The sequence below is a fragment of the Echiichthys vipera genome (assembly GCF_963691815.1).
Source record: "Echiichthys vipera genome assembly, chromosome: 20".
Taxonomy (NCBI): Eukaryota; Metazoa; Chordata; class Actinopteri; order Perciformes; family Trachinidae; genus Echiichthys; species Echiichthys vipera.
The window spans coordinates 16,729,974-16,852,023 of NC_139845.1; the positions used below are offsets into that span (position 1 = coordinate 16,729,974).

Here is a 122,050-nt window from a genome sequence, read left to right on the forward strand (position 1 = left end):
AAGCCTCACAGTCTCCTTGTAACTGAAACACAACTAATAATCCCAACTAAGGGCAGACTAAAGCATTGGGCAGAAACAAAAACATAACCATGATTTCATTATTTGTAGGGCCTGGAGCCAGAATGGAATTACAAAAGAGGTCAAGGAAATACATTCAAAAGGGTCTGAATAGAATAAGATTAGATTAGTACTTATTACATTTAGATATTTGGCTGGACCACATCAAAGCTTGGGGGACAGCAGCCCCATAAATGCAAAAAGTCTGTCGCTTGGTGAGTGACTGAGTGATGAAGTTACACTATTGGATGGAGTGAGTGATGATGTCAATCAAATTGGAGCTTCCTCATTGGCTGCATCTGTTTCAGAATAAGTGGTCGAGTGGTTTGCTTCCACTATCGATCAACCAGCTGATCCACTTCCTCAATACGTGGTTGATGTTGCTGCAACCGCTGTTTTAATGCACAAAGTGTGTGTGCATTGAGTTCAAACTCAGATAAGATACATTATTAAAATAATAGAAAGGAGTACATAACAAATAAAAGAAAATCACCTTTACAATAAAACCATCTGAAAGTAAATTTCAGTTTCAGGTGGAGATGTTAACATAGGTGTACTGCTAAAGAGAGAGGGTGGATGGAGGACAGATGGTAGAAATGGGAGTGGACTTGGACCACTACAGATGAACATCTAATATACAGAAATTCACTTTATAGACACTACAGCTGTAAAGATTTGGCCACAATTAAGCACAATGATCATACACGGTCCAGACATGAGTGTGAGAGTGAGTGAGTGAGTGAGTGAGTGAGTGAGTGAGTGAGAAGAGCGAGCAATACAATGAAGCTCCGTCATCCAGAACGAAGCATTGAATCAGTGAAATAAAACGGTATTTTCAAAGTTTCATCACAATTAGAAATGCAGCTGTAGCAAGTATCTCGCTATCTCTGTCCTCATTAATATTTTATAATGCTACAAATTCTATCCAGCTACGAAAACAAGCCTGAAAAGTCGGAGGTTAGAACAGAAGTACAGAGAGTCATTGTTATGGAGATGATACACCGTCTTGCCTCGTCTCACTGGTGTGAACTGGCAGGTTTCAGAACGTTGCAGATCTACACATTGCAAGTAGTTTCAAGTTTCAACTTGTCTTCTTGCAAATCTTTGGTCTGAGCTAGGCTTTAGGAAGGTAAGGTGGTCACCAAAAACATTAAGGTTCATACTCTGGGGACCATGAATATCCAAAGCAGATTCCATTCCAAAACTATCTTTTGAGATTCCTCCACAGACCAGTATTATTAAGTATTACTGAGGGCGCTAGAAGAAAGGGCAGGAAGTCACCAAATTAAATGTCATCCCCTGGGAACCATGACTATTTGTATCAAATGATTTTTCAAAGTGGTCAGTAGCTGTCGAGATGTCTTGCTCTGACCCTGGAAGTGTGACGTACAGACACATAGACAGGTGGACAGATTGACCAATATCGATTAATAACAAAATCTATGGTAACCATGGCAACAGCTCTGACTCCAAGGAATATTACTGTAAAACTCCAGGATAGTAACTGTCATGAACATCTATCTGGCAACGAGTCCCACACAGCTATTTATACTCTCCCAGAATGCCTTTGGGCAGGTTGATACCACCTCCCATCCCAGCATTTGGTCCCTCTGCCATCCCACCTCTATCCAGTTTCATTCTCCTCACTTTGACTTGAGTCCAGTGACCCTCTGCTCGAACTGGTCACATTCCCAGCCCTCTAGCTCAGACTGTCATGAATAATAAAAGCCACGTTTGACTGCTGCACAGCAGGGAAACACACACCGAGCCCTTTAAGCTTGTTACAGTTTGTCACTGCTGGACAGTGACTGTGTGTGTCTTGTGTGGGGTGTGAGGGTTCTTTTAAGAGTCTGAGCAAAAATGCTCAAGGCAATCGTTTTAGATTAACATTTATGCTCATGAAAAGTTCATTAAATGTTAAACACGTCATAGTAAATGGTATTTAATAGTATAAACACAGCGTGAGGTGAGTTTTTTTAGTGAGTATTTCTTTGATTTATAATTTAATTATTTGGTAGATTGAAAAATGTTTCCCAGATCCTAAATTGACATGTTTGAATTGATTGTTTTACGCGTCCTACTGTCCAATACGCAAAGATCTATCAAAGACGGCAAGGAAAATATTCCTATTATAATAACTGGAACTGATGAACTTGTGGTACGTTGACCTAAAAAAATGAATAGAAAATTATTAATTTTCAGTTCATGTCCTTTCGATCGATTCATTGACTGATCACTTCAGCTCTAACATCCACGTACAAAGTCAAAAAATGTTGCGGACCTCAGCAAAGACAAAACTGACCGAACTAAGTACACACCAGGATCACAATAACTAAATCATCCACCAATAAACAATAGATAGTCATCTTTTAATGCAATATAAACAACATAAAAGAAACATTAGCAAAATTAAACTTAGATGATTAACAAAAGGCTCTCTTCCTGTGGCCGGCATTTGGTACAGTCCACGGCCCATGTCATGATAGTAATGCTACCTAAAGATAACAGAAGGTACAGTAAGTGTTGATAAATAATGAAGAAGTTGTCTGTAACTGAACATAAACAGAAGGCGAAAGGCAGAGGCCACCATGGACATCCCTACGGGCTGGCGTCTTCTGGTCTCCTGGTCTTCAGGTCGCTCGATTGGTTGGTCAATATGCTCTTGTCTGACAAAGTTCTTGTAGGTCGGACAATCGCTGGGGTTAATTTCATAGGACTGAGTGTCCAATAAAGAATTTTATCACAACTGAATATAACAAGTTGCCTGTAAAAGAAACAAAAAGCAAAAGACAGTGGCCACCATGGACATCCCTCCCTACCTAGGGCTGACGTCTTCTGGTCTTCTGTTCTTCTGGTCAGTCAATTGGTTGGTGTATATGCTCTTGTCCGATAAAGTTCTTATTGGTTGGACAATTGCTGGTGTTAAGACTGAGTGTCCAATATAGCATTTTATCCCAACTGAAAATGGCAGGCCCGTGATATCGCAAGTCTCATGTAGTGCAAGGTAATTGGAGCGTTGTGATACAGAATAACTGAGTACTTGCTCTAGATGAAGGTAACAGATATGTGTACAGATATAAACGGTCCAGCAATATTAAATTCTCTTCATTCTTGCGTTGTTGTTATTGTTGCAGGAGTAATGTAAGTGGCGGATAGACGATGGAACGACAGTACGGCATGTCCTTATCAGTGAATTAGTCAACTATTCTAATAGGCTTTGGTGTGTAAATTCACAAAACACCCATCAGAATATGTGATAAATTCAACAGATTCACTTTCAGGAAGCAAAAGAGGGAAAAAAAACACTGGAAACCAGCAGGAAGGAACTGGCATCCCCCTTAAGCTGTGTCTTCAACAATTATGAGATTTTTAAATATAGAAAAAGTAACACACACTACAATACACACTGTACACCCGCAGGGGTCCCAGAGTCGTCTAGTGTGGAATCATCCTGTTCTTTCCCATCATTAAAGGCTGCTGCTCATTATTGCTGAGCCAAAGTCCTTGCTGTTAGAGTTTAAGGACTCCTCTAATATTTCCAGTTTGTAAATACTCAGCATCTAATGACATAATCACCTTTCTGTTGCCTTTTATAGTTAGCCCCAACAACACAAGGATTACAAAAAGTAGTATTGAAAAAGGCCTAATACTTGGATAACCCACAGTGCTCTTTTTGTCCTGTTTCTGTTTGTATGTCTCTTTTCGCACAAAGTCTTATCAATAAAGATGCCACCAGGTCAGCAGTAACAGAGCAAAGGGTTGTTGTTTGCTCTCACTGTGGATGTACCGCACATAGAACTAAAGAGGCAAAGCCTTTAAGGATTTAAAGCGTCGGTTGTGCTCAGGCACGGAAAGAAAGCAGCTTATTGGGCGCTGAGAAAGTGGGGACTGTGCCAGTGGTGTAAAGATAGTGATTTTCAGCATTTCAGCAGACAGGTCCTTATCTGTCCAATGGGATCAAGTCATTTCAAAGAGGGCTGAGCTGGCAATCAGTGGCCCTGTGACTATAATGTGACTATAATTGCCAAGTACTGCTTGTTGTTCATCTTAATTCCGTCTGCGTTCTAGCAATTTTCTGTAATTTGACTTGAGCCCTGCTAGTTTGCTCTGTAGGAGCTTTGTGTTGGTTGACACATACGCATAATTCCCAGGGGGAAGCCCCTTCACTCTGTGATGAGATAGGCTGTTCGGCCTGGCCGCTGGAATGGAATATTACATCACCCATTTTGGTGTTATTCCTCGTGACAACAAGCATCTGCTGTGCTGAAATGCCCTTTTGCAAAACACTGAATCTTCACACTCAAGTATTAAAGGTTTAGTGATTGCATTCAAGATTTTTATTAATGTCAACATATACCACGTAATTAGCCAAACCAACAATACATTGATCTACTACTACTACTTTCAAGGATTGTCGTTGAACCTACTTTGCCACATGGATAATTGCAATCAACGCAAAAAAACCTGGAAAACTGCACTCAGCTGCAAAAACCTTAGGGCCGTATTTGTGCTGTAATATCATGATGGCAAAGTCTTTTGTGAATCGGACCTTGAGACAAGGAAGGAAGCTGTTGCAAATTATGCACAATTAATGGTGCTATCAGCGGGAGGCTGGCCGCGATCCGTTCTTTGTGAATTTGCCTCTCATCGGCCAGTTTCTTAGGAGCAACCAGCTGAATCTAAAGCATTCTGATACAAGGGGCTTGCAAAACATCTCACCTTCATGAACTTTAAGTTTTAGAGCGGTGTTCATTTTACTTTATGGTCACTTTGAAGGCTTGCAGTGCTGTTGAATTGTTAAGCGTTATACTGGTTATACTGGGAGGCATTTGGCCCGGTATGTAGCTTCTGAACCCTGACTTCTCTCTGGAGGGCAAGAGAAAAGAGGAATTCCCCCTTCAATCAGTGCATTATTGGAAACATTTTGACAGTACTGCTGCAACAGCTATGATCAGGAGATATTCTTGCCTACAGATGCTCAGGCAAAAGCTACAGCTACATGGTGTTCGCCTGACTACATTAACTTGTCAAGATGAAACATTTGCCCCACTTCCTTTTCCTCATTCTGAGGGCTTGTAAGATCTTCCTACAACTCCACTACAAAAACACAGCTACTAACACAGAGCGTATCCGCCTGAGACGTGACGCCTAAATAAGAAATGCACTTTCATCTCATCCAAGCTCCATTTACTATGAGAGCGCCCTAGTTTTAATCAGGTTTAAGGGTGTCTTTCTCTCCGCTAGCATGCGCGCTCAGTTGCAGCTTGATAGCTAATTGTTTGAGAGTGTCTTCTCTGCCATGCTGGGTCCCATGTGTTACATAACTGTTTTCTTTCTCCCAGCGGCCTCTATCTGTTTCACAAAAACATAAACTGTGAATCACTGCTCCAACTTTGCATCATCACTGCTGCGTCACCGAAATGTTGCCGGCGGTTTCTGTCCCACCTTCCGTGGGTAATCTGACGCAAATCAGGTTTAGCAGATTTATAGTGGTTAGAAAAATCACCTTTATATAACATCAGTTTTTCTTTGGCACCTTCCTGAGCTTGACACTTTTTCCAGTTCTGACTCAGAAAAGCATCACGTTATTCAGTTTTAAAAATGGGCCACAGAATCTAATCCTCAGGGATACCGACGTACATGTGATGTAGTTTGTTATACGCTCAAAAGGAAATTTTACATTTAGGTTATTTTACTTACTTTAGGACCTGTCTGAATGCCACAATTAAAGCTAGTGTGAGGTAGAAGGCAAAAAAACACCAGATTTTGAAGTAGAATGATGCCTCTATAGAAAACTATATGAGTTCTAGTGATTTATTTCACCCTGATGCCGTTATATAGCGACATTTCTTCAAATCCCTTTGAGATAACAGACTAACATATATGACTGTGACATGATATTGACACAATTGTTCTATTTTATAAAGTTTGGAATCTATTTTTAGACTCTGACAGTAATCTAAAAGCTCTCATAGTCTCATAGATGGAGATAAAATGTCGCTAATAGCTTAGCCTGCTAACCGTAGCTGAAGGCACGCGCGCATGGATGCCGACGGACACGTTGCTTTATGTTGATTTGATTGTCAGACAGCTGGAACCGGCTTCCACACAATCTTAAAGTCGCCCTCACGGAGAAGCTGCACAGCTTGGATTAGCCTTTATCCTACCATGGATACTTGCTTTTCTGCCACATTTACGTTTCCACTCACTCAGCTTGAGTGTCCGCTCGTTCAGACGGCAGCAGTCCGTGGTGCCATGGCTTCAGCCTCTCGTCCTCATAACAAGGCAATGCTGCCACCCGAACAAGGACGCCGGAGACAGTGCAAGAGGAAACGGAAGCACGGTAGACAAGCTGGGCTGCTAGGCTAAAGGCTAACTCCAGCTCTCCCCACTGTTTTCAAAGTAAATGTTCGCTCCATGTTTAATTAACTGGTAGACATTTTTAAACAGCTGCGTTCCTCTATGTACTGTACTGTGCTGTGTATAGATGGATAAAAATGAAGTCTCTTATCTAATAGTTTGCCTTGAATTAGCTTTAGCCATGAGCCTTTGCCTATGGTTAGCAGCAAAACTTACACCAAAGGGACATGCACGCACATTTGCATTTGTAGAACAGCCAATAAGAACGTGCTCTCTTTCTGAGATGACCTAATTGTCCAAAGTCTCTTGTCGTGGGCGAGATTTTCTAAGGCCTGAAAACAGATCCAAGAGGATTTGCAGAAGTCCAGCTTTCTCTGAGAACACTTGAACCTACAATATGATTAGCGATTATATTGGAATTTTTGCCCAACACCGCCAGAAATAAACTGCCTACCCCAGAGGGTTGACTGCACACATACGTTTTTTGTCACAGAGGGGCAGTGCAGCGAGCTGTAAACACAACACCAATAAATTGTCACCTTGTAAAGTTGATAAGATGAATGTGTAATGTGGTAAGAAGTTGCCTTCACTTCCCTTGTTTCTGACCACCTGACAAATATAAGTCTAATATTCACCTTCCTTTTTTGCCCTGTTTTGGGTCTCCACCAGCTCCTGAGGGAAATATCTTGCTCCTAAGCTGCTAAATGTGTTCACAGGATAGCTTTTTCTGCATGCAGTTAGGTGCTCAGCAGGTGGCACTCAGTGGGTGTATATATATATTTTTTATTCATCTTTGCTCCTACTGTTAATTGTGTATTTTGTTTTTATGCTGTTTTTAAAAAAAATGTTTTGTCTTTATGAAAAGCACATAGAGTTGCCTTGGTATGAAATGCGCTATATAAATAAAGATGCCTCGCCTTGCCTTGCCTATATTAGAGTTTGTTTTGGTGAAAACAGCTGCCTACTGCGGCTGACAACAAGGTTGATGACAGTGGTGTGACTGATTAATTTTTTGTGACACCTTTCCAATTACATGCTGTAGAGCAATGTATATAGGTATATTGATAAGTGCAGCTTAAATACTTTTTTTATTAAAACGGGATGTTACAAAACATCAAATACCTGTATGAACAGCATTTCAAAACTGCTTGTGAACAGATACTTTCTCTCTTCCTTTGTCCCCTGTGCAGGATTTCAGGCATTCTTCCCCCTCACTTCCTCTGGCCTGACGGACCCACCAGCCCATCGCCATGAACTACCTCCGCCGGCGCCTGTCAGACAGCAGCTTTGTTGCCAACCTCCCCAATGGTTACATGATGGATCTGCAGCGGCCGACCCCTCCAGGCTCATCCACTTCCAATCCCGCCTCCCCGGCCACAGAGAGACGGCAGCCTCCGAGCTTCCCGATTCCGGCCTCCAACCCAGCCGCGGGCGCAGGCACGGGCTCAGGGACGGTCTCAGGGACGGTCTCAGGGACGGCCTCAGGCACGGGCCCGAGCACTGGCTTGTCTTCAGGTACAGGAAGCTTCCTCAGCTCCTTCTCCAGCGTGGTGAAGAGTGCTCAAATGGCCCAGAACGTCGCAGCCGCTGCACACGCCAAGTCAGCAGCAACAGCAGCTGAAGGAGCCTCAGCAGGAGGCAACCAGCCATCTAAACCTGTCATACGCAAGCCCAAGATCTTGCTGGTCATCGATGATCAGCTCACAGACTGGTGAGTGGACGTTTCAGGGTGCTAGCGTGTGTGTATTTGAACAACTAAGGGTATATTTTGACATTTCACTGCATGTTTTCTGAATTCTGCTGCTCATGTCTAGAAGAGCAATCATTTATTCTTTTCACATTTAAATGTCAGAATTGATTAGTCTCAAACCAGTTCCTAATTTAATTTAACTGCACTGTGAGTTATTTATTTTTGTGTGTTCCAGTGCCAAAATTGTTTTAGTTCATTTAAAGTTAAGCTCCCTTGAAAAATCCACAACAGATCCTCAAAACCAATGAACATCTTAGCTCACTCTCTATCTTTAGTGACTGGAAGCAACATCACTACAGTTCTGCTACATGAAGCAGTAGTCGTGTCTGAAAAATAAAAGACGACAGCTCAACCATGGTTTTCAAAAGGGTAGTTTGTTTGAACTAAATAAGTGACATTCTTTATCCCTGGGCTTCCTTTAATTCAACCTGTATAGAATCTTAATCACATTCAGTATCTAACAAAATGTTGTTTTTCACAGGTCATTTAAAGAAAGTGTACCGTATTTTTTGGATTAAAAGTCGCTCCGGAGTATAAGTCTCACCAGCCGAAAATGCAGAATAAAGAAGGAAAAAAACATTTATAAGTCGCACTCGAGGATAAGTCGCATTTTTGGGGGAAATGTATTTGATAAAATCTAACACCAAGAATAGACATTTCATCTTGAAAGGCAATTTAAAATAAAAATAGAATAGAGAACAACAGGCACTTCTGCCATGACCGGTCCCCGCTGAATTTTGACTGGTTGACGTGTGTGTGTGTGTGACGATTGCTGATATACGCCTAGTCTCTTACGTGACTGACATAAATAATAGCCCGGCCTATTATTTGATATTTTACGGTAATGTGTTAATAATTTCACACATAAGTCGCTCCAGAGTATAAGTCGCACCCCCGGCCAAACTATGAAAAAAACTGCGACTTATAATCCGAAAAATACGGTATTTCACAAAATGTCAAACTATTCTTTCAACATGTTGCTTTGGAGGCAACTTATCAGTGTCAGTAGGCTAATTAGCCATCAAAATATGTTAGCATGTTAATAAACATTATGGCTGAGGGGTGAAATCATTTTCACATTATGTATTTGGCTTTCCTTTTGTTTTGGTTTTTCAACTGCTGCGCGGTCCGGTTTTGAAAGGAGCGATCACATTGTTTATGATAGACTTGTACGTCCTTGGCTTTTGCAGGCTTTTAAATATAATAAATTGTCACGGTGACGAGAGGAAGGTTCTTCCTCCTGGAGAAAAATAAATGAATGAAGAAGAGATGGTATCACCTTTCAGCAACAGCGCATGCATGTGTGTGAGAGGCTGATATCGGCCGTCTTTCGCTGCACGCGGTGGAGGAATTGATTTTCAGAGCAGCAGTCAAGACATGCAGCAGCCAGTTTATCATGTTTGTCTTACTGAATCAATAAACCACTCTTCCATTTCATGAATTGCTATCCTGTTGCCTGACATTTGCTGGTAAATCGACTTCAGTGAAGCTGTTATTAGCTATTTCCAACCCTTTGAATTTATCTACACAATTAGCCGGGATCATTGTGTTTGAATCATCTGCATCTGAGGCTCTGCTGGTTAGACTCACACTGGGGTCTCAAAATGATCACTAAATTAAAGCGCCCCGCTGACTGCCGTGTTAAAATTGCCCTCAATGTTCTGAAAAGCCAGTCAGCCTTTTTTCTTTGATCCCGCTGGCTGAATTCCCAAAAGAACCCGTTCCTCTTCACATCGTGGTGATACTGAAATGAGTCTACAGAGGATCATCCACTCTCTGAGGCGTCCGCGCTCATTTAGACTCTGAGGGAGGATCCTCACTCTTGAGAGAACAGCAGGGTTTTTTATTCACCTAAACAAACTCAGTTACTTATATGACGAGAGAATAATGAAGGCTTTGAGAAGTGATTGCCTGCTGTTTCAGCACTAAAAAGAAAGTCATTTTTGTGAAGGACTCAGATTTTATACAGCCCTAGCCCGGCATTACTAAACTAATTTGCAAATGTGCATTAGTCTGGAAACTTTAAAGTTAATTTTCAATTTAGATTTTTCAAGGGCCATTATCAGTGCTGCTGACCAAAATGCCTCTGGACCTAGTTAGACAGTTTTATCTGAGTGTCTTGAGCTTGGTTAACTGATCGGGATGCTGCAGACTGGACGGTGACGCTGTCAGTCATAGTCTTAGACCCGCCCCACATGAGATAAGAGGTTGCGTTTGATACGTCCGATCGCAAGATTCTGGAAATGAATGAACGGGAGAGGGGCCAGACATACCTTCCAGAGCAAATGACACATGAGCTCTGCAGTTTCGTCTGGTTTCCAGGTTGCAACAGGCATGCAATGAATCCTACCTTATAGATTCTATGGTCATTTTCCAAGGCCATAAATTGTGGTAATTTATTAGATTGCATTGTATTGTAATTCCAAACATTATTTTCATTTTTAATTCATGTACATTTTTCTTTTCACTAATTTTTTTGGGCCCAAGATGACAAAAAGAAATAACACTGGTTAGGTCATCAGGTTGATTTTTTTTCAGACTTTGTAGGTTCTCCAGAGCAACAGATGACATCAGACATCCGTTTTCACAGGCCCTTTAAAAGTGAATAAGCTTAGAAATGGAGACATGCATATGTAATGCTGATCATTTATATAAAGCAAACTGTCTACTACTTATCCAGCAGTTGCCATCTCAAACATTTTAATGCAAATAATATGTATATTTATTAAATTGATATTGTTGGATTTCTGACTCCGCCTGTCTCTTGTCTGGCCACTGAGTGGCACTGTAGTTCAACTTGAGCTTTCCAGAGAAATGCTCATGTCAGTTGTTCTCATCCTTTGATATTTCTGTGAAGAAGTAAAGGGCTCTGGCCAGCAGATGGGGATGTGTGATAGCCTGTGAGGTTTATATTAAACCCTTTTCCTCTGCTGTGGAAATAATCAGAGCTCAAAGTGTTTGAGCTCACATATGTTGTGTAATCAAGTATTGGTCACAGATTGAAATACTTCCCACATGTTAAGCTTCATTAAGATACATTTTAGAGTACATCTTCAAGCTGACACCAATATCCAACTCAAGGCTTCCCATTGCTCTTCTAAACCCTGGACCAGAGGATTCAAAACCGAGAGGCCCCCCTGGGGAGGCATGGGGGCATGTACTACATGAGATAGGTGCATGCATGTAGTTTGGTTTCGCTCAACAACACAACACATTTAACATTTGCAGGGGCTCCGACACAGCTCATAGAGGCAGTTTTAGTACTGTAACCTAATCGCTGGAATCTGCGTCAAAAAGTTCACTTCTTCTCCTCAGTTATTACTCTGAACATGCAAACATGATTCACACATTAGATGAATGAAAGTGACACTTCCAATTGATATGGATGCCACTTTACACCTGACCATGGACAACAGATGGAAACCAGTCTCCTGATTCTGGTATATTTAGCATATTATTTATTTCAGCAATGTTCATCAATATGCACTGTCCCTGACAAATAGAATAAATGAAATATATATATCATTATCACTGAATGAATGTTAGAAATCATAGAATGAATAAATGTTAGAAATGTGCTCCTTTATAACCCCAGAACTTGCCTAATAATAATAATAGTGTTTTTAAGTTTTCTCCAACATCAAATAGGGCTGATATTTGTAGATTTATCAGTTGATTACTTTTTTGGATTAATCGATTAGTTGTTTGGTCCATAAATCTCAGAAAATGGTGAAAAATGTCATTTTCCAAAGCCCATGATGGCGTCCTAAAATGTCTTGTTTTGTCCACAATTTGAAGATATTACATTACATTACATTTCATTTAGCTGACGCTTTTATCCATAGCGACTTCCATTCAACCCAATGGGCAGCACAGGGAGCAATTTGGGGTTCAGTGTTCGGGAACATTACAGAAGCTGGAAGCAAAGAAATGTGTCTTTTTCTTTCTTGAGAAATGACTCAAATACTCAAACTGATTCATCGATTATCAAAATTGTGGCCCGTTAATGGAAAATTGACAACTAATCGATTATTTGATTAATCATTGCAACTCTAATATCACAGTAATCCAGTGATAGTTGTCTATACATCACACATTGTCGCTACATTGTTTACAGGAATTGTCATACATTTAATGGTGCAAATTTGCCAAAATATTAGCATATATAGGGGCACAATTGTCTCTAAGGTGTATCTAGATCTTCTTCCTGGCCTCAACAGGGAGAAAAGGCTGTTATGTGGGATTTCTCTGTCACTTTGATTACATTTTTCCTGGAGTCAGTATCTAGTAGTCATTGCACCATGCCTCATTATTGGAGCTTGGTTGTTGCTGTTAGATCTTTATACTCTTAGCTCTTTTCTGCCACACAGAGAGCGATGACTTTCAAGTCTGAATAGAAGATTATCTCCAGATCCACCTTTTCTGTTGGAAAAGGTGGAAATAGAGATAATAATCTGGAGAATATCACTGACAAATGTTAGCCGTGAGAGTGTCTGTGATGCTGCTTATGTTAAAGATAAGATATCAACAGCACTGAGGTGTTAATGTCTGCCGGAAAATCATTTAAAAAAATGTCTCTACTTTGAATACTTTCTCTGACAGTTAATTAGAGTGTTACATAGAAATGTGGTCACAGAGGCCACTTCACTTCAAAAGGTACAGGTGGAGCACAAAGCAGCAGCATAACAATTAAAGCTCAACCTCCTGAGATGAGTGCAGCTCCTAAAAAAGACAAAATATTTGGCTGCTGCGTTGGTAACGTGTCTGTCCTTGTGTTGGCTTTTTCTGACACATTGTTTGCTCATAGGACTTTTAGACGACGGAGGCCTGTTGTCGATTTATGAGGACATTTGCTGCATGCTGCTTTGCACTTAAAAAATGCTGGGTGGGTTGGTGAAAAAAGATACAAGATAAAAGTTTCAACCACACTGGCAAAATTTCTAATTGACTTGACAGTGATGTAGTGATTCCAGATGTAATCTTGTTTTTTTTTTTTAAGCTACCATGTGGTGTTCCTAGAGTCTTCCAGCAGTCACTTTCTAAACACCGGTTTTACTGGGGCCACAGCAGCCAACAAAACAATAAATAAATAAAGATTTATCTGGAGGTAGTCTGGTTCCATTCATCCATAGGGATGGGAATCGTGAACCGGTTCTAGTTGACAACCAATAAAAAATTAGAAGAAACTGGGGTCATATGCCTCCGAGCTTATCAATTCCTTTTCTGTAATGTGCGCCTGGATGCGATTCGGTTTAACAAGACTGAAAAAACAACCCAGTTTTAAGAGCCCAGTATGAACCAAGTGGTCTTGCTCTCGTGTTCATATGAAGTTTCATTCCCAGTACGTATGAACATGTGATGGTGATTTTCCTTTTTTCCTTTTTTAGTGCCATGCAGGCAGGCTTAGCAGTTTTGTTTTTTCATATTCTGTAATTTTATCTACTCTGTGTTCTAACTCAGAGATAACAAAGCGTTGCCTTGATGCTGAAAAACTGTGCAGGCAAACTTTTTTTTTCACACAGAAAATTGACCGTGAATCAATAAGGGAATTGATTAAGAATAGAGCTGATAAGCAGAGTTTATACCGGCACTGGCACCAATCACATTTTTTTCCAAAACAATGCGTGTTCCCGTCGTATCTATTGTATTCTGCAACAAACCATATAATTGGACAGAGTTTTTAATTGATCGGCTGTGGTAGGGAGTAATCGTAAAGCAATAGTCTTCAGCTAAGGTGAATGGCTTTTTAGCTTTACCTATGAGCAAAGACACTACATTAGAAGGTTAAAATGAACCCCGACTGTGCATCTTATTCGTGAAAGTGCCCGGTTACACGCTGACGAAGGGCGTCTTCCACGTAACATTGGCGTAACAATATTAAAAAGTCTATCCTTTACAGCATTGTCCATTTTAAGGATCCAGCACCCAGTCTCCAAGGTCCAATAGAGAGTGTTGTATCTTATCCTCCGTCATTATAACTAATAACATGAACTTGGCACTTAAAACACATCTCTTTATCAGTTATTTATTAACAAAAGATTGATTTTACTGTTTGAATAACACGTGGAAGTCTCAAAGAGATTCAACATGGAAGGTGTCGCAGTGGAAGGGTGTTCCTCCATCCATCGCTCCCTGCCTCGGGGTTGAACTTCCTCCTGGGCATTCCAGCAGAGAGGCAGAGGTCTCTGGGGAAACGCTGTTCTGTCCTGACAGGCTTGGCCTCCAGCAATGACTGATGCACAATAGCACTGAGGCAAAGTCTCCGGGAGCATCACCACCAACACCGACAATCCCTCCTTTTCTCTCTATGTCTCTCTCTCACTCCCCTCTCTCTCTCTCTCTCTCTCTCTCTCTCTCTCTCTCTCTCTCTCTCTCTCTCTCTCTCTCTCTCTCTCTCTCTCCCTCTCTCTCTCTCTCTCTCTCTCTCCTGCTCTCTCTCTCACTCTCTCTCTCTCCTCACTCAGGCTGACATGTAAGACGATTTGCCAAGAAGCTGTCAGTCTGTTTGTGCTGTGTTCTGAATGATAGGATCATCTGATTGCTCAATTCAGGCCCACCAAGGCAAAGTGTTTACTTCTTCATGTACATGGCAGAGTACTAATACATCCTCGTTCCTTTTTAATTAGATCTGCAAAGATGAATCCATTAGTTAACTGGTAAATTTACTATTTTTATAATATGATATACAGTAGAATATAAAGATAATCGAATGAATGGGTTTGAGTCCTTTTAAAATAAAATTCTCTGATTTTAGCCTCTTAAATGTGAATATTTTTTATCCGCTCCCCAATGACTATAAACTGAATATCTTGGACTTGTGAACAAAACAAGACATTTGAGGGCGGCACCGAGGGCTTTTCAGACATTTTATAGACCCAACAATGAAAATAATCGTTCGTTACTGCCCTAGTTATAATTTCATGTTTTGTCTAAAGAAGAAGCAGGGAGCCAACACACTGCACATCTCAAGGGAAAAAGGAAACAGACAATCTTCTTGTGGCAGTTATTAATACATGCTGTATCTCACTAACAGGGTGAAAATTACAACATCATCAGGCCTGCATTAGAAAGTACCGCAACTATTTTAAAGAAAGTTCTTAAAGGTTAAGACAATTCTTAATCAAGACAACTGTGTACCCATCTCTTCCTGCCTGAAGGTCCATAAACCATACAATCCCAGACAGATATGTGGTCTTCTGATAAACCTGATGTTAACTTACATGTGGAAAAATCTATTATTGTCTTGGCCACATAGTCCTGTAAATTAAAGTCAATGTTTTCAGTTTATACCACTGCAGCAACAAAAAGCAAAAGCTGAAGGGGAGATGCAGATGGCACCGCTGTATGTTCCAGGATTTCCAAAATTGAATTTGATTCAGCAGCTAATGATCAATAAAATACCCTGATTGGCCTAATATATTAGTGCTACAAGTGTAAGTTAAAGTGACTATGTTTAATATTTGTAATCAGCCGCAGCAGGCAGCTGTTTCCAGTGAAAAAGCTCTAAAAAGTTACCTGCTCAGCACAAAACAGCAGCCAGACGAAACAAGCTAGTGAACATATCGGATGTTTTAGCAGCTAACGAGACAGATATATCCCTCAAGAGTTGGAGATCAAAAACAGAGCTTAAAGAGAGTAATTTGTCAAGTGGATATAAAAACAACTGTCAACAAATGAATGATAATGTTGCTCTGTAACTGCTGGATGTGTAGAAAGGCAACTTGTTAACAAGTTCAAGGGGATTATGTCAGTGTTCCAGCTCTGCTCTTGCCTCCAAGTGGCCCAAAAACTTGTTATTGACAGTTTAAGGCTTTGACTGAACATACAAATGACAAATAATCTGTAATATAAGAAATTTGTTGTAAGGTTCTGGCATGTTAACGCACTGTAAATTGGATAGATAAGTATACACTAGCTGGCTTATGCTGCCCTCTACAGGCCAAATACTTACTAATACACGATAAAGATGCAAATACGGTAAACTGCTCATGTAACATTCATAATTCAGACAAATAATCACACATAAGGCAAGCTTGAAAAATAATATATCTAAGCACTACAAAAACTGAATACAACACAAAGTTATATTATAATCAAGTGGGCAAAGTAACACGACTACACAGTCTGAAACATGCTGTGCTTCGTGCTGCCGCCCTGTGCTCTGCAGTGCTAGCTTACATTTGCTAACTGTTAGCTGTTTTGTTGTAGAGGTAGTCAGATTATAATGAAACTTTTGAAAGTTTTTGTTACTGGGAACATTGTGTCCTTCATAGGAGAAAACATGAGCTAAACCAACACATGGGGAATTTGAGCTTCATGTAAAAATAAGTGCAACATTGAAAGTCTCCTTTTGTAAACACAGCAGTATTAGCGCAATACCAATTTTAACTAGCTAAAATAGAAGCAGGGATAACTGTAAAAAAAACAACAACCTGGAAGGCAATTGGATTTGTCCACATATTCATGACTCATTTGCTTCCTATTAGTGGTACAAAAGAAGGAACATTCTCATGGTAAAAAAAAATGAATTCAACTCCCCTGTGTTTATATAGTGGGTGTGTGCGCGCCTGGGTGAAGGAAAGCCCATACCTCTTTGCAGAGCTGAATGTTTACATTTGGACACATGTAAAGCGGTTGTTCAAACCAGAGTGGCCAGTGGCCTGTAAATTAAATTGATCACTCAGAGTGATGACATGTTTTGCAATGCCTTGAAACACATACCAGTCGTTTTTTAACTGTTGAGCCTGAGGGCCCTGGCTCATGCTCTGTGATGGTGGTGATGGTGGTGGTCCAGGGTGACAGGGGGCATTGCCTGACTTGTATGTAGGTCAGTCACGCTGAAGATTCATGGCTCACAAAATTACAGAGAATGAGACAGCTAGAGACCCAAAACAGCTGGAAGACGTTAAGAACGAGATCCCCCTCGGACCGTAATGAACGTTAATGAACGGCCTTAAAAGGACAGATGCAGGAGATGAAAAACAAAAGAGGCGGACATTGAGAAGACAAGTGGACGAGGAAAGAGGTTTGTGCCGCAGAAGGAAAATGTGTTTTGGTGTGAGCAGATAAAAAGCGCTCTAAATCCCAAACAGCCTGTCCCAGTAACCGAAGGCCTCTAGCATGTTCCCAGATCCTCAGCTACACACACAGCCCCAGCCTGAAGCCCTCGACAGATTGTTAACTGTCCCACGCCTGCAAGGGGTGAGAGTTCAACGCTGAGACCCACAGAGCAATGGGACACAACATGGTTCTTAACAATAAAATGTCCAAAAATAAAGAGAATCTGTAGTCCACAAGCTAAAAGGGCTCTCTTTTTTTAAAGTACGTATTAGCATTTGGGGAACCGAAATGAGCTTTCAATTTCAATAACTGAAATCAAAAGTAGTATTCACCCCCTCCTACTTGCTTGCAACACTCACATAGTAAGCGTAGTTTACTGGTAGATCAGTAAATCAGACGAATCAACTATCACTGATCGACATGTACGTGATCATGATAACACACAGACCTGCATTTTGTCCAAAACCTATAGTTTGTGCGTTTTCTATCAAGGCTTCCGTCAACTTTTCACTCTTTTCACTAAACTGTCCTTGAAAAGTAGTGATAGTTTAAAGGAAAATAATCAAGGAGTGATAATTCTGTGTGCTTTCAACTCTTTGTTGAACAGAGAGCACCATCTAGTGGATTTAGAAAATAAATAAAATGCTTCATGAAGTGTCACAAAGCTTCATTTAGTCATCACTATTGAAAAGTCTTAAGGTTTCAGCTCAGTTTGCCTGTCAGTCCTCAACCTTGCCAATCCCCAGGTTGAGGACTGACACCTACCATTTGCATATTGCTACTGGGCCAATAGAAACAATCTGATTCGGAAAAAAAAATCTAATTTCATAACTTCATACATTTAGTAATGTATGCAGTAATGACCATGATCTTGGCATTGTCTTTTCACACTGCATCTTTTCTTCATCACTCTCACAGCACTTACAAGCCCCCTGACTTTATTGAAGTGCAAAACTAAAGGTAGAGTATCTATTCAGAATAGAATTGTCTTTATTGTCATTGTACCAGTACAACGAAATGTACAGTACAATCCCTTAAAGTGCAGAAATAATTTAACATTAAAAGCATCAAAAAGAATAGGCTATACCTTTAAAAGACACATTTAAAACGACAAGATACACACAACACGCGCGCGTGCGCGCGCACACACACACACACACACACACACACACACACACACACACACACACACACATATACATACACACACACACACACACACACACACACACACACACACACACCGTAAGGAGACCAAACAAAAAACAGATTGCAGAGACACTGAGCATCATGTACCATCATGTGTTCAGCACTGTTAGCTTTTGGATAAAAACTTTTCTTAAGTCCGTTAGTCCGAGCATTCAGAGACCTGAAACGTCTGCCTGTCTGGCAATGATTCAAAGTGTTGGTGGCCTGGGTGTGACGAATCCCATTCAACTGTCTTTACAATTGCGGCAGGCTGAAGTTACAGAAATTAGAATATGAATGTTGGATGAAATGTTGGCGTAAGTCCAATAAAGCAATAAACCGGGTTAATTGTGCAATGTGCAATTAAATTAACCAAATGTAAAAATGCAACAATACACTCAAATTCTAACTTTCCAATGGGTTTTCCTGTGTACAAACTCCAGCTTTAAATAGCGCAGTAAATCTCAGTCAATGTAAATACTGCAGGTCTGATGGTCAGTGAGAGAACTCTTCCAGTAACTGGAAGTTCACAGAGTCAGACCACAACAAAACAAGTGCATCAGTGGCGGATGATTCCTGTATTTTTTCCATGTGATCGTCAGATGGCCCCTTTAGAGCAGTGTAAGTGTTACTACAGTGGATGGTGTGTTTCTTTGATAACAGTAACAGACATATTAAATGTAGCCACAACTAGGTTCTTTTTCTTTCTGTTTACTTGAAGTCCTGCAAGGTCAGAATGTGGAAAATATGAGTCATTATTTCCCCCACTCACTCACAAGGTATTTTGGAGGTCTGTTGAGATTTCAGCTCCCTTTCAATCAAATAAACAAAAGATATTTTAAGGTTGTTTTGACTGTGAGTGAGTGTTTGGAGCCCATTGTACTGTTGGTGCAGGAGGAATCCACGTGTCTGCAGATTATTAATAAAAAAAAAAAGGCTCACACACTCACAAACGTGCACAGCAAAGACTCTACATCATTCGCAAACTGAAATCACTGTCTCTTGCCCCCTATCTACTCCCACTCCTCTACAAAAGCATCATCCTACCTTTCCTCACATACTGTTCCCCCTGCTTCTTCACCCTGCTCACTGTCACCAGCAGAAACAACCGTCTCCAAATCTCACACACAGAAGCTAAAATAATCAGCCTCCCCACCCCCAGCCTCACAGAAAAAAATGACCAGACTATCATACGCCTGGCACGTGTGATAGTCAGCAGCCCGGATCACCCCCTGAACCCACACTCCACTCTCCTCCCATCTGCTCGCAGACACAGGGTGTTAGACTGGAGGAAAGCTCATTTTAAAAGAAGTTTTGTTCCCTCAAACAATAATATTTAGATCATGGCTATGTGCTGTCTATATGTCTATATGTTGTTCTGGGGATATGTGGGAAGAGGGCCTATCTGTTATTTGTGGGGAGAGGGTGTGTTATCTGTATATGATGTCCATGTGTTGTGCCTTTTTGTATGCTGTCATGGAAAAGAGAACTGTCTTGTGTGAAAACGATTAACCTAACCTAAAATGTAATCATTTTTTTTAATCAATTGACAGTTTGTCTTCTGTTTCTTTGCAGGGCGAAGTATTTCCGAGGGAAGAAGCTGAACGGAGAGTATGAGATCCGAGTGGAGCAGGTATGGTGGATATCATTTCAAACTCAAGATATTTAAAAGCTGCCATACTTATTCAGTTAGCATTTCTTTGTTATTGTTGTTTTTACCGTTTTAAAAATGGTCCAATCGACGTGTGTCCCCTCATTTAATATATTATACACACCCTGAAAATGGAAGACTTTGGGTCATTTTAATTCTGGTCACCCTGACTTTTAATACAAACAAGCTATTTGAAATATGGTCATCTAGTCAAACTTCATCTAAAAGGAATAGCTTGACATTTTGGGAAATATGCTATTGACTTTCTTGCCAAGAGTTCGATGAGAATATCAATACCACTCGCATGTCTGTGGGTTATGCAGTTAATAGCCACGAGGCGATTAGGTTCGCTTAAGACTTCTGCACACAAAGTCCATATTTTTCATCAGAAGTTGTAGATACAACCTCACACCGACTCCGAAACTTTTGTCATTTAAGTTTTTTCAGAACGGGTTCGATTTTCTGACCTCGCCTGACCACTCAGAGCCACCGCACAAATGTCACCATCGAAATCATCTGATAATCTGACCTACTCACATCGTCGCCCAGCGCAAAGCCCTTTACGACAAAGGGATGCAGAATCCACTTATATACCGTATATAGCCTGCTTTCGACAGGTCAAACCAGCTATTCAGGTGGATGACGCTGAGTATGGGGATAAAATAGAGGATGAGGACAACACAGACACAGAGGGAGAGCAACAATGTATGGATGGAGACCGGGAGAGAGAACAGCTCAGCCTCCTCAGGTAGGCGTGGTGCAAACCGCAGACAGAGAGGGTTCAGCTGGGTACCTCTAACCTGGCTTGTTAGATGGCTTGTTTCACAGAACCGTCTGAGAGGGTGTCATTGGGAACTTACTGGGAAAGGGCAGGTGCTTTCAAAACATACCTGGCAGGTGATTGGATGAACCATCCGTCAATGAAACTCTGATCGAAGAGAGGAAACAGCTAGAGATCTAATTTTCCTTTCTCATCGTAACCCCCCTCTCCCCCTCCAGCAAAGCGTCCAGTAGCATACTTTTACACCCTGTTACCCCCTGTTACCCCAAGCTAGGCTTAGCTAATCACTTCCTAGTTCTAGCCCTATACTCAACAGTTAAACATGTATCAATCTTCTCATTTAACACTCGGCAGAGAGAGCATATTTCCCCAAATGTTTTACCACTCCTTTAAACTAGCCTGATTTTTAATTCTACACGATTGTGCCAATATTATGTACCTTATGCACAGAAATATGTGTCTAGACATACAGTATTTACAGTGTGCAGATAACATCTAATTTACCTCAAATAACTGTTCACTTGTACATCTGCAAGTCATTGTTGAGCCCGGAGCCGTCTTTGAAATGGTGTGTGGAGTGGTGGGTTTTTACGAGAGGAGAAAAAAAGGGGACCGCAAAATGCTGGACTGGTGATTTAACCGCCTGTTTGCTCAACTCTCTACTGTTGTGGTCACATCCTCCCTTTAGGGTGGGGTGGGGTTGGAACATGAGTCAAGATTTTTCTATGGATTTAAAAAAAAAGATATTGAACCCCAATAAAAACCTAATTAGGCCCCTTAAATTGATGGTGAGGGCGACTATATGACCCCCTCCTGCTCCCCAAAAGCTCAGCTGTAGCTCCAACTGTGACCTACTTACATCTCGTTGGACCCTCCGCTCTTTCCCAGAAGCCCCTCCGCTTTGACGATAACAAGTCAGTTGCTAATTGCCTTCAGCAGCCAGACTCTTCATAAGCTGTTTGCGCTCCTCGCTGAGAGCCTCAGGACGACGGAAACACAATCTCTGTGTGAAAAGTTAGCGACATGCGGAGAGTAACCCTTTCAGGGGATGACAACAAAAGCAGAGAGACCCACTGCACTTCCTCCCACTCTTTAATCCCACTTGCTTGTTGTCTTGTAACGTTTCTACCCAGAAAACATTTTTTAATGACAACATTTAAACATAGCAACAACATTAAGGTAAATGTTTAGTACAGATGAGCTCTAAAGGCTGTTTTTGATAAAAGTAAAACATGGAATTCTATCATACTGTGATTTTTTTTTATCTAAGTTGGATGAACATGGACACCTTGCTTAACATATGCTAGCTGTCCCCTATCATGTTCATGCTGTTAAAGCTCTCTGAATCAGTGCTCACAAGCCCCAAACCAAACTCTTCCCTGGCTTACTTGCTGCCATATAAGGTACCATCTTCAGACTCACACCACAGCATGTGATGCTGCAGGCCTGATGCCAATCTGTATGAGAGAGAGAGAGAGAGAGAGAGAGAGAGAAAAAGAGAGGCAGAGGAAGAGATCTCTCATTAAAGCTGCCCTGCCACCTGTATCTTCCCAGACCGCTGCCCCACAGCAAGTTTGTGAGCCCGTTGTTGTGGCTAGTTCCCTCTCATTTACATGACCCACTTTGAAGTTACATTTGGCGGACATCTGAGGTCTTATGTCCACCGGGTCACTTTTTTTTTTTTTCATCCACTGAACAGATGCTCATGGGAGCGCCGTTGGTGGTGCTTTGTGCTTCTAAGTGACTAATAAAAAACATGCTTGAAGCTGTCGCTTTTTTTACCCAACATGACGAAAGATGAAAGATGTTCAACAGTAGCTCTTGATGCACCGAGGGCCAAAAACATGCCAAGCGATCCTCAAAGTCAGTTTAGTATACTAGCTCTGTTTTTTTTTTTAAAACTCCAAATGAAAAAGAGATGTAAAGAGAGGGTTTCACTGACATGTACCTCCTGAGATAAACACAGAAATGTCTCCATTACTCATAACATGAATGCAACTGGAGTTCTGTATTATCTTCTCTCACATTGGCAATTAATCCCTTGTGATTTAAAGGAGAGTTAATGCGCACTTACGTCAGGTCAGCTCTCATATATCATGAGCAGTGTTTCCCACAGGATTTTCTGAGACCTTGGTGGGTGACCCTCAGACCCCCGAAACTTTGCACCTTTTAGAAAGTTACAGCCATCAGTCTGGTGCATTTTTTTGCTCTAGTAAAGATAAAACAATTGGTTGTGTAGATATGTATGTTTAAGTTGGGGTATCTGCTAGAAAAGACATCATTGAAAGTATGATATTTTTTAATGAATTACTTTAGAGTAACAGGAAAAATAAACAGATTTCGTTTTTTTGCTAATTTTTTCTAGTGCTCCACACTCCAGTCCAGTAGGTAGTGCTAATGCACCTAAAGGCTGGTGCCAACCGCCATTAAAGCACATAAAAAAGAGGAAGATATTCGTGCCTTCCATTAACCCTGGAAGTCAGAACTGGAGAAGACGTCACACCCGAGTTGACCATGTTACAAAGTTGGAAAACCATTAAATCTAATGGGATAGCCAGGTTAGCCATTAGTAGCAATACCAGCTGATAACAATGCATAAAGCTTGTATTTTAGCACTTACAAAGCATGTAGTACTTAGCAAAATGTCCACAGATGAAAGATGGACAGTACAGTGTGTATGACTGATTTAATGAGACAAAAATAAGACAGAAGTGAGAATAAATGGTGTATTCCTTCAGCTTTAACTACTGTTGATGTTGGGATCCTCGATTGGGAACTTGGAAAATTCCAACATCATGGGGCATGCCCACGGAAATTTTCTGACTCCGAACTCAGAAATGAGGACTGCCAAGATCAACTGAGCGCAGCATATTACTGCTCATGAGTTTTATTATTTGTATTTTAAAAGAGGAAACTTGTCTTGGTCCTCCTTTCAGAAGTCTCACTTTAAAGGTTGACCCCAGCTACTGAAACACTTCATTTCTTTCTGGATACTTCCTCAGAGAGCTTTATCTCACAGTTGGCGGCTGAAGATATTAGGCCCGCTGACTCAACCAACTTATCTGGACACATATGCTCGCCACTTCACAGTGGTACGTTTCAGACACCTTCGGACTTCAGGGGATCACAACGCCTTTTGAAGTATCCTAGATGAGGGTAGCGTTGTGGCGGCGCCGAGCAGAGGGCCCTCTGGAGCTCAGATCTTGGGCACTGTTAATCATCACCTTGCTTGGGATGCTTGCTTATTTATGACAGTCCATTGTGAAAACTGTTCAAACTAATGTTCTCCAGTTGCAATCAAAGCCGATCACTGAGACACAAAAAGGCTGCCAAAAACAGTGCCTCTTTGCTAACCCACAATCCCTGCAGTCATAAACACTGCAATTTACACAATTGGACAAATTAGGCAGTTCCATTTAAAGGGGTCTGTTGTTTGTGAAGGAACAAGGGGTGAGTTCTTCGGGGTTGCCGGACCATGTGTGGTTTGGGTCGGGCGGGGCAACATCTGTACCGCAGGTGTATGACCTCAGCGCTGTCCACGCTCCTTTCTCCTGCAGTCATGGCAGCTCACAGGCAGTTGGCTGTATGTTATCCGTACCCTTTTTTGGCTGGTATTCGCACACGACACGGGGCATCTGGGTAGGAACTCGCTTAAGACGGACGACTTGGTCCAGTACTTGCTGCAAACATTCAACTGATCCAACTGCTCCCATGCCTTCTGTTGCCCTCCTGCATTTAGCATCTGTCTTGGATTTCAACATTTAGTGCCTCAATGAATTATTTCACTGTTGTACAAGGTGGTAGTGATTAGGAGCAAATACTGACCGTTGGTGCACATGAATGGTCCACTGTACTTGAAGCTTCTCAATTGCATCAGTATGCGATTTGACCGGGCTTATCAAGACTTCCTAAAAATTCAGAGGTAGTCAACAAAACGTATATGCCCTGCAGCTACGAATCAAATCACTACAGTCTGTTCTCTAAACATTTATACACAATGCTGAATAGCTTTACCTCATATAACTACCTCATGTAACAGCTACTTCTATGCAACATTTTCTATTCAAAGTTGTAGTTCATCCAGGTCTATGTTGGTCAAGGTTTTTGCCCACTGAAACTTCAGAGTGAGACAATAAAAGAAGCACTTTGTGTCACATAAAGACATCTTTTTTTCAGATAAAAGGAAACCACACAATACGAGGCTCCATCTGGGCTACAGCGATTTTATCAACAGCTTTTCCACTTTGGTGTTCCGCTCAGGACCAAATATAAAACAAGAACAACGATCAGTGGAACAAGGTCAGTGTTAAAAGGAATATAATAGGCGTTTGTGGAGAGGGAAAAAAAGAAAGCTCAGTAAGGCTAATTACGTTTTATATCCGTGTAAACAGTTATGGGAACATCTATTTTCTCATTTTGCATTCAATGGCTCCTCGTAATACCTGCTTCTATAATTTGAAATTCTAATAATAATGTAATGCATTGTTTTCAAGTGCTCTTTTCCATAACCACCTAAGCACAATACACTTTATTTTCAGTATTAAATCTTTATTACAGTCTCCATGGTGTCATTGTTTTATGTAACATTTCTATACTGGCATATTTCCATTAGGGGTGGGGTACGGCATAAAATGAATATCCCAGTAATTGCTTTTTGCGGTGACTGTGGTACAAAATTAAAAAGGATTCTCCAATCAAAACATGATTTTGCCTCTTTTCACTTTATTGACAATGTTAGGGAACATACCTTAAGTAAGAAATACATATTCATGTGTTTATTGGCTCCAAATATGAAAGAATATGAGGTTATAGGCCTACATGTGTTTAGGGAGGAGTAGCATGTTCCATAATGTATTTACATCTAATCTTGAATTATCTAGAACAATGGTTCCCAAGCTTTTTTTAAATTATGTACAATACAGTGCTGCACTATCAGGGTCTAATTTACCTACTACACAACAGCTACACAACACATTTGTTACTCAAAAACACAAATGTAATTTCTAAACACTTCACACATTAAGATTCAGTCACTAAATTCATTCATTAGTATAGTATAATTATAAATAAATATAAATAAATCTCAAGTACCCCGTAGTACTTTAAAGTACCAATAGGGGTACTAGTACCCCCATTTGAGAAACACTGATCTAGAATATCAGTTCAATTTACACTTCAACTGCTATCAGCGCTCATATGTCAACATTTCAGTGGCTTACACATGGATTGATGGATGGATTTTCTCTTCAGCTGACAGTTTAGCTACTTTCATCTTTTACCGTTTGCATGTTTAAACTTGAAACTGAAATTTCCGATGCTTTCAGCCACTACACTACCGAGTTCAGCTACTCTCAGCTCAGCTTCAACTGAAGCCTTAGCTCCTTTCAATGCTTCCACTGCAGCTGACAAACTCAAACTATTTGAGTGCTTCAAATCGAACAGACGCTTCCACTACTTATATTTCACATTCAGTGCATTCACATTTTAAAGACCTACTCACACTAACCATTCGTACCGTGCCCAAGCACTGGGCTTTTAGTGAAGCCGGATTGCACATGTACGAGCATGAGCATGGCACGGATCAACAAGTTCATATACACCTGCAATATTCAGTGCGAGTTAGCATTTCCTACAAAGAACATTTTGCTTTTTTTAGCTATCTTGCATTCCCAGAAAACGTTGCAGATTGTAGTCGAAGCTGCTGAATGGACCTTCCGAGTTGTTTTTGCCGAAGGACAAAGGATCCTGTTTACAATTTGACTCATGACCAAACAAAAGGCGCCTTAATCCCCTGAACCTCAGTGACACTGGTTTGTCCAAATCTAAAAATACTTGCAAAGATTCCAGATGAGCTGCTGTCAAGTGGTGTTTACTGTGCTGTACACAGGTTCACACGGCTTGGCAGTCAGGACAGAGTGCACGCACACCGCAGGAATAAATGAGTCGCCTGTAAATCGCTGTGCCTAAAGCTTAGCCAAGGCCTTGCTACAGTACTTTTTGTCAGGTCTGAGGAATTGTTAATGCGAGAAGAAGATTGTGTTGATTGAAGTGCCTTTTTTCATGATGAAAACACATTGATCCAACACTTATTAAGTCCAAGGAAGCTTTTCCATTAGCTATTCCCCGTGAATTGAAGAAAGATCAAACAACAGAAGAACATGCTCAGTAAAGAAACAAAAATGAGATTGAGACTAGATTTAGTCTAATCATAATTCTGTTCCAAACAGATTAGCTGTCAGCTATTCTGAATTCTGCCTGAATGCAAGTCAACAGATGAGAAGAATCAAGCTCTGGAGGCAGTTGCCCCATGCATCACTTCCTGTTTTCCTTTCCCAGGGCAAGAGCTTCTCCAAGACAAGTGTCTGAATGTGTTACCGTGATGGTAACCATGGTGCTGTGAAAAAGCCTCCTGTCCTGGCTTTTGGGCCTGTGCCCCGCACCAGCCACTTCATCTATTACTGCCCAATGACAGTGGTTGTTAGCACGCCTCTTACCCAGAAACGAGCCAATCGGAGATGGGCGCGGAATGCTCGGCCCTTGCCAAAATGTTGCCCACTCTCTGGTTTTATCAGGTTGCAGCAAAAGTCAACGTAGGCCCCTGTGTTTTGGATGGGATTTGTTCAGGAGATACAATGACGGAGGATGTGTGTGTGTGTCTGTGTGTGTACGTGTGGGTGTCTGTGTGTTTGAGTGTGCAGTCTTTTGTAGCAAGGCATGGGCTGCCGAGCACACAGATGTTTCTTTCAGAGGCGAGTATCAGTGGAGAGGAGCTGAGAAAAGGAAGGGAGCCAAGTGCGTGTCCTTGAGGCACATTGAGTGTGAGTGGCGCCTCGTTGTCCCCTAAATAAGATTACGGCATTTACTCGCCCCCTGCTCTTCCTCCGAGAGTGAAACACAATAAATAAAAGAGGTGGGCGGTTTTTTTTTTCTCTCTTGGCAAAAAAAGCCAGTTTTGCTACATTGGCACATTCTTTTCAAAACCAACTCACTCCCCCATACAGAGTTTACATGGGCCACGGCACTGGATGAAAGGGAAATTTATCTCTGAGAGAATATGGCTGATACTATTTTCCTTTTTACGTAGATGAAAGCCAATGAAAGGCTCAAAATAGCAGGCTCAAGTGATGAACACAGTATGAGATCGGTTGATTACAATTGACTTAACTATGCAAATTAGAAAGAGCTGGGTTGAGTGAAGGGTCAGCTGGAGGGTTTGCTTCCATCCTCATCCATGTTGGTGGTGTTTAAGGCTGAACTATACGAGATGTGTTATACTTCCTGTCTGTTGGCGCCTACAGAGCGGAGCAGCCCACTACAGGGTTGTGTAGTTGTGAGGCTATCACAGCATCAGCTAATGTTCAGCTGTCACAAAATATTCCTAAAAAGAAATAATTCAAGATTACATTTCTTGAGGTTTCCAGTGTAATTCCAAGTTGTTGCTATTTCCTCTTCAAGACTGGCACCTATAGTTGGGTTTAAAGGGTTGCGTGCTGTGCGTTCTGGCGTTTTCTCATTTATTGATTGATTGATTAGTTGACTGCCATATGACATTAGCCATGTGCTTTACATATGTGCAGGGCTGAGGATCTGTGGGATATGTTTCTATAGCACTGTTATTTTTTTTCACAAAATGAAATAAACTCTACTGTCATACATCTTTACGGGTCTACTAATGTTCAATGGCGCTGAAAGTGCGAGGAAACAATTGTTTTTGCACAGATTATTATTATTATAGGGAGGCAAAGTCTCAATGGGAGCTTTTTTTTTTTAGAAAAAATATGTACGGTAGTTAACGTAGAGAGGCAAATCATAATTTTTTATCCCGCTCGAATTGTGATTTCTGTCAATTTTTTAAGTCAAGAACATTACAGATCTCAAAGTCCCATTTAGTTTTGTGTGAACTATAGTGCCCCCAAACGCACGCCAGGGTTGGAATAACGTTTCTTTGATGTTCATGAAATTTGGTGAGATCATTGCTCTCATCTTTAAGGACACTTTTTGGATTTTACCAGCACGTCTGAGGACTTTAGGATGCACAAAATTCACAAAACTTTGCACCCGTGTTAAAACTAAAAACTATTTGTATCTCATGTTGCAACGACTTGGCCATGGAAAGTCAGCTGTATAGCATCCCCAATTGCTTTTGACCTTAACGTTTTTTTGACGCCCTCACACTCACAACCTGTGAACATTGGGAAGTAAACAGTGATGGCGTTCATGCGCATTAAGCATGATAATTTATGTGACTAAGATCATCTGATTTCCATGGAATTTCTATGGTGTGGTACACCTGATAAACACCAATGACGAATAATTATATGTTCTTTGGGGCTACATACAGGACACAGGAATTTTGCAAAATAATGTCTGGCAAGGTACGAGGGCCCATTTATCACCACTTGGTTGGGAACCATAGGGTCGCCAGTTCGAGTCCCTGTGTGGACCATGAATGGAGCGTTGACTGGTGGCTGGAGAGGTGCCAGTTCATCTCCTGGGCACTGCCGAGGTGCTGTTGAGCAAGGCACCAAACCCCCAACTGCTCGGGGCGCCGGTCCACTGGCAGCCCCCTCACTCTGACATGTCTCCATTAATTGCATGTATATAGGTCCTGTTTGTGCATGTGTGTGTATTTCGGGCCTGTGTGTGAGTAACCTGAATAATAACAGAGTTAAAAAATGTAATTTCCCCTTGCGGGATTAATAAAGTAATAATTCTACTTCTTCTTCTTGCAGCTTTAATTTCTGGGGTTTCGGTTTTACTTAAAAAACATTGTAATAAAGTCTTATTGTCATAAACATTGATGCAATTACAATAATTTCGTGTCAGGCTGCCGAGTCAAAAGTAGCGTGGACACATTGTGTTTTATCTGTGTTCTTAGTGGCAACGTGCTGTGGTTATATAGCATTAACAGCAGAGCCTGCCTGGTCTCTATGGATGGCATTTTTATTTGATTATGATTTTCCTTTGAGTAACATTTCATTGTTTCACACTGCAGTGTTAAGAGGGAGTCAACGACAGGATCTGGGCGATTGCTGACTCACATTTAGAGTACTCACAGGCAAATGAAAAGTGTAGCCATGTTCGTTTTCTAGTGTTTTGTCGTGTAGTGGGAGTCGACCACATCATGTCAAATTCAATTTCTTCCAGAGAGTCAGCAGAATGCTTGTTTAGGGCCCATTAAATCCACTACATTAATGTCACTCCTCATACCTAAAGGTGATGTGAAGACTACCATATGACAGCGTTTCATGTCTGAGGTCAACTGGCTGCTGTTTAACAGACTTTCTCTACCTGGAGTATAGTATGATGCACAGAGGAACAAAATATGGAGTTTGTGCAATGTGTAAAATAACATCAGAGTTGAGGGTCTAATAAAGGTATGCTGTCATGCTTTTAGCATGCTAATGATTGCTTATTAGCACTAAACACAATGCAAAGATGAGGCTGATTGGAATTCCGTGAATTTTGCAGGTATCTGTTCATAATATAAGGTATGTTTGATGCATCTCTGACAGTAATGTGCTGCTACACAGGTAAACACAACAGTGATGTCACGGCATACTGACACACTGTGCAAATCAATCCTGCATCACTTTTCAGATGCTGCCGAGTTTCTCCTTGAACAATATTTTGAGTTACAGTTACTGTTTTTTGACAGTGTGTATTATAATAACACGAGGATGCTAGAATGAACATCGATTTAATATGAAAAAATCAACACTTTTCACCAGATGAAAAAACAGTCACTTTTTTGACACAGAATTTTCATTATTTAGTAAAAAAAAAGCCATCATTAATGTGACAGAAGAAAATTTCATTACAGGAATGCTAAATCTGGCCATGAGCATAAACATCAATATAATTCTCGACTGCAGTGACACTCATTAGCAGGGAAATTGAATTGTCTCTCTCTGGTCCTTGTCCATCTAGAAAGTCCATTCCCAGAAGTCGACTGTCGCTCTTTCTTTTCGAGTATCTCTGAGAGTTTGACTGTGTCATTAGGTAGCCAGGCTACAGCCTTTAACAAGGCTCTCACTGTCCGGGAGGCCACAGGCTGGGGATAACTCAATTAGCCTCCTCTCACCAACTCTCTCTGAGTCTTGTCTTTTTCTCTTCTGCTGTGCAAATGCACAAATGTAAAATGAAGTCAACCGTAAAGAATCTTTTGTCTGTACCGTCTTGGTGGTTAGATGTACTTTTCCTGTCTTTCTTCTTCTTTATAAGAAAAAATGTCAAGTTAAAGTGCCTGCATTTGTATCCCCATTACACGACTTTCACAAGTCAAAGGCATGACGCACGCTTTTACTTTCACTTTTTAAAATGAATGTATTTCTGTCAGAAAGACCTTTTGTGAGGAGGGAAGTTAAATGACTGCAGAGAGGCTTGGCCTTATGCAGTATGTAATCTTGTCCCTTTTTCTTCTTTGTGTTCCCCAGGCGGAGTTCTCAGAGATCAACTTGGCCTCCTACGTCAACTCGGGATGTATGGTGGACATGCAGGTCAACAAAGGTGGCTCCAGAGTGGTCAGGTAAGATGCTCGAGGACCATAGAGAGCTTAGATCCTTTGACGCATTTACCCACGCAATCTTTAATCTGCCTCAGCGAGCCTGCACAAAGACTCCTGTTCTTTTCTCTCGGTGGCATTGTGCATGACTGTGTATATATAACATTGCTTGCACTCAGAGAAATTGAGGCTGCAATGTGATTATGCCATGGAAAAAACCCAAAAAGAAACAACTTCTTACCCTTTTTAAAATCCAGCAACAATCTCTTAAATCTATCGTGTGTATATATAAATAGGTGAAGTCAACTCTAGATGCACCAAATTTTCTTAACCATCCAAATCTGCTCTTACCCAGGTGTGCTGAATGATGAATCCCACTCCATAATAATTGTTTAGTAGCATAGATAACGGCCCCTAAACACTATATAAGGTCAGGTGTTGTGCCAGGTACAACAGACATAGAAACTTTACTTAATAGTTTTGTTAAGAAGAAACTTTTCCACATATCTAATCCACTTTTTGACCAGTTGATGACCAAATGAGAAATAAATACCCTTTACCAAATACTTTTTTTTCCTCGATATGTTTACATTGTAACAAGATGATCTGCTCACATGTTTAAAATGAACTGAGTCACTGTCGGATTTCGACGCATGTGTTCAGGTTGCTGCGGGTGGGGTGGGGGGACACCGTGGTGTGTATTATGCAGAACACAGTGGGCTGTGGTTATTTTGAACCCTTTTTGAAGCCACCTGCCACCGGCCATTCTTTCAGTGCAGAGAGAGTGCGCTCCAGTGCTGAGCGAGTGCGTGTCAGTTTCTGGTTATCACCTAAATCAAAAGGTGGATTCATGTTGAAAGGTAATAATGCAGACTGTTTCTATCATATTATAATGCTCAAGCCAAGATTAAGATAAAATCTGTGTATGAACATTTCATGCAGAAGGCAAATGTATTCAGTATATTTGAACTTGTCACCTCTGCCACTGTTTTCATGTGCTTTGTGTTTGTGTTTTAGTTCGCAATATCACCGTAATGCTACTCCACATTGCAGAATGCATGTTATGCAACCAGGAGTTTTTGCAAAGCAATCTGATCCGCGCTCTGACAGTACTGATAACTCCCATTAGGCCATTGGTTGCAATGCCAGCTCTTGTGGTAACCAGGAAGCTACTTAAGCAGATTGCTTTTGAGCCAGGAAACCCTTCATTGCAGCTGTTACAGGGCTGACGGTGCTGACAGTGGCTTACATGTTATAAATCACCTTGATGCCAATAATCACAGCAAAGAATAAGTTGTCTCAGTCAAACTGAAAACACAAGTCATTTCTATTCTATCTTCTGGTCATTAGTTTGCATTAGTTTTCATCCAGCAGTGGCAGAGGTTAGAAGTTCCTGTGGCAGCAGCAGTTAGACACGTGAAGGTGGGTATTTATAAAGACTGTTTATGTGATGTTGCCACTCAAGGAGATCACTGATGATCAGCTGAGTTGCGTGGAAAATATGACTTCATGCTCCTGCCTCAGCATACATTGCAAATGTCATTGGTACTTAACCTGTTAAAAACCCACCTAGGGGTAGAGGTAGGGTTTGACCAAAACTTTTTTACGCCATGTTGGATCGGATTTAGTTATGGTTGTGTATTAGCTATATGCTAAACAAGCACTTTGTCAGAAACTAAAAGATATTACCCCTTAAATAAAGCCTTATAATTTAGGCTCAAACTTTGGCTTTAACAGGTTAAAAATAACATTTTTATTAACAAAAACAATATTCCCCAAAAGGGGTCCCTCATATTGAGTAAGCCAAAGTAATTTCCCCCTCAGTTCAATGGAGCGTTTAGCGTCTTATAGCTAATTGTTTCGTTGTTTTTTTCCAGCCCAACTTTACTGCTTTGGTTCATTCTCACTGCTCTCATCAGCATCATTTCCATCCCCGGTTGGTGGAGACTAAAATAGAGGTAAAAGGAAAGACATTATTGGACTTGGATCAGGTGGACAGAACTGTGACTCCAAACGAATGCTAACAGTAGCATCAGCATGATCCATACCTGCCAAATGTGTGAATAAGCAGCTGCTAACGAGTTTGCAACATCAACTAAAAAAGTTATACCTCGTGATTGTTTACAGCTTCTTTCCAATGTGGCCAAAAGATCAGTATATACAGGTTTAACTAAAGGTATTGGTATTAAATACAAGAGTAAAATTTAGAATATATACACAAGAAGCATTGAATTGTGAAAATAGTTACGGCAGCGTCTACTTATTTAGTCACTTAAAACCATTTTTCAGCTGTCTCTTTGCTTGTCTGGTTGTAGCTCTCTCTTTGACACCTACCCTCTTTGGCACGAGTGATCACATACACCACATCTGCACAATCTGCTTCTCTTTCTCCTGGATTCTGCACCCTGATTAGTCCATGAGATCAGCTAACTGAGTGCATGCTGTCCAGTGTCAGCCTACCAGTCCTCATTCCAGCCTTCTTTGGGAATTAATCAGCTAATCTGTGTTTTGGCCTTTACTCCACACAGTTTTGCAAAATGACATCTTTATCGGTGTTGAAAGTAGCGTTTGTCCCCGGAAATGGCCTCATCATGCACTGCAGTGTGAAATCAAGCGGGAGTAATTGCCGAGTGGGAGCTGCTGTTACAATGCAACCTGTTGTCAGAATGGACACAGAGGTTATTGTGTGGGTTGAGTATTTTTTGGGGATATTGCTGTAATGATAAGGCAAATTGGATGCAGATGGTCTGACTGCCGCCTTGTTCACGCTGACATTCACTGCCGAACTGTTGCGGTTAAGCTTGTCATTTATGACTGTGAACTTGACTACAAATCTTATAATCTGTCCGAGCAAATGCCTCTGTTCTTCTGTTCTTGAGGTATGGCGGTAAATAATGGAAAGAAAAGCGTTTTTGCAGAATGTTTTGATGTCCCAGTGAAGTTGACCTGTGATCTTTTTGGATATAAAATGCCATAATTCTGTCATTTTTATCCTGTTAGAAATTTGTGTGGAATGTTGTCATAATTAGCGTAGGACGTCATGGCCAGATATGTTTTTGTAAAGTCAAAGTGACCTTGACCTTTGACCTTGCAAATCTAATTAGTTCATCCTTGTGCCCAAGTGCACGTTTGTGCCCATTTTGACACACTTCCATTTTCCGTATTATAATAATAATAATAATAATAATAATAATAATAATAATAATAATAGACAGTAGACAGTAGTTTCCCAAGCACAAACTGAATGGACTGGTTACATTTTTCTGTATGTGTGACACAGTGTGTGATCATAGGAGAGCCACTCATATCACCCACGTGTAAACACTGTACTGTATATTTAAAACAGGTTCCTGCCCTCCACGTGTTCTCAGTGCTCTGACCTCTGTCCACAGGCATGCTCTCTGATCACATCTCCTCTTCTGGCTCCATGCATACTCTCCCACACTGCTGTGATTTCAGGGTTGTTTGTGCAGCGAGGCACTTACATGAATTAATTTTACGGTTAAAGATACCCAGTGGAATGGAGTCAGTGGAACTCAGATGGCAACTTAAGAATAAGACGAACTAGAAAATCACATTGTGTGTAGATCATGTTATTGTTTGTCCTTGTTTTTGTTCGTTTGGTTCTGATTGCAAGCGGTCTCGTGATTCAATGTAATCGGATAGCTGGTGTAAATGTTATGATCCATTTATCCAAACTAGCTTTGAATTTGATCATATTAACATTTGGCCAGTTTAGCATCAAAGTGTTAAAGAGGTGCATCCGTAATCTCAATCTGGTTTGCGGAAAGTCAGAATGTGCATCCTCATAGAGGGAGCTCAGTTTTTACCTTGCCCTTACCTATTCTCGCGATATCAGGAGATAACGTGAGAACGGGGCGCAGCACCGCTAGGAAACAAGCAACCATTGGATGAAACAACAGACAGTTCAAAAGTAAAATCACCTGTGATTGGACAGCAAATCCCTCACTCATTGGTCCTTATTAAAGACTTTATTAAAATAAAATAAAAAAAACAAACACTTTCCACTGAGTTCTCCTGGTCTGGGTCACACACTATAACATTGAAATGAAGTTCCTCTTGGCTGCTTCAGGGTCATATGATGTCGGAGCTGTTCTCACTGAGGGTGGCCCAATGTGCAGCCTTCTGTGGTGGGTTGTTCAGTTCAGACAGCTCAAACAATTGCAGCATCTAGGCCAACACCTAAAGGTTAACCTAAAGGTTAGCCTAGATGCTGCAATTGCATAGGTTACATACGAACAGGAGAGTATTTCTCCATTAAGAGAAGAGAATGGCACTGAAGGCTTTTTTTGATTGAAAAGACGTTTTTAATCTTATACAGACTGACTTCGCCAGGCTGTGATAGACGTTGGTTCATCCAATCACCTGCCAGGTTTGCTTTGTAAGTGTCCAATGATGGTTTCTCAGATGGTTCTGTGGAACAAACCATCTGAAGAGTCAGACTCAGTCAGATATGGTAAAGTAAAAATGAAAAAAGATGGTGAGAGACTGAATAAAGGTGAATGAATGGGTTTGGTTTTTCTTTATTTTCTTTTTTTACATAGGAGGCATCATTTTATGCTGCTCTTTTTACATTGTTAACATTATATCCTTCATTGTGAATCACTTTGCGGGATCTGTTTCAAAGTGTTATGAACTGGTGGTGCAGTGTTTTCTTACATTGACCAATGTGTCAAGAATCAAGACTGAGCGCCACTGATTTTCAAATATAGATATTGTTCCGTTAATTCATCTCTGCATAGCACTCTTTCTCCATGTCATTCTCGTTCACACACACACACACACACACACACACACACACACACACACACACACACACACACACACACACACACACACACACACACACACACACACACACACACACACACACACACACACACACACACACACACACACTCACACACACTCACATAGACATACACAGATAGAGAGAGAGAGAGAGACAGACGTGCACCTCACTGCAGCCTGCTCATGTGCCTACAGTCTGCAGTGTGTGCAGTTTCGCTCTAACTTTTGGTTGGTGCTGAAATCTGAGCTAGGGATGTAACGATGCATCTTGAGACAGTTAAAAATCAATTCAAATGTGTGACGATTCAAATTGGTTGAGATGAAAAATAAATCAGATGCCGCTATCTACTAATGACTTTGTTGACGTTCTTTGTCAGTCTCTCAAAATGGCGCAGCCGCAGCACAACGTGCTGATGTGTTTTATCGGGGGTTCTAACTCAGTTTTTTTCTTTTGGAAGTGAAAGAAGTTGTATATCTTCATCCACCGATTTGACTGTCCTACGTGCTAGTCAGTCACACAGGCTGGCAGCGGTGCGGAGCGAGTTATTACATAAATCATTTCAGGAATGCCTCAATAAGCTACGGAGGCTAGTCTGTGTGTGTGTGCAGGTGAAGAGAGATGGTGGATGAACTCAGAGCAGACAGCTGTAGCTGGTGATGGTCGGAGCAGAGAAGAAATTAGCAGTTTAGTTGTTACGTTTTAGTAAATGTTTCATATTTCCTGATGCTGGTTTGTTTCTGTAAACAGCGCCTCTGCTAACAGAATGGTGTTGATCATGTGTACGAGGAATATGAATAACCGGAGTTCTCTGTGCTCATGTAAACACCATATTCTGAATATAGTATTGTGAACTCAGTATCATGAATCGAATCCTATCGTGAGTTGAGTCAGTGTATCCTTCCATCCCTACTGATCAGTCTTGTTAAACTGTGTTTAATAATAGGTTTCTGGCTCAGCTACAGTATTATCGTTGTTACTGTTATTGTGGTCAGGCAACTGGCCTGGTTAAAGATTGTCCAAACAAACACAATAATAAAGCAAAAGAAAAGGTCTGTAATTTCCGTCATGGGGCCCAAAAGATATTTCAGTCAAATAAAAAGGTATTTCTGCAGCTCAAAGGGACTGGGTGGCTCTAATGTGTATAGCCTAATAGATGTCTTAATCATGTAAAAGTCAGCCCCATCATGCTATAAACTTCAAATGGGATCGTGATTATTCAGTTCCAAGAAACATTTAAGTTTAAAAAAAAAGACATATCTTTGCTATACCCACAGACATATAGTTATGTATATTTGCATATTATGATTCAGATAAAAGCAGTTCACATATCTGTTGTCAGAGTCGATACAGGGGAGAGGTCAGAGCCCCTGCCCCTCAAAAGGTCTCCATGTGGCCCTGCACCACACAGTGCTACCTGGTCTGTGGGTAACACTGGTGGTGGTGTGATCATAAAAATCACAATATATCGCTTTGCTTACAGTACCGCAATAGATCTTAATATATTGAATCTTAACCCCTGTATCATATAACGAGATTGTCTACATCCATTTATGATTAACTGCATTAGAACCCGGTTTCACAATGATTTGATATTTACAAAACAGATCTATGTCTGGTTACACAGAGTTCTGGTTGTGAACCTTTTTGCAAAGTTTTGTCCATCTGGGTGATTTTTTTGGTTAACTTTTCATCACAAATTTGTCTTTATGAAACTGAAAACTAAACAACTAAATAAGAAATGCAACAAAGTCTGACTGCTGGTTCCTGGTTCCAGGGCATACAAATAAAAAGTGCATGCAATCTTGCCACCACTACTGCATGTCGGATGTGCAACGTGGCACGCACCGCACAGCCTACAGTACAGCAGAGTGACACGCCACAAGGTACAGTAGTTATGGCGTGTTGTTGCCTGCTGCACTGCTGTAGTCAGCCCTTTGGCTTCTCCCCTCTCTGCTGCCAAAACCTCCAGCGAGCTTCTCGACTCCAAGTGGGAACACTGGTCTGGCTGAAAGACAGATCCCAGCAGCCAAAGTATGACGAGCCACAGAGCAACGTCTCCCTCCTCCATCATCCTAACAGATCTCCTGGTGTGGGTAATAAAACCCGTTGATTAATTAGTAGATGATGATGTCAGTGAGTGGGTGTGTTAACTGCTGCTGATTGAATAGTCTATTGAGCTTGTTTTACTGTTACATGCACTGGAAGTTGTTTTGGGAATTAGTGTCAGCTAGATAGTTAAAATGAGGATGTAAAGTAAATGTGAGGTGACGGTTTCCCTCATTTAACAGTGAACTTTCCGCGCAACAAACGTCCAAATTCAGTAATAAACATTTATTGCTCTTAAAAGGGCCTAATTAACACTAGCTGCTCACACAATTGCACCTGTGAGGACACCGATGCCTACACTAACACTGAATCTGAATGAAAGAAGCCAAACTAGCTGTTTTTTTTCTTAATACACAGAATTGTTGACAGTACAATAGCTCATTTTGCACATAATGGGAAGGACAGTTGATGGGTAGATTGAAAGTGACCAGTCGCTTTGTTTTGTATTGCAGTCATCTGTAACATTGACAGGATTTTATTTTAACATTGAGAGAAAACTCTGCAGGCCGTCCGTCATTTTGACTCTGAGGGCCATCTGCCGTTACTTTAATTCACACCCTGTGATGTTCGATCTAAAGTGTCTGTTCTTTACAGCAGCAGCAGAGCAACAGGAGGAGAGCTTACTGGCAAGACCATGGCAGAGAATTTGGCATTAAAGCGCCTTTTTACATATTTAGAATTGGAGAACCTGAAAATTAAATTCTATGAAATATGCCTTCCCCATAAATACATTTTAATGATAGTAAATAATAGATCATGACGGCTCTTGTTAGGTGCAGTACAACTAGCTGACTGGATATAAGAGGGTCCCCTGACTGGTTTCAGCACTACACTGAATTGCGTGTTTTTTGTTTCTCTTCTCTTTTTTTGCCTTGTGGGTGGTTGCCGAGCTTTGCCGTGGCTGCATCACATTCCTCGCCGTTCTCTGCCCCCACGAGTGGAGGGAAGGGATTCAGCCAGATTACATTAGCAGATCCCTGTGTGATTTCTTTTTCTGCCCACCCCCGCCTTCCTTTCGATTTAATTTTCTGTCCCGATGGCTACCTTTCTCAGCCAGATGGAGCCGCCCAACTTTCCTCACCGGTCACGGAACGAGACTCTCCACCTTCGGTTACCTCAGGTTACGATTTACTGCTTAGACCACACAGAGACAGTTTGCGCGCACACACACACACACACACACACACACACACACACACACACACACACACACACACACACACACACACACCCAAGCCTTAACCTCCCCTTACCTTGCCCCCTTTGAAAGCCCATTTTAATCAGAGAAGGAACTGTCTGCCCGGAGCGGCCTCAACACCTAATACCTCAGACAGGTTCATCTTGTTACCGAGCAAATAAATCCCACTCACAGACGTGCTGAGTTCAGACATGGCTTAAGGAGGCCTGAGGGTGGTTTCCTTGGGAGCGCTGTGACTCTAATGAAAGCATACAGAGCCCCACTCCACCATCCCTGCTTTTGTAATATAGCCATGAATACAAATGGCCCCGCTAATTCACTCAAACTCTGAACAACACTCATTTCCCCTTCTGCCAGAGGTCATTTGGTGCTCTATCGCTCTTGCAGCTCCTTTCCTCATTCCATCTGCCTCCCGTGGGACTCTTCTCCAAATCCTCGACACAATTACTGTGAAGCAACTAAACTTTCTCTAATTGTTTTGCTAGTAGATGTGCCTAAGGTACACCCTCTCCTAGTTGGACTTTAGAGGAGTTTTAATTGTTGGCGCGCATCCTTTGTTTTCTAAGTGACCTTAGCTCTGTTAAGCACCATTGTGGAGATGAACCCTATAGTGCGATTGCAGCTGGAGGCGAGCCAGAGCTTTGGCAGTCCTGACCGGGCCACCGCCCAGGATCTGAGCAATTGCCAGCTCGCTTTGGAGCCACCGGGCCTGGAGCCACATCCACAACCACAGGGAGCCCTAGATCTAGGCCAGGGGACCACAACACGATGCTTGGCTACAGGGAGTCACTGTACACACAGAGGATGGAGAGTTATTCAGGGTTCTTTGGACATTCTAAGAGTACAGTTGCAGATAAAAATGCATACAAAAAAAGTTTGATTTTTAACTTCATAACCTTTAAAGAGTAAAGGCTGATATAATGGTGCGGTTTTATTTGTTTACATTTCCCAATGTTTGCAACAGAGCGCTTTCCCAAAACTCACTCTGTCCACCTTTGATCAAACTTTACTCAAACATTTCAATTTGTTCCTTATCGTCGGCCAAGTGGATCTCAATCCACCAATTAAAATAAACACAAATGTTGATTTTCACAAAATTGGATTTAGTGGACAGCGGGGTTTCTGGAAACTCACCAGTCATTTCTGATTGATGATTTTTATCATTTAACAAAAGCATACAACGTTTTCATTAGCAGTTTGCCAAAGTAAGAATTAAAGTGAACCCCAAAGGTAATGTCTTTGTTTAATGTTTGATGGGACTAAACATTTTCATACATAAAAGAGTGCTCTGCTTCACTGCTGCCAAAAGGCAATCCTACTCATATGTGAATGATCAGTTCAAATGTTTTGGCTTTGCAATAGTTATGCTATTATATTGCACTAGGCAAATTTTATACAATAATACTGCAGCTTTGTTGGACAAAGTAGAGTTGCATCAGTGGGAACTGAGTGAGAGGTCTATTGAGATAAAACTAGCCTCACTGAAGTCCGGTCTCTGTGGCAGTTTACCGATGTTCTGCTATAGAAGATTTGACCATGGAAGTACTTTTCAAATTGTCATCTCCTCAAACACCTTAACTTTAACAAGGCTTTAAAATGTTGGGGAATACGTTTAATTACTTTCTTTATATGAGAAAATTAATACCCGTTTCATGTCTGTGGATTAGCTTCGCTTAGTATTGGAAACTAAGATAAGTTGCTACTTGGTTGCCTGTAATTGTAGTCTATATTTGATGTAAATGTGGTATAACCAGTGTTTGGAATGTTCATTTTCTACATGAACTAGTTTGAAGTTCAGTTCACACATTTTAAAGTGAACTAGTTAAGTTCATAGTTCATAATTCCAAAAATGACCTAGTTCCTAGTTATATTCAATATTTTGCTGCAAGCAAATCTATATACAACTACAGACAGCAATTATTTGAACAGTTTTAACCTATAACTGATGGCACCTTTTTGGATGGCTGCAACCCTTTCATTACATTTTTGAAAGCTGGGCTTTCCACTTTACTCAAAGGCTGCAGGTCTCAGAAACTATACTAAACCACAAGGTCGTCCAGCTGTGGCTGGGAGATGACAATGGAGCCGCTATTGTACGCAGTTAATGGGGTTTGGGTCGAGGCTCTGTCTTGACTGTCTTTTGATTTATTTTTATTTGCTTGCACATACCTTGAAATGCTTCAGTTCAATGTGTTGATCAGGTTTGCTGTGGATGTGACTGAAGTGCAGATTTTCTTTTTGAAAGCCAGCGGGCAAAGTTTGCACAGAATTGTAAGGTTTTTCCTCACTGAACATGGCATAAAACTTAATTAAATGATCATACAAAGCTTCCTTGCTGCTTTGTCGCCTCCTTGCTGTTTTTTGTTTTGATGACGCATGCTTTGGTGCGACAGTGGTGGCTGGTATTGCCACATTGAGTTTTTTTCCCGCTACATCTTAAGGCCTGTTTACGGTGTGTTTTTGCCTGGGTTTCGCCTGGAAGGCTCTATAGAAATCTGACACCCGACTAAACAAAGTTTAACTGAGGTAGCGTGCTGTTCACAGAGACCAGAATGAACGCGTTCACAGCAACGTTCATCAGGCAGTAATACAGTACATTCAGTTCGCATCTGCCCAAAATATGAACGAGTTCAACTATTGTTCAGTGAACGCATTCAGGTATAACACTGGGTATAACGGTGCGGTCCATTTACCTCAGAAGTTGAAACTGGGAGCTGGGAATGGCGTCCCATTTGAGTTGACCACGTTCCAGTTAAAAAGTCAGCAATCTTTTATATTCAGAAGAATCAGAATCAACTTTCAACAGATTAGACATTCTTAGTGATACCATATACTAATAACGATGCATTATGCTGTATTTTGAGCTTGCAACATGTCTAGGAAAGAAAAATGGACAGTACAGTGTGTGTTAATTATTGAGACAAAAAGAACACAAAAGGGAGAATAAACAGTATATATAGAGCCTTCACTGCTGTGGATGCCGGGCGCCACCATGTTGGATTGTTTGAGCGAACTTAGTTAAGTCATTGCACCCCCTTAAAACCTTCAATTTTACACTGCTATTAGTATACATATTAATCAAAAGGGATATGTGTTATTCTAAGGGCTCTAAGGGTGTTGATAGGCGAGTTTTTTAAATTTTAAGAAAGCTAGGTTAATTGTTTCACCCTTTTCCCAGTTTTTATGCTAAGCTATAGTAGCTTTTAGCCTCCCAGCTACAGTTCCATAATTAACTCACATACATGATAGTGGTATGGAGCTTCTTATCTCTTAGAAAGAGAGCAAATAAGCATTTTCCGTAGGTGAAAAAGTTTCCTTTTGTTTTTTCACACCATAAATGTAGTTATATTGTGGTATAAGCCTACATATCAATTTTGTGGCAATTTTACTATAGGATCTGTCCTTGTACCAGGAAAGCCCATATTTTTAACTCTAAGGTGCATTTCCCTCCAGTGACGGAGAGCCAGTCTGGCACAATGCACCATTGTGTACAAGTGCTGCGCTGATCCTCGGTATGTACTGTTTGACATTTGTGGTATTCTCGCCAAGTTCTAGCCCGATTATTCTTATCATTGAGAGACAGACTGATGGGAGGAAGATAAGGCCCTTACCAGCCTTACAGCCAAGCACAGGGTCGGTATAAAGACAACATGTTCCCTGCAATTCAGATATCCCTATGGAACCTATTAGAAGGTCAGAGATTCTGTATGATAAATTAATCTGGAGAACAAAATGGCAGCATATTGTCTTGGGTTTGAATACTTTTCTGCTCAAGGAATGCTGATTAAAACTACCTCTTCACCATGTTGTACAGTATATTGTCTAATTGTGAAATGTTAAGATTGCATTGTATTCATAACCAACAAAAATGTATTCTGTCAATTAGGGGCAGTGGAAGCAAGCTGTAAACACAACACTGAAACGTTATCACATTATAATGTTGGTATGGTGCACATTAGCATTCACTTGATGTTGTGTTAGGGATGAAACAGTACCTGGTTTAATGATAAACCACAGTAAAATTCTTGATGGTTAGTATTACTGTTTTAAATGTTATCATTAAATCCACCTTTGATTTGAAAAACTCATGATACTCTCCTTCATCAACCAAACTTAGTAACAGTCTCTCAGATGCAGGCACGGCATGCAACGTGTGGTTTTGCTTCACTGACATGACGGAAGGCAGTGACCTGCATCACTATAGAGTTTCTTTTGTCCCTCCTGCGACCAGTTTCGGTCCCTCCTCCACGCGGCTTCATACAGCACCTGGAGTTTTTCAGAAACAGAGCGTTCACCGATCTTGTTGACCTGCAGAGTTTGTTGATTTGGTCATTTTTCCTTGATATTTGTGCTAAAAGAGCTAACAGTTAATGCAGCTAAACACACAGGGATACTGAGAGTTCAAAAGAAGATGTTAGAAGTGTTAAACTGCAGTTTAGTGTAATGTAAGAACACATACATGTTCTGAAGTCCTCCAGCTGAGTACAGTTTGGAGTTAAAAGTACTTTGAGTTTGAAATTACAGACACTTTACATCAGTGTTTACATTTAGTAAACAGATACATTTACTACAGTTCTGTTAAACAAAACAAGTGCTGTTTTATTTGTGATTTTCAATATAAACTTAAAATAATTTCAGTGTGTATCAGTACTTTTAACAATACTGTAATAGTTCATATAGCCGTGATATTTTTGGTCACTATAATCGTAAAATGAATACACTGATATGAATAAATTCACTCTCATTTTACCTCTGTTTTCGTCTCCATCAACTGCTGAGGGAAATATCTGGCTCTTAAGCTGCTAGATGCTCCATTGTGCTCATTAGCTTGTTGCTAACTGTCTGCCATTTGGTGCTGGGCGGGTCTTGTGACGTCGAGTTTAACTGGTCAGTTCATCTGGAAATTGCACTGATGAGCTGTTAGACTCAATAAAAAAAAAGAATATAATTAAAGGCTGTAAAAACCTTAACAATTAACTAAAAGATGCTAGAATGTGCTTACATACATCAAACATACATCATACATCAAGCAGTGTCACTTTCAATATTAATTACAGGTTTATGCAACTTGACTTAAAGAATGACTTGTAGAGATGTATATTTCTTTCCAGCACGTCTGTACCTATCTTGCTCAATGTACTGTTGAAGTGTTATGAGTGGGCTCATGATCCCACATGAAGCCATTCCTTCCTCATGTCCTAATCTATAACCCTGCTATCCCCCTATCGGTGCCTATTATCAGCCTTTATTGCACCTCCGATAACCCATTCAAAGGGCGCATTAGCATATTGCCCGCAAAGTGATGACTGTAGGGCCCAAGCAATTCGGATCATAAAGCATAAATGTGCCACTCTAGTGTAATCCACGGCTAGCGGGGAGCCCTGAATCGGCAGAACGAGTCCGAGTTAAGAGACAGAAAAACAAAGTTAATGGGTGAAAATCCTCGGTTATGCTCTGCTGCTATAGGGCACTGGCTCCATTAACCGTAGCCCGGTGAAAGCCATCCCACCGAGCTGAATGTCTTCTGCATCTGGCCTTTCTGCGCTGATGGGGTAGCACAAAGGTGTCGTCTATCTGGTAATATGCATGCATGCGCTCAGCATTGAAGAGAAAACTGTCTTCCAAAAATACAGCTTGTACTAGGGAACATAATAAATAAAAACAAGGGATAAGAGGTTGTTTAGCTAATGTTCATCTGCACAAAACAATTCAAAGATTTCACCTTTGACTCTTGGTGGATGTGATTCTGACATTACATTGAATAAATTAATCAATTAATGGATAAAAAAAAGTTGATATTGTTAAAATTGATAGTGAAAAATCAGAAGTTCATTGTAGCCTTACTTGCCTCTATACCTGCATTCAACCAAGCTGATCTGGATTGGAAGGTTCTGATTGGAAAGTAGTCTTGGGTGCAGCGCTACATTTAATTTCAGGCTGATAGCACAGATGTATTTTAAGTCTACGTCCTGTCGGATGCAGCAATAAACTTCCCATGCGCAGTCTTAAGCACACTGTTGGCCTCTTTTGACTTTGGGTGTTTGCTATAAACGGCACGATACAAAAGTCCGCCAGTGTATCTATCAGGAACTTGTGTTTCACATGAACTGTTGAGTCTGGTTTGGTTCTGGAGCCTCAATAAACAGCTTCATCCAGTATAAATAGCAGAGCCCTTGGTCTACTGCCACTGTGGCTGAGTGCAGCAGCAGCAGGCAGGAACAGCTGTAGTCCCTCTGTCGCCGAGACCAGATCACTCCCAGTCATCCCGCCAGTCCTGACCGTGCTGTCTAACATAAGCAACACTTGAGGACCCAGAGCCCCTTTGAGGGCCTGGCTGTAATTTCACCCTAGATTCTGCAGTCCTTTACTCCCTGTGTGTATATACCTGTGCATACATGCGTGTAAATGTTTATTGTGCACTTGTGATGAGTGTCTGCAAGATACCCTAGGTAATTTAGCGAGAGCTTTGAGAAGCTGCTGGTCACACGTCTGACTGGTCACCTGTGAAAAACAGGTTTAAACTTCCTTATTAATGCTGCACTCTTTTCATATTCACAGTGGATCAAATTATTTTGTGTCATGTGTTACTTGTAGTAACAAGCATACTTGCTACTGTTAGCAACTAACAAAAGAATAAATAATGGATGAATGTGGCAATAATTGTGCAATTTTATTTTTTATTTGAAAACTATTGTTCCAAAGGGCCCTGTCCGTTAAATGTCTTGAGTTCGACTTTACACTTACAGAATGTTATCACTTGAAGAATTTAAAAATATTTGTACATTTGTGACTTCTATTCTTTCAATCAAAACCCAGTTGTCCCTTTTTATGTAGACCTCATGAAGGATTATACTTTATTTTCTATATGTATCCTAGTTTAATTTTGTTTGTACATTTGAAAAGTGTAAATTCAAATCTCTCTTCTCTTCGTCAGAAAAACTGTCTACTACTGTTAAATCATCAGCACCATTTAACATTTATTATGCCCATTTGTTACTACATTTTGTCTTATCATGGTTGAATTAGCCTACATAAATGCTCCTTAAGCCTGTAGATGCTTTTATTACCTTTTTTTTTAATTAAAAAAGGCACAGCCTTTGGGAGCAATTTGGGGTTTACTGTCAGAGCCGGGGATCGAACTCTCAATGACAGTATGTTATAGTCTACTTGTCAGCATTGTGAACCCAGAAATCTTGTGTACCCCAACGTTTCATGTTACAAATGTACAGTATGGGTCCCCAGAATTTCAAATCTGCCGGATACTAACTTGCATATCTTGGACAATTTGCATAATTATTGACCAATAGGCCGCAGCTGCTGAAATATTTCCCATATAGGTGATTACGCTAATTGCAAAACATATGCATCCAGTAGTTTTTGAAAGCCGGGAACCGATACTTGTAACTTTGAAGTACTTAACATTTCCAGGTTCACAACAGGGCTCAAGGCTGGCAAAGATAGACTATTATTGTGAGACATCACTTGCTAGAGTGAAATGAAAAATAAAAAAAGTGCAATTAATGACAGGAATCTGAAACATGCATAGCACCTGAATGAAAACTGAAACACTCGTAGGTAAAATATGACACACTAGTAGGTAAAATATGACACACTAGTAGGTAAAATATGACTGTGGTCAAAGTGAATTTCCTCTGTTCATTTGAAATGTGGACACTTTTAAATGAGGCCTCCAGGTGCCTGATGTGTCGCTTGGCCCTGCTCCCAGAACAGTTTGCAAAGGAAGGATTAGGCTGTGTTAATTGGATAGAAGGTCCAAAAAGATTAGGTGCATTGAGGAGCATTTCCTCACCCCTTCAGCCCGACCAAGTCGCTGAATAAATAAACTGTAAACACAAGGCCCAGATCCAGTGTGTTAATGTCCTGACAGAGGTGTCGGCCTGGGTGGAGCTAATGGCCCTGAGCATAGTCAGGTCAGAGTAAAGCTATAATTTTACATAATCCTGTCGAAAAAAATACATTATTACCATAAATGTGTGAGTCCAAATGCACCTGTCTGCCAGAAAATGATGATGGCTTGATGATGAAGATTTTGTGGCCTGTTCTAAAACCCCACCATCAGGACAGGTGACGTTGGCATAGCAACTAGACCCTTTGAGTTGGATGGGAGGTGGGGCTAAGGATACTCTACTGCGCCGATGGTGAAGTTTCATATCATTGTTTCAAAATAAAATAAAAAACAACTATTTTTTCTTAAAGCCTATGAAAATGAAAATGAGTTAAATATAGCAGGGTTTGGTAAAGATTGATCAGTTTTTTAAATCGGCATCAACTCAGCCACATCTGTAGAACGACTCTGTGAAAGAAGATTTGGTCTTATAAGGACTGATTCTACCACAAATGTTTGACTCAACAAAACCAAGACTTAAATGACCACAATTTTAGTTTTGCATGTTAACGTTTTAAACTTTTGAGGCTGAAGGGAAAAGTCCTTAGTTGTGCAAATATTTGGAAATAAACCAAATAAATTAACAAATTGAAATTTTGACTACAGATGTCACCAGATAAAAACTCAGAGGATCACCAGAGTAATTACAATTCATCTTTAGAATGATGTGAATGTCAGTGTGCCAAATGTCATGGCAATCTATTCAATACGCTCTGGACAGAAGTGATGGACTGACAGACAGACATCACCATTCCTGGATCCACTCCGCTAGCGTGGCTAATAGTTTATCTTTAGTGCAATTGAATGCTTAACTATTTCAATTTTGCCTTAAAAGACCTTAGAGATTATAGATTAGATTTCACTCCAGAACCTCGCAAATTAGTAATCCAAACCATGGCAATCTCCACTATCGTTCCTTGTTGCTCTCTTTGCAGGTCCTTCAAGCCAGACTTCGTCTTGATTCGCCAGCATGCCTACAGCATGATCCCCGGTGAGGATTTCAGAAACCTTGTCATCGGCATGCATTTCGGCGGTGTCCCAAGCAGCAACTCTCTCTTCTCCATCTACAACTTCTGCAGCAAACCTTGGGTGGTAAGCAATCTTTAAGTGCTCTTTGCTCTCCTTTTACCCTCACGAAAGGTGTTGTGAGTCCCCTCCTTCAGTGGCTGCCCCGACTGATTTATTTGGGCTATTAAAGGGAGCTGTAACACCTGTCTCAGGAGCTGGTGGAGTGAGTGGCCTCCTCCACCATCCACACAAATCATTACTCACTCTGTACTAGGGGAAAGCAAGATACAAGACTGCAGTGAAACGGTGTGAATGCTTGGCTCTGCATGGGTTCATAATTGTAGTTTTGTCACCTACAGTGTAAGTTTAAAGGGGCAAGGGTGTTCCACAAGAGAACACACATTCTTCCATAATGTGGTGAAAGAATGCACTTCTTTATGCTGTAGCTCATTTACCACATATTTACAGCTCTGTTACTTATTTAACAGAGCATAGGCTATAAGTTATATTAGATGTCAGGCGCCTGTAAGTTAAGGGTAATCCATCACGTTTTTATGTTATATTAATATCTGCAGATGTTTTGTAGATTTACAGATACATATTTAGAATGTCAGCTTGGAACGGCTCCAATCAAGATTTGAGACTCATGCACAATCTTTTTGTTTATGTACTTTTTGGAGCATTAACATCAGGAGTAGAAAGTCATTCTCTCCCACAGAGATGTGTAAGTGGCCACAACCCACAGATGACATGGAGAAAACATCACCTGCTGCTGACCGGGGTGAAGTCAGTTTTAAGTTGGATATTCGGCCCCATCCTATCTGAATATCCAACTTCAAACTAACTTCACCTTGGTCTGCTGCTGCACTTTCATTACTTAAAACAAAAGAATTGCCGAATGCACGTCTGTGTTAAGCTCAGCTGTATAAACTATCAATGTTAGTTTGCAATTATTAATGTTAAGAGATTCATTTTTAGATTGCCGTTTATTAAATTGCATATTTTTGAAAAGTGTTTTCTTGCCGTTGCTGCCTCCATCTGCTGGCTAACGCCATTAAACCGGGAGAAATACACGTTAATTATTAATGTCAGCTAAAGACAAGTTTAGGTTACAGGTTTATTGTTACTTTTAACGACCACATGAAGTTAACGTTAATGTTACTGCATTATTAGCTTTAACCATTACACTGCGTTTGAGAGGCTGGAGGATTTTTTATTAATTTAACAGGAAGAGGGCCCTGCGACAGGCAGCCGCACGGCTGTTTCTGACAAACATAATGAGCAGCCAATACAAAATACATGACTATGATACAGTTTAAATATATCAAATAGCAAGTAAAAAAGCAAATATACATCAGAATAAACCATAATCATGAACATATCATGCAGAATATCTACAGCCAGATGTGTCTGCCTCCAAGTTATTTATTATCAAATGTCTTAAAATCCTCCAATGAGAGCAGGACCTGGAGATTCTGGCATTAGTTCAGGTAAAGGGAGCAGCAAACTTTGTGTTATTTAAACTAGAATATAAGTTGTTATTAGTTGGGACTTTGTATAATTACACAATACGGTTGCACTCTAACTCTATATTATTTTTTATTAAAACCACAAGAGACTTGATTAGGACTTGCTTCTTCCCTCAGAGACGTGAGACCTGACTTGAACTCGCAAAAAGTGACTTGTTACCATCTCTGCTGTCATCTGTTGCTTCGTTTCACTTGCGCTACTCATGCTGTTTTCCAGTGCCATGGGAAGTCCGAAATTTCGGACCTCCAAGTAGTCAAAGTGCACTGGAATACTTTTCAAAGTGAACCTCTTACGAATTCGGGGTAGGTCGATCTCTCTCGAATACGCTAGTAGGAGATAGGAGGAAGAGGGTGGGACTTTGGAGGGAAGCGCTGTGAGACATGCAAGAAAGGTAGGAATTGCTTTAAGGTGTACAACAACAAACAAACAAAACACACACAAAAGGTATTCTTAAGGCTAAAAGTAGGAGAAGATTTAGGAGTAACTCTCTCTTCATTTTTTTGTCTAAGAATATTTTACAAAGCGTTTTAGTGCCAAAAGCAACCCCTAAATCTGTGAAAAGTTAGAGATAGTCAAGAGGACCTCTAAGTCACCCAGAGCAAAATGTTTTGTGAGGATGGCCCCAGGTTTCGTTGTCTGCCTCAGAATCAGAGTAAGGGCTTCTTTTTACAGCTGCCACTTTGCACAGACACTCTACAATCACACAGAGGGAACACCTGTTATAAAAGAGGAGGACAAAACATACCTACACCCAGTGTTGAAGGGAATTGCTTAGAATACAATGCAGCTACAATGTCAAAATATTGTTAACCCACAGCTGGATGCAACAAGTTCAAAACTATTAACTGAACTAAGTTAGGCAGGTAAGAGGAAGTCAGTTCACCGGAAAGGAACATTTTTTCTTTTAGGGCAACAGGTATTCAGAGTTGTGTCTTTACTGTACTGGGTCAGATTTCATGAGCATCTGAAAGGGCCATGAATGATGTGCTGTGAACGCAGGTGTAATTTCAATGGAGCCTTCCTGTCCTCCCTTGCTTAAGTAATGACTGTCTGACTGTCTTGTTTATTTTTTCTTGCAGTTTTCTCAGATGATCAAGCTCTACCACTCACTCGGTCCAGAGAAATTCCCCCTGAATGAGCAAACCTTCTATCCCAACCACACTCAGATGGTGAGTGCCTCTAAAATATTATTCTTTAATAAACACAATACTGAGAAGAGACACACACACTCGCACAAAAAAAATGAGCGCAGACCTCCTGTGGCCCGTTTTTCATTAAATCTTTATTATAAAAATATAAAACACAGAAATTAAGTCATACTTTTCTATAACCCCTACAAGGACCCCCCCCCCCCCTCCCCCAACACTCACACAATCACACATACTTCAGGAATCAGTGTTTACACAAAGACTGTACACAGCTTCCTTGATTGGATTTTTCTTTTTTTTTTAAGGATCAAACTTGACCAAGTGTTTCCGTGTTAAGCAGACAGTATATTTACACAAACATGAACCACAGAAATAGTGACAGAGCTGGATGAAGAGCCTCATCAACACGTATAAAGACAGGAAGGATATGTTTTGTACAAAAAAAAAATCTCTACTGCCGTAGATTTGTTAACTTCACACAAAGTATTTACCCTGGAAGGTCGGTAATTATTAACTTTTCTTGTGACCTCAAAAATAAAATGATACCTAATCATCATATGTTTCATACTCAAGCCAAAGATTAAATGTCAAGAGGAGGCTGAAGACTCAGTTCACAACCTGCATGATAAAGTTAAAAATTAAGATGGGGGATCCTTTTTTGCTGAGTACTTGTGGTGCAAAATTAAACAAGGTAGATTTAGATCATTAACCAACTTATAAGACCAATATTGGCCCTTTTGTTGATTATCAGATTCAAACAGTGTCAGTAGTCCTCCTCTGATATGATCTGACTTTAGCTTAAGTGTTTAAATGCTGTTTTTCACATGAAGAAAACCGTCATTTTGGAATGGAGATGAATGAATTTTTTTATAAAGGGTGACATTTTCAGAATGAAGCTTATTTGCTTTCTTGGTGATGGAAATGTCTATATTCTTCTCATGTATGTCCGTTATATATGACGCCACAGCCATGAGATGGTTATCTTAGCATAAAGACTGTAACATAAGCTAACCGGCTCATCTAACTCCAAGCAAGAAAGCAAATAAACACGTTTCCACAAATGTCACTACTAATGTCACTACTAAATGTCACTACGACTACTCTTTTCAAAACAGCCAACTTGGTCAAAGCCACAGTCTGCCAATGGAATGAACTGAAGGTACAGCACTGAGAAAAAGAAAAAAACCTAGATGAGAACAGGTGAAGAAGAATGAATTTAGTGACAATATTGTTTGTTTGTTTTATATATATATATATATATCCATTTGAAATAGTTAAATACAAAAGATTGAATATACACTTACAAAATATCTCAATGTCTGAAACCTCTGCTTCTACTTGACTTTCATTGGATTGGTGAAGAGTACCAGTCAGGGAACTATGATCAAGCGAACAAACCAAAGTATCTCTCAAGTACCATACCACTGGAGATACTGGTCCTTCGTTCTGGATGGTTGCACAGGCTGCAAAGGCTGTCACAATGTAGTTTTGACCTGTTATGTTTTTTGTTTTTGCAGATAATACCATATAATTACTGTATAATCCAATAGACATATAAATAAATGTATTACAGAGGTTTCAGCTGAGTTGATTTCTGTAGCTTGAGTTATATACAGCAAAAAATAAAATATCACCATCTCTGCAATGAATGAGCTCTTCCATGCGTTGGCACTGTAACATAGACATTTTTAGCATTTCTGATATTCAGCAGTGCTCAACAGAAAGGGTGTTGTTTGTGATATAACTGCAAAATGAGTTACATTGCAAACATTTAGGTAAGCAGAGATACTACCATCCATAATGACACGTTACAGTAAAAACTGTGAACATTATCAATGTATACTTCACTGTAAAACAATACCATTTTCAAAAGGGTTTTTTGAGGCCAAAATAAGAGGTATAACATTCAGAGATCATACCATACGTTGGCACTTCTGTATTTTTCATTGATTGAAATTAATGTGATATGGGAGTCCCTGCTTTTTCAAAGATAACCTGACCATAATATTTGGTTAGCAGTAGGCTAGCTGCAGGTCGCTAATTTACACCAATCATACTTACAGATACTTTTAATTGTGTACAGGTCACTGCTTGTCTTGACAATTCGTCTTTCAACTCTAAAGATCCAATAGAGGTTGATCAAGGTCTTAACACTTTTTATTGGCCTTATAAATGACTGTCACCTGTTTAACACCATTGAACTCTGAAGAGATGGTTTGGTGCAAGGACTGATTGATTCGTGGTTTGGGAAAATTATAGTTCAACAGGGTGATCTGTACTACAAAAAAAAAAGGTATTGTTTTCAGATGTGCTACGATACAGGCACTGTAATGGATTTGTTCTTTTCTCTCTTTATTGCCCCTTTAAAGAGGCTATCACCCAGGCCAGTGAGCTCAAAGAGTCCTGTAATACTCAAGAAGTGATTGGGATGGGACGGAGTCAGGGAGATGGCAGTGGATTTCGGGCTGGGTGCGTTGGGGTTCAGGGGTCGGTGGCGTTGATGGTGGTTTTGTCACGTGTGGTCATGCCCCGGTACCAGCTGCAATATCCCTCTTTCTGCGCGATGCAGGCATAGTGCCGGGATTGGTAGCCAGGATAGCCGAAGTGGGACAGCATGTCCGTCCATAGGCACTCGTTCTTTGAGGTCACAAAGCAGGGCAGGTAGTGGCATGGCTTAATCTACAGAGACAGAAGCAAAACTAAAGATGTAGCCATGAAACAGTAAACAAAACTGGATACTTAAATAGGTATATGTCCCTTCTTGCTGTTATAATATACACTAGTATATTTTGAAACCCGAACCTACCCTATTTTTGCTCTCGTTTCTTTTCTTCGAATGTCTCTTTAATATGATCATCTGGTGAACTTCATACCTTCATACTTACGTACACTTTATAGTCAAATAAGTGAGTTCATTTTAAAAGAATAGTGTTATTGTTTTCTTAGTTAAGGGGTCAGATAAGAAGATTGACATGTTTTACATGAAATATAAAGCTAGAGCCAGCACACAGTTAGCTTAGCTAGCATAAAGATTGATAACATGAAGAAGCAGTCTGTCCGTCTGAAGTTCACCAAAAAGTTTTTACACCTAAATCAACAAGTCATATCTTGTTTGTCTGTTTTAATTAGTGAGCTGGTATGTCTTTTAAAAAGCTGAATAGTGCCAAGCTTGCTGTTTCCTTGTTTACAAGCTAATGCTAACGTAAGCTAACGGCCTCCTGGCTCTAGCTTTAAATTTAGCATACAGACATGTGAGTGGTATTGATAACCTCACCTACATCTTGCCAAGAAAATAGTAGTAAAGTAGTAGATTTCCCAAAATGATTCTTTTAACGTATTGGGCTTTTTATGTGTTGAAGGTAACCATGATTGGTATCATGGAACACGTGAGTTCACAGTCAAGAGGTCTGTGCAAAGACCTAAGTAGAATTGGCTAAATCCCATTAGTATATGAAAAAATGTCTGATTCGTGCAAGAAAAATAAGCTTGGAAGAAAGGAAGTGAGTATATGATTTGGTTGAAATATAAAAGCGTAAGCAGGAGCTTGGTGAAACATCTAGAACATACAAATCTCATCATTGCTCTACTGCCTTTCAGCTTTTGCTTCCAGTCATTTACTGCAGCACATTTATACATGAGGTGTAAAAAGGCAGCTATTGAAATAGTGCAAAACCACTAAGCGTATCCTTGCATTCGTCAGCATTGTGCTGTGGAATGTCAAATGAATGTCAGCCATCTTCCGGCTGCAGTGATGGTTTTTTGTAGTTTGGTAACGATTCAATCAGACTTTACCAAGCCTCTTTCGTGCGTCACACCTCCAGGTGCTCGCACAAAAAGCAGCCTCACGGATGGATCTGCCATGAATTGACAGGAAGATTCACGTATCCACTCAGAGAGGTGATGAACGGAAACGCTATGTTTAGTGACAGCAAAGCGGAGTCATCAGCTGCATGCGGAGCTGCACTTATCTGGATCTGAATGAGCCAGAAAATTCAATTAGCAAGTTAGAGGGCATACTTCCCATTTTCTGTGTTTTTGTTATTCAAGCCTGGAGGGTCGGTCCTCCACGGTTCAGAGATGTTCGACATAACTTCCTGGTTTGAGTGGTTTTAATGATGTGTGGAGAATAATTTTCTAACCGGTACACCATGCTTCCTGTTTTCCAGTGCAGTAAATTATAATTTGTGGGGGAATGCGGAGGACAGCAGAGTGTATTTAATAAGTTGGATAATGTTTACGCCCTACTGTGCTTACTGACTCTCAGACTGATGTCTCGGTTGATCGATGGCCTCGTCTGGATGCCTCTGGGCTGCTGCCATGTACGCACTGAGCGCGGTTTACAGGCGTTCGCTCGTACTGGGAACAAGTAGGTCTCTCTGCTTATCCACTTATACTGATAGGGGCCAATGGTTTGAGCAGATGTCCAGGACACTGCTGTACAGTAGGACGTTTACAAGACTGGTCAGCAGCTGCACAGCAGCAGACTACATGTTTGAGTCACATAAAATCTGGCAATAAAGACTTGAGCGGATTCCAGAGCTGTTATTTAATAACTCCCAGTGATAGTGGTAAAACTTGTTTTCTCTATTTCTGTTTTCTGCTAAACACTGAAAGTAAGCTCATAATTCAGTCTCAATAACAACAGTCATGTTATAATAGTGGTCGTTTTATGTACGACTCAAAAACGTTGTAATAGAAGTGGAACAGTAGTATTAAGAGCTTGTATTGGTTTGACCCTCCACATACAAAGCTACTTGTGTTAGAAGTATTTCCTTCCTCCTGTGATCTTTAAAAGGCACACTAGTGGACTGAATAGAAGCGGTCATCCCATTGCAGCAGTTTGATTTTTCGTTTTAAGATGGAGGTAGCAGTAAGCCCTAGCTCCTCCTCCTCTCGTTCCTCCTTCTGCCTCCTCTTCCCTCATCTTTCTTGTCCTTGTCGGGCAGAGGTTTCTGGTTTCCACTCACCCTGCAGTTGCAGCCCAGCTGGTAGCGATGGTTGATGCCCTTCTTCTGAGCCAACGAGAGGCGCTCCCACCGCTCGTTGAAGTTGCACAGCCCCGTGTAGACCTTGTCATCGTACACTCGACCTGAGCAAGGAAAGGTCACATTTTGGGTCACAAGTTGCATCTATAAGCTCTATTTGTTTTTGAAAAAAACAGATTTTTTTAAGTGCTACTTGGAAACTTTCTGCTGTTTGGGATTTCATTTTAACAAGTAGATTCAACTGTCAACACTTGATTCCAGCTTATCAGTAGAGATGGAACCAATCTGATCCAATATCGGTATCGATATAAAATAAAATAAAGGCTCATGCTAATTAGCTACGCTAGTGCCTTAAGCAAGGATATAGAGGGGCAAATATGGCCTGCCGTTTGTTTTATCAAAGATTTCTGGAGTTTCCCGAAGCTTTAAGTAAACTAAAACTTTACTTATCTTAGACATTCACTTACGTTGGCATCACATTGCTGGTATCTCATTTAGCTGTTTGTCTAATTTCATGATCCTCCGCATGTAACATAGGATAATATAAACATGCCGCTCAAGCGATCCAACTTGTTTATCTACGGTAAGAAAATCTCACACAGTAAGCCCATATTAAACCAACACCCCTATTTCTGAATATCAAAAGGTCAACAGACGTCTATTTTTAGCGCTGGAACGCTTGCGGCTTACCGACCTCTAAGACAGGTGCACCGCGGTGGGCTGCGAGCGCTCAGGAACATCATGATTTGTCACCACGTGTCTCCCTCACCGTGTTGTCACCACGCAGGAATTTGACAGCTCACAAATATGTGTTTCTTCGGCCCCCTCCTAACCTCCCGCTCTGCCTGCATCCCTGCACTGGGATTACTGGAGTCCCTCTCAGGCTTATTACATGGTGTTGAGTGTGTGACATGCTCCTCCAATACTAATCGGGGCCAGAGCACTCAAGGCTCGATCAAAGGAGAGCCAAGCAGCTCATCTCGCAGGCCCTGGTGCCTTTAAATTGCCTGTAATGCAGTCTTGATCATATGCAAGAACTTATTATAGACGCATTGAGACGTCAGTGGTGTCAATCGCACTCGGACTGGGAAAACATAGCTGTCGCTGCCTGGCAACGCCAGCTCATTCACTTGCACTGTGGGGTGCAGTTACAGTATTTACAGGTCGGGACTTAGTGACAGTTATATACACCAAGCACCACAGGGTCCAAAGTAAACTGCACCTCCATTGGAAATAGCAACTCGTAAAAAGCTTCTGCTGGAAAACTCATGTCACTTCCTGCTAGCTATTAATTAAAAGTTGTGAGAGAGTGAATAAAATGGCTTTCCGGTGTTTCTGGCCTTTTTCTGGCCTTTTCCTGACCAACATTTTTTTTGCTGCTTTGCCTGCTTGAACAGTGGCAAATGGTCAGGTATAAATAGTGGGAATGTTTATGTCACAGGACAAATGAAGAAGTCCTTGGGGAGGACCAAACTGCCAAACAAGCTCGTAATGCTGCAGGCAAAGACTTTGAACGGCTTCTGAGAAGGCAAATTTTGTTTTGATGATTGTGTCATAAACTTGGTGTTAAATGTTCTATTTCAGTTGAACCAAAGATCTGAAATACCAGATGAAATAAACCAATTTTTCTGTATTACCTACAATAATACGTACAGGAACAGTGAGAAAATATTTGTCCTTACATTCTTTATTGTAAAACAGGAGCAGCTGTTTTACAAATGAATGTATTTAATAACATGTCAAATAGGTTATGAGATTTGGAGATTTATTATTCACCTTGGCAACACATCTGTGGTAAAATATTTAAAACTTAGAAGTAATCATTACGCTTTGTTCAGAGCTTTTGACCATTTCCCATGGACTTCTTCAATACATAAGACTTTGTTGGGTGTCATCCTGTTATCACTTGAATACTTAGTTAATGCAAGAGTCCAGTTATGTAGTTTATTTAGTATTCCAGTTCCATATTGTTGGGAGACTTGGAAAGTAATGCAGAATGTCATCCAGTGAGCTTACCTGTGATGAGGTACTGGTACTTGTTGATGTCAAACTTCACACCGCACAAACTCTCTGAGGCGTCTGTGTAAATGTGCTGCACGTGCTGGACTTTGTCAAACCCTTTGTACATCTGCAAGACACAAGAAACAAAATTGGAAAACCTGAATAAAAAAGTGCAGTGTTGTACCCTTCACCCTAGCACCACACCCTTGACTCCACCTCTTCACATAAATAATCAGGAATGAAAACAGCACGCCAGCTTTATCAGATGACATTCCTTGAGGAATGCCTCTCGGGAGAAGGAGTATTAGGCTGTGCCCTTAACTAAATCATAGATAACATGATTACGTTGTGTAATGTGCTTCATCTTTGATGCTGTTTTGGAAAGGGCATTGCTAAACCATGGACCTCAGCTCCTTCTATTCATCCTCTGTGTGCAGACCCAACAGCCAGTGTTTACCCTGAGAACTGTTGTGTTTTCTTCAGTGTAATTTATTTGTCTGGGAACAACAGGAAATCCCTGTTTAGATGCGTCGCTCCCAGAAAAGCAGAACAAACTGTTTCTTAAGCCTGAAACTGTGGAGGTTTGGAAAAGCCAAAGGCATTTGTCTCATAGGATTTGTTGAGATTTGGGGGGAATTGCATTCTATTATGTCCCACAAGGAAAACCACTGTTAGCGGTATAAACCAGCAGACTGTAATACAAATAAATAACCCAAGAGGTGCAAAGGTCACATTTAATTCCTGAGGATAATCCTTACAGTGATGATTGGTGTGCTTCACTAACAAGAGGCTACTTAATGCTTTTGTACAAACTGTGATTGTACCGATGCAGTGCATGACTGTTGAAATGTTTACACTCGGAGCGAGGAGTTTGGTTGAGCTGTAATGCCTGTAAGCCCGCTAATCCTCCGGCCTGGCTCCTGTCTGAGCAGCAGGCCGATGTCAGCATCTGTCAGAAATATGCAGAGTTATGTAAGAATATAGAGGAAGTGAAGAGCAGGCTTTCAGGCTAAGTATCCCGAACTGCTTTTCAGCTATCACACAGTGGCTGAGGGGTTGGAGAGACAGTCTCGTAACTAAAGAGTTCCTGCCACATCCAGTGTATGACATTTTATGTGCCTGTGCTTTTAAATGGTATTCTTAACTGGAAGAAAAATAGGTTTGTTTCTTATTTTATGTTAACAACACTTTCAGTGCAATGCTGGTTACAATCAGAGTTATATACACAGCAGATAATTTGTCCTGTGGCTCTTTGAGCATGGGTCTATCCGACCCCTTTTTGAAATATATTCAGTCATTATTCACAAAGATTATCTATTGCTGGAAAATAAGACGCAATAATAGAAATCAAAACAAAATAAAGTCAGCTAAGGAAATTGTAACCTAAGTCAATTCTTCCAGCAAGTTAAGCATTCTGCTATATAGACAGGCATGTTCATTCCTCTAGTTCCTCCCTTCCCTACATCACAGTGAAGGGAATAATTCAACATAAAATACACTTTCTCGCTCTTGCCGAGTGTTAGGCGAGAAGATTGATACCACTCTCATGGAGAGTGGAGTTAGTCAGGTGGTGATTAGCTTAGCTTAGCTTAGCTAAAGATTTGAAGCAGGATTTTTTTTAACTTTGACCCAAGGCTATGGCAAGAGGCAAGGACACCAATCAAAGATTGCGGTGCTTTGGGGGGTATGGTGGTCTCTTTCTATGATAGTGCGCCACCTTTTGGGCATCATGGCAATTGCAGACTATTTTACTGTGCATGTGTGTGCTAGGCTAATTGTGGTAGGCTAAGTGTAATGGCTTTAACATCGTTTCGCTCACAGACAAGAAACTGGTATCAATCTTCTCATGTAATTCTTGGCAAGAAAAGGAGTAGGTATGTCTGCCAAAATGCCCTACTATTAATTTAAAGCTGAAAGAGATTCTGTGTCTCGTTCAGCAGCACTTTCAGCCGAGGAGTGACGCTCTCACCTTCATTTGCTTGACTGTGTAACGCATCGTTCCAAAAGGTCCATCTCTCAGGAGCTTCTTGCCCACGACTTTAGCTCGAATCACTGGGAATAGAGGAGACAGACAGGTCAATGACTTTGAAATGATCTAAACAAACTGTCACATTCCTCTAACATATAACTATGAGGTTCCCTCTCCAACCCATTCAATAACACTGCCTCGGCCAGCAGGAGGCATTAGCAAAACTATTATGAATACCATTTCAAGACTGCTTGGCACCACTGTTAATCCGTTTATCCGATTTTCTGCATTGCTGCTGTTTGCCAAGGAAGGCCAATGGGGGGAAAAAACACAAAAAAGGGACTTTTGAGTTTGATACAAAGATTAGAGGAAAAGAGGCCTCATCCATGTACCAAAGCTTCATTCTTACTGCTGGTGTTCAAGAGTTGATGACTGGTCATCGTGTCTAATGGTGGAACTTGCAGCAATCATAGGACACTCTTTGTATCTTTGAGACAGGTTTTGATTTTGTACTTTTTATTCATAATAGACTAAGCAAAATGTGACACCTGGGGAAAAGGTGTGTCTCCGTTTCTGTCTAGATTGGGATCGGGGCTTAAAATAGATGTTATCTGTGTGCAGGACCCTCATGTAAACGTCAGCGAAGAGAAAACACTCTGTGGTGACTTTCATCTGTTTGCTTTCACTCATGTTAGAGTAAGGGGGCTTATTGTGGAAGGCCAGGGCTGTGGGTCCTGTGTAAGCAGTCAATCTTTTCTGAAGTTCACCTGCTGCCCACAGCCGACCGGCTGCAGACACAACTAACACTGGCCATGTTTGTTATCTTCTCCCGGTGGAATTTCCTTGACACATTCTTCAGGGGCTCACATTCCCCAGAAAGGAAAAAATGAGAAGCCTTTCATTCTTTTTCTAGAGAAAGAAATGATGCATGTGGCATGTCCCGTTTGGTCTTTGTTTGTCTAGCTGTCCTCCTTTCAGGGGAATGGAAATGAGTATGAAAATAAAACTCAAACAGGATGCAGTTACAGCAAGGCCACCCAAAAGCAGTGACCACAAATGTATTTTGGAAATGAAGACCCCAGTTTGAACCAAGAACTTACTTCATGAATCCAAAACCTTAATTCAAGCCAGTATGAACAAATCAAAGAAATGTAGCCATTCAGCAGCTTACCAATAGAAATATAGGGCACTTCATTTTGTTTGTTTTAATTTAATTGGGTGAATTTAATTATTTTGGTGTATTTATGATCATGACTGAAAGTACAAAATGTAAAGGATAAGGGGTTTGATGAGGTATAAGGGCTCTGTTAGGCTGTATTTGATGCTTTGAGCTAAATACTAACGTGAGAATACAATGACGTGTTTAGAAAGTAATGTTTGCCATCTTAGTTTAGGGTATTAGCATGCACACATTAGCTAATTAGCACTAAACACAAAGTACAGCTGAGTATTGGACAAGGGAACATTTGGCATGATGGTTACATGAAAAGTCAGAAGATCACCAAAGTGATTACAATTGATCATCTGGAGACAATGAACGTCCGTATAAAATGTCCATCCATTGAATTGTTGTTGCTATACTTAGCTGGGACTAGAGCTGTAACAATTAGTCCCTTAATTGATTAGTTGTCACCTATTAAATCAATCTCCAGCATTTCTGATAATCGATGAATCAGTTTGAGTTCTTGAGTTTGAACTGGTTTCGTCCTCGATGACAGTAAACTGAATGTCTTTGCATTGTGGACAACACAAGACATTGATCAATATTTTTCACCATTTTCTGACATTTTATAGACCAAACTACTAATGGATTTATCGAGAAGTTTTAACAGATTAATCGACAATGAAAATAGTCGTTAATTGCATCTATCAGTAGAGCTCACCAATAGTGTGGCTAATAAGCCCATTGTACTTTTAATAACTTAAAAAAAAAACAATATTTGATCTGTATTAATCTGTCCTAATTCAAAATGCCTGACTCCACCTGTTAGCTTGTCGCCCACATGAGGCAGTAAAGGCACCGTAAGTGAACGGAATGTCAGTTCTACAAAGTACCCAAGAGTAAACATGCTATAGAAAATCAATCATACATTAAACGTGCAGCAACTGCAGAATGGAAAAATCATTCAAACTGCATGTGAGTCAACACTCCCTGAACTGTCTGTTCAGCAGAGCATATAGGTGATTGTTCCTCCCCCCCATTCGGCATTGTGTTTCGACTAACTGACTTTCACTGACAGCTTCACAAGAAATCACAAAACCAAGGCAGACGCATGTCATTTTGGAGCTATGGTTTTAAAGTAACGACCCCCTGCCTGCCCTCCGCTTCCTGACCTTTCACAATAACGTGCTGCAGAACATTTGATCCATTAATCTCTCAACTCTCTCAATATGAACCAAGAGCACTAAGGCCTGCAGGACCTCTGCTAAATTTTACCAAATGCAGTTTGACAGACATTTGCCACTGCAATTACAGAGGAATGTGCAGATATAACAGAGGATACTTTTGCCTCTGTTAAATACACTGCTGCTGTTATTTTCAAGTGTCACCACAAACCCTAGTTTTCACCGCCGCCCTGACCTCAAAGGTATCCCTCAGGAGAAACGAGTATTCGAGTTTGAAGGGGGCCACAGGTCAGCTGATTTTACCGAAGTACATCCAGATAGGTCCCCTCTTGTTGGACGGCAGCCACTAATTGGTCAGTGATGGTGCCATCACTCAGAGGAATGTGTGAGGGGCCTCAGCTGTTCCAGAGACAGAGGATCTGTGTCATCCCCCCTGCAGTGACCCCTTGACCCCCTCTCAATTCAGCAGTTATATTTATGTGCGACCACTAGGCTGCCTGCTCACGTCGACAAGTCTACGTTACAAGTGTTTATTTAACCCAGTTCCATAATGTGATCTCACATCACCTTGGGTCAACTGGAAACTATGGACATACTGTTCAGTTTTTACCCAACTCATTTTTACTTACCACTTATGCTTAAACTACCTGCACATATACAAATGTCTCTGTGTACAGAACCTCATAAGGATGCATAGAAATTTCTACTTTCAACTTTTATTGTACTCATACTGACACCACTACAGAGGTGATAATCTGATCCAATTTTATGGCATCTTCCTGCATGAATTTCAATATCAATGCAGAGTTACTGATTAGTTTAAAAGTGCTGTAACTGCCATTCCATGCATCACAGTACACTTTAATAAGTATGGTGACATAGAAACATCTGTGCATTACTTACACTGATTAATTATCTAATGTACCTTCAATTCAGATGGTATGAATCCTAAAAGTCAACTTGAAATTTGAATGCTTCTTATCATTTGTACAATAAATATAATAACAGTTTATAATCCAGTAGTTAATATAGTCAAGTTGAAATATCTATCAGTATGTAAGAGTCTCTTAAACATGACGAATTACGGGCCCAGTGCCGTGACGCGCAAGTATTCATCTTGTGCAGAGGACCTGACATACATTTTCACGAGTGGGAGGCTTTTCTTTTCGTGATAAGCGAGGTAACCAGGGTCTGACAAAAAAAAGGAGGAAAAAAGGAAAAATGATTCCATTTTACACTCAGTATCTCTTGCCTTAAGCAGGGGATTACACAAGCATGTATGCAAATGCTAAATCTTAAGGTGTGCATGTAATTTAGTTAAACATTTTTTTCAGCCTACGTACAATGTTTCAAACTGCAGGCATGACAAGAATAAGGTTAGTCGTGTGTGTGTGTGTGTGTGTGTGTGTGTGTGTGTGTGTGTGTGTGTGTGTGTGTGTGTGTGTGTGTGTGTGTGTGTGTGTGTGTGTGTGTGTGTGTGTGTGTGTGTGTGTGTGTGTGTGTGTGTGTGTGTGTGTGTGTGTGTGTGTGAGAGGTGCACTCATTTTAGTATGCAGAGAGTGGTCCAAGTTTAAGGAGGCGAGTGGAGGAAGAGGAATTCTCAAGACGACACACTACCACGCTCAAAAATAAACACTGAAACTGGAAACGCTGGAGCACAAAGCCTGTAACTTCCATTTACGGGTTAGCAAAATGCAAAAGGCAGCCTACTGTATGAAGAATCAACTGACTTTTTATAACTACCTTTGATACCTGATGACTACCAGTTTTTAAACAAGGCGACAAATGATTGTGTTGGATTGATCAATGGGATTCTTTTAGCAACCACTCATTTAAATTCAAATGTTATGCCATCTAACCTCAAGAACGTTAGTTGTCTAAGCTAAAATTGGTGTATTTAGTCAGCTTTGCCAAAGTATTTTAAATTAATTCTTTCACAGTAACGTCCTGTCTCAAAATTAGGGCTGCAGCTATCGATTATTTTAGTGACGGCCACAGTTTTTTTCTGGCCTGTCTCTTCTTTCTTCTCTCTTCCTCCGCTTCAGAATTCGCACCATTACGTCTTTTTCAAGGCATGTATCAATCATGGATGGTTGTGTCCGAAGTCCATAGTGTAAGCCTGTTATGCATCACACTGCTGTATATTGACATTAAATTAAGTAATAAATTAAACAAAGGATACTTTTTAGAAATCAAGTTACTTGAGGAACCATTTCATCAATACTTTAAATTAGTGAGTATCTTTAAGTCCACTGGAAAAGAGAGTCACAGCCAACACCTGAAGCCTTGTCAGTTGGCTTAGCGTTATCTGGGCATGCTTTTCATATCCCTCTTCTTATCTTTGACATTCACTCACTTTCTGTGTGCTCGGATCTCCACTTTACTGCTCTCAATTGTAAAAGTCTGACCATGGACAAAGGTGACATTCTGGTGACAAATAAACTGTAATACCATTGTTGAAAAGTTGATAAAGGTCAAATGACTTAATGCTGCCTTTAGAGAAAGTACAACTGGAGGTGAATAAATCATTGGTTTGCGGTGCAATAGTCATTTCATCATGAGTGTGTGCTGGGCTGATGTCCATCGCCCCCTGTGCTGGCCTCCTGTTTAAAACGCTGGACCCCAGAGTGGCTGTGTGGTCATCAGAGAGAGGGGGGAACGGAGTGGACATCTGATACCCCCAGCTCATGGGACAGGCATGCCAGGCTTGTACGGCATCCAGAACCTTTGACATCTCATCGTTTTAGCGTACTTTTTGGGGAAAACTACGGATCTGATCAAAGTATACATGATATCATAACATTGTCTGCCACCTGTCGACCTGTAAATAAAGGGCGGCAGCTGGAAGGGGGAGTAGTGATTTAACTACACGCTACTCATTAGTAGTAGGATAAGAGTATATTGGTACCAGGAGAGCGCCGTCACAAAGCCCCCGGCAAGACATCACTCTAAACCTGCCATGCTGCACAAAGCTGCTCTATGCTGCACAAAATACCCACAGCAGGGCGGGAACGGTTCTCTCAATAGACCGATCCTCAATCACAAACCGTGCATAAACACACATCACGCTAATCCTCAGAAGCTGACCTGGTTTGCGGTGCAAGCATTTAAAGGTTCGCTCTGTCACCCTGAGCACTTGGGAACTAGCGTCCTTACGAAGCGATATTAAATCTCAGGGTCAAAGTTTACTGCCAAGCCTCTAATCTTGCTTTCGGAGGGATTTGGAAAAGCAAGCACTGCTCATTTCCCCATGTGAATAGGCTGCATTAACCCAGCTGTTTAACAGCAGCCAACTAGGTCTCTGCACAAGAAAGCAGCCAGGTCATTGCCTGGTGCCCAGGTATGTTAGACATCATGCCTGTAACCTGATCAGAGCAGAGATAAGCTGGCCACATGCACTGTGGAGGATTTCCCACTTACAAACAAACAAAAAATGACATTTTATCAGCAAGGGCACAAATGGTAGCTATGAGAATAAATTCAAATGCATTCCAGGTCTCTAATATGTCACCAATAACCCAATTGCCAACCCTAATTGTGATTCATCCGGTGGAGTGGCTGCTGGGAATTATGGGTCAGGGCCAAGAAAACAAGAGCTTTGAACTGAACTACTGTTCTTCTGTTTGATGTCTAATTACAGGGTTTCTCCCTCGCAGCATTAGCAGATCAACCCCCTACCTTTTTTGTTTCCCATGTCATTTAACTTGGCTTGATGACACAATCAGGAGTGCATGTTTTGAGGCTTAAGGTGATAAAAATAAACGTTAAATTCAGACAGTCTAGTCTAGAGTCTAGTCAAGACATGTAACCTGTATTGAAAAATGATAATCGAAACTGGATTTTGATCAATTCCAATCATCCTACACACATAGTGAAAGTCCAGGAAACCAGTAAATTTGACGCAGAGTAATGACTGTTACTAGCTGTGACCTCAGCATCCCACTGGTGTTTTAGAAGTGTTTCCCTCCGAGGACTGAGGTGTAAGAGGGGCGACGACATTCAAAGCACACCCCGAGCTAAGCCGGGACCTTTGAAATGGGATTTTTCTGGCTCACGACTGATCACTGCACCCATTGAAGTCAGTCCCAGATTCTACACTGGTAAGTCCTTGAGCTATCTGAAGGACTGTGGAAGGAATTGCATGAGTGTTTGTGGATGCTCCAACCAGGTCACGTGGCTGAAGATGCTCCCAAAAGGTCTGGTGATCAGGGTTTACCAAAGAGCAAGGGACATAGAGTGACCATTTTGGGTCCTTAAGTCGCCACATCGGTCCTATTTCACAGGATTACTCTTATAAAAAGGTGGCGTCCTCAGAAGGCTGGTAGGTTAAACCTCTTTCTTCTCTATGGACGATTCACCAAGGCATCACCATGAGACTTCAGAACTAAAAGAAATGACTGGTTATGGTCCTCCAAATTTTGGGTAAACAAGCCTCATTCTCTTGGCTGCATTTTGAGGAGCCTTTGGAAAAGGAAAGCCTTGTAGTGTGATCATATCATTCCCACCTCTACTGGTCACCATTTGTAAGTGCAACAACGTGTGTGTGTGTGTGTGTGTGTGTGTGTGTGTGTGTGTGTGTGTGTGTGTGTGTGTGTGTGTGTGTGTGTGTGTGTGTGTGTGTGTGTGTGTGTGTGTGTGTGTGTGTGTGTGTGTTGGGGGGGGGGGGGGGGGGTTGCTGCAGAAACTAGGACTTCCCTTGTAGCGTGTTAGTCGACACTAGGCGAACACATGGGCTACACACACAGCTGCAGGAGTGTGTGTGTGCTCAGTTTAGACTGAGACATTATTGTTTGATTATGTGTCGGGGTTTTTAGAGAGCCGCATGATGGGTTCACGCTTTAAGGTCAAATGATACTGAAGCAAAAAAAGTATCAGCTGCACTCAGTAAGACTTCCAGCTCCCGCAAATATGAATGTGCGTGGCTTTAAGTGATTAAAGGTTTAAGGTTATTATTCAAAGAAACATGCGTCTCCTTCTCCACCAAAATTCAACTGCTCATACTCTCCCATTTGACACAGTTCTCTCCCTACAGGGCAGATCATATAATCCCAAAATCTTTACCAGTGTTATCCAAAAACAGAAGCCAGGTTGGACTGGCGCTCTAGGCTAAGCCGGATCCCAAATTCATATTATTCTGGGGGAGGCAGAGAAAGCATACCCAGGCAGTTAAACAAACTATGACAACCCCCCTCCCCTCCTCCCTTGTCCGCTGTTTGTGCACCAGAGGCCGGGCATATCTGAGTTACAACCGGGGTGGCTGCCTGACAGAAATACCACAGCGGGCAGATACATAAGCAGGATTTGAAACATCTAAGCTGAATGTCTATGGTGTTAATTCACAGCACTCATACTTCACCTCTGAGGCACACAAACATGCCTCAGGCTTGAAAACATATGATTAAATCAAAACTTCATCTGTTATTTAGGCATGAAAATCATGGGAATGATAGGGAAGCTTTACTTAGTTTAACAGCCACCACTTTGAGAACCATCACAGGTGTACTCCACCGACCACAAACTACATATAGGTTTGTTATATTACAGAATATTTCAATTACATAGCGAAAAAACAACTTGACTTGCCATAATATTCTAATGGTATTCTGAAAACGACACAAGCTGAAGTAGTTCATGTGTAAACATTTGAAAGTCAAAAAGCAGCGAAAGAAAAATATCCCCACGTATTAATAGCAACTTATTAAGTTTCCTTTATACTTCAAACATGAAAACACGTTTTGCTAAATGACGCACATCCAGTAAACTGGTCGCAGGTCAGTTCTCTCTGCTGTATTGACTGACAGAGAGCGCTTTTATTTCAACATCTGCTCTCAGATGGCTTGATGAACAAAACATTCAGTTTGCAGCTGCTAAAGGGTCCGTTACGTACCTATATCGGAGTTGCAGAAGGCGTCTTGCGGGTGCGTCAGAGCGCACGAGCAGCCCTCCGTCAGCCGGTAAACGTGCAGGCTGCTGAAGACAAACAGCAGGCTGAACAGGCGCTGGTACACTGACTGCATTTCTCCAAACTTTCTTCCACTCCTCTATGCTGGAACAAAGTGTATGGAGTCCCGTTGGATCCGCTGCACTGTGGCAGTAGGCAGATGTGTGTGTGCGTGTGTGCGTGTGTGTATGTCCAAGTCTCTGCTCTCGCTGTTGTTGTTGTTGTTGTTGCTTCTCGCCTCGCTGGAGCTTTTCACCCTGATCCCGGAGAGGCGCACAGCCGTACATATAGCGCGCCGGAGAGCGCGTCCACGCCCCCTTTCCACCTCTGCAGCTCGCGGGAGGGGCGGCCAATCAGCGGCCAATCAGCGGCTGGTGATGCCATTAGGAATCACAGACGGCAGACACGATGACATACTGGAACTTTACTCAGCTTGGTCTCATTTTCCCAGACTGACAAAAGGAAAGGTGTACAGAAAAATGGAATAATATGATAAGCTGAAAGATGTTTATGCACATTTAGACTCCACTAGGCTTTTATTTCCCTACACAGTGAGCTTTAGAAAGAAAAATGGTTAAATTATAGGCTGGCTGGGAAAAATAAGCATGGACCTGATTGTATTTCTTCCCATACTGAAGAATAAAGAACTGAATATTTTTAATCATGTCATATAAACGACATAAACTTAACTCAGAAAGATAATAATATTGATTAAATTGATTAAGATTGATATAAAACTGATAATATAAATGTGGAAAGATCGCAGTCTCACATGATGACAAAAATTGTATTAAAAATTGACATGATAGATAGATAGATAGACAGATAGATAGATGGATAGATATCGTAATATTGAATACAGGGTGCAGTCAGATTCCTTCAGAGGCCACCGATTTGTCTCTAATCAGTTAGAAACAATAGCTGTAAAGGCAAATGAAGGCTCCAGTTTTCTCCTATACATAAGGTGTCTTTGTGTTTCACCAGCTTGATATCATCAAAGACTTTAAGCCAAAAGTAAAGACATTTCAGCTCTATAGGCTGCTTATTTGACACTTGCAGCTAATATTCAGATTTTCTTCTGAAATGATTTCACCCAAGTTACTTTCAGGGCACAATCGGTCAAATTAGCCAATTAAACCCTCTTTTCTCTCCTTCCTGGCTGTGTTCGTGGACCTGAGTGGAGCTGCGTTATCGCTGCAGCGGCTTATCTGTGGGAGCTATGTTAAGGGTGAAGCTACTCACCGTTATATAACCAAGCCAGAAATAATCAGGTCGGGCAACTCTGACCCTAAATGTGCTTTCATTAACAGTTATCTCAATTTAAAGAACCTGTGTGGCCAGATATTGACTTTTTTTTTGTTAGAATGGAACTGATAAGCTCGTGCTTCAAATTAAAAAGTTATTTCAAAGTAACAGTTGGAAGAGGTGACTGCTTTTATCATACATTTGATATTATGAAGATTAAGTAATTTGTTGGCCGAGTAAAGCAATTCTTACCTTTCTGGCATTTTTACACTTCTTCTTTTGTAATCTTAAAATGCTCTGAATAAGGCACACTAAAATGTAAAAGAAATCCACCAGGCGTATTTAATTCTCATATATTTCTGATAAAAGTTTCAATCATTTTATCCAGTCCGCACTGCTTATGCTGAGTTTAAGTGCCATGGGAAGTCTGAATTCTCGGACCTCAAACTAGGCAAAGTGCCCTGGAATGTCTGTCAAAGTGGATCCTCCTACTAGCAAATTTGGGATAGGTCGATCTTGGTCTTTGCTAGTAGGAGGTTCTACTTTGACAGGAATTCCAATGTACTAATTGGAGGTCCGAAAATTCGGACTTCCGATTGCACTTGAATGCAGCATTTCTCTCAGCGCACGTGTCGGGGGAGCGTCAGACGTCAGGCAGGGGGAAGAGGGTGGGACTTTGGAGGGAAGAACTGTGAAACATGCAAGAAAAGAATCTCTTTAAATTGCTTTGCAAATACAAAGATTTACTTGAGTTAATGATAGAACAAACAGGATATGTTGTTTAAGATTGGAATGGTGCACAGGAAGCTTCATGAATGGTTTCACCTTTCACCCATGATTCACTCCCATCACAAGTACATCATCCACTATGTTTTTTTCCTTCCACTATATATACTTTCACAACTAAATAAGCCAGTGTTTGTTCAGCGACGCATTTAGGTCCAACAGTGAGGGACAACGGAACATTAACCATCTGTGGAAATTCATCATCATAATCAGTGAAGTCATGTTTTATCAGAGGTGCTGTCTCATCTGCAGGTCCCAGGTCTGCAGGACTGCAGGTCAGCTGCTTAACTGCCGTTAGCTATTGATAATGCCGGGTCAGATATTATTTCAGCCTCCGACCTGAAGTCTCATCCCACAGATTTTTGGCATTCCTTAGTTAGACGCTGGATCGGCATGCGTGACAGGTGGATTTATAATTTTTTATGCCCAAAAGAGGCGATGAAAACAGAAAGGGTCGGACACAGGAAGTCACAGGGAGGGTGAGGAAAAAGGAGTGATTCACTAGGGCAACATTACATATGACTTCACTCATACATAAAGAGGTAAAACAGCCCTGCATTCCTAGCATATATCCCCAAGATAACAATTAGAATAAGGCCAAGAGAAGGAAACAGACCTAATAAGGGTTAACCTTTTTGCATCAATAGCTTTAATTATTAGATTATTTAGGTGTAAGCTAGTTCACTGTATGATTCCTGTTTTCGTTTAATGTAAAAAAAAATTTTTTATTTTAGTTGTAAAAATAAATCCATAACTATTATTACTATTAACTATCCTTTTTACTTATAGCATTTTTTTTTTTTTGTATGACATTTTTCCCACCACACAAAATAAAACCCCTCCGTCCCTACAACCTGCAGCCTTTCAGTCCGTCAACAGGGCATATAGAGCAATTTTGTGTGTGAAGAGGTAGAGGAAGTTTAACCACACTGCAACCATATTTGGCCCGCCATTACCCTGGCACATGCGACTTCAACAAGCTGCAGGTGCAACACAGTCCACCTCCATCTCCAACTCTGCATGTGTGCCGGAGCTCTGCCGGAGCATTGTGCATACTTAGCTGGCTTGCTAACGTTAGCCACGAGTAGGCTTACCGTCAGAATCACCTGTTTTTGTTAGTTGGAGGGTGTTTGAAGCTGGCATCTTTACTTCTGGGGATGGTTTCACAAATACATTTTATACTGGTCTTTAGCGTTAGGCCAAACTTCAGTCATTTTGCCGCTACATTAGATTAGACATTTTAGAATATTTTAAAATGTCTAATGTAATGTATAACACAGAAGACGTGACGTGGTTTGAAGCTGTATAAAAGGCACCCCCGGCCAAGTTAAATTTGTATACCATTTGTGTAGATGTCCAGAATTGGTGGCAGTTCAGTCTAACATCCAGTCATATACAGTGTCAGTGATGAAAAACATCAGCAGCAAATCTTGGTATCAGTTCCTCGGATATTTAAGACAAATAGAATTTTTCAGACGTTCAACTATCGTACAGGGAGAAATCCATCACGACATGGACCAATTACTACTTTTATAAGAGAAGAAAATAGGCCACAAGTCAATAGAGCAATGTACGAAAGTAAGGTTTTTGTTCTGTGATTGATTGTTGGTTACATAATTAGCCCTTGTGGAATTATCTCCATACTCTCCTGTACTAAGGAGCTATAAATAAACTTCAACATGCACCACAGTTTTGTTTATACTCTGTAATCTGGACAGAAAGCAACAAGTTGGTCCTCGTCCTCCGCAACAGGCCTTCTTGAAAATCTAGGAAGTCGCAAACCAAAGTAGAAGTTTATGAGGCAGGTTGTTGGCAAACTGAAGTGCAACGCTTCATCACAAAATATTTTTGGGGAAAGTAGCAAGTATTGGAAATTATTTATTATGTGTATGAGAATACAAGGGTGAATTTTCCTTTAAGAGTGCACAGTTGAAAAGAGAGAGCTGTATGTGTGTGGGATAAATGTCTCCTTTTTCCTTGCAGCTGTCCTCACATGATAGTTCAGACGCCGATAAGACAGATGAGGCCTTCCTCTATGTCTCAGCCTAACAACAAGGTCACTATGTTTGAATATTGTAGCTTTACCAATAAATTTGTGGGCCATTTATATGAAAATACAGCATGCTCTAGTTTTACTTTACTGTAAGAAATGGGACAAGATAAAATGGAAGAGACTCGCCAGAATATTCTGGTTATGTGTGTCTCTCACAGCTCGTAACTATAACTTGATGCACGCAACAGGACCCTCTGGAAATGATGCCGCCAAACTAGGCCAACATACTGTAAGCATAATGCAGAGCAAAGTGCATTTCATCTGAAAAGTCCAATTATAGAAAAAAGGCATGTTTTTGAGGCTGGTGGGCCGTCGGGGGAAGCAGACAACAGCATTGTGTACCGGAGGTCTTGAAGGCCTGCGTAATTCTGGCTTGACAAAAGAGAACAGAGCGGGTGACTCACAGGAAATACCTTTCATCCGACTGACAAGCCGCTAAAGGGACACAGGAAGAGGCGAAACTTGAAAAGATAGCACCGCCGGGAGCGATGGTCACCGAAGGAGAGCGTCCAGCCCTGACTCACTTGGCCCCTATGCACAGCCCACATGCCATTCCAGTTAAGTGGGACAGACAGGACGACTCCTGGTCTGCTGCTCTGTGCTGTGTGGATCGGTAGTGGAAGACGTGTCGTATGAGGAAGACAATAATTGGATGTTTCCCCTGTTGCAAAGAGTGTTGACTGAGGATTTGGGATCTTGTGGTTTGGCGATAGAGCTTTCTCCAACTTCTTGGGTGGTTGATTTGACAATTGAGGAAACACCTGTACTCAACTGAATAGAATGCTGACCACTGCTATTAATATCTCACGAGGTGCTTCTTAATGCGACTGTGGGAAGGATGGTGATATTACATAATTGGTTTGGAGAGACGTTATATTGGATACCCTATCAATGGTGACTGAATTGTTGGAAACAAGCTTAAAGCCCAGTATCTGAAAGCTGTCAGTGTGATATGGGTTGTTTGAGTGGCGTTCTCGTCTCCACTCTCCCAGTGGAAAAGGAAGTGATATCAAGACCCGGTGGCGCTTTCATTAGCCAGTCAGTCCGTCCACTCTGCTGAACATTTCAACAGATGCTCACTGGTTTCCAACTCTGCCGCATCTGTCATGTGATGCAAAGTTAAGACATCAGAGAAGGAAACACAAACATGGCCCTGACCATGATCCCACTCACAATGGGTCTCCCCCTGCAATAAAATATGATGAACAGTCAGTAACTTCCTACTCAGACGGGCCAGAAGCAACCACAGCGCTCACTGCTCAGACGCAGGGTCCCCTGTTGTACTAAACTGTACATATTTGGTGTGTGTGCGGTCAGGAAACCCCACAAAATAACTATGCTTTATTACGGCATGAGACTCCAAGCCTAACCATAAACACTGGCATATGACAGCATGGAAATAGCTTTGAGGAATTCCTTAAGGTTGAGGGAATGCCTACTGGATTCGATGCTGAGCACAGTAAAAACAACATGGTTGTTCTCTTCAGTCATATGATGCTTTTATCCTGTAAACTAGGTCATCACAGTAACCTAGTTACATTTCCATTTAAGTAAACATAGAAATTTGATTTATTCGTTTGTTAATTACACCCATTATTTCTGACAATGTGGACATGTATGTGCACTTGACTGACAAATAAATGTCAGGCATATGGAACTGGAGTGAAGAGACAAGTAATATAGGAAAAACAATATGTATAAAAAGTGACATAGTGTGAAAATAACTGTAATAAAGGTGAAAGTTTCAGTATAATACATATAAACTATGTACTTTAAAGGATGTGAAGCTGCACTGATCAATATTAGCAATGGGTTTAATCACTATGGGTAAAGTCATTAAACCCATTGCTCATAATGACGAACCAGCGCATTCTCCTTCCCAGGACGCTAAATATCACAGTTTTGTATCGCCGTTTGGCACCTTATATTCCACTGTAAACCCATCCGTGGTGATATTAGACACTCGGAGCAAGTGCTCCAGGAAGCAGTTTGGGATGGTGGATGGGTCAAAGAAACAGCTGATTTTATCCCAGGAGGCCACGGTTTGTGTTCAGCGACTGTAGTGGAGTTTCTGGGTACCCCTGAGCGTCAAATACAAGTGACGCCAAAGCGCTGTGACAAAATGGAAGTATGCTATGGGATGATAGACAAACCGACAGAAAATTATCACCAGACTCTGAAGTTCCACTCAGCTTTAAGGAGCATTTTTGTTTTCACCATATGGCCTGCAAATTTACTGTTTTGATTCACTGCCAATGTTCAACCTATTTTTCAGCAGAGTTGACAGTAGACAGAAGTGAAATGGCTGTGGCATTGCTAGAACCACACATTGCCTTCAGTAACATAACAAAACAAAGTTGAAAGGAGAGTGTTTATTGGACCTACATTTATTAAAAAGAACATAAACACCAGTCAAAATGAATCATAATATTGCGCTATGATGTATTAGCATGTTCCACTGCACCCATTGGAACTACATGATTTGCATTTATATTTTTGTCCATTTTTCTGCTTATAGGCAAGTTCAGATTGTATCCAGCTGCTACTACAATTAACAGTGACACCAAAATGTTACAAGAAACCACCATGGTTGATTGGCTAACTTTTGTTAGCTAGCATAAACGTCCCACTATATGCATCACTCATACTTATATAAAGTAATGGCAAAAGAAGCTGACATTTACATTATTGTTCACACTGTTTGATTGACAGATGGTCACTGGGAATGCAGTATGAGCAGTGATGGGCTATTAGAAAGATTGATACAGAAAGCAAAATCTGTTCCTCAAATATCCTCTTAAACTGTTTTGAGAAAGGAGTACAAACTGAGAAGTGTGTTTACTTATACATCTTCTCTATAAACTAGCGTGTTATTCTTCTTAGTATCGTTGTGTGCCCTATTAATTTGCCTCAAGCAGAGTTCATTTGGACGACACGGTAAATCATACCAGTGTTCTTCTGCTCAGAAAACTGTAAAAAGTTTCCCGGAAACTGAGCCGCGTAGGGAATGTGTATGTGGGAGGACGACAGAGAAAGTTAATTTAGGGAAGATGGTCAAGGGAGAACCAGTGAGTCACCAGCAGGCCAGAGGTCAAGGGTGTCACCGGGGTCCACAGGGTGCTGACGTCACACAGTGAGAGGGGTGGAGGCAGATGGGTAAATTTAGCAATGAGATCACACACCACACTGTCAGGACAGCCCTGTGAGTGGTTTCCTCTTGTCGAAGCATATGTAGAGTTTCATTTTGAAACCATTTGAGAATTGTGTTATCTACCCATGATGTTTTGCAGGAAGGAGGCAGTTAATGAGTTACTGTTTAGGAATTAGTCATCTGACCTTTGCTTAAAGAAGAGCTATTATTTTAAGAATAGTATCATGGCACTGTCTCTGTGGGAAGTGAAGAATGCCACAGAAATAACTGTTCATGACCACTTAATTTTTATATATACATTTGTAAGTATGCTTCAATATACAATCATTAGGTAGGTTATGATTGCTCAACCAGCCTTGTTGCACTGCATTATGGTCTGTCCTTTTCTACTTTGGCTGTATCATAGATTGTAAAGAGAAGTGAGCCTCTCCTCCTCTTTTACAATGGATGTTTGCTTTCATTCACATTTTTATATATATTTATTTCAAATATCTTTATTTCATGGATGAAATGACCATGTGTAATTTGAAAGGTGTCACTCGTAGTAGTCAATCATCACCCGACACTACAGTTTCACCCCAGATCTACAGAGTGTTTGAGCATCATTCAGCTTATCGTTTTGAAAAGTTTTGGTTCAGTCTTACCGCACTAAAGGTAGCCATTTTCAGCAAAAAGCAGACAAAAGAAAGTTAGCGACTAGCTTGTAAACTTAAGGCGCACTCACACTTTCCATTCATACCGTGTCCAAGCTAAAGTCTAGTTCATTTGACCAGTGTGAGTACAACTGTTACATGACTAGGCAAGGCAAGCTTTCGAGCCTTGGCCCGGTTAAGAGAGATGGGCTTTAGTAAAGCACGGATGCACATGTACGAGCATGAGCAAGCACATGTGTACGAGCACAATCACTGACGGCAGTCCTGAGACTATTTATATACGACTGTTCCCCGCAACGGACATTTAAAAATATGCCGCCGAAGGGATTGCGGTGGTCTGATGCGGATGTGGAGTGTTCAGTATGTTTTTTGTTGGATAAAAATATTTAAAAAGTAGAGGGGTCATGACGTATAAGCAAGAAGCAAACAAACCGAGGCCCGGATCGTTTCAAGTAAGTAAGTGTGAGTGCGCCCATTGTCAAGCATTCAGCAGCTAAAGAGCCAGATATTTGGTAGGCGGAGAGCAAAGCGGAGCTAAGAGGAGAGTAAACATTGGAATTATATTCATCGAGTGGCCAGAAACACAACTCCAAATAAATACTAATGTTTCTCCATGTTTGCTGGGTGTATAAATAGGCACAGTTTAGCCATAACAGCATTATACAGTGATAATATATCAGTGTTAAAAATGAATTAATGCAGCTTTAAGATCAGTGGTTGACATCTACTTCCTTCCTAAGATCCTTCATCAAAGGAGCTTAGTGTAGATGGGATTTTTTTCCCCCCCTGAGATACTTTAACTGGAAGGATTTTATTTCAAAGGTCCTGGGTGGGCTGACGTTCTTTTTATTGAAGAAAAACAAAGAAAAACTTTACAACAACTGTTTTTTTATTCCTATCCTTTTAAATATCTTGTGACACCTTAGAAGTATCTTGGGACCCTTGGAGGGGTCTCGACCCTCCGGTTGGGAAACTTTTTTGCTGACTAAATATCTGGACATGACATCATGTGTCTGCATTTGCTATGCTGCCCACAAGACAACGATAAAATACATCCATCTCAATGTAGCGATCCCACATACTTCGGCAGTATTTGTTTCGTTGGGAGTTTTCCTTTTGAATGCTCTTCTTATGGATGGCTCAGTGTTTCTGTGGGTAGTGATGAACTTCCCCCGGCTGAGACCAGAGGGTGTGGGCTTTGTTGACCGTAGTCGATCATGATTTGCTGGACAAACCACAGTAGGAGGTAAGTCATCTCAATTTTATTTTTCAAGGCCGGAATCCCCCATTAACCAGACAGTAGACCATACACAAACATTTAGGCACAGCATGGGAACACAGTCACATAAGTCAGTTTTTTTTCTAGCTGTTGTAGCTGTTAAGAAATTGATAATGGTGTTTAGATGGCTTACAATAACAGCGTCTTAGTTAAACTTTCAAAGGGGATCTCTTACCGTTATCCGAGTCGAGTTGCATATCAAAAACACTCAACCCTCTGTTGCATTTGTTCTTTTGTTTATCCTGGAGTTGGAGTCATTTCATTTAGAAAAATGTACCTTTGTTAAACTAATGCAAATGCCCTCAACAACCTGATTTCAAGCACAGTCCCTACTCTGTTTGGTGTAGTGTAGGGGTTATATCATGTCAATATTTCTGTAGATCAGAGGTTCCCAACCTCAAGGTCAGGTTACAAAATGTACCTAAGGGGTCCCGAGATAATTACTGTCGTAGGAAACTATATATATATATATATGTATATATATTTGTACTATTTCAATATATTTCTGCATTCACACCAAATCAGGCCTTGCATCAGAAACGCTATTTTTCCCATTGATTTGAATGTGGGTAGTGCGTTTAGGCGTTTAGGTCATGATCGGGACCAAGGGGGATGCTGAAAAAGAGCAAAAAGCAACCTGACGTCATGTGCGGTGGCCAATCACGTAACCTCCCGACAATCAAACAAGACACAACACAGACACAAATGAGTCATTTAAGTGACACTCCCACCCCATCACACAACCCAAGTGCTAATTGCTGCAACACTTGATTTGGTGTGAATGAAGTCTCCTAAACTCCTAAATCAGAAACGGTCTGGTTCCATTTGTTAAAGACAATTCTTTCAACCAACCTTTTTGAAAAATCTCCGTAATTACCAAACTGTTCTGTGCGTGGTATATTTAACATTCAGACCACTTGGGCTTATATCTACAAACCACCCTGCAGACTTTGATGGTATTTCACCAGTTGATTGCATCACATCAACATGATACATTTAAATGAACACATCTTAGATTTAAGAAGTCATCCTTGTATTAGTTGCAGTAATTTGGGCAATCACCATGATTATCACCACGTGCATTTAGATACAAATCCAGATAGAGATTATACATTCCTGAACATCTACTTTTATTGAAACATATTTAAGGGATTGTGCAGCCTGTTTGCTTTTTATTTATTTATAATAACTAAGTGTACAGCCACTTCTTTAAAGCTGTCGTGTATTACAGAGTATCACTCATTCCTGCTGCTTGCACAGCCGGTTTAAATACAGACTAGGTTTGCCGCGTCCAGCTGTTCCAAAACATCTTCCTCCTTGATGTTTCCCCTCTCCTCCTTATGGACAGCGTCTTAATTGAAAACAGTGGTGGTGCTGACATTTGGGCTGATCCCTGGTATGTACTCTGCAGAAGCCCGCCTTTCCTTCCTCTGCTGTCAAAAAAGTTGCTGACTCCTCTTGCGTCATACAGTATATGCCCTTATTCACTGTGCCTTATCAGCAACAGAAAGCTGGAACCATTTCTTAAAATATCTTTAAGCTGTCATGGTGTGACATTTGAGCGATTGTGTTAGTATTATATATTTTAGAAAATCCAGAATGCAGCTCCTGTGTTTGCACCTTTCTAGTGTCATTTTCAGTGTCTTCTTCTAACCTCTAAATCGGAAACCTAAAAATCACAGGCCCTTAAATATCATCACAGCAGGAAAAAGAACAAATCAATAGGAAGAAAGGGATTTTACCACAACACAAACTATAAAATGCACCTGTTGCAACAGCAGACCAAACTGGAAGATCGATGTTGAATATTTGGAAAATAAATCACCAGTTGAACATGAGGATTTACAATGTGAAAAAAGGGAGTGAAGGAGAGGAGATCATTGTTTTCCTTAAAACTCACAAACTTGGCATCTCATCTGACAGGCTAAATATTGTGCAAGCTCATAGACCCCTGCTCACTCGGCCTCTAACAGAAGGAGCGACAACGCGGTCTATCGTCCGGTTTCTGGGAAAAAAACACAGAAAAATACTTGTGTGAAGTGAAAATCCCTGTGTAAAATCATCCCAGGGTCTTTTTAGGAAAATTCATTCAACAAATAATCTACCAAGACATTTTGTTTTCGTGTATGAACTATGAACGTAGATTTTCCAGCAAAACATGTAAAGGTTTTTGTTTGTGGCAGTTTAGTGAAATATAAGTTAATAATAGATGGTAAAAGGTTTGGAAAAGTCCCACACAGCTTTCCCTATAGCACCGAAACATCAGCAGTTCAGCAGACCTCATCAGGCAGGGTCAGGGGGCATGTTCTAGCCTTCAACTTGAAATGAAGAGAGACAGAATGGTTTGTGTTTGTATCTTTCTCGGCTGCAAAAAAAAAATGAAAGCTTAGACCCAGAAACCTTTCATAGGCTGCCATTGCGGTATGACGACTGTGCTCTGATAAACCAGTGACTTATTGTTTTGAATCTGGAGATTGAGACACCGATCGAGACGCTTAGGCAGAGGGATTACCATGTCTGCCACAAACCCCAACGTTTACTTGTTTTGCTGGAATAATCATCAGTGGGCTCCTTCCTTTTGGATTGCATTTGGTTATTGACTTGATTTACACCGGAATTTCACTTTAAAGCTGCTGGGGGTAAGAAGGAGATCTCTTGGTGTTTTGATCACATAAAAATGGATTGTCAGGATGTAGATTCCAGTTTAACTCTCTATTCACTAGCAAAGCTGAAAGTATGCTGTGAAGATGGTGAGAGATTGCGTAAACTTTTAGCTTGTAAATTAAAAATCGTGATTACAGATTTAAAAGATAGTCAGAATTATATTTTAGATGTACATGTATCTAATTGTCTTTGCATTGCAACGACTCCCAATTTATGTTTTCTGCCGCTGTTCTCACTTATCCTCTCACTTTCAGTAACAGTTCCACCTCATGGTCTTACTTTTCGGCATTGTTGTTCTTCCTCTGAAGTATTTTCTGTATTTCCAACTTACACATCCATCATTTTCAAACGCAGTGTGCTTCCTGTTTTTTTAGAGATGATTTCAGATACGGGGCTAAAACGGCAAGTACATCCATCATCATGTCTTTGCTTCACATATATCCCTTCATCCCCCAAGGAAAAATAAATTTGACCTCTTTCAGTCTGTTTAGGTACACATTTATCCATCACGTTGCTCACAGATGCAGGTTTGGATCTATGATTGTTTTCGCCAGCATCACTAAGTGAGTGAATGATTCCATTCAGTCCTTGGATCATGGGACAGGGAATCCAAAAAGGCACACAACCACCTCATTTCTGCTCAGCCGTTTTCCGAGACCTAATACTGCAGGAGCCCTGGAAAATGGGAAAGAAACATCACTTTTCCTTTTAGACTGAGAGGAATGTGGCACAGCGTTGATTGGTTTTGCAGGACTGGCTTGCCCGAGGCCTGTCTGTCCTTTTTTTTTCTGAAGCAAGAATGTAGGTTAGTGAATTGATTAGCGCTAATAAGGTCTGTCCAGGTCCCTATTACAGCACGACCGCATAGAAGCTGGACTGAAATAGTTCTGCTCTAATACAGTCTGGACTTGTACTTAACGCTGACTTTCAAACAAATCTCTGTTTATTTAAATCGAATGGACTGGACCAAGTAGTGGCTGTGTTCTGTTATTAAATGATATTGGTTAACCATCTGTAATATTAACCACCTGTGAGATCACTGAGATATTACAAGCAACTCTCTCATAAGAGCAGTAGAATAAGACTGCTTAAAGGGGGATTTATATTTGTGTGTATAAGGGTTATCGTGTACATTAGGAGCCTACACACGTAGCCACCATAGCTACACTACAGGCTACAGAGTAGCTGTCGTGAGCCTCCTCAAAAATGCAACTGCAGGTCTATACTTACTTACTGTATTGAATATAATGAAAGTGATGTGGCTATGGCTCAGGAGTTATTCCACTGCCGGACCTACTGCCCGACATACCATCCCTACAGCTTTTGATTTAGTAAGAAGTTACAGACAGCAACAGTCTGTACTTGAACAAAAACTACACAATGAGACAGTCATGACAACTTCCAAAAAACAACAAGACTCTTGATCTTGATTTTTAGCGACACTGTTAGTAATCTGCAGTTGTTGCTTTGGTGATCTGACACTGAATCAACTTGTAATGGCTGCTGTTTCATTTTCACAGAAAGCAAAGCCCCTTCCATTAGTGCTAAAAGCATCACCAAGTGAGTGAATGAAAATCATGAACTTCTAGGGACTAGCTATAGACTGAATCACTACTGTATGGTATTTATTCTATAGTAAGGACTGGCTTGAGGGAAGGGGCAGTTTCATTCTGTAAAGGCAAAACGTGATACTGTACTGAACATCTCTTCCCCTCCCAGTTACTAAGCCAGTTGTGATGACAAAACAGGTGGCTAGACCGACAGAAGTCGCCACAAGCCATCTCCGTCACTTCTCCATCAGCACCTTGGTGTTGTCAGGAAGCGTCCGCCCTGGAAACTTCCATCCTCAGGAATAAGTTGTGTTTTCCAGACAGCTGTCTTCCTTGTGGAAATACACCAGGACCATAATGGAAGCCAGATGAGCTTAAATTCCACAACAATAATTACAAAGCCCCATTAGACACCCTTTACTGAATACACATTGACACAATGGGCATCTTCATTAGTTGGGCGGATGTTAGGCCAAGGGGCTTACCATGGCAACTTGTAAAAAAGTCTGTTTTGGAGGCGTATCCAGGAACTACTGTATGTGTCATGCTTATGTCAGTCTTAGTTTGGGAACATGTGTAAAATGTGTTGCAAGGGTTTATAGACTAAGGAATTTAGGCTACACATGTTTTGTTCAGTTGAAACTCATTTCTCGTCAAATTGTCAATTTCTCATGTACTGTATATATTTCACGAGTCAATCGTGACGTTTCAGCCCATTTTTATAGCATCCAATAACTTACACAATCCAAACTTATCAGAAAATATAACACAAACATCAGTGTGGTAAAAACCACCTAAAATGACAGAAACCATTTTTGGGGAAATATTAATTTGATGTGTACTTTTTTTTAGTCTGGTTCGTGTCCCATCTGCTAACATAGGACTTACCTGTAACATAGGAATTACCACCTATATTACAGGCAGCCACCAGGGGGCCATCCAGATGTTTTGGCTTCAATTTTAGGGAAATGTCAAGCCGTCCATCTCTATATACAGTCTATTGTGCAAAGTGAATGTTTACTGCCTTCTTTTGAAACGAATGAAACATTTACATGCACTTTCAAAGAGAACTGAATCCATTCCTGTCAGGTGTATGACCTCAGTCAGTAACTTAGCTGGGACTTGCATGATAAACATTACTGGTCTCTTGCGGCTCACTTAATCTGCAGGCAGGGTTTGATGTGGGCAAGCTGTCTTTGGTCCCACTGCGGTCGGACTCTTGAAAAGGATTGTGGGTCGGGGTCCCCCGCTCTCTTCGTCTGCGCAAACCGTTGCGCCTCATGTCTTCTCCTTGATGTGGCAGGTTTGAGTGGCCATAATAAAAATTAAGAGATCATAAATGCAGAATGGATGCACCATGTGTTTTGTTGGATAATGTATGTGCCCCCAAAGAATGATCCAGCTCCTTCTGTTCAGGCAATAGACCCCCAAAGCAACTGGACTTGGTTATTTGTCTAGGAAGATGTTTCACCTCTCATCCAAGAGGCTTCATCAGTTCATGTACGCATCTGACCAGGCTGGGACTGGACCGTCTTGACTGAAATTGCTTTGGGGATAACGATGACTTGGACAAATGAGAACATTCACAGGCTTCAGGCAATAAAGCACTGCGCTACTCTTTACACGCTTTTCATTGGTTAAGGTGTGTTTGTGTAACTCAGTTTTGCATGGATTTGTGTCCAACACTTTAGTGGATTGTTACATTATGTTTCTTTACTATATTTAGTAAACATGAAATAAATGCTATTTTTTTATCACTGACTAGACTGATAGGGTTGCTGATCAAATGTCAGGTATGTACAAATACACACATACATTTCATGGTTTTCCATCCTTATTTGTGACAATGTGACTAAATTTAAGTTAAGGTCAGTGTTGATGCAATTCCTACTGGTTACCCATATCAGTTGAAGGCCAGTGTCTGCTGGATGTTTGGATGTCTCTCTCTCTCTCACCCTATTTCCTAGATCCACAGATGCGGTTCGGAAACCGATTTGAACCCTAAAGATGTGACTACATCTACAACTTTATAATAAAAGTCATGAAATAGGTTTTTCAAAAAACTCGAAACACTGCAACGAGAAGAGGTCCTTGAGGTCATAAATATGTGCACACATGATTGATCTGAACTGAGAATCAGAGTCATTTCTCGCACCGACAGGCTCTGTTGAATTTAACATGCAGAATTGGTCTAAAATCCACTGACCAGGGCCAGCTAGTGCCAACAATAAGGGACACACCGCAAAAACTAGGGCAACACATGCCGGCCTGGTGTATTACGACCTTAAAACTATACTAAAATAATGATGCTTTTCTTTGACTAAAATAACAATAAAATGCAGAAACTTTAGTTGAATAAAACTTGACTAACAAAAACAGGAGGAGATTGACAAAATAGGATAAAACTAAAAAGGACATTTCACCAAGGATTAAGACTAATAAAAAAACCATTTCAATGTACAACCAGAAGGAGAGGATGTCTGTAGGGGTGGATGGGCTTCCCTCAAGTATTTCCATCATATGCCAGGCCTGATCATTTGACACATTCGCTGTAAATGAAGGGAGCCTGTATGTTACGAAATAAAACCTAGACTGGTGAAATTACCCACCGTATATTTGCTTTTTTACCATGTGACATCTTAACGTCTTTACCACACTGGATGCCTTTTACAGATTTCTGCTGGGAACAAAAGGCAGAGTGGCGCACGTGCAGCCTGGATGAAACAGTAAACTCAAGTGTTAAACCAAAATTTCCACATCTGAGAGCTCATGCGCATTAATGGCCATCAAGGCTTTTTTAAGGATGGAAACTTGTTTCTTGTTTCTCGTAAAGAATATCACACACTGTGAAATAAAGACTCTTCCCATGAAAGACTCCCTTACGTCTGAGGGAAATTAAGGTTCCAGCTACAGATCACATTAGTGACACAGGATGTTTTCTAACTCTATTTTATAGCCGGAATCTCCAACAGATAAATATAGAAAGTGAAGGAAAATAATATTTATTGATATTGAACATTATTTGCTACTTACATAAAACAAATTATGTAAAAAATCAAACAGTTTGCTTATCTAATTAGCATTTTAATAAACAATCACGCTGCAGTGGATTCACTATCTTAGTTTGCTTAGCTTATCTACATGTTCTGAATATACGGTGTGAACTTACTGTATGTGTCTTAAGTGACCAAAGTAAAGCTTACTAACTGAAAGCTAGCAAGTTTGCTAGCTCAGAGAGTTTTTAAACCCCTTCACTGACTTGGCTGAATGGAACGATGTACAATCCTGTCAACAAAATGTTGATGAGGAGTAAACAGCACAGTATAGAAATAAGCTTTGAGAGATTTTGAGACGGGCATGTTCTTGGCTTGCTAGGGTGTTAGCTCGCAAGATACAGATTTTTACCAATTTCTGCTGCAAGTAGTTCCAATGTCACCAAGCTCCTAGAACCACATTTCTGAATGATGAATTTAGCCAGTAGAACAGCCAGAGTGAGCCCGCAGACAGTCTGACTCATATGGTGTCAAAATGTTAGGGTTTACTTTATGGCTTACATGTGATATAACCAATGTAAATGTTCTTAAAATGAGGCAATCTCATGTTGATGTTCTGTGAGTCCATCAGAAAACAACAGTGAGCGCATGTCTCCGTCTGACGGTCTGGTTTCATTAGGGGCAGAGGATGTGGTCGTCTCTCCCCAACATGTACAGCGTCTGCCGTCATTGCCACATTGATGGGAATGACTGGAAGAAGGAACATGTCCAGACAGAGTGGGTGGCTACAGCCCCTTCCTGCTGCTGTGCTCTTCTCAGATATTTGCTAAACCTTAGGCATCTTATCATTGTCATGTGACTCACACACGTAATAACTACTGGAGAAATGTTCAACTTCTGACTGGCCTCATATTGCTTAGCGTCTTAAAACCCCATAGATTACAATTCAATTCTGTTGTAGGCAATAAAAGCAAATGAATTCCTACTTATTAAATTGGTTTAGACAGATTTATATGGAGTTAGTTTTAAGTCACATTTAAGGTCTCTCTGCTGCTTTGTTTTTGACTGTGCCTTTTTACATCTGTCTTCTTTAAGTCCACCTACTTTATGAAGGTGCAATACTGAAGAAGGGGATCCTTTTATATTTACAGTTAATGAGTGTTTGAAGTCTATGACCTATAGACATCAGCAGGCACTTGGTATCTTCCCAGCCCTTTGCGGCCAACTTGTTTCAGCGACTTTTTGAGTACATTCTGGTCTTAAGCAGTATAAAAATGATGATCAATTTGATTGAAGCCATGTGAGTTACTGTGCAGGTCCAAAATATCTCACCACTTTTCCTTAAAAACTTGCACGCCTTGTATTTAGAAAATGTTATCCTGCTGTATAGTTTTGGAGAATTGCTTTATGTAGTTTTAATCTATTGACCCAAAATAGATGCACCCCTTGAAAGTCCCAAATCTCTGGGCAAAGTATTCACAGTATTTTCGCAAGTGGAAATATTGAACTGAAGTGATCAAACTTGCACAAGCAACGCAGTGCAAAGCAAACGTATGTGGCTAGTGTGAGAGCAACATAAGATTTCAGTCCTGAGTGCTTATGGCGGACCCCGCAACTTATGCTGTGTTCACACCGGCTGCATAAATTTGCTTAGAGTCACGTTACTCTGACAAGTTTGATTGCTCAAGTTTTAATATTCCAACTCCAACGGTCGGTGTGATTACAACAAAATCATGACCATTTTAATATAAAGAGGTAATTTACAGAATATAACTACAGAAAGTTGTTATTGTTACGTTAAACTTGTTGTCACTGTTGCAATTCAATCCAGTGTGCCAGAAGACATAGTGAAAACCATAAAAAATGTGTCACCATGACTCCCAATATCTTAATGATTTGGTTTGACTGAGTAGATAAAATTTTCTATATTCTTCCAGTTGGCATTTTATCAAATGCTTCATACGTACAGAACAGCACTACTAAGTAGAATTCCTGATACAATCTCACCTCCCTTCTGTATTCTGGCACTTGTAAAGTGATAATGGAGTGCAAGTGTGCACTTTATCTTGGCAGTGTGTCGGCCAGCCCTGTACTGTCAAAAACCTGTCAACAGAAGTGCCGCTCACGCCCTCAAGCAGCTCAATGTCTGTTCAAGGCTCTGTGCAAAACAAGCTGACAGCAACATTATTATGTGCAGTCATGTCTACTGTTGGGGAGGGTATGGATGAAGTGATAGCAGCTGTTTAGGCGTTCCCTTCCTCCTCACAGGTCTGACCTTACTCTATCTCTCCATGCATGAGCTGCCCTTGTCCCTGAACATCTTCTGTTACTGTTATTTAATTGTGGGCTTCACATGGAGATAATCACTGTAGAGTTAGTCAACTTTTGGATTCTTACGTCTACATTATGTTTGTTGAAATGCCACTTTGTTGTAATTGCTGTAAACCTGACCAAAGAGCCCCTGACATAACTTGCCATTGCTGCCTAAGAGCTATTACACACAATTGGAGAAAGTGCTTCTGAAACTGGAATAGTCTGTCTTAGATTACAATCATATCAGTGGATTTATCAAGGGGCGTTTAAACCACAGGGCGGTTTGAAGTAATCTGTTGACGTTTCATCCACTTCAACTCTTCCCACTTTAAGAAATAGCATGGTTGTGGTCTCACAGGTTCGTGCAAACCCGCCCCAGTGAGCTGTGGTCTTCCACCCAGCTTCCCAGGACTTTTTTCTTTTGTGTAATAAACCAACATTCTTCTGACTGCACCTCATGCCTTCGAAACAGGGCAGCTTTAACTCAGCAGAATGGCATGAGACCGAATGTGTTTCTTTACCACGGTTCTGGTCACCTCATGTACACATTCAAATAAGCTGCAAAGGAAATAGTTTTCCGCTTTTGGTTGTCTCTCAATATGGTGTTTACCACATGTCTGTCTTGCTGTATACATTATTTAGAACACCAAGTGCAGTTCTGAATGTTCCTGCTCGGTTAAATTAGTGTGACATCCTTTTCCAAACGGTTGACACAAACGATCCCTGAGCTTCCAACTTTTAATATGCAGGTTCTAATCTGAAGGTTAAAGTAGGATTAAAGCACATTGTAATCCCTGTTGTTTTCTTTCTTTTTAGAACACACTGACATGCAGTTTGCATCAGAAGGGTTTTAGCATCTTGTAGCTCTTGTTTTTTGTTTTTGTTTCAGCACTCAAGTGTTTTTTTAGAAACAGTTTTCAAAAACTTTGATAAACCAAGTAACTACCCAGCCCCAAGCAGCAAACATAAAAAAGTTAGCATTTAGTATTTGCAGTCAAAGTGCCTGATAATGCTGTCAGGACTTGGCGCTAAGAAGATGGAATATTGGACTTCTCAGGAGGCCAGAAAACACCCAAATGAATGCAAATCTTGCTCTGTATCTGCTGGAGTGCTGGAGTGTTGTTTAGAAAGCAAATAAAACTCCAACACCCCCACCCAGCTATGGAAACATCAAGGTTATCACACCAGCTAATAATTTGATGTTGCTCTTTTCTGCAGGTCACAACCCCTTCCTATCCTGTGGTGGTCAAGATGGGTCACGCCTACGCTGGCATGGGAAAGGTGAGTTCCTTAAAATATACAGTTTTATCTCTGCCGGAACCAAAAGTTTAAACTCCAGACTTCAAAATGAATTTCAAACCTCAATGTTAGATGGAAGCCCAATGTAATGCCTAATTTCCATGTAGCTCCATAGAATATTTTGCAGACCAATCTGAGAGTGTCATCAGTCTGCTCATCTTTCAAGAATAAGTATATTTACCGACATGTCTAACTGTTCCTTTGACTTTTGCAGACAAGCATACAAAGCCAAATTTCTACCCTTAACAGCTGAGATTACAGTGTCACACTCAGGTTTGTTTCAGGTTTTTAAGATTCTTTATTTAGCATTCACGTGCACAACAATTACAGGAAAGCAGTCCTTGGCAATAAAATCTTAGGTCTCACACTCCCTCCAACAATGCTCCCTTAATACAGTATGTATAAGACGAGAGAGAAGATCACACAATTAACGACAGCATGTTAGGATAAGGAATAAATATAACATGATAAAATATAAAATAAAAGTACTATAGATTAGCCAATAATTTGATGAATATACTGAATGTAAAACAGGAATGTCTTGAATGTGTATGCATACAAGGGTAATAAGTATGTATACAGAGGGATGTTAAGAGGAATAAAATAAATGAGCTATATGCATAATGAGAAGTCTATATGAAACTAAGGTGTGAAATGTTGTAAAAGTATACAAAGTCTTATGTGGGATGAAGCTGTCCTTAAGCCTGGGAGTGTGGAACTGGATGCTGCGGTAGTGTCTGCCAGGCAGCAGCAGGCAGAACGCTTTGTGGTTGGGGTGATCGGGGTCTTTGATGATCCCCCAAGCCTTCTTCCTACACCGCTGGGTGAAGAGGTCCCCCATGGATGGTAGCTCCGTCCTGGTGAACAGTTTTAAACCACCCCTCTGTAGAGCCTTACAGTTGAGGGCGAGGGGGTGCAACTGCCATATCACTGACTAGATTCTAGCCATCCAAATCAAACTTGTGATGTTATCATGACTTTGAGCTTTAACTGATCTACGGCTCAGAGAGGAGGCAAGAGATTGAAAAACCTAGACCTGTTTGTTCTAGTTTCTACAGACGGGTGCTGTCTCCCTCATGGTGGCCAAATCACAGTCAAAATCTGGCTGGAGAGTCAGTAGTGTGTTCCTGGTTTACTCTCACTGAGCGGATATCTGATTGAAGAGAACACAGACAGAAACACCACTGATAAGGTCTGAGTACAACCCACTGTTAGTACTTTTAATGTTCTCTCATGCACGTCTGGAGGACTATCAATCTCAGACGATCTAACATGATCGCTGCATGGGAATAACTGTAGAAGGATGTCTGTCATCTGAATGTGCATTTCTATTAGAGTCGAATACCCGGAATAAGGCCTGTCTCCCTCGCCGAAACACCCCTTATATGCATGCGAGTCGCTAGAGCGGCCGACTTTGTTTACCCCAGGGCCTTTTTTCTACCCTGAGAGAAGCCCTGTTGCTGCTTGGATATAACTCTCAGTGGGATGTGACATGTGGTAGTACTTAACACCACAACAACTCGGCAAAGTACAGTAGACACTTTAATTCGGCGGTAGAAGAATGCAGCACAGAAAATGATCTGTGCACGTGCATCTTTGCACAGGCTTGTTAAATGAGTGCTGCGGCCGGGTTGGATTCTGACCTGCGGCCCTTTGCTGCATGTGCCCCCTCTCTCTCTTTCTCTCTCTCACTCCCCCATTTACACACACATACACACACAGTACTGAGCTATTCCTGAAAAGAAATACGCTATTTACCTCCTCTAGTCTGCACCGCTGCAAGCCATGTGACAGCCTGTCTGTAAACACACACTTTACACTGCCCAAAAATTTTAAGGTGGCATGTTTTCTTTCATGTAACTTGTACATAAGTTGACATTGTGAAGCAAACCTTAAATCATACTGCAATTTCTTCTGTATTTCGCACTTGGAGAAAGAACGGAGTGCCCTGTATCTCTGATCAACTGACGATCGAAACCCATTCAGAGTGATAAGTCGACTCCGGAGTCTCGTAAATCCCCCTGGGGCCTTTTTTTGTAATGGAAACACGGTGAGTGAGAGGCAAGCCCTGCAACTTTCTCAGCGGACAGATTTTACCCTAATGGAAACTCGCCTTCTGTTGATTACATAATGAGCAATGAGCAGCGTGGAGCGTTTTGTTTCCAAAATGGGTTAAGCTTTTTACACAACAACAAGAAACACACTTATTCACCCCAAAACAAATCTCTGAATCCCTGTATCCCGCCAGTTATTTGGGGAGACACTTCCTATATGCCTTTTGCCCTCGTCTGTCTGGATGGGCTTGGTTTCCTGTTCAGGAGCCAGACATGCTATAGAATTTCCCATAAGACTCGAAGGGAACTTGGCAGGCCCTTGTTGAGCGGGACCTCGTTTAACCCCTCAGACCTCACAGAGCTCTGAGGACGGACAGGAACATGTGGAATTTTAGGTCACTGAGGATTTGACAGAAACTTATAATGCTTTTGTAAGTGTACTAAAGAAAATAAATGAGCAAATCTAGCTGGCTTATACCACATTTACTTATCCAAACACCACTTACTGTATATAATATTATTATTAACCATAACTTAAAGGTGCTACATGTAGCAGTTTATTCTGTTAATATTTTGGAATTGTCATTATTAAAGCAAAACTATGAAACTTTTGAAACACCCTTATAACCTAACATATGTTTTGTCATGAACGGTACAGAGATAACACAAAGAGCGGACACAATGCAGACACGGACACGGAATAAAAGTACAAACAAATATTTAAAAACACTACAGGGGAAAACAGGTAATACTAATAACGAGAGGGACGAGGAAAAACAGGAGCGAGGAGACGACGGATTATCAGGGAGACGGACGAGGAAAACAGGTACACGGGAAACTACAGAGAAACAGAAAACAAACAACGATTAAGTATACTTAGCAACGGAGAGCGAGAAAACCACAAACGAGAAAAGGTATGCCAATCTGGGGGGAATAGTTTACCAATGAAGGATTAGCGGTCCGGCGCTGCATGCCTGTCAGCTCAGGGTATAAGTAGCAGACCAGGTGATCAGCGTAACAGGCCTACCGGACCTAGACGACAGAAACAAGAGGGAGACACATGCAGGGAAACACAGACAGAGGGAGACAAACTCACACAAAAGGAAGAGAGGAGGATACTTACAGAACCCAGTCTTGACAGGTTTCCTCTTAAAAATATGAAGTTGAGCTTAGAAGCAATAAAACACACCCTGATTTAGTTTGACACATTCAGGGGTTTTATTGCTACAACCTTACATGACCTCGCGTGATCATAGACTGTCAAAATTAATGAACTTTCTTTATTATTTTCAACATGGGGCGACTCCACTGGCTCCAAAAGAAGTCAGATTGCATAGAAGTCAATGCGAATATGAGCCTACTTCTCACTTGATTCATGTCCTCAGTAAACATGTCACTAATGAGTTTATGGTCTCAATCGCTAGGTTCAAGTCTTCTTCAATAGAGCATGATGTTCATTTTGTAAAATATGGTCCTAGACCGCAAAGCAGGGCATACTTTAGGACGGAGCCACACAGCAACCTGTCTATCTTGATAGAGGCATAGTGTTGTGTACAGTAAAACAGTGGTGAATTAGTTTTGGGGTGTTGTTTGTTTCAGAACTTTGACCCTCTCACAGTGTTTTCACTTCATGCTTTGGATGCCTAAAAATGTCTTGATTAGCGTTCGGTGGCTTCAACTCATTAACCAAGCTAGCTAGCCAGCGCTACTGTTTGCTGGTAACTTAATGGAAAATGTTGATTTTTCAACCCACTCTGTGTCACTGCAGTACATACAGATGAACAGCGCCAGTGCTGGGAGCTCCCTGCTCACTCACCAGCAAAAGTTTAACGAATGACTCGCATCAGCCCCAAAATTGGTAAATGTTTAGTTCCTCTTTAGCATGTCATTTAGCAGCGCCATTGTAACAGCAGCGACTTAGCGCTCCTCCCCAGATCCACCCTTTTCTCCAAATATGGTCACTTCTGGCTCCAAAATGCCAAGATGGTGCAGGCCAACTGCCTAACGCCTGGCTTCAAATTGCAGTCCACAAACCGGTGCGTGATGTCACGTGTATTATGTTTTAACAGTCTGGGTTTGACCTGTAGTTTATGGTGGCTAGCCAATGTTAGTAAACGTATAGCCATTTCAGTATAAGTGACATTTCACTAACTTACATGTCACATGTCACACATCAACATTTCAACAAAAATATTTTTGTTCCCTGCTTGTTTTCTCATTTTACTCACTCTCAGTCAGGTCGCCTAATGGTGATGTGTTTAAGTAAAGTGACTCAAGAAACACTCTTTTTCTTTTGTTAATTTAAGTAATCTTAAAGACTGGCATAAGAAACGCAGCATGACCAAATCACAGAATAACACAGTAAAGTCTTTACTATTAAATGTGGCTACTCATTCAGCCATTTCCATGTGACAAACATATTGACATAACAGTAGCAGTGAAGCTTTAAACCCAATGTTCCGATTACGTGTTTTTGAACCAGTCGGGGTCTGTATTTGAGCCAGAATGTCATTAAGTCTGGACACTGACCAGTATGAAATGACTTTTTCCACCAGGCGTCATTCTTCGTCTCTATGCCAGTGTTTCGCCTTCTTTGGCTGACCTTTTTACTTTCTGTTTGCATCATTACAGTTTTTCTTTGCTTTCTCTGTGTTATTGTGTAATTAACTGGATGGATTTGCGTGCTTACAGCTCAGAGCTGGGCCTAGCTATAAGGTCCTACCTCTGGAGCCATGATGTGAATTGTGAGTCACTTCCCTTAATTCAGTTAACTTTGTTGTTTCAACTTCTGTCTATTTACTGTGAACAGGCAAGGTTCAGTGCTCAGCCTCAATGCTTTCGTCACTCTGTAAGCACCACATAGTATTAAAGAAGTTAGCTGAATATACACATTTATAACTTGATAGTACACATAGTAGTTCTTCTTCTTACGAGTGAAACAGTGAATTAAGAAATAAAACACACCATTGTGAAATACACTAACGTTGCTGCTACATCCTTACTTAGTGGTGGATAAGCTAATATTAGCCAAAAAAACTAAACCTTTGAGGCCCCTAAGCAGGGTTTTTTCAGTTTGTTGTGGGGCCCCCCATCATTGTCATCAGTTGCCACTTAGCATGGCACTAAACTTGCTTTTTGTTTTTGTAAATATTGGTTTTAAGCACACATAATGTACAAATTAGTTTGTAAAGGCCAAAGTGAGAGTTACGGGCAACACTTTGATTAAATAGACTACAGTAAATGCAGTATTTGTTCACCCCCTAACCCTATGAAGGGGTCTTTTGATTGATTGGGTTAAAGTTTGTTGCATATTTAGTGTTATGTCATTTAAAAGAGCTGTATCTCACCTGTCTTAAATTGAATTCAATTTTATTTATTTATATAATTTTATTTTCTAGATTTCAAGAGCTTTTGGGGGCCCTCGGGTATTCATAGGTGGCTTACACGGCTGCTTAAAGTAATTCACTTATGTGTCTGGCCAGTTCTGAGAATGGGTAGATGGTAGCAGCAAATCACTGAGTGTACTGAAATGAACACGGGTGTGTTTTATATCCAAGCGATTCAACTTTATATATGTAGGCGGAAGAACAAAATAATTTCCTATATTAAAAAAAAAGTTACATACCAGCCAAAGGATAAGGACTATGCAGTACTATGCAGATTTTCGGGGTTGCTTCATCTATATTTTGCATCAGTCATTCCTGGCTCAATTACCCGGGGAGATATATACAGTGTAACAGTAGAAACTCTTCTTCTTATGTCTTAAGCAAGTCCTTCTTTGGTCTTCAAACTTATCTACTGGATATATTTACATTATAAAGTAATGTCTTTTTTTAGTGAATAGTGAACTCATACTGAGTTTAACCAGTTTATCCAGAAACAGTTTACATTGGTTAACATGTTGAAATGACAGCAGAGAACTTCATTATGTCTGACCTTAACATCCTGTTTCAACAGGTGACAAGCTGATAATACCATTTACTGTGACATCTTCTTGCGGATATTAGCCAGTGGTGCCCTCTAATTGCAAGCTAGCTAGCCTGCATCTACTTATACAACATATATTTAGGACTTACTACTAAGCTACCATAATCTAAAACTCAAAATAAATGACACTGTGAGTAATGTAGAGTCCAGCTGGTACAAAGGTTCAAAGACAACATCAGCTGTTACTGAGGTTCTCCAGTATAGACACCAGAGTGTGTGCTCTTTGCTTCAACTCTAATTTTCTTTATCTGACATGTATCAACTTGAGAAATTTAATATATTTGCTTGTCTGCACTTGAAGCTCATTTGAGAAATAATGGATTTCGTTGCAGTAGAAATTCTTTTTATGTGGGTTCCATTAACTGTTTTCTTTTTATCACCCATCAAAGTGACAACACAGTTTATTGGACCACATTAACCATCAAAGTTGCCCACCCCTCTTTCTACTTTTATTGTTTTGGGACCACTTTCACACTTGCTCACTTTTGCTTTATTTGTTTTCCCCCTGTTGTTTCTCTTGTTCATTTTTGGCGAGGGCTGGCATCATTTTTAAAAGCTCTTTGGGATTTCTTTGCTCCACCCGGAATATTTGTGTTTGTTTTTCAGCGTTTGCTGGGATTTGTTTGTGTGTGAGATTGCACTAAACTTAAACCCTTATAAACTCAGCATTAAACTGTTTCCAAAGACCTCACAACTCGTCAGTGCCGTACTGTAGTGCCTAGTTTCCATTTAATGGCACAACTTTTAGTTAGCTAGTACTTTAAACTTTTTGACTGTCTTCAAACTGCAACTTTTTAGCACCACATCCTACAAAATCAGACTTATATGCAACCTCAGTAGCCTACAGTATGGACTTACTGTCTATTAGCATCTGAGGCAAAACGTTTGTACCTTTACTAGGGTTGTGTATTGGCAAGAATCTGGCCGTACAATATGTATACAGGAGAAACGATTCAATTTATTACAATACATTGCTATACTGTGAGAAAGGCAATATATTGGAATTTTTTAAAATAAAACCTTAGGAAAACTATCTAATGCCTGAAGATACATTGCAACACATTAATACAGCCAAAAACTGCATGGGGTTACCATAAAGTGGGCATGTCTGGAAAATAGGAGACTTGGGGATACCCATAGAAGCCATTTTAATTTAAATTTTGTTTCATTCAATTGATCCCTTGCCAAAATCTAGCCTAACTTTGGATTATTATTTTGCAAACTTCGTGACAAGCTAACTGAACAAAAGAATGGATCCCTTAGGTTTTTCCATACAGTAAGTTATAATATCTTCAAACGTAGCTTTTAAATGGAGCCGGCTGCGAATTGTTAAAAGTCTGTATGGTTGCCTGAGATCACCAGTGCTCCTGCGGGTCTGAGATAATAATAGCAATGGTAATAATAATAATGGTACCTTTGTTAATCTGGCAAGGGGAAATTCAATTTTTTCACTCTATTATTATTATTCATGTTACACACACACAGGCCCGAAAATAAAAAAATATGCACAAACAGGACCTATATACATGCAATTAATGGAAGGATGTCAGAGCGAGGGGGCTGCCAACTAATCCTACTTTGCTCAACGGCACCTCGGCGGTGCCCAGGAGATGAACTGAAACCTCTCCAGCCTCTAGTTCACACTCCATTCTTGGTGCCGGTGACCCTACAGTTCCCAGCCGAGTCCCCTGTGGACTGAGCTACTTCCGCCCCAAGAGGGTTAATTAAAAATCGATAGTGTTTTTGAAATGGCATAAAGCCTAGTTTAGATCAACAGACACCTGCAATCATGTTTCCATACCATTTCAGAGTGAGTTGCTGACCTTTATACCCACTAAGTTCACAGAAACTCACCTCAGAAGAGCTAAACAGAGTGACGAGTTGAAACCCCAGAGGAATAACCAGGGCTTCCTGGTTTCTGGATCAGGTTTGTCTTTTTTCATGATCCGTTCCCAACCTTCCACTGTGTGATGATTCCAGTGAGATGGGTGGTGATGAGTGAGTGGAAGCTCTGGACTGAATCATTTAGATGAGAACCTCAAGAAGACATCAGAGTAAGGCCAATGAGAGCTTCTGTATCCAAGACAGAGTGTAGATAGAAATACATGAGGGTCTTGCAGACTACCACTGAGCAACTAGTTTCTTTCTTCCTATGTGTCAGTGTCACACCTCATCGGTACCTAATTAGCTAAAAGTTGTTGTCAAAAAATCCTTTGAGTTTTATGTAAGAGCCTTGTTTTGTGTTCATGGGTTCCCATTGCGTCATTTCCCCTCAGTCTGTGTGTAAAGTGTACAGTGTAATCACATGATGGGCGTGAGGTGACGTAATTCAAAGCCGCCCCTGGCAATGTTTCAACCCAGGGACCCTTCATTATACCGTCAGTGTACAAGTGTGAAATTCCTGTGGGATTCTTAGCGACCACCGGCAGCTTTGACGGCACGCCTTTTAATTAGCCGCTCACTAACGAGTCCCGTCTCTCCAACAGATCAAAGTGGAAAACCAACAGGACTTCCAGGACATCACCAGCGTGGTGGCTCTGGCTGGGACCTATGCCACCACTGAGCCCTTCGTCCAGTCCAAGTATGATATTCGCATCCAAAAGATCGGCAGCAACTACAAGGCTTACATGTAAGATGTTTTCTTCGCTGCCAGCATCGTACATTCAGTAGGGGCCAACAAGGTCAAAAGAGCTTAACATTATGGAGGATTAGTCAACACATTTGACCATTACAGATGTCCTGAAGCTGCCTATAGTGTTAATGTTTTGCCCACTTTCACATCAGGAATGAAATTTTCTGAAACAGCATTGAAACCATCTTTAGACTGTAAATAGTAAATAGCTCCAAGAACTCTGAAGCCACAGGAAGTGACACTTCGACCAAACAAGGATTGTTTTGCATACTTTATACTTATACATTATACTAAAAGAAATAGATCAAATTGGCCATCATATATTGTATTTATTTTGTGAAATTCTTCTCTAAAGTGTTTACTTTCTAATCTCTAGACATTTGGTTCCCAAAGTGGTTCCTTGGAATCCTGGGTGCGCCCTAAGGATTGGCTAAAGTTGCCACAAGATTTGTTCATTTTCAGTTTTAACTGTACATTTTTAATAGAATTTTACCACATAAAAAAATCTACATGTTTATATTATGTTCATATTGCAGTCAAACACGTAAAAACAGAAGAAATGACCCATAAACTATTATTGTATTGTATATGTATTAAAAACTTGGTAAATATGGCAGAAGGCCTCATCTGCTGGGAAAACATATTTGCTGCCACAATGCAACATTGATGAGTAGTCACTCACTTCATGTAAGATACTGAGCTCTTGCCTCTTTTTCTTCACTCTCAAAAAGTCATTGTCCCACTCCTTCAAACTCACACACCCATTTGGACGCAAGAGACCTTGTACTGTAAATTTAGCCAAGCGTACAGCCACAAAGAATATGAGTCAACACCCCCTTAGCTTTCAAGTCCCTGCATATAAACAATTACATGACCAAAAGCAGATGAACAGAGTAGCCAAGCCTTATCTCATCTCGTTTTCCCCTGGTCTAACCATGAAAGCATGTCTTTAAATGGCTCTGACACAAACATAATGTAGGTGTGGATGGCAATCATCATCACTGATGAACTGATGATAGCTTCTCCCAAGAGCTGTTCTATTCAGCTACAGAGGCAAGAGCTGCCAGTGACTAATTCTTGGTGGAGCAGGGGAGCTTACTAACCGGAGGTGGGTTGATTCCTTTCTTGATGTTTTTGTTTTTTTAATTTGCAGGAGAACGTCCATCTCTGGGAACTGGAAGGCTAACACGGGCTCTGCCATGTTGGAACAGATTGCAATGACTGACAGGTGAGCTAACTCTAAGGTAGTAAATTTACTGTTTTTACTAAATCTCACATATATCATATATAACCATATATATATATATATATATATATATATATATATATATATATATATATATATATATATATATATATATATATAATATCTACCCATATACTGACTCATCTTTTATGTACAAATACTGACAATGCAATTGCCTAAAGTTTTTAAACATTTTTAGCATTAAAGTTCATGGTTATTTTCAACAGTGAGCCCTGTGAAGTCCAACCTGACCTTTGTGATATCTCCACTGATTATTGGGTCTTTTATTATTAGTTTATCCCTCATTGGTGTCACTGTGTTCCAGATATCGGCTGTGGGTGGATTCCTGCGCTGAGATGTTTGGCGGCTTAGACATCTGTGCAGTGAAGGCCGTCCATGGAAAAGACGGCAACGACTATATCATCGAGGTCAGTGTGCTTTCTGAATAACCCTCAACTTCAGTCTGAGATTGCACAATCGAAAATTAAAGACGCGATTCAAGGAAAATATATCTAACATTTTGCACTTTCAGCGTATTTAGGAACAAGCACTACATTTTAAAATATTTACTAGATTTATTCAAAAATTTAGAACTGTGGATATTTACAAAGGCTACACATGGTAAGTTAAAAGGTTCCCATTCCCAACATTTGCAACGTTCTTGGTAATTTGACAATGCACGACATGCACCTATCATGTGTGGACCAGTACATCAAGTGTAAAAGTTACCTTGGATTCAGTCTCTCCCCCTGCTGATAATATATTTATGGTGAAAGTCAACATGGACGGTTGTAGCCAGGCTTGATTGCACATGATCACCAGAGCCTTGAAAGAACGATTAGTGCGTAGACCAAACACCGGCAGGACAATGAAAACATCAGTGGCTGACTCATTACCAGCACAGCCTGTGTATTCTGAAACCATTGGTAAAGTTTTTCACCAATTTTATTCCCCAGTGGGATGAAAATGGCAACCCATGCTGCCTGGGTTATGGTTTAATCCCCACTGGGGCCGCCCATCCTGGAAAAGCATTCAATACTCAATATCACATCATGTTACATAATGTTAAAGCTGTATGTTAAGCCCCATTCACCTCCAGTCTTATTCGCATCCAGTGCCCACGCCTGCTCCCCATCCCATCATCCAGCTCTTCAGCCAACTCTCTTCCCCACCACCAGCGTCTAAACCCTAGGGGGAATATTCTGAAACTAATCTCACCTCACACTCGTCTCTACCCCCCTAAATACGTCACGGTGGGGTCTAATCGCCAAAGACTTGCTCCAGACTTATTCTTCACCCTAATGACTTCTCTCATGATTGAAGTATATTTTTATATTAGACTGATTAACTGACTATGCGTAATGTGAATTGAGTCACTCATAGTAATGAAACCCGGGAGAATTATCACAGACTCTGCAGTCCCCCTCAGGTCTAAAGTGTTTTAGCACAATCAACAGGATGAAAAACCTCATGGACGAAGAACAATTTCCTCAATAGGACCTGAAAATGAACCAGAATGCAATTCAGCAACAAGACAATTGAGATGTGATTAAAGGGCATGATCTGCTTTCTGCCAAATGGAATTACAAATCTGTCTGTATCGTTGTCACTTTCTCCACTGGCACATAGAAAAACTGTTCAAATGTTTAGGCAGGTCCTGTTGTATGAACTGGTAATTTGTAGCTGAAGTGGCAGTAGAGAGGGGAATCCTCACACAGGAATGACTGATGATATACTAGTAAGAGGACAATATGTTCCGGGAATTCTCCTTCAGCATTATACCCAGGGGAGAAGAGAAATAGTTATATTAGGGATAGGCGTGAGTGATTGATTCCTCTAGTAGTCTACTAGAAAACAACGGCACACAAGTTGTTTTTTTTGTGCTCAGGCAGCACAGCACAGAAAGCAGTGACGCTCGGGGATGGAATGTCGAGACACTGGACACTGGACACAGGTGCCAACCAGCTAGAAGCTTGTTTCATTGAGTTGTGCATTGGTCCTTAGAAAAACCCACTGGAGTTATTGAAGTCCAAATAACTGAGCGTTGTGTCAAAGCAGCACCTGTTGATACCTGCCACCTCTGTGCCAGAAGAGCCCGTGTTCTCCACAGTGGAACTGATCAATAACTGAATGTGAACGCGGATTTAATTACATTTTTGTCAGGAAACAATGTTTTGAAGTTGTGGTTGTGAAAAATAAATCCACAAAGGGTAAGGGTGACTGTTTTGATTGAGAATAAGAATTAGGTGTTATGTAGGCTGTATTTCTGTTCATCATTATTCCTGCAGGAAGATGAGTTGTGTTCTAAAAATAGATTTGGAAAAAACGAGTACTTCATCGGCTCACGAGGAATTGATGAGATCCCTGGATCTTGGAACGAACTACTCATGCCTATCCCTAAGTTATATCATTTGTAATCTGTTTGGTTTTTTAGGTGGTCTCCTATGCCTTCAAATCTGAGGAAACAGGCCCCTCTTTGACCTCTGATGTGTTCGTATATTTATCTTGAGCCCATGACATCACAGTTCTCTCTATCTAAAAACCTCTTTTTTTAAAACACAATCTCAGGAAATATCTACTGTATATCTGATGTTATTTTAGAGCCTGTTTGGACAGAGAAACTGGTGACATAGTCAAGTAACAATGTCCCTGAAAAGCAACACTTCCTCCTCCTCCTCCTCCTCCTCCTCCTCTGCCCAACTAGCTGTCTCTCTCTAACCCCTCCAGCATGATGAAATTTAATTAACCGCCATAGGGACGAGTTGCTGGTCCATCACAGTGGGAATCTGTTTTTTGTTCCAGACAAAGACATCAGCCATGACACCTCTCCCTAATGAAAAGTAATGAGCTGCTAAGAGGCACTTCATTAACAGTTTACTGCAGCTGTATTAACATGAGGTAAACTCCATCTTTGTGTCAATTCACTGAAAACGTGTACGGACAACGGAGGAAGCTGTGACAAGACATGATATCCCACAACATCATGACACAGCTCAGCCTTATGTCAAATGACATGACAGCAATAATACAACACGACAATATGACATGTAACAAAAGAAAATGCCATGATGCAACATAATAATGGGACTAGGGATGAATCTTAATCACTTTGGGGGCTTGTGATCACCAGATCAACAATTTAATTTAATACACCTACCTGCTAAACTAAAGCCATTCCAATCAGCCTCAGCTGTATTTTTTGTTTCATGACGGTTAGCAAAAGTAGCATGCTTACACAAGAAACTAAAACAATGAACATGGAAAACATACTGTATGCTGTGTCCCAAATCACGCACTGCAGTGAGTGTGCTGACATTTGCGCACTATGCACTGACACCATCAGTGCACTCAATTCCCCCAGTAAGTGCTGTCTCAAATCACACACTTCCACCCTGCACTTACCGGAAATGACTATCATATTTCATCTTATGTTTATTTTTGCAAAAGATTTTACAACAACCCAATTCTCTTTTTAAATTTATAAGTGAATCAGTGTTCATTGTAGTTGTTGCCGCTTCGTAACGCTGTTGTTCCGCCATTTTCCAGTTTGAATTAAATCCTGCGTCTTCCGTTACATAGATAAAATGGCTGCAATTGAGGGAGTTGAGTGTCCATCGAGCCACACTTAACGTTTTGGCCGTTTTTGAGTGCGACCAGATAAATGCAGTACACTGCATTTTACCAACTTGGGTGTGAACACACTTCCACCCTCAAAAAGGCCAGTTTGAGGGTGGAAGTGCGCAATTTGGGACACAGCAACATCAACACATTAGCATTATCAGTGTGAGCATGTTAGCAGTACAACCTTACAAGTACAACCTGACAGAGCTGCTAGCGTGGTTGGGTGTAGACCATACCATGGGCGGCTCCCGGTGGCCCCAGCCGTCCGCCTTCTTGGCAGTGCCTGACTCTGTCTGCTCCCGGCTAATCTATAAAAAATGGGAAAAGAGTTGGAGGTGTGGTGGGCTGAATGAAGCCTGGTTCCTGAGCTAGCCATCTTTGATGGCACCCACCTGTCAGTCAAAGCTGTCACGCCCTTAATTCTGCATAACTTAAAGCCGTAGGTGAGTTATAGATAAAACAAGGACAGAGTATACAGTACTCAGTCCACCTTTCCCCCTAAGTTTGACATTCCCTCTCAATACCATGACATGACACAGCATACCATAACAACCATGACATGACATAGCTAGGGACAGAGATAGAGAGGACATACAGTAATTCAAGTTTAGAATACACAGCATACTTGATAAGATAAACTCAGACAAACGATCCATAGGATTTTTTTTTATATCTTTAACTCTTTTTCTCTTTTTTGTATAGTGAATCATTATAATCATTAAGCACAGGCAAACGTTTAAAGCTAAAATTGTTTTCCAAGGAGTACATCACCCTGTGCCCATCCCTGTACCGCGACTGCACCATAATTTTGAATGAGCACATTTCACATGTTGTGCTCTGTGAACTTTCCCATGCAGCAGGGTACACAGTCCAGACAGAACACTGTGCAGCTCAATAAAAGTGCAGAAAAACACCTCTGTGTTCCAGTGCTGAAAAGGCCAGTGGCAGCTCCAGTCTTCTGCTAGATGACTCTGTATCCTTATAAATCAGCAGGGTGGATCCCAGTTCTGCTTGCCACCACATGCCGTTTGAAGTGGGGCCTGGCGGTCGCTTGCCAGGCCTCTGCTCAGTCCCCTGTGGTAGTGACTCAACTGGCCAAAACACCATGCCACGCCCCGCCTCACTGCCAAATCCTAGCCAAGAAGCTGAGTACACATAGAAAAGGAAGGGTTCTCCGGTTTTGGTAGTGGTTCTGTGTAAAACAGTACGCACCCAAATCGTCAGATCTCCATCCACGCTGAAAAACAAAGGAAAAAAGTGAGAATCCCTGGCAGATAAATACACAGTTTGGATCGTACCCCTGGATGCTTTACATGCAAGCACGCATGAAACAATAGGGTAACCATTAAGGCTTTTAATTTTCCTTCGTGGTTTGACGTGTTTCCACATGAAATATGATGTTGAGAGAGGATTTCACATCAGAAAGGGCTTAACTAAAGGGACCTGAGTGAGGCTTGATCAAGGATGGTTTGGCTGTGTCTTCCCAAAATCTTTGTTGTGTTTTATTTGATGGAACTTTTACAGGCTTTGCAGACTATATAAAACATGTTAACTTGCTTTGCAAAAAGAGAGAGAGTTTCATATGGCGATAGATTGTAGAACAATATATTGTGGAATTTCATCAGACCTTTAAAGTTGGAGTCAGCGATTCTAATCCAATAACACTTAGAATTCAGCAAATATCTCCATAGTCCGCTAGCTGTCCATTCTGCGTGTGCGCTGAAAAAAGATCCGGTGTTAATACACAGTTCTGGCTCTGTAAATGAGAAACAAATGCAGCTCGGACTGAGCAACACAGCACTATTCCATTTGTGCTCGTACGAAGGACAGGAGAAAGACCATGGATGTATAAAGAGAAAAGTAGTGGGAGTGGGACGGTCAATCTAGCACTCAATCGAGTACTGTTTTTTTTTGTTGTTGATATATTGACACTTTTTAAGAGTGTAACATGAGCGACAACAGGTCCCTGCAAAGTTCTTTTGTAAATCAGTTGTGTCTTCATCAATCATCAAAGGTCACACGATTTCAATTTTACAAAACACCACAGAGATGGACATGGTGCTCTTGAGGGATGACCATGGACTGTATAAAAGAGATAGACATAGCTTCCGGGCCTTAAGAGTGAAGCTAATCGGGAAATGCCTTAAACCTCCATTCTTTCTAATATCCAGCAGGGGGCAACCCCACTTGCTGCAAAAAGAAATCCAATTTTATAGAAGTCAATGAGAAAATGACCCTTTACGTCACTTGATTTATTACCTTAGTAAACATTTTCCTGAGTCTATGGTCTCAAACGCTTTTCAAGTTTCAAGTCTTTTTACAGCATTATGTATTGACAGCAGGATTTTGTAAATAACGGTCCCATTTAGAGTAAAATAGAAAATAAAGCAGAGTAGGCTTTGAGTAGTACCTACCTTGTGCTAGCAACACCTTGCTAACAAAGCTAACTGCTAGTGTTAGCTGGTAACTTTAGGGAAACTGCAGATTTTCAACCAGCTCTGTGTCACTGCAGCGCAGACAGTACTCAGCTTAGCTTAGCTTAGCTTAGAGCCATTGAAACAGTGCCAGCTTTGCGTGCTCCACCCCCTTGTACAATTATGGTGATGTCCAGTCAACAAACAAAGATGGCGATGGCCAAAATGCCAAACTCAAAGCTTCAGAACATTTGCAAACCAATAGGTGACGTCATGGCATCTCTTTTATACAGTCTATGGAGACAACTTAAGTATTTTGAATTGAATTGTCACTATAAATTCAACTTCAACCAGAGAAAAGGGGAAACCCTCTCAGTGAAATGAGCCTGTGCAGTGTTTGTTTGGAATTAGATCCCTGCACGCTGTCTGCAGCACATGTGTTGGCTGTGCTCGGGGTACACTGTGTACAAGAGGATCAGCAGATGCATGCATGCGCCTCGCTGTGTTTACAGCCTGTGGCCGGGGCGTGGTGCAGCAGCATCATCCACCACGCCGGGCGTCTGCGACGGAGCCAGCAGTGCCACCAGCCAGTCTTCTCTGCTCCTTTTTGTTTTGATCTTCAGGGAGGAGGATGACGGGTCTCTGAGCGCCATGTGCTCTGTGGTTCTGCAGTACACGTGTACGTGCATGTGAACCCAAGTGGTGGGAATTTTTTTTTCTTTGAGGTTAATTATTTGTGTATGGCCATGGATGTGGTCTGTGCCCACAAGTCATACCCAGGGCAACATAACATTTACAGATGCAGTCATTTTTTATCTGCTGCTCGCTGGAAATCCTAATTTTGTGTCTCCTTTGGCTATCAGAGGGTGACACAGAGAAATATCTCTGTTTGAAAGATGTGATTTATGTGTTAAAATATACCTATTCAGTTTATCTGCTGCTTAAATGGTGTGAAGAGCATGAACACTAACATTTTCATCTCCTAATCCCTTAAAATGAAACCATCTAAAGCTGCACATGCACAGGGAAATATTGAACTTTATCTTTCTACTTTGGTTCTTGTGATTTATTATCAGAGGGTTTTAAGGATTTTCAGAGCCCCGTTTAAATACTGAAGCCTACCCTGTTTACTGCATTTCTATTGGAGGATTTGTAGGCCAGGTCCAGGACAAGGGGCTCTCTGAGAAGTATTGTATGATACTGCATGGGAACACACAGAAAAGCCAGTGCACTACTGTGGAGAACATTGTTGTGTATGTGATCTCTGTGAAATGACTCATCATTGCTGGCAAAGCACCACAGAGTCCATTATAACTGACATCATCTTGGGGTCTGAACACATCTAATGTTGATGAGGTAATACTGCCATCTAGTGGATAAATGACAACATCTTAGTTCTGTGGTGTTTTTCTGTCTCTGTAGGTGATGGACAGCTCAATGCCTCTGATTGGTGAGCATGTGGAGGAAGATAGACAGCTGATCACAGAGCTGGTCATCAACAAAATGGCCCAGGTGCTGCTGGGAGTTACCACACCTCAGCTTTCCACTGTCAAGGTACATCAGAACGTTATATCTGACACATCACCTTTACATGCGTAGGTAAGTCAGACTACTCTACCTTCAGTTAAAAGAAAAACTGCAATAAAACCCCCGTTTTCCCACGTACCAAGTGGCTTAGTGGTCAGAGCAGGTGCCTCATATATAAAGGCTAAAAGTCCTCGCTGCAGCGGGTTTCGACTCCGACCTGTGGCCCTTTGCTGCATGTCGCCACCCCACATCCTCTCTCTCCCATTTCCTGTCAAAACTCCAGTTGTCATGTCAAAATTATGGCATGTAAAGACCAACAGCTGATACTACTAAAGTAACAACTTTTAATACTGTTTTCACCACTGCATACATGAACATTCACTGAGGCCAGTAGGGCCCGACCCATATTGGAATTTTTGAGACCGATACGGTTCGGATTTTAGAGGAGGAAATTCACAGATTACAGATATGGCCGCCGATATTGTGAATTTTTGGAGCTGGGATTAAAGAAGACCTTTACAATGTGACATGTCCATCTGCATTATATGTTCTATAAAAAATAATGGTACATATCGGACAACAAATATGGCAATATCAGTATATATCGGATATTTTGGCTCTAGAGGCCAGTGAGGTCATTGTCCTCAGTATTTTTTATATTTTCAGAATAGTTTTAGCAACTTGGGGATAGTTTACACTAAAACATACGCAAATTCCAGTACAGAAAAGTAATGGGGTTTATTTAAATGTGTCTACTCTTAGGCCAACATAATAATATTTAAAATTAAAAACTGAGTGAACAGCTAAACTAACTCAATCAGAGTTGGAAAAACCTCCTCATACAGTAAAAGCTTATTATTACATTATTTCTACCTTTACTATTGTTCAGGCTTTACCATGATCATTACGTCCAATCCTCGTATTTATTACTCACACTATTATCTCACAGATTTTATCCCAGAAATATAACTTTTGCAATTACACATATTGTCTGATTAAATGAAAAAAAACTACTGTGTAGAGCCTCATGTGAAGCAGAATTTAAAAGATATCTCTGTGCCCAGTTACATTCAAGTACATTACCAGTAGTGAGTACATGCATAAACATTTTTAAATGCTGATACCCCTGTATCATTCTTCATCCACAGACCACACAGCCCAGACGAGGTAGGAGATACTTTTGTGTTGTTGTTTCCTTATCACTGGGTACTGGCTGGTTATGGGAGGGTATAACAAGTTACCAACATGTAATTTGTGTGCACCTGCTGCAGGGGGACATCGCTCTGCTTCTGCCTCTGCATCTCAGTCAGCACAGGGGTCACCGCAGCGAGCCCGATCGGCCACCACCTCTCCCAGCCAGGCCTTCCAGCCCGGACCCATCCCTGCCACCTCCGGGCCTGGAGCTCAGAAACAGTCCCCACAGCTGAAGTACGTCCACACTAATAGCACACCAATATGATCCATGACACCATCAGTATTAGCTCTAAAGCGAGGACTCTCTATCTGTGCATGTGTGTAATTAGCATATCTCGAGAACCGTCCATACGTTTCACTTCACTTTATCTTTTAAATCTGTCCAAGCACTTCCTTTAATAAATCTACTCTTTACTGCGCAGCAAATCCCAGTCCCTGACCAACACCTTCACAGAGACGTTAAGAGGAAGCCTGACCGACGATGAGGCCAAAGCTGAGACCATCCGCAGCCTCCGACAGTCCTTCGCCAGCCTCTTCTCCGATTAAAAGCCTCCCCAGAAGCTTCCTCTTTCTATCAGTTGTCAGGTTTGAAAATGTTAAAAAAACAAAACAAAAAAAAACACCTGACTGGTTTACCGGTTAAGGAGTCTCCCTCCTCCTCAGAGCCTCAGCTTCCTGTTCCTTCTCTTCCCTTCTCACTGTTTGTGAAGTGAACACCTGGTGAAACACGCTGTCCTCAGATCAATGATTAATCTATCACTAGAAAGGCCAATAGACTGAAGGCGTCCAACTTTAAAATCTGACATATTTGCATTTGTCTTCCTTACAGGAGATTTTAAAGAGATGTATGATGTCAGCGTAAACACAGAATTCAGATTTTTACATCTTTTACTTAGCTTGATGATTATATCTGTTTCCTTTTTGCTGTTCATGCCAGTTAAGAACAGATTCTGTTAGTTTGTCAGTTTTTCCTTACCTTCTACCCATAATCCTTTGTGATGACGCGAGAAGACTGGGTCACTGTAATTTGATGAAAAGCGTCAACAAAAACATGCAAATGTCCCCGAGAATTAACATCAGCAGTCAGCTGATGGCAGCCTGGCCTTTCTAGTGGTAAATAATTACATAATAATAATAATCTAGCTGATAATGCCTGGTATATAGTCGTTAATCTGCATTCTGTTTGTCCAGTCAGTGCAAACTGCTCATTAATGGGTCATGTCTTATTTGTTTATATATACATTTATTTATTTATGAAATTCAATTTATCTGAATAACTTTAATAGACTCACAGCTTCCAAACTGTTTGCAGATGTCTACGGCAATATTCTTTATCTAAAACTGTTCTAGTCAAGTCATGAGAAATGTACTGAATCCTCACGGTTCACCAGCGATTTTGAGCATCTTGCCAGCAGCCACATTTCTCAGACCTTCATGTGCTGTTGACACATATTGGCTTATGTAGTAACTCCTCTACCTAACATTACCAAAGTGCTTTTTAATAAAAATATATTTTTTAACCCCCCCCACCCCCTTCTGCACTGGGTCAAGAGAAGGATCACACAGCGATCACAAGGTGCAAATGCTGTACTGGCTTACAGCCTTCGTCTTCCATCACAGCCCAGATCTTCCCATGCAGTTTTTTTTTTATCTCTTCCTAATGTTTTGTGCTTTGTGAATAGCACTATGGTGTATTTTCTGTGGGGGATTTGTATCATAACTGCTACTGCTTTGTGTGACCACTGAGGATGGAATATTTTGAGACTTTTAATGTGCTTAAATTTCCGCTGAGACAGAAAAAGATTTGGTTGCGTAACATCGCATCTTCTATCTTTATTCCCTACAAACTATCATCATTAATCATCATCTTTTTTTAGTTTTCGCTCAAATGGTGTGTATGCAACATCTGCAGTGGTAGCAAAGCAGACATCCTGTTCCATCCTGCATGTAAGTGTTTAGTGAATGTCATACGTAGAGTCTAATGGGTATTTATTTGGAAGTGTACCCACTGAATACTGTCTCAATTTCCATATAATTGGCACTAAATTACATCTTTTACAGGAAATGTAGACATTCATCTATTTTGAGGAAATAATCAGGAAGCCCGTAACATAACATTTTTGGTATTTGTTTCCCAAAATAATTCCTTGGTGCATCCACTATGCAACAGTTTGTTGCATCAAGTTTACAGAAAGAGATTGACTGTATATTTGGCTTTCCATGCAGAGCACAATCACAATCTAAACATGTGTAAATGTGTCCTTTTTGCAGGAACTTATCAAGCTGTTTAGTAGTTGGCTCTATAATGATCCGTGCTACAAACTGAATAAGCCTAGATATGTTTTCATTTAGAGGGACCTGACCAATAATGATAATCCATATTCCCTCTTATTTTCAACCCAAACAGAAATACAAGACAAATAGGATGCTTGAATATCTGTGAGCAGTGTGCAGTAGTGTAAATGTGCCTGTCATGATTCCAGATTCCAGAGTTTTATTGTTCTTTTCATAATAAAGTAATAACAGTAAGAGTAATGCCCCTATTTGTAAAATAAAACATTGAATAATACTACTAATAATAATGCCCCCCATTTTGAGGTAAAACACTTGTAAATGCATGATGCTGTATAAAATGTATAGTGATGTGTGTGGGTGTGGATGTGTGTGTAATTTAAGTTGTAAATTTGCCTAAATTGATTAATAATTGTGCTACCGCAGAAAAAAAACTGCCCATTTCTGCATTTATTATGTTGATAATAAGTTTTACGCCATTTAATTTTGAACTATAAAGCTTGACAATGAAGCTGTTATTTTATTTTATTTTTTTACCAAACTTTTATTTGGTTGAAAAACATAAAAATATGGGGTCATCCCTATGTTCCCATGGTCCTGTGTGTTCCGGTCACATAAGCATCTGCCTTTGCGGATTTCATTCAGCATTTTGTTAGGGCTAGAGGTTACGGTTAGGGGATAGTGTTAGGGTCTACTCAGGCCTATTTTCCGGGGAATTTGACACTGATTGTGGAAAAAAAAACAGACCTGGAAACATCAGAACTTTAAAAAAAAGGTCAGATGTTTTTTTCCCCGGTCAGTGGGGAACATCGGACCACAAAACCATTGTTTGTTCGTCGAGCTTAAAGAGCTCAACATGTGTTAGCTTGACAAAATATACACTACGGTGCTTATCACCAACAACCGTACAAAGCAATGACAGGGATTGTTAGTTTTACTTCTAAAGACAGTTGCTCTGGAGAGAAAATAATCTGATTGGTTACCTTTATCATCAGTGCGTAGAGCCACATAATCACAATAGTTAGGCTAGCTTAGTGACTTTACTTAGCCACGCCCTCTTAGTCAGTGTCGCTGCTTGCACAGTGGACAGCCCTATATGTGATATTGTGCTAAAAATACTTAGGCTTAATCAAGTTAATGAGTGGAGTAAAGGCTTTTAAGATGAGGAGTAATTAGGCTCAATGTGTTCCTCAAACATAATGCTGTCCTGGGGAATGTTGGCTGGGGTTTCTAACCCCAAATCTAACTCAGAGGACAGCTTATTTTAGCCTTAATTTTGCGTTCCCCTTTCCCTTTCTTTTTTGCAACCCCACAGAAAAATGTCACATGAAATGCTCCTCATCCTAGACAGTAAGCTAGTTAGCAATGCTAGCATTAGCTGATTGCCTTAAGGAGTAACAGATTAACACTATGTTTAATACATTCCTTACTTTTTTTTGCTCATGCATTTGTGTTTTCAGAAAGGCTAACAAAGACACCACGCTCCAAACATGCAAATCTAAACCTTGGCGGGCTTGTCCAGTGACGTTTGCTAGCTCTGATAGGAAATAATGGGGTTCAGGGGACAGGTTTAGTGAATGGTCAGTTAGCCTGCAGTGAGCATTAGCATGCTACCTAACATACCTTGGACCTAATTTTTATTTTCAATATTATTATTTTTTTCTCAAAGCCATATTGCACTGGTACAGTAGTACTGTAAGAGAAATGTGGTGTCCAGGAAGACTTCATTTTAACACACTTATCTTTTATACAAAAAGTCATCAATATAGAATCATATAGGCTGTGTGCTGCCAACAAGAGGCTTCCAAGACATCATAATTCCTTTATTGCCATTTAAGTTTTACAACACTGTGACGCTTTAACACGCTCCAACCGATCTCTCCGAGTATTGTTTGTAAAAGCTAAATCTGATCTGCAGTCAGCTTTATCTCTAAGTGTCTTGTTATTGAGCACTTTTGCAAGCGTTTCATCACCTTTGGCACTGTGTCAAAATGGACCAAAGCATTACATTGTGAGGCCGCTTGATCGTTAGAATCGTATTGTTTTGTCTTTGTTGTAAAGATGCCTACCACTTAGTATGTAATACTGCAGTGTGATAAGCCATAACCACGCCGTGAGGAGTTACTATCCTTTATATGCCACGCAATAATGGCTGTGACATCACTCATCAACTGATATATTAACTTCAATCACTGTGTCCGTTTACTTTAAAGATATGGAGGCCTGTCCTGCCCTGCAGAGGCAGTAACTGTTTTAGATTTTGTGTTCAAATCAAGAGAAATCATACCACACAGTTGAATTATGTGTTACTAGTACTAATGTCAGGATGAAAGATAAACTTTGATGTCACTTTTCTCAGTTTTTACTAAAAATGCAGTTAAGGATCCAGTTGATGCCATACCAGATACTAATCAAGGACTAGAAGTCCAAAGACTTTAGTTTTTTCACCAGTGTAGATTTCCTTTTTTTATTTTTTTTTTATTTAGTGCCAGATAAAGTCTCTCATTTAGCTGTTATGTCTTAAAAAACAGATGCTTTTGATCTGACTCAATTGGAACTGACTCTAAAGTTGTCTAGTAACTACCTCAGGTTCAGCAGTGTTCTGCAGAAACTAACTAAAGAGTGGTAGTACTGGAAAAGATTTTGTGAAATGAGAAGTCCATATTGGTGCAAGAAAGGGGGGATTATACCGGAAATCACCCTGTCAGCCGGAAGGGATCGGTTTGATACATGAACTGTAGAAAAAACGACAATGTAATGTCTGTGACATCAACCTGCGGAGGAGCGGAGTCTTGGTTTTCTGCAACATCCAAGCACAGGCAGCAGAGCGGAGACTGCAAATGCCTTCCATGGACATCTAGCACAGTATAAGAGCTACTCACCCATGCAGTCATTACCCAAATATACTCTTCCCCCCCTTAATGAAACTACTGTATACTAAGACCGTAACATTTTTGACTTTGTGTTTCTGGAGAGAAGATGGCTTTACCATCATTGATGGATTACCAACTGAGCAAAGGAGGAAATTTCCATCTGTTTGATCAGATTATTAATATAGATCATACATTATGATACATTCAGTTTTATCTAGAGCCAGATAAACTTAATGGAATGAAGTTGCCACTTGTAGCCTGTAGTTTACACTGTACCTGATGGGTACAAAGACAGTATAAAAAACCTTGAGGTCCGTTCTCTCAACATGATCCAATCATCCTTGCCTATGGGAGTCACCATCTTGTCAGACTTTGACTCTGCCTCATTTCCTCTTACCAAAAAACAGCCATTATGTGACGTTGGGGGGAGGGAGATACGTCCATCTGGCTGACGTATCCCTCCGAGGAGAAGTGAGGGCCAGTGGCTAGCTGTCACTCAAGAGGCCACGGCCCTTATTATTTATAAACTTTAACCCCCAATAAAATACAAAAAAAATCTGGATCTGGGCCCTCAGCAGGTTTATTTGGCCCTGGTGCCCACAGACTTAAAAGGAATTTTCCCATCAAAAAGAACAATAGAGCTTAAAGAGAGATCTCTTTTAGGGTCCTTCACTTGACTGACAGCTCCCCCAGCCTATCACAGCCTCAGCCCCACTCAGGCTTTCTCACTGAGAACTCACTTCCCTCCAGTTGTATCTTTAAAAACCCGCTGGTGATGTCACAGATGCTGCATCCGTGTTCTTTTGCAGTGCGTGCAGAGTTTGTGGTCATTTCACAAAATTTTGCAAGACAGCGTTGCATGGATTCGCCCCATCTTTTCTTCTATTTCAGCTAAACGTGATTTGATGTTAAAGGCAATACTCTGTTATGTTAAACATTTCTTTTACTCTCAGACATGACATAGTTGAGTCATAGGCTCGCCTTTACCTGTGTTGAAATGTTACATAACCTAACACTGAGTTGTATATGCAGCAACAGAGACTTGCCACTAAGTACAGCTGATACTGCAAGGAAAACCAAGTCCACTTTAAATGTGCCGTTTTGTAAATGAAAGATATAATGTCATTGCACGGGTTTATTTGCCGATCTCTTAGTCCACTGTGTCCCTTCCTCTCTGCTGAATGGTGGATGGTATTGTATGGTATTTGAAGTGTATTAACATTCTGTATATTGGTGTAAATGTGGCATGAAAACCAACCCCTCTTGTGTGCCTCAGGTGTGTAAATTTGGTTGTTAGTGCTCTTAATGTCCGGCTGCTTATTTGTGAGACGTGCAATGCATCTCATTTGTTTCTGTAATTTATTGGTATTAAGATTATTTTCATGTTTTCTGTTCTTTTGTCTGAAAAACAAGATTTCTGTTATTAAAGGTAACTTTTATTATACCCGTGGTGTGTTCCAGTTTCTGTCAGTCAGCTCCACATGAGAGTTTGTGTTTTTTTTCCATTTATGGTCGTTGCAGCAGAAGTCCTGGCTCTTGCTCTGCTCTTAAAAAGTTCTGCTGGAAACAGCAACTTTTAGAATGTGTGGCGATAATCTCGAAATCCCTTCATCTTGGATTTCTACCATATTTTATTCCTCTTGGCTTGAAACTCGGGGTGTTAACAGCAGACTGGCAACAAAAGGCCACAGGGAGGGAAACCTGCTGCACTCCAGCACTGCCTTTCATCTGCTGCCCACTTCACGTCAAGCTTTCAAGTGAATTGTGTTAGGTGCTAATGTTACAGATGTAATATGAAACACATTCAGTAATGGATACGTCAATGCACGCACACATTCTAATTATTCAAACAATGGCATCATCACACAGATATTTCTGTGACTATTTCATGTCTGAATGTACCTGTCAAACTGAAAATGTTCAGCTATTTCCACAATAGTTCGAATGCTCTAAAGGAAAAAAATATTCAAAGATTGAAAATGTATTCCATGGAGATGATTACTTTTGTGACAATATATCTAAACACTGTATTAGTTAATAATCTTTAAACCTGAATTGATTTGATTTTTGTCCGCTTGGGGGTGATGAAACAAGCTACACAACACTGACAGCCTTAGCATCTTATAAAGCTAATGTGCTAAAATATTAGCAAACATTGGCTAATAAAACCATTCAGCAGATATGGAGTAACAATAGCATTTATTCTACCTGCATATTGTCCATATTTTCCTCTTCTGGCAGCTTTGTTTTTGTCTTTACAAACTACTGACAGAAACATCCGTCTCTTAAACTGATAAATGCTCCACTGCGTTCATCAGCTGGTTGCTAACCTATTCTGCTTGTTGTGTGATATACTGAGCAGTTAACATACAGTGGCTTTACCAGAGCTTTGTTTTCTTAACGTGGTCGTCCCTATGTTCTCCGGGTCCAATCGGACGGTCTGCTGTTCCATGGTCGCCGCAGCCGCTGCTGCATGGTCGCTGGTAATCTGCTGCCAACGCGATTTCTTGCATTCTTAAGGTGGAATGTCAAATCTCTCATCTGCCGCAGGTCCCTGCCTGCCTGCAGCCACCAATCGGGCACCAATAGACCATCTGTACAAAACACTATGTTGTACTGTGTTGTGATATGTGGCGAATGCTCTAACCACTGTGCCACTGGTCGCCACATCTGACCTTTTTTTTTTGAAAAAAGGGTCCTATGTTTCCCGGTCACAAACAAGGAACAGGGAAAGCACGGAACATATGACCAGGGGAACATAGGTACCCTCCCTTCCCAAAATCTGCGTAAAAAGGGAGGGTCGAGGTTGGTGGATTGGTCCCAAAACACAGGACTTCATCTTGGGGACCAGTGTTTGTGCCCAGGAAGTACTGAGCCGAACAACGACAACTTTTTTTCAGAACTTAACCAAGTCGTTTTGGTGCCTAAACTTAACCGTCACGGTCGCCTACCAGTCGCTGTTTCATGGCGTTCATATCTTGTCATATTTTGTAAGATATCTTACAACTGTTGATAAGACTGTTGAGAACTCCATAATAGGCCCACACAATATAAATTTGGTAAGCAGACATACAGTATTTGCTTCTTATCTTAGACACATCCACTCAAAACCTCCCTTAAATAACACATGCATAAGTCTCGTAAATCATCACAGTTTATCTCAAGTAAAGTGGTTTTAACTCCAAAGAAGTCCGTGTAGTAAAGCTTTTCTGTCATGTTTGCTTCATTCTGATACCATTTGTTGTTCTTTGAGCTGTTCCCTGAGAAATTTCACTAAGAAAATAAAGGGATGACGAGTTTAAGAAAAGTTAAGATTAAAATCACCACAACCTGGAGAGAACAGTGTGTGAATGTTGTAGCCCTGACTGCGTTCAACAGCAGTTGATTTATCAGCGATTTAAGATAAGACACAGAATGATCCTCTCTTCAACCTCAAAATCAGGTCAATGCGATGAACTACCATGTTCACTCGGAATTCACCTCACGCAGAATATGTAGGTTTCAAATATCCCTAAAACTCTCTCTCTGTAAGTGTTCAGCTGTGGTATAACTCAGCCCCTGACACTCTACAACAGTCTCAACCCTCTACCTTCCTCACAGTTTGTCCTGTGCTTCACATTTGTATCCCAGTCCGAGACACGTGTTGCATACCAGGCTACTGGCAGCCTGATGGTAATCTGCTGCCAACGCGATTTCTTGCATTCTTAAGGTGGAATGTCAAATCTCTCATCTGCCGCAGGTCCCTGCCTGCCTGCAGCCACCAATCGGGCACCAATAGACCATCTGTACAAAACACTATGTTGTACTGTGTATAAGAAAAGAATCATCTGAATGTTGTGTCTTTACTCTTTGTCCCACCTCCTAAGGTCTTTCCTGGGTTGAAATCTCAAGTATAGAATGTTCTGACACACTACTACAGTAAACCAATCAAACCAGAAGGTGGCGTTGTCTGCAAAAAAAAACCAAAACTAAACCCATCCTTCCTCATTTCAATCCTCTTGTTACCTCCTTACAGTCATCTCTTCTCGTAAAAGAGTTCATGTTGTTTTCAGACTATCTGCACACGTGTAGATTCAACAGAAATGAAGTCACCGTAGCCATCTGTAACACCGATCTGTCTGCGGTGAGTTGTTTTTACCAGGGAAAGTGATTTACCTGCCGAATAACAGGGCGATGGATTCAACAGACATGCTATCGTGTCAGCATACTCCCACTTTTTACCTTTACACCGCAGACTTCCGTGACTCTGTTACACAGGCACTCACAAATATGGTGTCTTGCATTCTTACAGTACGTTTGTGTAGGAAGAGCTTTATCTGTCCCCATGGAGGCAGTTGGTTGTGCAGCATTGACAACAGTATAATTACACAAGAGCATTAATTACAACATACAATAAAAGAAAAGTGACATTTAGTACAAAAACGATTTTTACCACGTGTGGCTCGGCGGACAAGCTGATGAGTTCAGCAGTGAGAAAAAAATGTTCTCCATCATGGTTAGCTGAGGCACATCTTTCTATGTATTTTTTTTTTAACACAGGAGCTTTATTTCTCTCAATAAGTTTAATTTCAGATGATGAATCCAGCAACACCTATGAAAACCACATCTATAGTGCATTATGAAGGCATTCATAGTGAATTATAATGCAAGTATGATGCTTCATGACTACACTCATAATATGTTTTGATGCACTTTTTCAACAGTCATAAAACGATATAGATGTGACTTATAATATAGGTTCAAGTGTCTTATGGATGCACTTGTAATAAACTTATTATAAATGCCTCATTGATAAACCAACTTTGCTTAACACATTCAGTGATAACTTTGAAACCCACTCACAGAGATTTCTTACCCGACCCCGCAATCCCTGTCAGTTCTATGGACGGTTTTAGCATTTTTTTTGTTTTGTTTTGTTTTGTTTTAGTTTTACGACCCCCAACTTCACTGTTTTGGTTCAATCTCACAGCTCTCATCACTGTCGTTTCTATTGACAGCAGACAGCTGCCTTCTGGTGAAGAAAGACAAACATCCAATAGGTTAAAGACCCAGATATTTTTCTGAAGAATTATCTTAATCAACTTCATAAGGCAACAAAACAATATTGTTCTTACCAAATATACCAAATATGCATGGATGAGGTGCTAATCCAACAGTATCAGAGTTAGGCTTGAATTAACGTGTTCAGGTAAGTGTGAACAGGAATGACGCAACAGGATGTTGCTTAGCAACAAGGAACATTTTCTTCCAAGGGAAACACTGAAAAACACAAAAGAAAGTGAATTAAATTTTGTATAAGCGAAACTCTGAAACATAATAAAACATTCAAGGTTATCCTGAAAAGAGGGCCAAAAACAATGCCATTGTAAGGATTGCGGATAATGTAGTAGCCTGTGGGAGTTTCACAAGAGCAGTGCTGCAATCTGACTGATTTCACGATTCTATAAAAGCATTTACCAATATTGAGTTCCTTCTGATGACTATAGATTAAATTTTCTTGAATTGTATACTGCAGGTATGTGTAGTGTGCCCTCAGGAAAGGCAGCATTGATATTAAAGGGTAGAGTGGCACATCTATATTTAACCATAACTCTGTTTTATTCAGCTTATATGTCAGACCCTGAAGGTCTCAGCATGCATCAGCGAGTTCATCTCATCATTTAACCACGTGTGCGTGTGCAGATATGTGTGGGTGGATTCATGTGGATCTACCTTAAAGTGTTCCGTATTAACAGAGAGTGAAACCCTTGATTCCCCTCTCAGACCCACCTACTGTACAATAACGCCTTGGTCACCATAGTGAGTATCTCTAAAACAAGGAAAGGCCTTGGTTGCCGTGGCAACTGCGATGCTTCATAGCGCACAGGATGGAGAGAGAAATGGAGGGATGGAAATCCTTTACTTTGGTTTCCACACTTCATCATATTCCTACTGCTGCTCATATACCATGTTTGTGTGGACATAAAGATATAAAGACAGACAAAATGAGCCAACAGCTATCAGAGAAGGGGGGGGGGTTTAAAGGGTCCGTTCACACAAATCACACACTAATACACGCACACACACTATTAAAAAAAGTATATTTTCTTGCATGCTCATAGTATTTAGACATACATATATATTTGATTTAATCTCAGTGGTGCAGACATGTTTGCACACATTCTGCGGGCTCCAAAGCACTGAGGAAATTACTTTTCAGAAACTCGTATTTTCATCAACAGGTTTGTATGCTATCTTAAAAAATGTATGCACAATTGGTGTATATCTTGCAAAATATGAAATTCTTTTCAACGCTGTGAAATGGCAACCGGTCGGTGACGTCCAAGGTTAAATTTAGGCAACAAAGCGTTGGCGTGTAACTCAACAAAATGATGGAAAAAGACAAAAGAAATACTTTTGTAAGAACGCAGCACACTCACAAACATCATCATCATCTCATACTTTTTCTTGGTAATTACATTACATGGCTCATTGGTCATGATTGGTGAGATGTGATGCTCCAAAGACCTGCTAACGCGGAAAAAATGTGTGTGTGTGTGTGGGGGGGTCATTTTGTCTTCTAGATACTGAAGTCATAACCATAAAAAAATACCAAGTTTCAATTTTGTATTGTAAAAAATGACAGTGTAACACTTCCATAACATTTAAAGGACTGAATGATGAACTTGAGGCCATGATGTTTTTCTCCCCTAAAGTGGATACTGCATAGCTCTTTAGAAATCAACTTAAGCAGCTTGTCATTGTGTCTCCAGCCCGCTCTGGGAAGAAGTACGTGTTGTTTGTTAGAGATCGAGCTGAAGAGGAGCGAAGAGCCTTGGACACTTGACGTGTTTACAGAGGGAACGTTACCCCCATCTCTGAAGGCCTTTCATTTCCTCTGCTATGAAGCACATTCATTTTTCTCTTTTTCCTTGACTCGGCCTTATATAGGAAATGAACATCAAGAATGTGTCTGCTACCCGATAAGTTTCTAAGAACGTAGAGTACATGTGAACATCCAGAATAACTTTGATTGGTTTTCTGGTATGATAATATCTCTCGAGAATAAATTGTCTGTCAATCAAAATGCTCTCCCATGGTTATTTACGGGAGTGTGCCGAAATCACTGTTGAGCTAATTTTCCCCATGATTGCATATCTAAACAGGATGTATGGGGATAGCAGCCTCTGCAAGGATATGGGAATTATTTTCGCTCTAGAGATGTTTGTTTCCCTCCAGAGATGTCAGAGAGAGAGACAGAGAGAGAGAGAGAGAGAGAGAGAGAGAGAGAGAGAGAGAGAGAGAGAGAGAGAGAGAGAGAGGGAGGGAGTTATGTGCTTTCCAAAAGTGTTTGCAGAATATTTTCCTCTAGCTGAGCACAATGCTGAAGGTCAGATAATGGGTTATAAACACACGCCATGTTCGAAGACAGTGGAGTTATTTAAAGGTGCATCTGGCAACTTGTCGCGGCACAAATTCAAACATCTCAAGGTCTGTTCAAGGTCTTCCTGGAGTTGTTGACCGCGTCACATTGTCATCAGTGGATGACGTGAGAGTGTTTTGTCAACATCTGTTTCCGTGGTCGAGAATGAACTCTGGCAACTTTAATGCCAACATCGACGAGAAGTCCTTAAACTACACTTCCATGACACGAAGCAAATCCCCTGATCAAGCTCATGTGACCAGAACTGCTACTAAATTAGACGGTTTGTTTCCAAAGTGCTTTTGTAGCTGCCTCAAAGACAGAGGTGTAGCTTGCCAGAATGCAAGGGAGCTGATTTGGGCCCAAGGCCAGTGGGGGGCCCCCCCGAGGGCTGACAAACTTAAAACTACAACAGTGACAATGCGTGTGGTATGGTATGATCCTTTGGCCGGTACAGAGGAAGGTCAGAAAATCCGCAGCATTCACAACAGCTGGAGGGAGCTGAACGACCTGCCTGCCCTCTACCTTGATTTAGTGTCAGAGGGTAAAACCAACCACATTCTCTCTTCTTTCATTCTTTGGTGTGTGTGTGTGTGTGTGTGTGTGTGTGTGTGTGTGTGTGTGTGTGTTTGCGTGCGTGCGTGTGTGCGTGCGGTGTGTGTGTGTGTGTGTGTGTGTGTGTGTGTGTGTGTGTGTGTGTGTGTGTGTGTGTGTGTGTGTGTGTGTTAGTGTGTGTGTGTTTGTGTGCGTTTAAAAAAAAACATCTGTGAACTGTCAGAAATCATGTCGCAGTGATGGGGAGGACCTTTTTAAAGCGTCCAAGTGGTCAGGATGAGGAGGAGCCCTGTGGCTCCTTTCACTGGTTATTATGGGATTTTTGCCTCAAGTAATTATCTGCCAGATAGTTGGCCACTCCTTTCTGCTTCACCCAAACCAAAGCAAGCAGTTATAGTTGTTGTGTCCTCTCCATCAATCTATTTGAAGTAGCAGGGTGTGTTTAGTGGGAGGTTTCCTTTTTTAATACAGTGCTGTGTCAGAAGTGGGTAAGAGTTTTGGCTACTGGAAGGGAACATAAGAGAACGTTCGATTGGATAGGTTTCAATTTCAGCCCTCAAGACTGAAATTAAAATGAAAAATTGAAAGGTGTCATTTTTTAAATCCATCTTGGCCAGAATACTGTTTCACTGCATCTTTTTAAAATAACTCAGTTCACATTATTGATTTAAGTAATTTCTCAACACGTCATGTAAATGATAGTCAACACGAATGAGGGTGCAGATACATTTTTTTTCTGTATTTAAATCACAGCATAAACAGGCAATTAGAGGGACTCGACCCAAAACATAGTCTTTCATTTTATTAAATGTTTTAAGCCACATGAGACCCTCCATGTTTTTTTTGTCTGTTTTTTTAACACTTATAGTACGTAGGAAGCATCAGCTCAATCAGAAGAAGTTATGCCTAAGTTTTTTTGCTCCTGGTCCTTTTGACTATTTGCCAATATTGAAATTGAATTGATATAGATTTTTGTTGTCTTTAAGTTGTACTTTTGACCTTACAAAATACAGCTGTGCAGTCCGTATGTAGGTTACAGTCAATGAGTAAAGTTATCTCAATATGTTGAATAGAGACCAAATTATGAATACTTGATTTATTCTGAAATATTGTTATTTTTTATTGTTCAGAATTTGATGGAATAGTGGGTTTCTTAAACATTACTTTGCCTCTGATGATTTCCCAGAGTTTCTGAAGAGAGAGATTCTTTGGGTTCAGTCTTTCCCAAGTCCTACGCCAATCATAATGTTTCCCATCAGACCCAAATAAACTGAACGTCCTCTCATCACTGAAGTTACTCTGGACCAGTTCTCCTCTGTCTACACAACATGCTCCTCAGCAAAGGCAGGTCTAGCCTTTTTATTCTTTCTGCTGAAGAGAGGTTTGGTCACTGCAGAGTGGGCTTTCACTCCAAATTGTCTTAAACAACGTTTGATGACGTCTGATACTCCATTGAGTCTTCACATAATCCTGCCCTCTCGTGCACTTGTTCTACATGGACGACCAGCCCTTTTTGAGGGACTTGAATGAATCTGTGTCCTTGTAAAGTTTCATAAATCTTGAAATCACAGACTTGGAATCACATACTCTTGAAATTGCTGAGAGGGGCATCCACTTTGGCCGTCATCTGGACAACCTGCTGTCTCAGGGTTTCAGTCACCTTAGAGCAGCTGCCATCTTGCAAAGTAACCAGGAGAACTGCAGATAAATAGGATGTGGCAAACAATTAAGCAAACTGTCACCAGGTGCCAGAATATCACCAATAACTGGGAGGGATCTGAAAGCGTTCTCTAATTTTTCTCACAAAATAAAGGTTTTTGTTGAAGTGCCTTGGTTATTTAAAAAAAAAAAACATGCTAGGGCAGCAGTGGTACAGCCACAGGTGATATTCTAACAAATTCTGAATGATAAAGAATAACATTTTTGAATAAATCAAGAATTAATACTCTGTTCTCTAATTTTGAT

General features: G+C 40.8%; 2 protein-coding genes across 2 annotated transcripts; one reads left to right on the forward strand and one right to left on the reverse strand.

Annotated features, from left to right (window-relative positions):
- Window positions 1-7,667: 7,667 nt before the first annotated feature.
- Window positions 7,668-107,509, forward strand: syn3 (synapsin III; the record flags this gene model as incomplete). Its single annotated transcript, XM_083935117.1, has 13 exons — window positions 7,668-8,128; window positions 19,991-20,048; window positions 31,284-31,375; window positions 48,310-48,466; window positions 50,992-51,081; window positions 88,208-88,270; window positions 96,816-96,958; window positions 98,115-98,189; window positions 98,533-98,635; window positions 105,665-105,796; window positions 106,918-106,936; window positions 107,041-107,197; window positions 107,386-107,509. 13 exons carry the CDS (start codon window positions 7,668-7,670, stop codon window positions 107,507-107,509), a joined length of 1,674 nt encoding a protein of 557 aa, XP_083791243.1.
- LOC310962613 (metalloproteinase inhibitor 3) lies at window positions 51,285-68,549 on the reverse strand. The gene is made up of 5 exons (XM_083935118.1): window positions 68,249-68,549; window positions 60,016-60,098; window positions 58,062-58,173; window positions 56,028-56,149; window positions 51,285-53,739 (listed from the first exon to the last, which is right to left on the reverse strand). Exons 1-5 carry the CDS (start codon window positions 68,376-68,378, stop codon window positions 53,542-53,544), a joined length of 645 nt encoding a protein of 214 aa, XP_083791244.1. The 5' UTR covers window positions 68,379-68,549; the 3' UTR covers window positions 51,285-53,541.
- Window positions 107,510-122,050: the final 14,541 nt, after the last annotated feature.

What these genes read in the sequence shown, in the direction of transcription:
- LOC310962613 (XM_083935118.1), bottom strand. Translation starts at nt 68,378, where the DNA reads ATGCAGTCAGTGTACCAGCGCCTGTTCAGCCTGCTGTTTGTCTTCAGC. An exon ending in ACACAGTCAAGCAAATGAAG is followed by an intron (nt 58,174 to 60,015) that starts GTGAGAGCGTCA and finishes TGTGTCTTGCAG; the next exon opens with ATGTACAAAGGGTTTGACAA. An exon ending in GTACCAGTACCTCATCACAG is followed by an intron (nt 56,150 to 58,061) that starts GTAAGCTCACTG and finishes TTCCTTGCTCAG; the next exon opens with GTCGAGTGTACGATGACAAG.